This window comes from Taudactylus pleione, unplaced genomic scaffold, assembly GCF_031769625.1.
Source record: "Taudactylus pleione unplaced genomic scaffold, aTauple2 ptg001047l, whole genome shotgun sequence".
Taxonomy (NCBI): Eukaryota; Metazoa; Chordata; class Amphibia; order Anura; family Myobatrachidae; genus Taudactylus; species Taudactylus pleione.
This window is the reverse complement of record NW_028285448.1, coordinates 1-123,056: the sequence shown is the minus strand read 5'-3', so window position 1 is coordinate 123,056 and position 123,056 is coordinate 1. Positions and strand designations below refer to the sequence as shown.

At 46.1% G+C, this 123,056-nt stretch overlaps 2 protein-coding genes across 3 annotated transcripts; both read right to left on the bottom strand.

The window, feature by feature from the left end:
* Nucleotides 1–43,761: 43,761 nt before the first annotated feature.
* Nucleotides 43,762–112,594, bottom strand: LOC148453972 (protein Atg16l2-like). 2 transcript variants are annotated; one of them, XM_088461435.1, is made up of 13 exons: nt 112,503–112,594; nt 93,173–93,283; nt 82,953–83,009; nt 76,254–76,356; nt 75,922–76,027; nt 75,205–75,275; nt 73,703–73,771; nt 73,450–73,570; nt 72,970–73,075; nt 68,083–68,232; nt 67,284–67,331; nt 58,540–58,641; nt 43,762–48,687 (listed from the first exon to the last, which is right to left on the bottom strand). In XM_088461435.1, the coding sequence occupies exons 3-13, from the start codon at nt 82,997–82,999 to the stop codon at nt 48,594–48,596; spliced, it is 1,017 nt and encodes a 338-aa protein (XP_088317561.1). In that variant the 5' UTR covers nt 83,000–83,009; nt 93,173–93,283; nt 112,503–112,594; the 3' UTR covers nt 43,762–48,593. The 2 variants fall into 2 exon arrangements, with proteins under 2 accessions (XP_088317561.1, XP_088317562.1); XM_088461436.1 differs by lacking the exons at nt 82,953–83,009; nt 93,173–93,283; nt 112,503–112,594 and adding an exon at nt 79,176–79,203.
* LOC148453971 (uncharacterized) lies at nt 112,575–122,860 on the bottom strand. The gene is made up of 3 exons (XM_088461437.1): nt 122,624–122,860; nt 118,102–118,167; nt 112,575–112,633 (listed from the first exon to the last, which is right to left on the bottom strand). The coding sequence occupies exons 1-3, from the start codon at nt 122,854–122,856 to the stop codon at nt 112,615–112,617; spliced, it is 318 nt and encodes a 105-aa protein (XP_088317563.1). The 5' UTR covers nt 122,857–122,860; the 3' UTR covers nt 112,575–112,614.
* Nucleotides 122,861–123,056: the final 196 nt, after the last annotated feature.

Sequence of the window (123,056 nt, the reverse complement as noted above, 5' to 3'; positions counted from 1 at the left end):
ACTCATTTCCACTCTATTCTGAACACCTCACAATAGTGTTTTTATGTCCAAAAGGTTGCACCAAGGTAGATGGATGACTGTGCTAAGCGACACGAGTGGGCGGCACAAACACGTGGCCCATCTAGGAGTGACACTGCAGTGGCAGACAGGATGGCAGTTTGAAAAACTAGGCCCCAAACTATACATAATGCAAAGAAAAAAAAGAGGTGCAAGATGGAATTGTCCTTGGGCCCTCCCATCCACCCTTATGTTGTATAAACAGGACATGCACACTTTAACAAACCAATCATTTCAGCGCCAGGGTCTGCCACATGACTGTGGCTGAAATGATTGGTTCGTTTGGGCCCCCACAAAACAAACTGGCAATTAATCTGTCCCTGCACAAACTGGCTCTACGGAGGCAAGATGTCATCCTCATCCACCGATTCCTCACCCTCTTCAGTGCTGTGTACATCCTCATCCTCACAGAGTATTAACTCGTCCCCGCTGGAATCCACCACCACAGGTCCCTCTGTACGTTCTGGAGGCTGGTCTCCCTGGAAGAGTTGATAATTCATTTTTATGAACATCATCTTCTCCACATTTTGTGGAAGCAACCTCCTACGTCTTTCGCTGACAAGGTTCCCGGCTGCACTAAACACTCTTTCGGAGTACACACTGGAGGGGGGGCAACTCAGGTAAAATAGAGCCAGTTTGTACAGGGGCCTCCAAATTGCCTCTTTTTCCTGCCAGTACAGGTACGGACTGTCTGACATGCCTACTTGGATGCTGTCACCGATGTAATCCTCCACCATTCTGTCAAAGGTGACAGTATCATATGCAGTGACAGTAGACATGTCAGAAATTGTTGCCAGGTCCTTCAGTCCGGACCAGATGTCCAAACTTGGTCCTGCCTGCCCTGCATCACCGCCAGCGGGTTGCTTAGGATACCTAAGTTTTTTCCTGGCAGCCCCAGTTGCGGGAGAAAATGAAGAAGGAGCTGTTGACGTGTCACGTTCCGCTTCAGCTGACAGTGTTTTCACCAGCAGGTCTTTGCACCTCTGCAGGCTTTTGTCGGCCAGAAAGAGAGACACCACATAGGCTTTAAACCTAGGATCGAGCACGGTGGCCAAAATGTAGTGGTCTGATTTCAACAGATTGACCACCCTGGAATCCTGGCAAAGCGAATGAAGGGCTTCATCCACAAGTCCCACATGCCAAGCGGAATCGCTCCATCTTAGTTCCTCCGTCACTTTCTCCAGCTGCTTCTGCAAAAGCCTGATGAGGGGAATGACCTGACTCAAGCTGGCAGTGTCTGAACTGACTTCACGTGTGGCAATTTCGAAGGGCTGGAGAACCTTGCACAACATGGAAATCATTCTCCACTGCGCTTGAGTCAGGTGCATACCCCCTCCTTTGCCTATGTCATAGGTGGAGGTATAGGCTTGATTGGCCTTTTGCTGCTCCTCCATCCTCTGAAGCAAATAGAGGGTTGAGTTCCACTGCGTCACAAACTCTTGCTTCAGGTGATGGCGGTCCAGTCTTCGGCACGCAGTCGCTGACTGGCGAAAGAGGCCAGAAATTTTTCGGGCCACCCAAAGCGTCTCCTGCACGCCCCTGTCGCTTTTCAGAAAATTCTGCACCACCAAGTTTATTGTGTGAGCAAAACATGGGACGTGCTGGAATTTGTCCAGATGTAATGCCCGCACAATATTGGTGGCGTTGTCAGATATCACAAATCCCCAGGAGAGTCTAAGTGGGGTAAGCCACTGGGCGATGATTTCCCTCAGTTTCTCTAAGAGGTTGTCGGCGGTGTGCCTCTTACTAAAACTGGTGATACACAGCGTAGCCTGCCTTGGAACGAGCTGGTGTTTCTGAGATGCTGCTACTGGTGACGCTGCTGCTGTTGCTGCGTAAGGTGATACATCTACCCAGTGGGCTGTCACAGTCATATAGTCCTTAGTCTGCCCTGTTCCACTTGTCCACATGTCCGTGGTTAAGTGGACATTGGGTACAACCGCATTTTTCAGGACACTGAGGACACTTTTTCTGACGTTTCTGTACAGTCTCGGTATCGCCTGCCTAGTGAAGTGGAATCTAGATGGGATTTGGAACCGGGGACACACTACCTCCAACAATTGTCTAAATCCCACTGCACTAATGGCGGATACCGGACGCACGTCTAACACCAACATAGCAGTCAAGGCCTCAGTTATACGTTTTGCTTCAGGATGACTGCTGTCGTACTTCATCCTCCTCGCTAAGGACTGTTGGAGGGTCAATTGTTTAGTAAAAGTAGTGGTGTTCCTACTTCCTCTCTGGGATGATGAACGACTCCCAGCAGCAGCAACAGTGGCAGCAGTAGGCGTAGCAATGCAGGATCCTCCGGAGGAATCCCGGATAGGAGAGTCAGTCATGCCAGTGACATGGCCTGCAGGACTACTTCCGATCCTGACTAAGGAGGAAATTGACGAGGAGGGAGTTGATGGTGTGGTTTGCAGGTGCTTGGATACAACAGGACAACGGGATTTAGGTGTCCCTGGACTGCTTACGATCTTAGCCAAAGTTTTTGAACTTGACAGTAACTTTTTATGAACGCGCTGCAGGTGCCGTATAAGGGAGGATGTTCCTAGATGGTTAACGTCCCTACCCCTACTTATTTCACCTTTACATATGGCAAGACCGTTGTTGTCCGGATTTGGATAGAAATATTGCCAGACCAAAGAGGTGGAATGTTTGGTCTTCTGCTCAGGCATGACCATGATGGGCTTTTTCATCCCACGGACAACAACTGTCTCCCCCGGAGCCTGATTTAAACAAACCACATCACCATCAGAATCCTCCTCGCCAACTTCCTCCTCAGCGCCAGCTACACCAGTATCCTCATCCTGTTGTACTTCAACAGTGACATCTTCAATTTGCATATCAGCAAGTGGACTGTGGGTGCTCCTTTCAGCACTTGCAGGGGGCATGCAAATGGTGGAAAGAGCCACCTCTTCGCGTCCAGTGTTGGGAAGGTCAGGCATCGCAACCGCCACCACACTTGGACTCTCCTTGGGGATTTGTGATATCTTCTTAGAACGCACAGTTCTTCGCTGTGCTTTTGCCAGCTTAACTCTTTTGATTTTTTTAGCGGGAGGAGGGCTTCCATCGTCATGTGAAGCTGAACCACTAGTCATGAACATAGGGAAAGACCTTAGCCGTTCCTTGCCACTCCGTGTCGTAAATGGCATATTGGCAAGTTTACGTTTCTCTTCAGATGATTTAAATGTTTTTTTTAAGGTCATTTTCCTGAACTTTGTCATTTGGGATTGTATGTGCCCTCTACTATGACATTGGGCATCGGCCTTGGCAGACGACGTTGATGGCATGTTATCGTCTATGTCATGACTAGTGGCAGCAGCTTCAGCACTAGGAGGAAGTGGTTCTTGATCTTTCCCTATTTTATTTTTATCGGGGAAAGTTTGGTCCTCCATTTATGTTATATTGATATATACGTGCTGCTAAGGCGCACACAAACATAGAAAATAATTTTTTATTTTTGTTGGAGACTAGTGCACTTTGTGGGTTACACCACCCTTTAGGAAATGAGCCAGCCGGCCCTTTACTTATGACACAGGCGCACGCTTGGCACTACATTGTTGATGCACGTGCGGCTACTGCGCACACAATTCACAAACACAGAAAATATATAGTTTTTTTGTTTGGAGTGTACTTTGGTGGTTACAGCACCCTTTAATGGTCAAGCCAGCCGGCATATTACTTATGGGACACAGGCGCACGCTTGGCGCTGCTCTTTGTTGATGCACGTGCAGCCACAGTGCACACAATTCACAAACACAGAAAAAATATTTATTTTTTTTGCACTTGGGGGAGCACCCCTGATGGACAGAGCACCCCCTGGACAACACTACAGCACCCCTTTAGGACTGGGACACTACACAGGATTTTGGAGTGGACACAGCCCCTATGGACAACTGACTGCACAACACAGTCCAGCCGGCCCCTATGGACTTTGGTGGAGTGGACACAGCCCCTATGGACAACAGCAGCACAGCGCAGCACAGAACAGCACAACACTACACTGACCAGCCTGCCAGCCCTAACTCCAACCCTCCCTCTTCACTGTCCACAGCCGAGTGAGAAAATGGTGCAGACGCGGGTACCTTATATAGGATCCAAAACCCGCGAGACCTGGAAGGCGGGATGATGACGTTTTGCCTCGATTTCAGATCCGAGTCAGGCGGGAAAAGTCGAGCCTGACGGATCGGCCTCGGATCGGGGGGGCTCGGATTTCAGAAATCCGAACCCGCTCACCCTTGATACACACAGGGCAGGCCGGTCATACAGTGTCCCATAGCACTGTATACACACAGGGCAGGCCGGTCATACAGTGTCACATAGCACTGTATACACAAAGGGCAGGCCAGTCACACAGTGTTACATAGCACTGTATACACAGAGGGCAGGCCAGTCACACAGTGTCACATAGCACTGTATACACACAGGGCAGGCCAGTCACACAGTGTCACATAGCACTATATACATATAGGACAGGCCAGTCATACAGTGTCACATAGCACTGTATACACACAGGGCAGACCAGTCATACAGTGTCACATAGCACTGTATACACACAGGGCAGGCCGGTCATACAGTGTCACATAGCACTGTATACACACAGGGCAGGCCGGTCATACAGTGTCACATAGCACTGTATACACACAGGGCAGGCCGGTCACACAGTGTCACATAGCACTGTATACACACAGGGCAGGCCGGTCACACAGTGTCACATAGCACTGTATACACACAGGGCAGGCCAGTCACACAGTGTCACATAGCACTGTATACACACAGGGCAGGCCAGTCACACAGTGTCACATAGCACTGTATACATATAGGACAGGCCAGTCATACAGTGTCACATAGCACTATATACACACAGGGCAGACCAGTCATAAAGTATCACATAGCACTATATACACACAGGGCAGGCCAGTTACACAGTGCCACATAGCAATGTATACACACAGGGCAGGCCAGTCATACCGTGTCACATAGCACTGTATACACACAGGGCAGGCCAGTCATACAGTGTCACATAGCACTGTATACACACAGGGCAGGCCAGTCATACAGTGTCACATAGCACTGTATACACACAGGGCAGGCCAGTCATACAGTGTCACATAGCACTATATACACACAGGGCAGGCCAGTCACACAGTGTCACATAGCACTGTATACACACAGGGCAGGCCGGTCACACAGTGTCACATAGCACTGTATACACACAGGGCAGGCCGGTCACACAGTGTCACATAGCACTGTATACACACAGGGCAGGCCGGTCACACAGTGTCACATAGCACTATATACACACAGGGTAGGCCAGTCATACAGTGTCACATAGCACTGTATACACACAGGGCAGGCTGGTCACACAGTGTCACATAGCACTATATACACACAGGGCAGGCAAGTCACCCAGTATCACATAGCACTACAGTGTCACATAGCACTGTATACACACAGGGCAGGCCGGTCTTACAGTGTCACATAGCACTGTATACACACAGTGCAGGCCAGTCACACAGTGTCACATAGCACTATATACATATAGGACAGGCCAGTCATACAGTGTCACATAGCACTGTATACACACAGGGCAGACCAGTCATAAAGTATCACATAGCACTATATACACACAGGGCAGGCCAGTCACACAGTGTCACATAGCAATGTATACACACAGGGCAGGCCAGTCATACCGTGTCACATAGCACTGTATACACACAGGGCAGGCCAGTCATACAGTGTCACATAGCACTGTATACACACAGGGCAGGACAGTCACACAGTGTCACATAGCACTGTATACACACAGGGCAGGCCAGTCATACAGTGTCACATAGCACTGTATACACACAGGGCAGGCCGGTCACACAGTGTCACAAAGCACTGTATACACACTGGGCAGGCCGCACTATATACACACAGGGCAGGCCAGTCACACAGTGTCACATAGCACTGTATACACACAGGGCAGGCCAGTCACACAGTGTCACATAGCACTGTATACACACAGGGCAGGCCAGTCACACAGTGTCACATAGCACTGTATACACACAGGGCAGGCCAGTCACACAGTGTCACATAGCACTGTATACACACAGGGCAGGCCAGTCACACAGTGTCACATAGCACTGTATACACACAGGGCAGGCCAGTCACACAGTGTCACATAGCACTGTATACACACAGGGCAGGCCAGTCACACAGTGTCACATAGCACTGTATACACACAGGGCAGGCCAGTCACACAGTGTCACATAGCACTATATACACACAGGGCAGGCCAGTCATACAGTGTCACATAGCACTATATACACACAGGGCAGGCCAGTCACACAGTATCACATAGCACTACAGTGTCACATAGCACTGTATACACACAGGGCAGGCCAGTCACACAGTGTCACATAGCACTGTATACACACAGGGCAGGCCAGTCACACAGTGTCACATAGCACTGTATACACACAGGGCAGGCCAGTCACACAGTGTCACATAGCACTGTATACACACAGGGCAGGCCAGTCACACAGTGTCACATAGCACTATATACACACAGGGCAGGCCAGTCACACAGTGTCACATAGCACTGTATACACACAGGGCAGGCCAGTCACACAGTGTCACATAGCACTATATACACACAGGGCAGGCCAGTCACACAGTATCACATAGCACTACAGTGTCACATAGCACTGTATACACACAGGGCAGGCCAGTCACACAGTGTCACATAGCACTGTATACACACAGGGCAGGCCAGTCACACAGTGTCACATAGCACTGTATACACACAGGGCAGGCCAGTCACACAGTGTCACCTAGCACTATATACACACAGGGCAGGCCAGTCACACAGTGTCACATAGCACTGTATACACACAGGGCAGGCCAGTCACTCAGTGTCACATAGCACTGTATACACACAGGGCAGGCCAGTCACACAGTGTCACATAGCACTTTATACACACAGGGCAGGCCAGTCACACAGTGTCACATAGCACTATATACACACAGGGCAGGCCAGTCACACAGTGTCACATAGCACTGTATACACACAGGGCAGGCCAGTCACACAGTGTCACATAGCACTATATACACACAGGGCAGGCCAGTCATACAGTGTCACATAGCACTGTATACACACAGGGCAGGCCAGTCATACAGTGTCACATAGTACATACAGTGTCACATAGCACTGTATACACACAGGGCAGGCCGGTCACACAGTGTCACATAGCACTGTATACACACAGGGCAGGCCAGTCATACAGTGTCACATAGCACTATATACACACAGGGCAGGCCAGTCATACAGTATAACGAAGCTCTGTGTACAATTATACAAGGAGAACAGGCCATGTTTCTGCACCATAACTATGATCCCCTCCACCAGCTACAACATGCTCTGCCCCCGGGCGTAGGGCCTGATCCTGCCAAAGAGACAGACAGACGGACTTTTGTTACTGCCTGTAAAGATGGATCCTTAGATGTAGCAAATCAAAGTAAAGTAAAAGTAACTTGAAACGCCTGCGATTTGCTCCAGTGGCGCATGAATGTCCAGCCGGCCCCTCAATGCATTCGGACGAGCCCTTACTGTCTGCCGGGGCGTCATGTCCCCAAGGACATCTGTGACAATGGCGCATACGCATAAGAAAGCAGATCGCCAGAGTCTCTGCTATCACCGGGGGCAATTCAATTCAGCGAGATATGAATAGCGCCGGGAAGGAGTCCCCGGACCGAGCTGGCGGATTTCTGCTCACACCGTCCTGATGTGCGATCAGAACTCCGACTAAACTGTCGCCGTGATGCGGTTTTCTAGCTTAGTCCATGCGCTAATAGCATCGCAGCCAGCACGTAAGTCAGAGAATGCCGGTTACCGTGACTACACACCCAGCTTAAGGACGGGTAACGGGCATCACCTGACTAATAGCACTTTTGAAATCGCTGTGAGTTGAATCACCCCCAATATGTGGCACCCTGTCCCAGAATAGGGAGAAGCCCCCATTGCCCAGAACCTGTAACAGTTATTATTAGGCGCTGGGTGAGCAGTGTGGGCTCCGCTAGACCCAGGGACCCGGCTGTACTTCACACCATGCACCCATTATAGATACGCCGCTGATCAGCCTCACAGGTGGCTGAATAGAGGGGGGATACATTTTAGACATGGAGCTGTACTAAATGGATTTCATACAAGGATTGGAGTCTGGTCCATGGGAAAGGACAATAATGTCAGACTAATCACTGCGCACTCACAGCCTGGTAACCGCGCGCTCACCGCCTGGTAAATGCACGCTCACCGCCTGGTAACCGCACGCTCACCGCCTGGTAACTGCGCGTTCGCAGCCTGGTAACTGTGCGCTCGCAGCCTGGTAACAGCACAAAAACAGTCCATCTTGTTGGCGTGTTATAGGAATATCGCGGGCGTGTTGGTGAAAGTGTTTGTGTACACAGATGCTCAACTGCTGACATATGAGGCTGTGCTCAGGCAGAGATAAGGGCGGGTGCAAGTATCAAAGGTGCGACCGATGATGGCGTCTCAACTCGCACTAATCAGAATTACTGCGTGTACGGGCGCTGACCAGGGGAGCCTCAATTCTTGCATATTCGGACGCACGGATGTACCACGCATGTGCACCAGGGCAGGACGTTGTAGTCGGATTTGCATAAAGTCACAGATGAGTGACCACCAATAGATGCTGCTGGACCCTCCTCTGAGTCAGGCGCAGGAGCATCAGGCAGCTGCGCAGTGTATAGGATGCTCCGCCTCTCTCCAGCCCTGAGTCAGGCGCAGAGCCTTTAGCTTCATACAGCTGCACAGTGTATAGGATGCTCCGCCTCTCTCCAGCCCTGAGTCAGGCGCAGAGCCTTTAGCTTCATACAGCTGCACAGTGTATAGGATGCTCGCCTCTCTCCAGCGCTGAGTCAGGCGCAGAGCCTTTAGCTTCATACAGCTGCACAGTGTATAGGATGCTCCGCCTCTCTCCAGCGCTGAGTCAGGCGCAGAGCCTTTAGCTTCAGGCAGCTGCGCAGTGTATAGGATGCTCTGTCTCTCTTCAGCCCTGAGTCAGGCGCAGAGCCTTTAGCTTCAGGCAGCTGCACAGTGTATAGGATGCTCCGCCTCTCTTCAGCCCTGAGTCAGGCGCAGAGCCTTTAGCTTCAGGCAGCTGCACAGTGTATAGGATGCTCTGTCTCTCTTCAGCCCTGAGTCAGGCGCAGAGCCTTTAGCTTCAGGCAGCTGCACAGTGTATAGGATGCTCCGCCTTTCTCCAGCCCTGAGTCAGACGCAGAGCCTTTAGCTTCATACAGCTGCACAGTGTATAGGATGCTCCGCCTTTCTCCAGCCTCGAGTCAGGCGCAGAGCCTTTAGCATCAGGCAGCTGCGTAGTGTATAGGATGCTCCGCCTCTCTCCAGCCCTGAGTCAGGCGCAGAGCCTTTAGCTTCATACAGCTGCACAGTGTATAGGATGCTCCGCCTTTCTCCAGCCCTGAGTCAGGCGCAGAGCCTTCAGCATCAGGCAGCTGCGCAGTGTATAGGATGCTCCACCTCTCTCCAGCCCTGAGTCAGGCGCAGAGCCTTTAGCATCAGTCAGTTGCGCAGTGTATAGGATGCTCCGCCTCTCTCCAGCCCTGAGTCAGCTGCACAGTGTATAGGATGCTCCGCCTCTCTTCAGCCCTGAGTCAGGCGCAGAGCCTTTAGCTTCAGGCAGCTGCACAGTGTATAGGATGCTCCGCCTTTCTCCAGCCCTGAGTCAGGCGCAGGGCCTTTAGCTTCATACAGCTGCACAGTGTATAGGATGCTCCGCCTCTCTCCAGCCCTGAGTCAGGCGCAGAGCCTTTAGCTTCATACAGTTGCGCAGTGTATAGGATGCTCCGCCCTGAGTCAGAGATATACGCAATGCCGATATTTACACAGCTGGATGATTACCGATGATCTGCGCATGCATCTAACTCGCACTGCGCATGTGACAAGGTACAATACCGTATTTGCGGGCAGCAACTTTTTACTTGCAGTGGGATTGACAGTCAGGGAGCATTTGGGGGAGGTAGTGGGTAGTGGCGGCAAAGACCGCAGGTGTCTCGCATTTTCTGCAAGTGTCACATCCTGCGTCTGCCATCTTGTAAGCAATAAAAATGGCTCCGGCATCGCATTTCCCGCAGACCATAGGGTTACACAGAACTGTGATCATCAAATGATCTGCGACCAATGGTGCGTCTCTGTATACGCAGATACTGGAATTTGCAAAGTCGCCTGTGGGCGTCTCAGTACATCTCCCGGCGTTTGCAACATCGGGATCGCAGCTGTGATGGGATTAGTTTGCACCTATAATCAGGCGCTGTGACACATCACAGGAGCTCAGACACATCAGGGATTACACTGGGGATCATTTCCTGGCACTTAATCCAAGTGTTGTGTAGACAAGTCTTCTTCCCCCGCCAGGAGTCACAGCGCCAGTTGTCGCAGTGCCAGAAGTTACAGCGCCAGGTGTTACAGGGCCAGGTGTCACAGTGCAAGAAGTCGCCGCGCCAGGTGTCACAGGGCCAGTTGTTGCAGTGCCAGAAGTCGCCGCGCCAGTTGCCGCAGTGCCAGAAGTTACAGCGCCAGGAGTCGCAGCGCCAGTTGTCGCAGTGCCAGAAGTCGCCGCACCAGGTGTCACAGGGCCAGTTGTTGCAGGGCCAGAAGTTACAGCGCCAGGTGTCACAGGGCCAGGTGTCGCAGTGCCAGAAGTCGCCGCGCCAGGTGTCACAGGGCCAGTTGTTGCAGTGCCAGAAGTCGCCGCGCCAGGTGTCACAGGGCCAGTTGCCGCAGTGCCAGAAGTTACAGCACCAGGAGTCGCAGCGCCAGTTGTCGCAGTGCCAGAAGTCGCCGCGCCAGGTGTCACAGGGCCAGTTGTTGCAGGGCCAGTTGTTGCAGGGTCAGAAGTTGCAGGGCCCGGAGTCGCAGTGCCAGGTGTCGCAGTGCCAGAAGTTGCAGCGCCAGGAGTAGCAGTGCCAGGTGTCACAGTGCCAGGTGTCACAGTGCCAGGTGTCACAGCACCAGCTCTTCTGTTTTGGTGTAAAATAAGTGTAACTTGCTGATAAAGGTATAATTCCTGCATGATAATAAAATATTCTATACATTTTTCTTAGTAGTTGGTCATTATTATGTAAGGAGGTTTTTTATTTCAGTACTTTTTAAAAAGGTTTTTCTTATACTATATAATGTTTAGGTCAATATGACGCAATAAGAAAACATTGTCGATATTGTTATGTATAACCGTCCAAGCATGTGTTTTAGATTAGAATACTTGGGGGAACAATAGATCACAGTATCTACTTCTAGTTATTACTTTATGGCTTTTCTGTCCTCACATTCCTTATAGCAGCTGTGTCCTGTGTGCGCCCACAAACCTGCGAGTTGCAGCAAGTCTCCGTCTGCTAATTTACTGTACTTCAGCTATAAAATTAATCTCTGTAAGTTATTCAGCTTCAGTTGCCAGCATCACACTGCAAAGTATGGCGAATCGCACGGCTTTCACCCAATGTGCGTCACGTAGGATTGTGAAGAAGAAAGATCTCAATTTGAAAATCATATTAGTGTAGAAAGTGAAAATTCTGCAAAGAAATTGGTAACTGTGCGCTCGCAGCCTGGTAACTGCACAAAAACAGTCCGTCTTGTTGGCGTGTTATAGGAATATCGCGGGCGTGTTGGTGAAAGTGCTTGTGTACACAGATGCTCAACCGCTGACATATGAGGCTGTGCTCAAGCAGAGATAAGGGCGGGTGCAAGTATCAAAGGTGCGACCGATGATGGCGTCTCAACTCGCACTAATAAGAATTACTGCGTGTACGGGGGCTGACCGTGGGAGCCTCAATTCTTGCATATTCGGACGCACGGATGTACCACGCATGTGCACCAGGGAAGGACGTTGTAGTCGGATTTGCATAAAGTCACAGATGAGTGACCACCAATAGATGCTGCTGGGCCCTCCTCTGAGTCAGGCGCAGGAGCATCAGGCAGCTGCGTAGTGTATAGGATGCTCCGCCTCTCTCCAGCCCTGAGTCAGGCGCAGAGCCTTTAGCTTCATACAGCTGCACAGTGTATAGGATGCTCCACCTCTCTCCAGCCCTGAGTCAGGCGCAGAGCCTTTAGCTTCATACAGCTGCACAGTGTATAGGATGCTCCGCCTCTCTCCAGCGCTGAGTCAGGCACAGAGCCTTTAGCTTCAGGCAGCTGCGCAGTGTAAAGGATGCTCCGCCTCTCTCCAGCCCTGAGTCAGGCGCAGAGCCTTTAGCTTCATACAGCTGCACAGTGTAGAGGATGCTTTGCCTCTCTCCAGCCCTGAGTCAGGCGCAGAGCCTTTAGCTTCATACAGCTGCACAGTGTATAGGATGCTCCGCCTCTCTCCAGCCCTGAGTCAGGCACAGAGCCTTTAGCTTCAGGCAGCTGCGCAGTGTAAAGGATGCTCCACCTCTCTCCAGCCCTGAGTCAGGCGCAGAGCCTTTAGCATCAGGTAGCCGCGCAGTGTATAGGATGCTCCGCCTCTCTCCAGCCTGAGTCAGGCGCAGAGCCTCTAGCTTCATACAGCTGCACAGTGTAGAGGATGCTTTGCCTCTCTCCAGCCCTGAGTCAGGCGCAGAGCCTTTTGCTTCATACAGCTGCACAGTGTATAGGATGCTCCGCCTATCTCCAGCCCTGAGTCAGGCGCAGAGCCTTTAGCATCAGGCAGCTGCGCAGTGTATAGGATGCTCCGCCTCTCTCCAGCCCTGAGTCAGGCGCAGAGCCTTTAGCATCAGGCAGCTGCACTGTGTATAGGATGCTCCGCCTCTCTCCAGCCCTGAGTCAGGCGCAGAGCCTTTAGCTTCATACAGCTGCACAGTGTATAGGATGCTCCGCCTCTCTCCAGCCCTGAGTCAGGCGCAGAGCCTTTAGCTTCAGGCAGCTGCACAGTGTATAGGATGCTCCACCTCTCTCCAGCCCTGAGTCAGGCGCAGAGCCTTTAGCTTCATACAGCTGCACAGTGTATAGGATGCTCCGCCTCTCTCCAGCGCTGAGTCAGACACAGAGCCTTTAGCTTCAGGCAGCTGCGCAGTGTAAAGGACGCTCCGCCTCTCTCCAGCCCTGAGTCAGGCGCAGAGCCTTTAGCTTCAGGCAGCTGCACAGTGTATAGGATGCTCCGCCTCTCTCCAGCCCTGAGTCAGGCGCAGAGCCTTTAGCTTCATACAGCTGTACAGTGTATAGGATGCTCCGCCTCTCTCCAGCCCTGAGTCAGGCGCAGAGCATTTAGCTTCAGGCAGCTGCACAGTGTATAGGATGCTCCACCTCTCTCCAGCCCTGAGTCAGGCGCAGAGCCTTTAGCTTCGTACAGCTGCGCAGTGTATAGGATGCTCCGCCTCTCTCCAGCCCTGAGTCAGCTGCACAGTGTATAGGATGCTCCGCCTCTCTTCAGCCCTGAGTCAGGCACAGAGCCTTTAGCCTCAGGCAGCTGCACAGTGTATAGGATGCTCCGCCTTTCTCCAGCCCTGAGTCAGACGCAGAGCCTTTTGCATCAGGCAGCTGCGCAGTGTATAGGATGCTCCGCCTTTCTCCAGCCCTGAGTCAGGCTCAGAGCCTTTAGCTTCATACAGCTGCACAGTGTATAGGATGCTCCGCCTCTCTCCAGCCCTGAGTCAGGCGCAGAGCCTTTAGCTTCATACAGCTGCACAGTGTATAGGATGCTCCGCCTTTCTCCAGCCCTGAGTCAGGCACAGAGCATTTAGCTTCAGGCAGCTGCACAGTGTATAGGATGCTCCACCTCTCTCCAGCCCTGAGTCAGGCGCAGAGCCTTTAGCTTCGTACAGCTGCGCAGTGTATAGGATGCTCCGCCTCTCTCCAGCCCTGAGTCAGCTGCACAGTGTATAGGATGCTCCGCCTCTCTTCAGCCCTGAGTCAGGCACAGAGCCTTTAGCCTCAGGCAGCTGCACAGTGTATAGGATGCTCCGCCTTTCTCCAGCCCTGAGTCAGACGCAGAGCCTTTAGCATCAGGCAGCTGCGCAGTGTATAGGATGCTCCGCCTTTCTCCAGCCCTGAGTCAGGCGCAGAGCCTTTAGCATTAGGCAGCTGCGCAGTGTATAGGATGCTCCGCCTCTCTCCAGCCCTGAGTCAGGCGCAGAGCCTTTAGTTTCATACAGCTGCACAGTGTATAGGATGCTCCGCCTTTCTCCAGCCCTGAGTCAGGCGCAGAGCCTTTAGCATCAGGCAGCAGCGCAGTGTATAGGATGCTCCACCTCTCTCCAGCCCTGAGTCAGGCGCAGAGCCTTTAGCATCAGTCAGCTGCGCAGTGTATAGGATGCTCTGCCTCTCTCCAGCCCTGAGAGGCGCAGAGCCTTTAGCTTCATACAGCTGCACAGTGTATAGGATGCTCCACCTCTTTCCAGCGTTGAGTCAGGCGCAGAGCCTTTAGCTTCATACAGCTGCACAGTGTATAGGATGCTCCGCCTCTCTCCAGCGCTGAGTCAGGCACAGAGCCTTTAGCTTCAGGCAGCTGCGCAGTGTATAGGATGCTCCGCTTTTCTCCAGCCCTGAGTCAGGCGCAGAGCCTTTAGCATCAGGCAGCTGTGCAGTGTAAAGGATGCTCCGCCTCTCTCCAGCCCTGAGTCAGGCGCAGAGCCTTTAGCTTTATACAGCTGCACAGTGTATAGGATGCTCCGCCTCTCTCCAGCCCTGAGTCAGGCGCAGAGCCTTTAGTATCAGGTAGCTGCACAGTGTATAGGATGCTCCGCCTCTCTCCAGCCTGAGTCAGGCGCAGAGCCTTTAGCTTCATACAGCTGCACAGTGTATAGGATGCATTCCCTCTCTCCAGCCCTGAGTCAAGCGCAGAGCCTTTAGCTTCATACAGCTGCACAGTGTATAGGATGCTCCGCCTCTCTCCAGCCCTGAGTCAGGCGCAGAGCCTTTAGTTTCAGGCAGCTGCACAGTGTATAGAATGCTCCGCCTCTCTCCAGCCCTGAGTCAGGCGCAGAGCCTTAGCTTCAGGCAGCTGCACAGTGTACAGGATGCTTCGCCTCTCTCCAGCCCTGAGTCAGGCGCAGAGCCTTTAGCTTCATACAGCTGCGCAGTGTATAGGATGCTCCTCCTCTCTCCTGCCCTGAGTCAGGCGCAGAGCCTTTAGCGTCATACAGCTGCACAGTGTATAGGATGCTCCGCCTCTCTCCAGCCCTGAGTCAGGCGCAGAGCCTTTAGTTTCAGGCAGCTGCACACTGTATAGGATGCTCCGCCTCTCTCCAGCCCTGAGTCAGGCGCAGAACCTTAGCTTCAGGCAGCTGCACAGTGTATAGGATGCTCCGCCTCTCTCCAGCCCTGTCAGGCGCAGAGCCTTTAGCATCAGGCAGCTGCACAGTGTACAGGATGCTCTGCCTCTCTCCAGCCCTGAGTCAGGCGCAGAGCCTTCAGCTTCATACAGCTGCACAGTGTATAGGATGCTCCGCCTCTCTCCAGCCCTGAGTCAGGCGCAGAGCCTTTAGTTTCAGGCAGCTGCCCAGTGTATAGGATGCTCCGCCTCTCTCCAGCCCTGAGTCAGGCGCAGAGCCTTAGCTTCAGGCAGCTGCACAGTGTACAGGATGCTTCGCCTCTCTCCAGCCCTGAGTCAGGCGCAGAGCCTTTAGCTTCATACAGCCGCGCAGTGTATAGGATGCTCCGCCTCTCTCGAGCCCTGAGTCAGGCACAGAGCCTTTAGCTTCTTACAGCTGCACAGTGTATAGGATGCTCCGCCTCTCTCCAGCCCTGAGTCAGGCGCAGAGCCTTTAGTTTCAGGCAGCTGCACACTGTATAGGATGCTCCGCCTCTCTCCAGCCCTGAGTCAGGCGCAGAGCCTTTAGCTTCAGGCAGCTGCACAGTGTATAGGATGCTCCACCTCTCTCCAGCCCTGAGTCAGGCGCAGAGCCTTTAGCATCAGGCAGCTGCGCAGTGTAAAGGATGCTCCGCCTCTCTCCAGCCCTGAGTCAGGCGCAGAGCCTTTAGCTTCATACAGCTGCACAGTGTATAGGATGCTCCGCCCTGAGTCAGAGATATACGCAATGCCGATATTTACACAGCTGGGTGATTACCGATGATCTGCGCATGCATCTAACTCGCACTGCGCATGTGTCAAGGTTCAATACCGTATTTGCGTGCAGCAACTTTTTACTTGCAGTGGGATTGACAGTCAGGGAGCATTTGGGGGAGGTAGTGGGTAGTGGTGGCAAAGACCGCAGGTGTCTCGCATTTTCTGCGAGTGTCACATCCTGCGTCTGCCATCTTGTAAGCAATAAAAATGGCTCCGGCATCGCATTTCCGCAGACCATAGGGTTACACAGAACTGCGATCATCAAATGATCTGCGACCGATGGTGCGTCTCTGTATACGCAGATACTGTAATTTGCAAAGTCGCCTGTGGGCGTCTCAGTACATCTCCCGGCGTTTGCAACATCGGGATCGCAGCTGTGATGGGATTAGTTTGCACCTATAATCAGGCGCTGTGACACATCACAGGAGCTCAGACACATCAGGGATTACACTGGGGATCATTTCCAGGCACTTAATCCAAGTGTTGTGTAGAGAAGTGTTCTTCCCCCGCCAGGAGTCACAGCGCCAGTTGTCGCAGTGCCAGAAGTTACAGCGCCAGGTGTCACAGGGCCAGGTGTCACAGTGCCAGAAGTCGCCGCGCCAGGTGTCACAGGGCCAGTTGTTGCAGTGCCAGAAGTCGTCGCGCCAGGTGTCACAGGGCCAGGAGTCGCAGCACCAGGTGTCACAGGGCCTGGAGTCACAGGGCCAGTTGTCGCAGTGCCAGAAGTCGCCGCGCCAGGTGTCACAGGGCCAGTTGTTGCAGTGCCAGGTGTCACAGCACCAGCTCTTCTGTTCTGGTGTAAAATAAGTGTAACTTGCTGCTAAAGGTATAATTCCTGCATGATAATAAAATATTCTATAAATTTTTCTTAGTAGTTGGTCATTATTATGTAAGGAGGTTTTTTATTTCAGTACTTTTTAAAAAGGTTTTTCTTATACTAATATAATGTTTAGGTCAATATGACGCAATAAGAAAACATTGTGGATATTGTTTTGTATAACCGTCCAAGCATGTGTTTTAGATTAGAATACTTGGGGGAATAATAGATCACAGTACCTACTTCTAGTTATTACTTTATGGCTTTTCTGTCCTCACATTCCATAGCAGCTGCGTCCTGTGTGCGCCCACAAACCTGCGAGTTGCAGCAAGTCTCTGTCTGCTAATTTACTGTACTTCAGCTATAAAATGAATCTCTGTACGTTATTCAGCTTCAGTTGCCAGCATCACACTGCAAAGTATGGCGAATCGCACGGCTTTCACCCAATGTGCGTCACGTAGGATTGTGAAGAAGAAAGATCTCAATTTGAAAATCATATTAGTGTAGAAAGTGAAAATTCTGCAATGAAATTGATGTTATGCAGCCTGTTGTCTCTACTCATCGGACTCATTCAGATTTGCATGCAAAGTGCCCACATCTGCGCTGGGCTAAACAAGACATACCGGCGCGGGTCTGCGGGGCTATTCAGGGTAGCACGGAAGTCAGACGGATCTCCACTTGGGTGTTATTTGCTGTGGGCACGTTGTGGGCATTTACTCAGAAGTGAGCGTAAAGTGATTTCACACGGATCTTTTTTGGGCGCTGCTCCTGATGACAGCTGCTCTCACACGCTGATGTATACAGGAGCTGAAGCCATATTGGGCCTATTTCAGAGTTGTACGCTAAGGTCACCGCAACTGCGATCGCCTCAACTGCGAATGATTATACTGACAAATGTCAGTAGAAGCATTTCCCGCGTGTAGGAGCGCAAGATGGCCAGCACCATAAGACTCTTTATAGGATGCGGTTTGCAGTACCAGGACTTTCTGGGTGCCTGGCATGCTGCACATGTTCTGGTGGGCAGGAGCCGGCAGGTGCAGCAGAGACAGTTGATCTACCAGAGACTCCCTGACTGTAGTGCTGACTGAGGAGAGAGGAGAGTGGTGAGATGCAGCATCCTATCCTGAGGCAGAGAGGTGTTCCCGGTGACCAGAGATCAGCGGTGTGAGACCGAGGCTGTTAGAGCTACCGGTGATTGGCAGAGCGGCTCTCAGACAGCAGTGGTATTAGGCAGCTGCGGGTCCCTGAGGAAGCTGGTCCCAGTGACATCTGGGGAGTGAGACTGTCTGACAGGGCTAAGCTGCTCCCCCCGACCGGGGAGTGTCCAAGGAGAATAGAGGCTCCATTGCCACTGATTGGCAGCTGGAGCTGTCAGTCTGCAGAGCACTGTACTGCCGATGAGTCTACCAAGGGAACAGTGAGTGCACCGAATACAGTACTCTGCTTACACCCTGCACAAACTACTGGTAGCAGAGCATTTTACCCTATCAAGCTGCACTCACACAGAAACAAGAACCAGTTCATCATAGTGAGACCAGCCAGAACTCCCCCTATGGGGCATATTCAATTGGGTGCGAGATTAGCAAAAATCCCGCACCTGCAGGGTATTTCCTGCAGGTGCGAGATTTAGGTGCATTTTTTTTTTAATTTTGAGGTCCGGGAGGTTTTTTTTCACGTACCTCCAGAGCAAGCGTGATATTTCCTTAAATCATTAATTTAAGGAAAAATCAGTGGGACTTGCTCTGGGACCCCGGCGGCACCCGCCCTTAGGACTAATTAATTGGAAGTTTCCTATTAGCTTAATTAGTCCTTAATTATTTACCTGCCGGGTCTTCTGCATCCAGCGTCGGGAGCCGGGTCTTCTGCATCCAGCGTCGGGAGCCGGGTCTTCTGCATCCAGCGTCGGGAGCCGGGTCTTCTGCATCCAGCGTCGGGAGCCGGGTCTTCTGCATCCAGCGTCGGGAGCCGGGTCTTCTGCATCCAGCGTCGGGAGCCGGGTCTTCTGCATCCAGCGTCGGGAGCCGGGTCTTCTGCATCCAGCGTCGGGAGCCGGGTCTTCTGCATCCAGCGTCGGGAGCCGGGTCTTCTGCATCCAGCGTCGGGAGCCGGGTCTTCTGCATCCAGCGTCGGGAGCCGGGTCTTCTGCATCCAACGTCGGGAGCCGGGTCTTCTGCATCCAACGTCGGGAGCCGGGTCTTCTGCATCCAACGTCGGGAGCCGGGTCTTCTGCAGCAGCAGATAAAGAACCGGAATAGAGTAAGTCTCCCTGATCAGAAAGTCAACTGTGATATTATACAAAACTCCTTTCTGTTTATAGTCCTCAATACATTTTTAAAATTTCCCATAATTTTTCCTGAGGGATCTGTTTATAATCTCTTATATCTATAACCATCTACAAGTTGCCTCATGGCTTATTAAATATATGTATTTTTGTTTAAAATTATGATACCCCCCTTGTCAGCTGGCTTAATAATCATTTCAGGATTTTCTCTTACATGCTGAATTGCCATCCTTTCTTCTTTAGAAAGAATATATGTAACCAGTGGGTTAAATAATTAGTTTCAACATAGGCATATAACTTGTAACACATACAACCTGTGCTAGGCCCCATTGAGGTTTGAAAAGGACATTGTATTCTTGCAGTTGTAGTCTATGCATAGACTGGTCAGATTCACCTTTTAATATCAATGATGAACTACCAGTGTTATCTGTATACATAGACCAAAGTTGAGTATACTGTATACTTTTTAGGTTACTTGTTTGTTTGTTGTTTGTTAGTTATTTGTAAATAAAGTGTCTTCATTTATACTCAGTGAAATGGTCACATGTGTAACTATTCATTTCGATCAGTACAAAACCCACCGTTATGCACTTGATATCAGAAGTGGGATCAAAAGAGTTAAATAGTTTGTGACCAATTGACTGATTCTGTAAAATAAAAAAGGCAATATGATGTTTTGCTTTTTCTCTTGCTGTCCTGAACACTGTATTGTGTTTCCTCTGTCTCATTCCTATGAGAAAGTATTGTTATTTAGCTGAAATCACATTGTATGTTGTTTTGTCTTTTTCTTAAGAAAAAAGAAAATTGAGAAAAAATGCTATGCGAATTGTTAAAACATGTGAAAATTGCAAATGGTAGATTAGAATAAACTGAAGAAATTTCAGAAATGTGTTAAAAAAATCTCTGTTTACTCCGACGTGTTTGGGGATGCCCATATAAAGTTGTAGTGATTTGAGGTTTTTAAAAGAAAATTATTTTGAATCAGCAGACAAAATTTTGCCATTGTGTGTTTCTGAGAATTCTGACACTCTCCCTTTAAGAAATTCTGTAGGGAGGGGAACTGAGCTTTTAGAAGCAAGAGTTGAGATGTCAAGTGGAGATTTACACACAGCTAGCACAGAAATGAGTGAGCTTGAGATACACAGAGAAGTGTGTGAAGTTGTACAGATAGAATTTCAAACAGAAATTAATCAAAGTATTCACAATACAGAAAATGTGTTTGAGCAGAGAAGTGATTGTGTGATGAAAATGTCTGATGATTTGACAAAATGTAGAAACCTATGAATTCAGGGAATATTTCCAGAAATCAGAGTCAAAGTTGAAAGCAATGAGGTTTCTGACAAAATGCCAATGGTTTGTTGTACTCCTGAGGTGAATGATGGAATGCCTGAATTAAAAAGTCACTGTCCCGTTTGCCATACATTGTGTAATGAATGAAAACCAGGAAGTGTCTGAGTACCCATTAAAATAGGTGTCGCTAAGTGAAGGTATGGTGATGATGCCTTTTGCCTTGCCCAATGAGACATGGGAGTTACCCAAAGTCAGGAGGTGGATTTCAGTAAAAGTCCAGGCCCCTGAGACTGAAGACTACCCCCATGAGAATATGACTTTTACACGGCATAAACATCAGCGTGTCATTGTTGAGTTTAAAAATGCAAAAAGTGAACAAGATGTTTTCTGATGAAACACCCATTGCAAAAGATAACCGAGGTTCGGATAGATCAGAGTGCATATAAACCCCTCGGCAGGAATACATGGAGTTAATAAAGTTATGTAGGGAGTGTTATTTTAATGATTTTCAGGTGGACACTGAGTAAGGATTGGTGAGTGTTGAGCTAAGGGGTATGGTTAGTAGGAGTGTGGGTAGGTCTGTTAGGTTATACTGCCTCTTTTGAACTTGATCTGCTTCCTGCACAGTCACAGGTTGGAGAGCTCTGGTTTTATTTCTGCTTATTTACTTCCATTGTATTACTTCTTGTTTTCTTTTATTCTCTGCATCTCTATTCTACAACTTTCCTTTCCCTCTCTATTCTGTCTCTCTCTTTTCTGTCCAGCTCTCTGGCTCTTATGTCTCGCCCCCAGCATGCCCATTCTGTGGCTGGTGGCTGGACAAACGGAGGTGTTCCTAAAGGAACGCATGCCATTTGTGGGCAGCCCTACTTCCTGCTGTCACGTCTGTAGCAGAAGTATGGGAAACTGTGGGTCTCAGTTGTGGGAGAAAGCGGAGACGAGGGGCCTGGATATATGTTCTCCTCATCCACAGATGTTGGGTGTTGGCAAGACCCGGGCAAAGGTGCGGAGTCTAACCCACAGGGTGGTGTTCGCCAGTGATCCCTCCAAGCGGGATTTGGGCTTAGCTGCACCCTGTAAGCAGGTCGCGGTCCTTTGACCAGGTACCCAAGCCCTGTGGGAATGGAGACACAGATAACAGTAGCCCAGGGAGGAAATGCCTAGAACAAGGCACTTAAATAATACTTCCCAATAATAAAGTTAGGACACTAGTAGTATAGGAAGTACGCTGGTAGTTGTGTACTCAAGCACGGAGATCACTAGAAATTTTTGGCACACAGGCAGAAGTGTAAACTCACGGTTGCACGGAAGGTCGCTGGAGGTGTGGAGACACAGGCTGGATTGGTAAGCACTGCTGTGTGGTGAATCACCAGAGACGTTCGGCCACACAGGTGAAGATGCTAACACCCTGCTGCACCGAGAATCACCAGAGACGTTAGGCACACAGGTAGAGATGGTAAACACACTGCTGCACGGAGAATCACCAGACATTTAGGCACACAGGTAGAGATAGTAAACACACTGCTGCTGACACACTGGAGCGATGGAACCTGGACCGGGAACTCAACTAATGGGCACTAGGAGACAACCATTGTTCAGGCAGCTTCCTGCAGACTGTGAGCCAAATAAGTATCCATAGGAACCCTTTGATAGGTGCACAGCATCAGCTGACTACTCACCTATCCCGGACCGGAAGTACTGTCACATGGGCAGACTGTCATGGCGGCGCCCATGTCAGGAACTCCAATCCCTGGCACTGGACCACCCGCAGTCTCCTGCATGCGGGGAGAATGCTCAGCTCCTCCCTCGCCGCCGCACCAGCCGCCCGACTGCCCAGGATGTCAGAGGAAGCCGGCGGGATGGTAAGGAAGTGCCGATCCCCAGCTGAGCCCTGACAGTACCCCCGCCTTTCAGGGTGGGCACCGAACACCCATCAGGCTTTTCTGGAAATCTCCTATGGAGGTTCCGAATTAGTAATGGAGCGTGCACATCGGAAGCTTTGATCCAAGCCCTTTCTTCGGGCCCATAGCCCTTCCAATCAATGAGATATTGAAAAGTATTAAATCTGTAATGGGAGTCCAGAATCTTTTCCACCTCAAACTCAATACCTTGTAATGTCTTTACTTGAGCCAACTTGGGGGAAGAGACTTAAAAACGGTTAAGCACCAGAGGACGTAGAAGAGAAATGTGGAATGTATTGTAGATTCTCAGTTGACTAGGAAGTTCCAACTTATAAACTACTGGGTTGATCACCTTGAGGATATAAGGGCCAATGAAGCGTGGAGCGAGTTTCATAGATGGCACCCTCAGTCGAATGTTTCTAGAGGATAACCAAACTCTATCCCCAACTCTCAGCAGTGGAACAGCCAAACATCTCCTGTCAGCAAATCTTTTAGAATTTCTTGAAGATTGTTTTAAGGAATGATGAATTTTACCCCATAGGGCTGAAAAAGACTCAATTTCCTTGTTTACCGCTGGAACATCTATAGACGGGAGATCCTGGAAATCCGGGATTCGAGGGTGTCTTCCAAAGACCATAAAGAAAGGTGTGGACTTCAAAGAGGAGTGGTATTTATAGTTATGAGAGAATTCTGCCCAAGGTAGGAGATCCACCCAATCATCCTGGGAAGATGATACAAAGAGCCTAATAAAGGTCTCCAACTCCTGATTAACTCTTTCTGTTTGACCATTCATCTGTGGGTGGTAGGCCGAGGAAAATTTCAATTTGATTCCACATGTGTTGCACAGGGCTCTCCAAAATTTGGCCACAAATTGGACACCCCGATCAGAGACTATTTTTTTTGGAAGACCGTGTAATCTGAAAATGTCTCGAATTCAAATTTTTGGCCAGTTGAGGGGCAGAAGGGAGACCAATCAGCAGGACAAAGTGTGCCATTTTAGAAAAACGATCCACGACAACCCATGTAGTATTATGTCCCTTGCACCGAGGTAGCTCAGAAATGAAATCCATAGAAATATGGGTCCATGGAACAACTGGAACTGGTAAAGGGCATAGAGGACCAATCACTCTCCTATGAGGTGTCTTATGTTGAGCGCATTTTACGCAAGATAGAACAAATTCCCTGACGTCTTTCTTCATGGTCGTCCACCAGTAGGACCGAAGTAGAAATTGGTAGGTTTTGGTGATTCCAGTGTGGCCAGCAAATAAGGAAGCATGAGGGTTACAGTGATCTGCAGGAGCAGAATACAGAAGCAGGATCAGATGGAGACAGACATCCGGCAGCTTAGCCGCCTGTCTCAGCACTGTGAATAAGACACAGACAGTGAACACTGTACACCTGGATCTCCGGGAGTCACCTGTTGAGGATTATAGTGATCTGCAGGAGCAGAATACAGAAGCAGGATCAGATGGAGACAGACATCCGGCAGCTTAGCCGTCTGTCTCAGCACTGTGACTCACACATAGACAGTGCTCATTTACACTGTACACCTGGACCTCCAGGACTCACCTGTAGAAGGTTACAGTGATCTGCAGGAGCACCCTCCATGGGATGCTGGGAGCTCAGCCTGCAGGGGAAAGAACGTACTTCTATACCCCAGGGAGAAGCTAACAGATAATGATCACCACATCCTGGGTGTAAAAGACATCAATATTGCACCTGTTTGGGACCCACTCCCTGGAGAAATCCAAGATGGAAATTTAGGACAGAGATTTTGGTGATCATACGTGCGGTACACCGCTTCCATTTCTTATCACTCACCCCTAAGTTTACATCCCTCACTGATGGTCTCATAAAACACCACATCAGGGAAACGTATGGAACTGACAAGATAAAAGACCTTACGGAAAGACAATCCCTGAAAGAGCATCTCAACCCCCACAATGAGGTGATTGGGGTACATACAGCCATCCCTAATTAGGATTTAGAGATTTTAATAGCAATAATTATAACTACTTTATACGTCTTTGTAATTGATATGGTTTTTCCACATACGTCACATCCTCAGTTGAGTGCATATCCCCCCCATTCCAAGGGGGGTCCCCACCTTCCCCGGGAATCTCAACCTGGGCTGACTAGCGGTCAGGTGTGAATGCTTTGGGCTGGGGGATACAATTAAAGGATTCCCTGGTTGCAGCATTACACCCCCGCTAAAAAAAAAAAAAAAAAAAAAAAGTCCAGTGCTGGTTTTGGAAAATACAAGGGATCCCTATTCATTTTGTTCCTCATACCAGGACTCACTGAGCCCGGTGCTGGATGTTGAAAATATGGGTGAACCCTACATCTTTTACCTCCCTGTATTTTCAAACCAGGACCGGCTCAGAAAAGCCCGGTGCTGGTTGTGCATTTAGGGGGATACCCCATGTCGGTTTTAATTTTATTTTACACTTTTAATAAGTTTTTTTCACACAGAAACATACACGGATCGCACAGGTCTGTGCATGTTTCTGTGTAACTGGCACCTGCTCATGCTAAAATTGCCAGATCTATTATTTTGGGTGATTTTGAGTTTGATTCTGTGTTTAAGAAATCACTAGTCAAAATCGTACCACATATAATTCAATTTAGAAAAGGCTTACAGAGTCAAATTTCTGTAAATGTGAGTTATCTCAATTTGATTTGACTTCAGGAGAGCTAAATTGAACATAAAATCTAATGCAAAACAGAACTTTGAAGAATAGACCCATTAGATCACACTGACTCCAATTCACACGGTCTTACTTGGTTAATATGACCTAGACTCATTTCCAGTTCTGTCCAGTTAGTACATTAATCAGTAGGGATGTGTGCTGACCCGGTGCAATCTCCAGATTGCCTTTTTTTCCTGCCAGTACTCAACGGACTCTCTGACATGCCTCTTTGGCCTCTATCATTAAAATAGTCCTCAAGCATTCTTTGAATGGTGACCTTATCAGATGGAGTCATGATAGATGTCTCATTAATTGTAGGTAATTCTTTTAGACCCAGTAATGCAAAAACAAGCCTAAATGCCCCCATACATCAGCAATCTGAAAACCACAATTGAACAATTTGAATATTTATTGCCCTATTTTAGGATTTCCCAATCTAGCAATCTGCGCCCATACATAAAATATCTTTTTCAGTTATTTGCAGATCATTTTCAGCAAACACAGATCTGCCAATCTTCAAAGGCTCCATCATTTTCCTAATAACGGTCTGCAAATCTGCTGATCATCTCCATACACTAGCAATCTACAGCCCCAATCCATCTGTGACATCCAACATGTTGGACAATCTGATTTAACAATTCCAAATCACTTTTTCCCCCAGAGAACTTGGGGGAACTTCCCATCTGTTACACTCACCAAGTGTAAATGGGTATCGAGAGGTTATATTCCTTGTAGCATGGAAATTATTACTAGGAGTACCCCCATCCCCCAGACATGAGATTCGTCAGTTGCTCCGACTGAGGGAAATAATCCTTAGCCACCTTCTGACGTCTAAAGATCGGAGCCTTAAGGTGCGCACACACTTGGCGATATTACTGAGCGTTTGCACAGTTACAACATTGTAATCATGCATTCGCTCAGTAATCGTGCACTATAATGATGGAAACGGCCAGTGATGCGCGCTCCCGCTGGTTGTTTCCATCATCTTTCGACTGAACATGCAGGCCAATCTGCCGATAACGACAGATTGAGCAAGTTCAGGAATGATGGAGGGTACCTACGCTGAATGACTGATCGCTCAGTGTAGGCACTACAGGGGATCAGGAACAACTGTACGATTACGATGTCGTAATCGTACGGTCTTCCCCGATCGCCAAGTGTGTACGCACCTTTAGATGTCAGTGAAACCTCCTCTTCCTATATACTGGGGACAGGTCTAACCACTCTCACCAGAGAGGGGACATCCACAAGGGACTGATGGTCTTCTTCCACTAAGTAAGACCCAGTACTCTGAGTATCAGAGTCTGCTGAGTCAGACTCTTGAGGCAATGAATGACGAGAACCTCTTTTATGCCCCCTGCTTTACCGCTACAGGTCTATCTGCCTGCTGACAGGTTATAGACGGCGGCATAATCTGACTACAGTGAGCAGTAGAATTCACCCAACGGGAATTCATGGGGGACATACACATAGAAGGATGCTGTGAACACCCCATAGCATGAGGTAATACTGCAGCAGCAGGAGCCCGTGCTTCTGCAGCCTTGTCTACTAGGTATGACAAAACCTGAGGCAAAATGGCCACCCAGGGTGGCTCTAGTGCTGGTGCAGATGTACCGGATAGCCCAGGTAGCTGTATACAACAGTTACTACACAAGCCATCCTGTATAACATCCTGCTCAGACAGGCCTACAAAATAGGACTTCCATGTTCTCAGCACTGGCGGTTCATCCTTCTCACCTTTACGCATGATAAATGTGTAAATGGTATAAGGTGTACAGTATAAATGCAATGTGACCTCTATCAATGAAACGGTATGCAATCGGGAAGCCCACTGCCTAAATACCGGCAGCCGGCTTCCCGACAGTCATATCCCGGCAAGGGTGAAACGCCGAGCATCTACATGTAGACGCCCGGCATCCCGATCGTAGTGATGCCGGGCGCTGCGAGTGGACAGCTGCGGGGGGTAGGGTTAGGTTTAGGGCTCCCGGGGGGGACTTAGGGTTAGGTACCCCTCCCGGGAGGGTTAGGCTTAGGCTAGGGGGAGGGAGGGTTCGGCACCCCCGGGGGGGATATAGGGTTAGGCACCCACCCGGGGGACTTAGGTTTAAGCAGCGGGGAAGGGGGTGGTTACGGTTAGGCACTTAGAGGGGGATTAGGGTTAGGCACTTGGGGGGGGGAAGTTAGGGTTAGGCACCCCTAAGGAGGGTTAGGGTTAGGGAGGTTAGGTTAGTAGATACTCACCTATCCACGATCAGGATTTCCAGCGCTGTCGGGCTTCCGCTGCTTGGAACTCTGCTGCGGGCTGCCGCTGCCGGGAATCGAACCGCCGGCATTACATGCCATTTCCAAAGAAACACCCCACACACACCTCTAGAGAGGGATTTAGGAGAAACACAGTAATAGGTATAACTGACAGCATTACAGTCACAAACAGTGTATACATACAGCAGCTAGCATTACAGTCACATACAGTGTATACATACAGCAGCTAGCATTACAGTCACATACAGTGTATACATACAGCAGATAGCATTACAGTCACATACAGTGCATACATACAGCAGCTAGCATTACAGTCACATACAGTGTATACATACAGCAGATAGCATTACAGTCACATACAGTGCATACATACAGCAGCTAGCATTACAGTCACATACAGTGCATACATACAGCAGCTAGCATTACAGTCACATACAGTGTATATATACAGCAGCTAGCATTACAGTCACATACAGTGTATACATACAGCAGCTAGCATTACAGTCACATACAGTGTATATATACAGCAGCTAGCATTACAGTCACACAGTGTATATATACAGCAGCTAGCATTACAGTCACACAGTGTATATATACAGCAGCTAGCATTACAGTCACATATAGTGTATACATACAGCAGCTAGCATTACAGTCACATACAGTGTATATATACAGCAGCTAGCATTACAGTCATATACAGTGTATATATATACAGCAGCTAGCATTACAGTCATATACAGTGTATACATACAGCAGCTAGCATTACAGTCACATACAGTGTATACATACAGCAGCTAGCATTACAGTCACATACAGTATATATATACAGCAGCTAGCATTACAGTCACATACAGTATATATATACAGCAGCTAGCATTACAGTCACATACAGTGTATACATACAGCAGCTAGCATTACAGTCACATACAGTATATATATACAGCAGCTAGCATTACAGTCACATACAGTGTATATATACAGCAGCTAGCATCAGTCACATACAGTGTATACATACAGCAGCTAGCATTACAGTCACATACAGTGTATACATACAGCAGCTAGCATTACAGTCACATACAGTGTATATATACAGCAGCTAGCATTACAGTCACATACAGTATATATATACAGCAGCTAGCATTACAGTCACATACAGTGTATATATATATACAGCAGCTAGCATTACAGTCACATACAGTGTATATATACAGCAGCTAGCATTACAGTCACATACAGTGTATACATACAGCAGCTAGCATTAGTCACATACAGTGTATATATACAGCAGCTAGCATTACAGTCACATACAGTGTATATATACAGCAGCTAGCATTACAGTCACATACAGTGCATACATACAGCAGCTAGCATTACAGTCACATACAGTGTATATATATACAGCAGCTAGCGTTACAGTCACATACAGTGTATATACAGCAGCTAGCATTACAGTCACATATAGTGTATACATACAGCAGCTAGCATTACAGTCACATACAGTGTATATATACAGCAGCTAGCATTACAGTCACATACAGTGTATATATACAGCAGCTAGCATTACAGTCACATACAGTGTATACATACAGCAGCTAGCATTACAGTCACATACAGTGTATACATACAGCAGCTAGCATTACAGTCACATACAGTATATATATACAGCAGCTATCATACAGTCACATACAGTGTATACATACAGCAGCTAGCATTACAGTCACATACAGTATATATATACAGCAGCTAGCATTACAGTCACATACAGTGTATACATACAGCAGCTAGCATTACAGTCACATACAGTATATATATACAGCAGCTAGCATTACAGTCACATACAGTGTATATATACAGCAGCTAGCATCAGTCACATACAGTGTATACATACAGCAGCTAGCATTACAGTCACATACAGTGTATACATACAGCAGCTAGCATTACAGTCACATACAGTGTATATATACAGCAGCTAGCATTACAGTCACATACAGTATATATATACAGCAGCTAGCATTACAGTCACATACAGTGTATATATATATACAGCAGCTAGCATTACAGTCACATACAGTGTATATATACAGCAGCTAGCATTACAGTCACATACAGTGTATACATACAGCAGCTAGCATTAGTCACATACAGTGTATATATACAGCAGCTAGCATTACAGTCACATACAGTGTATATATACAGCAGCTAGCATTACAGTCACATACAGTGCATACATACAGCAGCTAGCATTACAGTCACATACAGTGTATATATATACAGCAGCTAGCGTTACAGTCACATACAGTGTACATACAGCAGCTAGCATTACAGTCACATACAGTGTATATACAGCAGCTAGCATTACAGTCACATACAGTGTATATATACAGCAGCTAGCATTACAGTCACATACACAGTGTATATATACAGCAGCTAGCATTACAGTCACATACAGTGTATATACAGCAGCTAGCATTACAGTCACATACAGTGCATATATACAGCAGCTAGCATTACAGTCACATACAGTGTATATACAGCAGCTAGCATTACAGTCACATACAGTGTATACATACAGTAGCTAGCATTACAGTCACATACAGTGTATACATACAGCAGCTAGCATTACAGTCACATACTGTGTATATATACAGCAGCTAGCATTACAGTCACATACAGTGTATATATACAGCAGCTAGCATTACAGTCACATACAGTGTATATATACAGCAGCTAGCATTATTGTCACATAGTGTATACATACAGCAGCTAGCATTACAGTCACATACAGTGTATATATACAGCAGCTAGCATTACAGTCACATACAGTGTATACATACAGCAGCTAGCATTACAGTCACATACAGTATATATACAGCAGCTAGCATTACAGTCACATATAGTGTATACATACAGCAGCTAGCATTACAGTCACATACAGTGTATACATACAGCAGCTAGCATTACAGTCACATACAGTATATATACAGCAGCTAGCATTACAGTCACATACAGTATATATACAGCAGCTAGCATTACAGTCACATACAGTGTATACATACAGCAGCTAGCGTTACAGTCACATACAGTATATATACAGCAGCTAGCATTACAGTCACATACAGTGTATATATACAGCAGCTAGCGTTACAGTCACATACAGTGTATACATACAGCAGCTAGCGTTACAGTCACATACAGTGTATACATACAGCAGCTAGCGTTACAGTCACATACAGTATATATATACAGCAGCTAGCATTACAGTCACATACAGTGTATACATACAGCAGCTAGCGTTACAGTCACATACAGTGTATACATACAGCAGCTAGCGTTACAGTCACATACAGTGTATACATACAGCAGCTAGCGTTACAGTCACATACAGTGTATACATACAGCAGCTAGCGTTACAGTCACATACAGTGTATACATACAGCAGCTAGCGTTACAGTCACATACAGTGTATACATACAGCAGCTAGCGTTACAGTCACATACAGTGTATACATACAGCAGCTATCGTTACAGTCACATACAGTGTATATATACAGCAGATAGCGTTACAGTCACATACAGTATATATACAGCAGCTAGCGTTACAGTCACATACAGTGTATACATACAGCAGCTAGCGTTACAGTCACATACAGTGTATACATACAGCAGCTAGCGTTACAGTCACATACAGTGTATACATACAGCAGCTAGCGTTACAGTCACATACAGTGTATACATACAGCAGCTAGCATTACAGTCACATACAGTGTATACATACAGCAGCTAGCATTACAGTCACATACAGTGTATACATACAGCAGCTAGCATTACAGTCACATACAGTGTATACATACAGCAGCTAGCATTACAGTCACATATAGTGTATATATACAGCAGCTAGCATTACAGTCACATACAGTGTATATATACAGCAGCTAGCATTACAGTCACATACAGTGTATATATACAGCAGCTAGCATTACAGTCACATACAGTGTATACATACAGCAGCTAGCGTTACAGTCACATACAGTGTATATATACAGCAGCTAGCGTTACAGTCACATACAGTGTATATATACAGCAGCTAGCGTTACAGTCACATACAGTGTATATATACAGCAGCTAGCGTTACAGTCACATACAGTGTATATATACAGCAGCTAGCGTTACAGTCACATACAGTGTATATATACAGCAGCTAGCATTACAGTCACATACAGTGCATACATACAGCAGCTAGCATTACAGTCACATACAGTGTATATATATACAGCAGCTAGCATTACAGTCACATACAGTGTATATATACAGCAGCTAGCATTACAGTCACATACACAGTGTATATATACAGCAGCTAGCATTACAGTCACATACAGTGTATATACAGCAGCTAGCATTACAGTCACATACAGTGCATATATACAGCAGCTAGCATTACAGTCACATACAGTGTATATACAGCAGCTAGCATTACAGTCACATACAGTGTATACATACAGTAGCTAGCATTACAGTCACATACAGTGTATACATACAGCAGCTAGCATTACAGTCACATACTGTGTATATAATATACAGCAGCTAGCATTACAGTCACATACAGTGTATATATACAGCAGCTAGCATTACAGTCACATACAGTGTATATAATACAGCAGCTAGCATTATTGTCACATAGTGTATACATACAGCAGCTAGCATTACAGTCACATACAGTGTATATATACAGCAGCTAGCATTACAGTCACATACAGTGTATACATACAGCAGCTAGCATTACAGTCACATACAGTATATATACAGCAGCTAGCATTACAGTCACATATAGTGTATACATACAGCAGCTAGCATTACAGTCACATACAGTGTATACATACAGCAGCTAGCATTACAGTCACATACAGTATATATACAGCAGCTAGCATTACAGTCACATACAGTATATATACAGCAGCTAGCATTACAGTCACATACAGTGTATACATACAGCAGCTAGCGTTACAGTCACATACAGTATATATACAGCAGCTAGCGTTACAGTCACATACAGTGTATATATACAGCAGCTAGCGTTACAGTCACATACAGTGTATACATACAGCAGCTAGCGTTACAGTCACATACAGTGTATACATACAGCAGCTAGCGTTACAGTCACATACAGTATATATATACAGCAGCTAGCATTACAGTCACATACAGTGTATACATACAGCAGCTAGCGTTACAGTCACATACAGTGTATACATACAGCAGCTAGCGTTACAGTCACATACAGTGTATACATACAGCAGCTAGCGTTACAGTCACATACAGTGTATACATACAGCAGCTAGCGTTACAGTCACATACAGTGTATACATACAGCAGCTAGCGTTACAGTCACATACAGTGTATACATACAGCAGCTAGCGTTACAGTCACATACAGTGTATACATACAGCAGCTATCGTTACAGTCACATACAGTGTATATATACAGCAGCTAGCGTTACAGTCACATACAGTATATATACAGCAGCTAGCGTTACAGTCACATACAGTGTATACATACAGCAGCTAGCGTTACAGTCACATACAGTGTATACATACAGCAGCTAGCGTTACAGTCACATACAGTGTATACATACAGCAGCTAGCATTACAGTCACATACAGTGTATACATACAGCAGCTAGCATTACAGTCACATACAGTGTATACATACAGCAGCTAGCATTACAGTCACATACAGTGTATACATACAGCAGCTATCATTACAGTCACATACAGTGTATATATACAGCAGCTAGCATTACAGTCACATACAGTGTATACATACAGCAGCTAGCATTACAGTCACATACAGTGTATACATACAGCAGCTAGCATTACAGTCACATACAGTGTATACATACAGCAGCTAGCATACAGTCACATACAGTGTATATATACAGCAGCTAGCATTACAGTCACATACAGTGTATACATACAGCAGCTAGCATTACAGTCACATACAGTATATATACAGCAGCTAGCATTACAGTCACATACAGTGTATATATACAGCAGCTAGCATTACAGTCACATACAGTGTATATATACAGCAGCTAGCATTACACACATACAGTGTATACATACAGCAGCTAGCGTTACAGTCACATACAGTGTATATATACAGCAGCTAGCGTTACAGTCACATACAGTGTATATATACAGCAGCTAGCGTTACAGTCACATACAGTGTATATATACAGCAGCTAGCGTTACAGTCACATACAGTGTATACATACAGCAGCTAGCGTTACAGTCACATACAGTGTATATATACAGCAGCTAGCATTACAGTCACATACAGTGTATATATACAGCAGCTAGCATTACAGTCACATACAGTGTATACATACAGCAGCTAGCGTTACAGTCACATACAGTGTATACATACAGCAGCTAGCGTTACAGTCACATACACAGTGTATACATACAGCAGCTAGCGTTACAGTCACATACAGTGTATACATACAGCAGCTAGCATTACAGTCACATACAGTGTATACATACAGCAGCTAGCATTACAGTCACATACAGTGTATACATACAGCAGCTAGCATTACAGTCACATACAGTGTATACATACAGCAGCTATCATTACAGTCACATACAGTGTATATATACAGCAGCTAGCATTACAGTCACATACAGTGTATACATACAGCAGCTAGCATTACAGTCACATACAGTGTATACATACAGCAGCTAGCATTACAGTCACATACAGTGTATACATACAGCAGCTAGCATTACAGTCACATACAGTGTATACATACAGCAGCTATCATACAGTCACATACAGTGTATACATACAGCAGCTAGCATTACAGTCACATACAGTGTATACATACAGCAGCTAGCATTACAGTCACATACAGTATATATACAGCAGCTAGCATTACAGTCACATACAGTGTATATATACAGCAGCTAGCATTACAGTCACATACAGTGTATACATACAGCAGCTAGCATTAGTCACATACAGTGTATACATACAGCAGCTAGCGTTACAGTCACATACAGTGTATATATACAGCAGCTAGCGTTACAGTCACATACAGTGTATATATACAGCAGCTAGCGTTACAGTCACATACAGTGTATATATACAGCAGCTAGCGTTACAGTCACATACAGTGTATACATACAGCAGCTAGCGTTACAGTCACATACAGTGTATATATACAGCAGCTAGCATTACAGTCACATACAGTGTATATATACAGCAGCTAGCATTACAGTCACATACAGTGTATACATACAGCAGCTAGCGTTACAGTCACATACAGTGTATACATACAGCAGCTAGCATTACAGTCACATACAGTGTATACATACAGCAGCTAGCATTACAGTCACATACACAGTGTATATATACAGCAGCTAGCATTACAGTCACATACAGTGTATACATACAGCAGCTAGCGTTACAGTCACATACAGTGTATACATACAGCAGCTAGCATTACAGTCACATACAGTGTATATATACAGCAGCTAGCATTACAGTCACATACAGTGTATATATACAGCAGCTAGCATTACAGTCACATACAGTGTATACATACAGCAGCTAGCGTTACAGCCACATACAGTGTATATATACAGCAGCTAGCATTACAGTCACATATACAGTGTATATATACAGCAGCTAGCATTACAGTCACATACAGTGCATACATACAGCAGCTAGCATTACAGTCACATACAGTGTATACATACAGCAGCTAGCATTACAGTCACATACAGTGTATACATACAGCAGCTAGCATTACAGTCACATACAGTGTATATATACAGCAGCTAGCATTACAGTCACATACAGTGTATACATACAGCAGCTAGCATTACAGTCACATACAGTGTATACATACAGCAGCTAGCATTACAGTCACATACAGTGTATATACAGCAGCTAGCATTACAGTCACATACAGTGTATATATACAGCAGCTAGCATTATAGTCACATACAGTGTATATATACAGCAGCTAGCATTACAGTCACATACAGTGTATACATACAGCAGCTATCATACAGTCACATACAGTGTATATATACAGCAGCTAGCATTACAGTCACATACAGTGTATACATACAGCAGCTATCATACAGTCACATACAGTGTATATATACAGCAGCTAGCATTACAGTCACATAAAGTGTATACATACAGCAGCTATCATACAGTCACATACAGTGTATATATACAGCAGCTATCATACAGTCACATACAGTGTATATATACAGCAGCTAGCATTACAGTCACATAAAGTGTATACATACAGCAGCTATCATACAGTCACATACAGTGTATACATACAGCAGCTAGCATTACAGTCACATACAGTGTATACATACAGCAGCTAGCATTACAGTCACATACAGAGTATATATACATACAGCAGCTAGCATTACAGTCACATACAGAGTATATATACATACAGCAGCTAGCATTACAGTCACATACAGTGTATACATACAGCAGCTATCATACAGTCACATACAGTGTATATATACAGCAGCTAACATTACAGTCACATACAGTGTATACATACAGCAGCTAGCATTACAGTCACATACAGTGTATACATACAGCAGCTAGCATTACAGTCACATACAGTGTATACATACAGCAGCTAGCATTACAGTCACATACAGTGTATACATACAGCAGCTATCATTACAGTCACATACAGTGTATATATACAGCAGCTAGCATTACAGTCACATACAGTGTATACATACAGCAGCTAGCATTACAGTCACATACAGTGTATACATACAGCAGCTAGCATTACAGTCACATACAGTGTATACATACAGCAGCTATCATACAGTCACATACAGTGTATATATACAGCAGCTAGCATTACAGTCACATACAGTGTATACATACAGCAGCTAGCATTACAGTCACATACAGTGTATACATACAGCAGCTAGCATTACAGTCACATACAGTGTATATATACAGCAGCTAGCATTACAGTCACATACAGTATATATACAGCAGCTAGCATTACAGTCACATACAGTGTATATATACAGCAGCTAGCATTACAGTCACATACAGTGTATATATACAGCAGCTAGCATTACAGTCACATACAGTGTATACATACAGCAGCTAGCATTAGTCACATACAGTGTATACATACAGCAGCTAGCGTTACAGTCACATACAGTGTATATATACAGCAGCTAGCGTTACAGTCACATACAGTGTATATATACAGCAGCTAGCGTTACAGTCACATACAGTGTATATATACAGCAGCTAGCGTTACAGTCACATACAGTGTATACATACAGCAGCTAGCGTTACAGTCACATACAGTGTATATATACAGCAGCTAGCATTACAGTCACATACAGTGTATACATACAGCAGCTAGCATTACAGTCACATACAGTGTATACATACAGCAGCTAGCATTACAGTCACATACAGTGTATACATACAGCGGCTAGCATTACAGTCACATACACAGTGTATATATACAGCAGCTAGCATTACAGTCACATACAGTGTATACATACAGCAGCTAGCGTTACAGTCACATACAGTGTATACATACAGCAGCTAGCGTTACAGTCACATACAGTGTATATATACAGCAGCTAGCATTACAGTCACATACAGTGTATATATACAGCAGCTAGCATTACAGTCACATACAGTGTATACATACAGCAGCTAGCGTTACAGTCACATACAGTGTATACATACAGCAGCTAGCGTTACAGTCACATACACAGTGTATACATACAGCAGCTAGCGTTACAGTCACATACAGTGTATACATACAGCAGCTAGCGTTACAGTCACATACAGTGTATACATACAGCAGCTAGCGTTACAGTCACATACAGTGTATACATACAGCAGCTAGCATTACAGTCACATACAGTGTATACATACAGCAGCTAGCATTACAGTCACATACAGTGTATACATACAGCAGCTAGCATTACAGTCACATACAGTGTATACATACAGCAGCTAGCATTACAGTCACATACAGTGTATACATACAGCAGCTAGCATTACAGTCACATACAGTGTATATATACAGCAGCTAGCATTACAGTCACATACAGTGTATACATACAGCAGCTAGCATTACAGTCACATACAGTGTATACATACAGCAGCTAGCATTACAATCACATACAGTGTATACATACAGCAGCTAGCATTACAGTCACATACAGTGTATACATACAGCAGCTATCATACAGTCACATACAGTGTATACATACAGCAGCTAGCATTACAGTCACATACAGTGTATACATACAGCAGCTAGCATTACAGTCACATACAGTATATATACAGCAGCTAGCATTACAGTCACATACAGTGTATATATACAGCAGCTAGCATTACAGTCACATACAGTGTATACATACAGCAGCTAGCATTAGTCACATACAGTGTATACATACAGCAGCTAGCGTTACAGTCACATACAGTGTATATATACAGCAGCTAGCGTTACAGTCACATACAGTGTATATATACAGCAGCTAGCGTTACAGTCACATACAGTGTATATATACAGCAGCTAGCGTTACAGTCACATACAGTGTATACATACAGCAGCTAGCGTTACAGTCACATACAGTGTATATATACAGCAGCTAGCATTACAGTCACATACAGTGTATATATACAGCAGCTAGCATTACAGTCACATACAGTGTATACATACAGCAGCTAGCGTTACAGTCACATACAGTGTATACATACAGCAGCTAGCGTTACAGTCACATACAGTGTATACATACAGCAGCTAGCATTACAGTCACATACACAGTGTATATATACAGCAGCTAGCATTACAGTCACATACAGTGTATACATACAGCAGCTAGCGTTACAGTCACATACAGTGTATACATACAGCAGCTAGCATTACAGTCACATACAGTGTATATATACAGCAGCTAGCATTACAGTCACATACAGTGTATATATACAGCAGCTAGCATTACAGTCACATACAGTGTATACATACAGCAGCTAGCGTTACAGCCACATACAGTGTATATATACAGCAGCTAGCATTACAGTCACATATACAGTGTATATATACAGCAGCTAGCATTACAGTCACATACAGTGCATACATACAGCAGCTAGCATTACAGTCACATACAGTGTATACATACAGCAGCTAGCATTACAGTCACATACAGTGTATACATACAGCAGCTAGCATTACAGTCACATACAGTGTATATATACAGCAGCTAGCATTACAGTCACATACAGTGTATACATACAGCAGCTAGCATTACAGTCACATACAGTGTATACATACAGCAGCTAGCATTACAGTCACATACAGTGTATATACAGCAGCTAGCATTACAGTCACATACAGTGTATATATACAGCAGCTAGCATTATAGTCACATACAGTGTATATATACAGCAGCTAGCATTACAGTCACATACAGTGTATACATACAGCAGCTATCATACAGTCACATACAGTGTATATATACAGCAGCTAGCATTACAGTCACATACAGTGTATACATACAGCAGCTATCATACAGTCACATACAGTGTATATATACAGCAGCTAGCATTACAGTCACATAAAGTGTATACATACAGCAGCTATCATACAGTCACATACAGTGTATATATACAGCAGCTATCATACAGTCACATACAGTGTATATATACAGCAGCTAGCATTACAGTCACATAAAGTGTATACATACAGCAGCTATCATACAGTCACATACAGTGTATATATACAGCAGCTAGCATTACAGTCACATACAGTGTATACATACAGCAGCTAGCATTACAGTCACATACAGAGTATATATACATACAGCAGCTAGCATTACAGTCACATACAGAGTATATATACATACAGCAGCTAGCATTACAGTCACATACAGTGTATACATACAGCAGCTATCATACAGTCACATACAGTGTATATATACAGCAGCTAACATTACAGTCACATACAGTGTATACATACAGCAGCTAGCATTACAGTCACATACAGTGTATACATACAGCAGCTAGCATTACAGTCACATACAGTGTATACATACAGCAGCTAGCATTACAGTCACATACAGTGTATACATACAGCAGCTATCATTACAGTCACATACAGTGTATATATACAGCAGCTAGCATTACAGTCACATACAGTGTATACATACAGCAGCTAGCATTACAGTCACATACAGTGTATACATACAGCAGCTAGCATTACAGTCACATACAGTGTATACATACAGCAGCTATCATACAGTCACATACAGTGTATATATACAGCAGCTAGCATTACAGTCACATACAGTGTATACATACAGCAGCTAGCATTACAGTCACATACAGTATATATACAGCAGCTAGCATTACAGTCACATACAGTGTATATATACAGCAGCTAGCATTACAGTCACATACAGTGTATATATACAGCAGCTAGCATTACAGTCACATACAGTGTATACATACAGCAGCTAGCATTAGTCACATACAGTGTATACATACAGCAGCTAGCGTTACAGTCACATACAGTGTATATATACAGCAGCTAGCGTTACAGTCACATACAGTGTATATATACAGCAGCTAGCGTTACAGTCACATACAGTGTATATATACAGCAGCTAGCGTTACAGTCACATACAGTGTATACATACAGCAGCTAGCATTACAGTCACATACAGTGTATATATACAGCAGCTAGCATTACAGTCACATACAGTGTATATATACAGCAGCTAGCATTACAGTCACATACAGTGTATACATACAGCAGCTAGCGTTACAGTCACATACAGTGTATACATACAGCAGCTAGCATTACAGTCACATACACAGTGTATATATACAGCAGCTAGCATTACAGTCACATACAGTGTATACATACAGCAGCTAGCGTTACAGTCACATACAGTGTATACATACAGCAGCTAGCATTACAGTCACATACAGTGTATATATACAGCAGCTAGCATTACAGTCACATACAGTGTATATATACAGCAGCTAGCATTATAGTCACATACAGTGTATACATACAGCAGCTAGCATTAGTCACATACAGTGTATACATACAGCAGCTAGCATTACAGTCACATACACAGTGTATATATACAGCAGCTAGCATTACAGTCACATACAGTGTATACATACAGCAGCTAGCGTTACAGTCACATACAGTGTATATATACAGCAGCTAGCATTACAGTCACATACAGTGTATACATACAGCAGCTAGCGTTACAGCCACATACAGTGTATATATACAGCAGCTAGCATTACAGTCACATATACAGTGTATATATACAGCAGCTAGCATTACAGTCACATACAGTGCATATATACAGCAGCTAGCATTACAGTCACATACAGTGTATACATACAGCAGCTAGCATTACAGTCACATACAGTGTATACATACAGCAGCTAGCATTACAGTCACATACAGTGTATACATACAGCAGCTAGCGTTACAGTCACATACAGTGTATACATACAGCAGCTAGCATTACAGTCACATACAGTGTATACATACAGCAGCTAGCATTACAGTCACATACAGTGTATACATACAGCAGCTAGCATTACAGTCACATACAGTGTATATACAGCAGCTAGCATTACAGTCACATACAGTGTATATATACAGCAGCTAGCATTATAGTCACATACAGTGTATATATACAGCAGCTAGCATTACAGTCACATACAGTGTATACATACAGCAGCTAGCATTACAGTCACATACAGTGTATACATACAGCAGCTATCATACAGTCACATACAGTGTATATATACAGCAGCTAGCATTACAGTCACATACAGTGTATACATACAGCAGCTATCATACAGTCACATACAGTGTATATATACAGCAGCTAGCATTACAGTCACATAAAGTGTATACATACAGCAGCTATCATACAGTCACATACAGTGTATATATACAGCAGCTATCATACAGTCACATACAGTGTATATATACAGCAGCTAGCATTACAGTCACATAAAGTGTATACATACAGCAGCTATCATACAGTCACATACAGTGTATATATACAGCAGCTAGCATTACAGTCACATACAGTGTATACATACAGCAGCTAGCATTACAGTCACATACAGAGTATATATACATACAGCAGCTAGCATTACAGTCACATACAGAGTATATATACATACAGCAGCTAGCATTACAGTCACATACAGTGTATACATACAGCAGCTATCATCCAGTCACATACAGTGTATATATACAGCAGCTAGCATTACAATCACATACAGTGTATACATACAGCAGCTATCATTAGTCACAGTGTATATATACAGCAGCTAGCATTACAGTCACATACAGTGTATATATACAGCAGCTAGCATTACAGTCACATACAGTGTATACATACAGCAGCTAGCATTACAGTCACACAGTGTATATATACAGCAGCTATCATACAGTCACATACAGTGTATATATACAGCAGCTAGCATTACAGTCACATACAGTGTATACATACAGCAGCTAGCATTACAGTCACATACAGTGTATACATACAGCAGCTAGCATTACAGTCACATACAGTGTATATATACAGCAGCTAGCATTACAGTCACATACAGTGTATACATACGCACAGTTGTTATTGCAAATGGACTCTGAATCAATTAGCCAGCCCCGGAGGGGTAATGGTAGACTGTAGAGTGCTATATACCAGACCCAAGGGAGAGGTATACAGAGACAGACCAAACCTCTGAGACCAACAGCTTCAGCAGTACACACACAAACGCTAACTGCGAGCGTCTCATACACGAGATGGTCAGATATAGTAACCAGATGCGGGAATCTGTACCCGTTGCGTCTGGGGGGAGGAGCGGCCGGGGAGCGCATATCTCCCCTAGGCTGCGATTTTGACGGCCGGATATGCTGACCTCACAGTAGTAAGACGTTGACTAGTGCGTCTTACCACCCGTCCCCAGCGACAGACATTATGGTCCCAGCCGCCCTAGTGAGGACACGTTACACGAGGCCTTCACACGTAGCCACCTCCGATGTGTCTCTACACCGGAGGCCAGGCCTGCCGCGCACGATACCTTGTGAGGAATCGCTTACCTGACATCTCCGTGATCCAACTGCAGCCCGGACATAAGCAAAAGCCACCGCTAAGCCACACTGAGGCCTGCCGAAAACCTCAGGGCATATAGCGGTACAGGTGTTTCGGCGTCGGCGGAGGTAGGAGTCACGGTACATGCGTCATTATCGGCGCCAGCTACCGCTAGACTCTGAAATTCAAAAACTAAGGTAAATCATAAAATAAAAAAAGCCTGGGAGTGCCTAGGCAGTGCCGCTGTGTAACAGGTGCCACGGGTCTTGCCGCGCACCTAACAAAAAAACGGAATGTCTGTGGCTGAGGGTGGGGTATATAGGGAGGACCAGTGCATGCTGGGAGCTCCACAGCTGTATGTTTGGTGCATTGGATCGCTCCAATTACATACCCCAAGGTACGTGCCTGTGGACCCTGAAGAAAAGGAGTTTAGCTGCTGCATTCAGGACAGAATGTAGAGGTGACGGTCAGATTAGGGGGAGACCAGTAAGGAGACTACGGCCATAACCAGTGCAGGAGACGCTGAGTGCACTAATTAGCTTGTGTGAGATGCCGGCATATTCTGAGTATGTCCCTTAGATGTATGTAACAGGAGTAGGATACAGACTGTATGTGATATAAAGGACAGTTCTGGGACAATAATGACACATATCAGAGAGCTCGGGGAATACAGATTATTGCTGCGTTGATAAAAGGAACAGAAAAGTTTAGTTTGTAGCATCTGCTGACTGGTGGAGAAGGCTCGTACCCCAATGGTTTCATTCCTTGTAATAGACACGTTAGATGGGCAGGAAGCGGTCTGCAGACAGGACATTGCGTTCCCTTCTTATATACCCCCCCACACAATACACATAAGAGGAGAGGGTCTCAGAACATCAGGATATCGTACACAAACGTGCGATGTCGCTGTGCTCAGCCAATGACTGTGGTTGGAGAAAGTCGTTATTGAATCTTCGAGCGTTGAAGTGTCCTGGTCACCATGTGGTAATCACATCACCTTCTCAGTGTAATAAATAGACTTTGGGCAAACTTGCACCGGCGTGCTACGGTTTGTGTAACCATTGGGACTCATCCCACACTGGACATCAGGAACCGATAGACTTTAGTAAGAGTCTCCTGTTCCAGCGTAAAATAATGACTGTATGTATCACCATATACCGCTATGAATTCTTTTCCTTATATACGCCAGGTCAGTTATAATCTTTATTTTGACAAACAAGTAACAAAATGCGATTTCTCCTTTATTGTAAAAAAAAAATAAAACATACTGACACGTAATAATACCATAATACAGTATGAAGACTCTTCTAACCTGTACCGGGCGTCTGTATAAAAGGGGAATGTCACAGTCAGTCAGCAAACTCAGGGGCAAAATAACATCTTACTTAGTTTATTTTTCTTTGAAATATTAAGATAAAATAATCCAAAACATTCAGATATATAATAAAGGACAATTACAGGTTATAGACGCATTACAATTAGCCAGCAATTGTATGAGACAGTTATACACACAGAGAACTAAGACATTCACTATGGGCCTCATTCAGCAAGGATCGCAACTGCGATTACGCACGCAATCGGCCAACCATCACAATCTGCGCATGCGTACGTATGGTATGTGTTCAGCATCGCAGTGGTCTGAATGGCGACGCTTACCTTACCGATGGCGGCCAGAATCCCGTCACCCCGACCGCCGGGATGTCGAAGGTAAGTAGCGGGGTGGGGGTGAGGGTTAGGTTCTGGGGGGAAGGGAGGATTAGGTTTAGGGTGCAGAGAGGGAGAGGTTAGATTCAGGCCCTAGGGGGGAGGTTAGGTTTAGGCACCAGGGTGGGGGGGTTAACATACCGACCACCAAGTGTCGGTATGTCAATTCTGACGGGATTCTGAGCGTCTAGATTCCGTCTGTCGGTATTACATACCAATTCCGTATTCATTGCAGTGACTACGCACACCCATCGCAGAGTGATTGACAGGAAGTACCATTTGGGGGTGGTTACAGGGGGTTGGTCGGCGAAACGCAGGCGTGCCAGTGCGTTTGAACACCATTTCAGGCACGTGCATACACTGCGATGCCATACACAACTTGTATACTCACTGCGTGCGACAAGATTAGTAATTCCTGAGTAAGGTCAGAGCTTTCTACAAATGTGCCTGAGGCTGCGTTGGTACTCACTGTTACCGATGGTTTCGCAGTCTTGCTAAGTATTATGGATGTAAGGTAAAGTAGGCGTCCTCATGTTGAGCTGCAACAACATAGCAATCTCAGTGGATTAGCATAGTATCGCAATGAGACTGCGTGCGTAATCGCTATAAAATTCGCAGTTGCGATCCTCGCTGAATCAGGCCCTATATCAACATATTTTTCTGCATAAAGTGACAGTAAACGTGAGAGGAAACGCTGTATTATGTGACACCGAAGCGTTTTACAAGGTGCTGGGGAAATGGAACATAGCCAACATGGCTAGTTATGAAAGGTTCCATCTCTTATTCTCTAGGGCAGAGGTTCCCAATCTCCGCCATTACAGTCCAGGTTCTAAGGATATCCCCCATCTGCAATTCTAGACACCAGGGAGAGGGTGGGACCCCCACCATAATGCTATACGCCAGAGTAAAGATGAGTTCCCCTCCATAATGCTAGACACGGAAGAGAAGATGGAACCCCTTTCGTAATTCTAGAGACCAGGGAGAAAGTGGGCCCATCTCCGTAATGCTATACACCAGGGAGAAGATGAGACCCCTCCATAATGACTCAGGGGAAGAGATTAGACCCCCTCCGTAATGACAAAGCACAAGGGAATGGACGCCCTTTGTAATGACACAGAGGAAGAGATTAGACCCCCTCAGTAATGACAGGGGAAGGGATTGGACCCCCTCAGTAATGACAGGGGAAGGGATTGGACCCCCTCAGTAATGAGACCTAGGAAGGGATTGGACCCCCTCAGTAATGAGACCTAGGAAGGGATTGGACCCCCTCAGTAATGAGACCTAGGAAGGGATTGGACCCCCTCAGTAATGAGACCTAGGAAGGGATTGGACCCCCTCAGTAATGAGACCTAGGAAGGGATTGGACCCCCTCAGTAATGAGACCTAGGAAGGGATTGGACCCCCTCAGTAATGACAGGGGAAGGGATTGGACCCCCTCAGTAATGACAGGGGAAGGGATTGGACCCCCTCAGTAATGACAGGGGAAGGGATTGGACCCCCTCAGTAATGACAGGGGAAGGGATTGGACCCTCATCCTAATGTTAGAGATTGGGAAAGAAAAAGTGAGAAATTATAACCAAAAAACAGATATTTCAGCATGAACAGCGTAAAATACTGTAGCAATGTATCATCCATCAGAGGCAGATCTGATACAGTGGCACAATAATAAATGCATGCGATAAACGACCTTCCTCTTATATAACCAGAATACATTACTATGATTAATCTGGCATTAGGAAGTCATTCCTGGGAGCAGCCTTAACTTAAACATTAATAAATACCTCCCAATCTGCTCCTAATCCACAAATAAATGGATACATCCGTAAAGCGCTCTATGGCACAAGGCACGTTATGTGTGGCACGTCGCAGTGGAATGTAACATGGCACTAAGTCAGCATGAAGCCATATTGGACTGTTCCTATAACATCATCTCACAAGCTGATACCGCTGGGCAATGTGGCACTTTTCTGGGTGAGACATCCGGTATTACGCCAATCTCCAGCATGAGTAAATGAACCATATAGGGAGCTGCACTGGGTGATAATCACAGGCCCGTTATGTACAATGTAAGATTCTGCGTACCGGTATAGATCAGGGGATTTTGGCGGTGTCACAGGATACCGTCACATTAAACAGAGAGTAGTTAGTATGAATCAGAGGCTGTGACACTTATGTGATGCCACAATGGGCCTGATTCAGAGCCGCTCGCTGCTAGCGAGCGCTCGCTCTGATTCAGGGCGTTTGTTTTTTTTGGCCGGCCGGCCGCTCGGAAAACTGTGGGAGACCTCCCATGGCTTGTGCAAGCGGCCAGGAGACCATCGTGATAATCGCGACCATCGGCCTTGCGAGGAGACCCTATGGTAGGGTCTCGGCTACTGCAAGGCCGAGTGGACTTCCTGCTCTAATAAAGCAGGAAGTCCACTACTGACATCAGTACTAATGTCAGCAGGGCCTCCTGCAAACGCCAGGCATTCCTAAGGGAACGCCTGCGTTTGTGCAGGCACCCCCCACCCCGCCTACAAAACGGGGCGAGCTGTCACTCACCATCCACAGCCGTCCCGTCTTGTAGCGAGCCCCGGAGCAACTGAACTTCAGTCGCTCACCGGGGCTTGCGCGTGCACAGAACAGAAACATCGAGCGGCCCTGAATCAGGCCTAATGTACATAGGGTGGTGTACAACAATAACACCGAGGTTGGTCACGGTGTGCTTGTGTATAGATCATTTAGAGGAAGAAGCAGCGTAGATACAATGTCAGTGCAGGGAATGAAGCAGCCCAGACCCTCAGCAGCTGGAGGGGGTTTCTGCAGTAACAGACTTGTCCTGACACACAATACAGTTAGCAATGTATGATGGTGTCATAGAAAGGTGGGGAGAAAAAAGGGGATACTGACACCTGTTCTGGGGGTAAAATGACAATTGGAAATGTATTGTCTTTTATCTACAAATAGCACCAGTGTAACATGGGACTTAATACTTGATTCCACCCATGTGTACAGATTAATAACCCGGCACCGGCAGAACAGTGGGTGCAAAAAAAATGTAAGAATGAAGAGCACATTCCGCACGTTAGTCATAGACACAGTATAGCGACTAGTGATGCGGCGAGCTGGGACATCACATATGTATCTTATATGTGTCTAGTAAGTGCTGCGCGTGTTACGAACTCCGGACCTGATTCAGAGCCGGACGCTCTGATAGAGCGCTCACTCAGAATCAGGGCGGTTTTTTTTTATTATTGGTGCGGCCTCCTGGCCGCTCGCATAGCTGTGGGTGACCACCCACAGCTATAGCGAGCAGCCATGATGATGGCCGCGATGGTCAAGACCATCGGGCTTGCGACGAGACCCTTGTGGTAGGGTCTCGTGGCCGCAAGCCCCAGAGAGCTTCTGGCTCAAATTGAGCCGGAAGTTCTCCACTGACATCACTGGTGATGTCAGTGGGGCCGCCCCCAAATGGTAGGCGTTCTCATGGGAACACCTCCGTTTGGGCAGCCACCCCCTCGGCCCGCCCACCAAAGGGGGCGAGCTGTCACTCAACATCGACCGCTCGCCCCCTTTGGTGCGAGACCCGCAGTGACGGAGTGCCCGTCGCTAGCCGGGTCTCGCGCATGCGCACAACGGAGCCGGCTCCGTCGTGCGCATGCGCTGTAGGCCACCATCGACCTGGTTGCGAGCGCTCAGCGCTTGCGACCGGGTCTGAATCAGGCCCTCTAATCCCAGTGCAAGCAGAAACAAGGGCCGCTCACAGAATTATCTCGACAGAGAATCCGGCTCCGGAATAAATTAGCTCGATGTGCAGCGGATGGTTCTGAAGACATAAAACTACTGAAGAACATCAAACGCAAACATTACATTGCTCCCTTTGGATGAGGCACATGAGGTTGAGTAGGTTGTGAAGAGTTAAATGCAGGAGTGCAGCTGATCTGTGCGCCCCAGATGGGGGAGTCTCCACGGTCACAGCCCTATGGAGCAGCAGTGGAGCCGCAGACACAGGTCTCACTGTGACCACCTTACTGAAGCTCCCTCTAGTGATCAGTCTGCTATCATAGGGAAAAGGAAGACTGTGATTGGTTAGCACCGATTATTTTAACAAACGCCACGGACTTGTCAGTAGAGGGAGCGTCAGTAAGCCAGAGGATGAGAGATATTATCTACTACATGGGGGCTCTTACAAACGCTGCCATGGGGCTTACAAATGCTGCCATGGGGCTTACAAATGTTCAGTTACGCCCCTTCTCAAAGGCACAATGGCGGATAAAGATGCTGCAGTTACGGGACGCCGCAATCTTCTTATATCTGTTTTCTGTAACACAGCGCCCAAGTCCCTCGTTGGTGTAGTGTGTAGAAATATAGAATAGAGATTCAGTATTGAGTCCAGAGTACGGCTTTCTTCGCACGATCCACGCTGACCACGTAATCCCCGGATAATGACCACGCCACGGCGTTCACCGATGCACTATGGAGCAAAGACACAAAGTATAAACACATCAATCAGTATGTACTATTAACTATGTGTGAGGCCAGGTATAAGGACATTACCAGCACTCAGATAACATGTACAGATGTGTCGATAAAAGGACAGGCCGCTGCCGATAAAGGACAGGCCGCTGCCGATAAAGGACAGGCCGCTGCCGATAAAGGACAGGCCGCTGCCGATAAAAGGACAGGCCGCTGCCGATAAAAGGACAGGCCGCTGCCGATAAAAGGACAGGCCGCTGCCGATAAAAGGACAAGCCGCTGACGATAAAGGACAAGCCGCTGCCAATTTTTTTATCTTTGTTTGGGTCTTGAATTTATGCTATGGCTCTCTATATATTAAATATAATTGTAGATCTATTCGTTTTTATTTGGGGACTTTTTGAGGTTAGTATTATAGTTTATGGAAATATATTTTTGGGGCCTACTATATTACTTATACTTATATGTGGATTATGCAATTGACCATCTTACTTTTATTTAGTTGAGAATTTTGTGGAACGTGGGTGGTATTATCTCACCTATTAAGCGGAAACAAATCTTCAGAAACTGTGTTGTGATATTTCATTACTACAGGAAACTCGTCTCATCCCCAAAGAGATTCATAAACTTAATGTGTCCCAATTCCGGGTCCTCTCTTTCACCTCTTATAATTCAAGGGCTCGGGGAGTAGTAATATTATTGCGTAAGACTATACACTATATACATCACCTCAGTGTATCTGATCCAGGCAGACGTTTTATGTTACTGGATGTGTCTATTGAAGGCTCCCGTTATATTTTATGTGACCTATATGCCCCCAATGTGTATAATAAGCAGTTTTTCAAGCTTTGCTTCCCCTATTGCTCCCACATACAGATTCTCGATTGATCATTCGTGCGGACTTTTCCTAGCCATTTTAAGCGAAGCTGTGATCTTAAACTCCTAGGTCTTTTCGTCCTTATCCCTATTGCTATTCCCTTTTGTCTAAACAATTATGTACGACCGATGTGTGCAGGGTGTTACGTCCCACAGACAGACAATATACGGGTCTTTCTGCTGCCTATAACATCCTATCCAGAATGGACTATCTATTGATATCAGATTATCTTCTCCCTGTCAGATCATGCTCTCATATGGGTCACCCTCTCATTTAATCTATTTCAGGACCCCTATAAGTTATGGCGCTTTCCAGTATATTTATCTACGTTTGTCCCATTTCGTAATATATGTTGGAATCTGCTTGGAGTGATTTTGCGCTCACTAATCAAGAACACATCATAGACCCTCTATTATTTTGCCAGTACTTTGAGGCGCAATTATTTCTTACCTGACTCAATACAATAAAAATAAATCTAATTAAATAAAACTTCTGAATCAGCTTTAACTACAGCATACCAAGCTTATAAATGTTCCCCCTCTAACCTTCATCTCAAATCTACTTCTCTCCAATAGAAGATCCAATTTGATGCCTTGCTTACACAAATCGCTGAATAACGTATATATCAAACAGCAAATATAATTTTCATCTAGGTAATAAGTCAGGGAGATTACTTTCAACTCTCCTTCGTGGGTAAAGGGGCTCCGCCTCAGGTAAAGCTCTTAAACTTAGATGGTTCTAGCGTCACCTCAGGACCCGAAACACAGGAAGCATTTAAGCTTATTTATGAGAATCTTTACTCTCAAGAACCTCTCAATAAAGGAAATGAGTTGGAATTTTGTAGAAATAATTTCCCTTCCCGAAATTTCTATAGATCAGACAGAAACACTCAGGGCCCCTATTCCACCATCTGATCTTTCTAAAGCGATTACATCTCTCTCAGTGGGTAAGGCCCCTTAGTAGCGAATGTTATCGTATTTTGCATTCCAAAATTGAGGGACCTTTACTCTCTGTCTTCAATTATATTATTTGGAATCATTGCCTGGCTACATTTTTTATTTCTGCTGTTTTGAAATTGTTACATAAATAAATCAAACTGGCTTATCCGGCATAGTCCTTCTGTCACAAATATTCAGAAAATTCATTCTATACTTCATAATGTAAGATCCCTGGAAACGCCTGACCTCGCCATTGTATTATCTTTAGATGCTGAAAAAGCTTTTGATCTTGTTACTTGGAACCATCTGTTTGAATCGCTAGCGAGGTTCAGTTTGTACTTTAAACACTCTTTATATATGAGCTACAACACAGATAGTAAGCGGAGGTTATATTTCCCCTGCATTTCCAATTTATAGAGGCACCAGACAGGGGTGCCTCCTTTCCCCTCTTTCGTTTGCACTGTCCCTGGAGCCTTTTGCCATAGTCTTACAAAGAGAGAAATTATTTTCTATTATTATAATTGATACTATTGAAACCATAATTGAACTCTCTGCAGATATAGAATGTTATTAATTTCTAAACCGGATATATCTCTTTCCGTCATCATAGATCATACTGTATTATCAAACTTGGCCTTATTTGCGGGTTATAAGGTTAATCGTGAAAAATTGGAAGTGATGCCTCTGTCTGGTCATTGTGTCTCCAACATTAATCCTCCTGTAACCCAATTTTTTTCAAGTCACTCCTCATACTCAGTATTTAGAGGTTCACATCCCATCTCGTCTAGATGACCTTTATGAAATGTATCTTCCCCCCCATTTTTAAACAAATTTCCCAGCTATTGAATATATGGTCCCATTACCTCTCTTTACTGGGTAGGGGGGCTTTATTAAAGAGTGTAAAATTTCCTAAAATGTCATACACTATCCAAGTGTTACCTATTGCTCTCTCCAACTCAGACTATAATAACTATGATCAATTATTTATAATATTTTTGTGAAAGGGAAAATTACTAAAATTGCTCTTATAAAGCTTCGCTTGTCTAGGGTGGTTTGGGGGTGTCTGACTTGAGAAACTAAGGCAGCGTTTCTTCGCTATATACTAGATCGGTTTTGGAACAGAATATATATATATATATATATATATATATACACACACATATATACACACATACATACATACAGTCAGGTACATAAATATTGGGACATTGACAGAATTTTCATATTTTGGCCTCTATTCACCACCACAATGGTTTTGAAATGAAACAAACAAGATGTGCTTTACCTGCAGACTTTCAGATTTAATTTGAGGGTAATTACATCCAAATCAGGTGAACGGTGTAGGAACTACAACGGTTTCTATATGTGCCTCCCACTTTGTAAGGGGCCAAAAGTAATGGGACTACCAACTCAAAAGCTATTTCATGGACAGGTGTGGGCTATTCCCTCGTTATTTCATTAGAAATTAAGCAGGTAAAAGGTCTGGAGTTTATTCTAGGTGTGAGATTTACATTTGGAATCAGTTGCTGTCGACTCTCAATATGAGATCCAAAGAGCTGTCACTATCAGTGGAGCAAGCCATCATTAGGCTGAAAAATCAAAACAAACCCATCAGAGAGATAGCAAAAACATTAGGTGTGGCCAAATCAACTGTTTGGAACATTCTTAAAAAGAAAGAACGCACCGGAGAGCTCAGCAACACCAAAAGACCCGGAAGACCACGGACAACAACTGTGGTGGATGACAGAAGAATTATTTCCCTGGTGAAGAAAAACCCATTCACAACAGTTGGCCAAATCAAGAACACTCTCCAGGAGGTAGGTGTATATGTGTCAAAGTCAACAATCAAGAGAAGACTTCACAAGAGTGAATATAGAGGGTTCACCACAAGATGCAAACCATTGGTGAGCCACAAAAACAGGAAGACTAGATTAGAGTTTGCCAAACAACATCTAAAAAAGCCATTACAGTTCTGGAACAACATCCTATGGACAGATGAGACAAAGATCAACTTGTACCAGAGTGATGGGAAGAGAAGAGTATGGAGAAGGAAAGGAACTGCTCATGATCCAAAACATGCCACCTCATCAGTGAAGCATGGTGGTGGTAGTGTCATGGCGTGGGCATTTATGGCTGCCAATGGAACTGGTTCCCTTGCATTTATTGATGATGTGACTGCTGACAAAAGCAGCAGAATGAATAACAAGAGATATGGTAAGAACTTACCTTTGTTATCTCTGTTTCTACGAAGTCCATAGGGTCCACAGGGTTGACCTTGGGGTATAGGTTGGGAACCAAATCCGGGCACCACGCAGTTAAAGCTTTTAGCTCCCAGGATGCACTGGGTCCACTCTCCCTATAACCCCACCCCCAAGCCAGAGGCACCTCAGTTTGTAAGTAGCCAAAGGCCGGAGGAGGAGAGAAAAAGAGAGAGAAAACTGGAACACTCAATAACCATACTCACCGAAATGGGAGACGGAAAACCGGTGACCAGCCACACAGCCCATATGAAGCCAGGTGCGTCAGGGCGGGCGCCCTGTGGACCCTATGGACTTCGTAGAAACAGAGATAACAAAGGTAAGTTCTTACCATATCTCTTGTTTTCTACTTCAGGGTCCAAAGGGGGTCCACAGGGTTGACCTTGGGGATGTCCCAAAGCAGTTCAACCAAGGGTGGGGACGCTCCTGTGCTGAGAGGAGAATCCGTCGCCAAAAAGGAAGCATCCTGAGAGGCAAAGGAAACCAATGCCTAGAACCTTAAAAAGGTGCGGACAGAAGACCACGTGGCCACCTAGTAAGGCAAAACAGCCGAGGCGCCACAGCGAGCCGCACACGAGGGTCACATGGCCCGAGAAAAAACAAGCATCAACAACAGGAAGGCCTACCCATGGGTAGGCCCCTGAGGAAGACCTACGAGGCCATCCAGCCAACATTTGGTTATAGGCCAGCCATCCTTTCCTGTGAAAACCAGAAATCTCAGACCACCAATAAGGAGTCCGATTTCCGTAAGGAACCTGAACGGATCACATAAATCCAAAGAGGCCAGACCACAGTCAAAGAGGCCACACCAGCCGAGAGGACTGGGGACCGAATGGCCGTACCATAAGTTCCAGAATAATATGGAACCTGAAAACCACTAAGAAGAAACACAGGGCGAGAGCAACTCCCACCCTGACATGATGCCCTCCAGAAGAGGGAGCCACATGAGAACGCTCCCAATTCAGACACTCTCCTGGTTGATATAAACACCCTGAGAGAAAGAGAGAGCCTAAGCAATAGACCATGTAATGGCTATCACAACCAGCGGTTCCATTGACTGTCCCCGGAGGTAACGAAGAACCACTACTTACTCCCAAGGAGTCCCTAGGGAGGACAAATGGAGGCATAATCAAGAAAACACTCCAAAGGATGAACTGGATACCAGAGTGGAGCAATTCCATATCTTAACCATACTGACAGTGTAGAGATCCGCACTGTCAGGAAGACCAGGCCAAGTGTGAAACCCAAGCCAGCCGGAAGGAATGCCAGAATATCTGGAAATCCTGGACACCGGAGGATTGTATCGACAGGTACAATACCATAAGATTTATGGCTGCCACAGTTTGTGGTAGGTCCCAGCAAAAGCTGATCCATGTGCTCTAATCATTCCAACGATGACAAAGCCAGGGAAGCCGTAAGACCACTGTAAGGACACAGTCAAAGACAAACGACCCAGGTCCAAGGCAAAACCAAGGACCCTGAGACAGGTCCGGGCAGTGAAGCATCAGGGATGGAGTATCGATGTAGAGACTCCGAAGATCCAAGTACCCCTGACATCTGGGGCCATCAGGAGCCACCAGCAGGAAAGCATCTCCGTCTCGATTGAAAACACTTCCAAAGACCTCGAGGAAGAAGGGAGACCGGAGAACACAGGTACACAAAGTGGAAGGACCACTTCACCGACAAAGAGTCGCTGAAGGTTGCTTCAGAATCCCCAGAGCTGGACTGTAACACCATAGTGTGATAAAGTCAGAAGGCCATGAGGGTCACCTCAGGGGGGTGTATGATACAGGTGCAGGTCAACATTCACTCTAACCAGAATGGACCTGCTACCAGCCCTAAAGCAGGGATAATAATACCTGAAATAGGCTTCCCCCCGTGTAAGAGGGAAAGAGCCCCAAACAGTACCCAGTTCACGGCAGAGACAACTGGGAAGTAACCACAGGGCGTCAACCACGCCAATTAGCGTTTCGTAGAAAACGACATCCACCCAGTGTGGCTGTTGTGGTAATCCCTGCAAGGGGAATGACAGACTATTGTGGCACCAGGGGGAATTCATATACTGCGAAAAACCCCTGCAGGGAGCGGTAGTCTGTGTCACAGGGGAAGAGTGCAAGAAGCTGCGAGATACCCTGAGATGAAAAGGGCAGTATGGTGAAGTAACCCCAAGTGAGGTACAACAATGGGGCCCGCCCGGCGATCCGCAATTGATAGGATCCCGAGAAAACAAACCACCCAAGGGGGTCGTGAAAGAGGCCAGCACCAGATGACGCCACATACAGAACCCTTTATGAGTCAAATCCTCCGCACTAACACCTGCAGCACATGACTTGCAGGATAGTAAAAATGGGTGCAGTATAACGCTCTATCTCCTGGTCAGACATATCTGACCAATCTTGGCGGAAATATTAAGCAGCACTATACTGGTCCTGACTGATGCCAAAAATTAGCTGCAGGGACCCATTTTCAGCGTATGCAACACACAGTTCCATCTAAAATATGGCAACGTGCAGCACGCAACAGTATGTGACAAACCACACAAATATTAACAAGTATATAAATGTGAGGTCTCAGAACCACCCTAAGTACAGCTGTATTAGGGCAGATAAAGAAAAGGGATAGATATACACTGACAGGTGAGAGAATAAAGTACAGACAGTCAGCACTAGCATAAGTCACATACAATGCAGATATATACATATATACATAAACATGTCATATAATATACTGCACTATTACACTGCATTCAACTGCCCAGATTCAGTGTCTGGGAAGGCTACAGCGCTGTGTACACTGACCTGATGGTGAGGTACGCAGGGGGACTGGACCAACTGACATCCTGAGAGATTTCTGCTGCACCACAGAGATAAAATGGCCGCTGGAGACCTCAGAGGAAGCGTGGCCCGCGGAGGAAGCAGCTCAGCGACGCCAGACTATGGATACTGAAAGGCGCGCTGAGCTGAGGGGAGGAGCCGCTGTAACAGGGAAGGCTGCCTCCCCTGGCCGGCTATTAACCCCCGGGACGCCGGCTCCCTGCACCGATCGCTAAGTCCCTGGTGGTCTAGTGGACACACGGGGTATGGGGGGCCCGCCGCCACTGCCGGCGCCTCCGGTCTGTCCCCTGAGACCGGAGGCACAGGACTGCATTTGAAATGCGCGGATCACCGCAAGCGGTGATCCGCGACCTTACCTGCTCCCCGTGGATCCGGCAGCAGTCCTGGGCGCCCACAGAGTCCGGCTAGTACAGACTCTGGGGTCCCGCTGAGATCCCCAGATCTGTACTGGCGTCTCAGCGCCAGCGGGGTGACGGAGCGGCAGCTTAGACGTCCTATGGACAGTCCGACGCTGCCGCTCTGAAGAGTCCAAAGTCCATGAAAAAAACTTTGTCCCTAAAAAAATAAAATAAGCTTAGGGGCTGCTAATCAGCTCCCCCTGCGCTAACGGTGACCCGACTCCGGCCGGGCACCAACTTAAACTGAGGTGCCTCTGGCTTGGGGGTGGGGTTATAGGGAGAGTGGACCCAGTGCATCCTGGGAGCTAAAAGCTTTAACTGCGTGGTGCCCGGATTTGGTTCCCAACCTATACCCCAAGGTCAACCCTGTGGACCCCCTATGGACCCTGAAGTAGAAACTGAAGTGTTTCGGGCAATATTATATGCTCATATTCAGTCAAATGCTTCAGAACTCATTGGACGGCGCTTCACAGTGCAGATGGACAATGACCCGAAGCATACTGCAAAAGCAACCAAAGAGTTTTTTAAGGCTAAAAAGTGGAATGTTATGCAATGGCCAAGTCAATCCCCTGACCTGAATCGGATTGAGCATGCATTTCACTTAATGAAGACAAAACTGAAGGGAAAATGCCCCAAACACAAGCAGGAACTGAAGACATTTGCAGTAGAGGCCTGGCAGAGCATCACCAGGGATGAAACCCAGCGTCTGGTGATGTCTATGCGTTCCAGACTTCAGGCTGTAATTGCCTGCAAAGGATTTGCAACAAAGTATTAAAAAGTGAAAGTTAGATTTAGGATTGTTTAGTTTGTCCCATTACTTTTGGCCCCTTAAAAAGTGGGAGGCACATATAGAAACCGTTGTAATTCCTACACCGTTCACCTGATTTGGATGTAATTACCCTCAAATTAAATCTGAAAGTCTGCAGGTAAAGCACATCTTGATGGTTTCATTTCAAAGCCATTGTGGTGGTGAATAGAGGCCAAAATATGACAATTCTGTCAATGTCCCAATATTTATGCACCTGACTGTATTTATAACATGGAGAAATAAAGGTATTTCAGCAATACGTAATATTTTTGGTCCGGGGCGGCACATTTCCCATCTGAGAAATATCCTCTCCTGCAATCACATTTATTTATGTATTTGCAAGATCAAAATCTAATCCAATCTATGACTGCCAGGGTCTCCTCTTCCCCTGGCCAGGATCCTTCAATGACTCTAATTCACTCTATGGGAACTATACCGTATAAAACTTGTTACTTAACTGTTGACTTAATGCAAAATACAGCGATTAAACTTTGGGATAAATTAAATTTCAAATGGCAAATTAGGCCCAGATCTGTCCTCTAAACATATAATTGTACATTTTGATAAAACTATGTCAATATTCCATTCAGCTCTACTTCAAGGAGATGCATTATAGACCCTTACATAGAGCCTACATATCACAGGGTCAGAGGAGATACATGATAATGGGAGACTATGGGGGATGTTTAAAATGTAACCACAATGTAACAAGTTTTTTTCATCAATTCTGGGAATGCAAAAGATACGGAAATATTGGGATAAAGTAGCATCGTTTATATCATCCATCATTCCGGTACACGTTCCACAAGATCCTCTTGCTATGCTCTTTTGTAACTTTAATAAACTGGGATTTAGATTCCTCTTATAGAGATATTATCCCTTTTGTTACCCTGGTGACTACAGTAGCTAAAAAAGTTATTTTGAAATCCTGGACGTTTCCTCTCCACTGTTCTTAGAAACGTTACATTATCCGATATAGACAGGGGGGGGGTCATCACTCGTTTCTATGGTAAATGGGGTCGTTATATAGAAACTTTGTATTCTGTGACCCGAGAACATATAAAATTATTCATTATTCGAAACTTCCTCGTGGTTCCTTACCAGACAATCTTTATAAGTTGTTTTCAATATTATTTGTAATTTTTATGTCTTAATTGGGGGAACATATTCATTTAGTAATGGTTGTTTGGAACATTGATCTCATAAACCAATATTCTTAAATACATTTTGTGACATTAAGTAGAGACCTTTTTCATTTTAATTTTTGTATTGTTTTTTATTCATTCATTTATTATTCTTTATTATATTTCTTTTTTTCCTGTATCCACATGATGTCATGTAATAACATGTTTGTTATTAACTTATGTTAATTGACCTAGGTCAAAATATCTTCGGACGCTATTACATTATTGAATTATCATCAGGTCCTTTATACTGTGATGTAATATGATTTTTTTGTCTGTATATCTTTATACCTATGTGGATTATTTATAATGTTTTTGTTTATATTTATTTGTAATATTTGTTTGTTCTTCTTTTCATTTTGATTAATAATAAAAGCAAAATTGTTAACCCTAAAATAAAATAAAAAAAAATGAGAGACGAGATGAGGAGGGGAGAGAAGTGCAGACTGGAATTACAGTGAGTAAAGGTCACATGTATAAGAACAGATCAGTGGATGTGGAACGTGTTAGTCTGTAATGAGGGATGTGGCTCTGTCCTGACATTGTTCCCCACCTGTGCTCCCCAGTTAGGCTCCGCTCCAGCAATCCAGTCCGTACGTTCCATACGAAGACGGTGCCATTGGCAGAGCCGGCAATACTGTAACTGCCATCCGGGCTGCGGGAACAAGATACACAAAGGATGACAGCAGCGGGATAAAGACAGGGACAAGGCAGCGTGCCTCATTACACACACATCTACACAGGGACAGGGAGAAGGCAGCGTGCCTCACTACACACCCATCTACACAGGGAGAAGGCAGCGTGCCTCACTACACACCCATCTACACAGAGACAGGGCAGCGTGCCTCACTACACACACATCTACACAAAGACAGGCACAAGGCAGCGTGCCTCACTACACACACATCTACACAGGGACAGGGCAGCGTGCCTCACTACACACACATCTACACAAAGACAGGCACAAGGCAGCGTGCCTCACTACACACACATCTACACAGGGACAGGGCAGCGTGCCTCACTGCACACACATCTACACAGGGACAGGCACAAGGCAGCGTGCCTCACTACACACACATCTACACAGGGACAGGGCAGCGTGCCTCACTACACACACATCTACACAGAGACAGGGCAGCGTGCCTCACTACACACACATCTACACAAAGACAGGCACAAGGCAGCGTGCCTCACTACACACACATCTACACAGGGACAGGGCAGCGTGCCTCACTACACACACATTTACACAAAGACAGGGCAGCGTGCCTCACTGCACACACATCTACACAAAGACAGGGCAGCGTGCCTCACTGCACACACATCTACACATAGACAGGCACTAGGCAGCGTGCCTCACTACACACACATCTACACAGGGACAGGGCAGCGTGCCTCACTACACACACATCTACACAAAGACAGGCACAAGGCAGCGTGCCTCACTACACACACATCTACACAGGGACAGGGCAGCGTGCCTCACTGCACACACATCTACACAGGGACAGGGCAGCGTGCCTCACTACACACACACACACACACACACATCTACACAAAGTCAGGCACAAGGCAGCGTGCCTCAACTACACACATCTACACTGACAGGGACAGCGCAGAGTGCCTCACTACACACACATCTACACAGGGACAGGGCAGCGTGCCTCACTACACACACATCTACACATAGACAGGAAAAGCGCAGAGTGCCTCACTACACACACATCTACACAGGTACAAGGCAGCGTGCCTCACTACACACACATCTACACAGGGACAGGGCAGCGTGCCTCACTACACACACATCTACACAAAGACAGGCACAAGGCAGCGTGCCTCAACTACACACACATCTACACAAAGATAGGGACAGTACAGCGTGCCTCACTACACTCACACACATCTACACAGACGGGGCAGGGCAGCGTGCCTCACTACACACATCTACACAAAGACAGGCACAAGGCAGCGTGCCTCACTACACAACCATCTACACAGACGGGGCAGGTCGGAGTGCCTCACTACACACACAAAGACAGGCAATAGGCAGTGTGCCTCAACTACAGACACATCTACACAAAGATAGGGACAGTACAGCGTGCCTCAACTACACACAGACACACACACACACCTACACAAAGATAGGGACAGTACAGCGTGCCTCACTACACACATTTGCACAAAAACAGGCACAAGGCAGCGTGCCTCAACTACACACACATCTACCCAAAGATGGGGCAGGGCAGCGTGCCTCACTACACACACACACACATCTACACAGACGGGGCAGGGCAGCGTGCCTCACTACACACACACATCTACACAAAGACAGGCACAAGGCAGCGTGCCTCACTACACACGGACAGGGCAGCGTGCCTTACTACAAACATCTAAACAAAGACGGGACAGGACAGCGTGCCTCAATACACATAGCTACACAAAAACAGGGACAAGGCAGCGGGTCTCATTACACACACATTTATACAAAGACAGGGACAGCACAGCAAGCCTCACTACACACATTCCTGCACAAAGACAGGGACAGGGCGGCGTGCCTCACTACACACATAGCTACATAGGGGTAGCGTGCCTCACTACACACACATCTACACAAAGATAGGGACAGTACACGATGCCTCACTACACACACATCTACAAAAAGATCTACACAAAGATAGGGACAGCAAAATGAGTGAATTGCAGCCATAGTTCCCCTGTCCCCTATGATTAATGTGCTGGTGTGTAAGATGCAGAAAGTTGCGTTAGATGTTGTTGTGTTTCTAAGCAATCCGACTCGTTGTGTATGTTATACTGAATGTAACTCGCTGTGTATGTTATACTGAATGTAACTCGCTGTGTATGTTATACTGAATGTAACTCGTTGTGTATGTTATATTGTATGTAACTCGTTGTGTATGTTATACTGAATGTAACTCGTTGTGTATGTTATATTGTATGTAACTCGTTGTGTATGTTATATTGTATGTAACTCGTTGTGTATGTTATACTGAATGTAACTCGCTGTGTATGTTATACTGAATGTAACTCCTTGTGTATGTTATATTGTATGTTACTCATTGTGTACAATATATGTTATATTGTATGTAACTCGCTGTGTATGTTATACTGAATGTAACTCGCTGTGTATACTATATTGTATGTAACTCGTTGTGTATGTTATATTGTATGTAACTCGCTGTGTATGTTATACTGAATGTAACTCGTTGTGTATGTTATATTGTATGTAACTCGCTGTGTATGTTATACTGAATGTAACTCGCTGTGTATGTTATACTGAATGTAACTCGCTGTGTATGTTATACTGAATGTAACTCGCTGTGTATGTTATACTGAATGTAACTCGTTGTGTATGTTATATTGTATGTAACTCGTTGTGTATGTTATATTGTATGTTACTCATTGTGTACAATATATGTTATATTGTATGTAACTCGCTGTGTATGTTATACTGAATGTAACTCGCTGTGTATACTATATTGTATGTAACTCGTTGTGTATGTTATATTGTATGTAACTCACTGTGTATGTTATACTATATGTAACTCGCTGTGTATACTATATTGTATGTAACTCGCTGTGTATACTATATTGTATGTAACTCGCTGTGTATGTTATACTGAATGTAACTCGCTGTGTATGTTATACTGAATGTAACTCCTTGTGTATGTTATATTGTATGTAACTCGTTGTGTATGTTATACTGAATGTAACTCGTTGTGTATGTTATATTGTATGTAACTCGTTGTGTATGTTATATTGTATGTAACTCGTTGTGTATGTTATACTGAATGTAACTCGCTGTGTATGTTATACTGAATGTAACTCGCTGTGTATATTATACTGAATGTAACTCCTTGTGTATGTTATATTGTATGTAACTCGCTGTGTATGTTATATTGTATGTAACTCCCTGTGTATGTTATATTGTATGTAACTCCCTGTGTATGTTATACTGAATGTAACTCGCTGTGTATGTTATACTGAATGTAACTCGCTGTGTATATTATACTGAATGTAACTCGCTGTGTATGTTATATTGTATGTAACTCGTTGTGTATGTTATATTGTATGTAACTCACTGTGTATGTTATATTGTATGTAACTCGCTGTGTATGTTATACTGAATGTAACTCCCTGTGTATGTTATATTGTATGTAACTCCCTGTGTATACTATATTGTATGTAACTCCCTGTGTATGTTATATTGTATGTAACTCATTGTGTATGTTATATTGTATGTTACTCATTGTGTACAATATATGTTATATTGTATGTAACTCGCTGTGTATGTTATACTGAATGTAACTCGCTGTGTATACTATATTGTATGTAACTCGTTGTGTATGTTATACTGTATGTAACTCGCTGTGTATACTATATTGTATGTAACTCGCTGTGTATACTATATTGTATGTAACTCCCTGTGTATGTTATACTGTATGTAACTCGTTGTGTATGTTATACTGTATGTAACTCGTTGTGTATGTTATACTGTATGTAACTCGTTGTGTATACTATATTGTATGTAACTCGCTGTGTATACTATATTGTATGTAACTCCCTGTGTATGTTATATTGTATGTAACTCGCTGTGTATGTTATACTGAATGTAACTCGCTGTGTATGTTATATTGTATGTAACTCGCTGTGTATGTTATACTGAATGTAACTCGCTGTGTATGTTATACTGAATGTAACTCCTTGTGTATGTTATATTGTATGTAACTCCCAGTGTATGTTATATTGTATGTAACTCCCTGTGTATGTTATACTGAATGTATCTCGTTGTGTATGTTATATTGTATGTAACTCGTTGTGTATGTTATACTGAATGTATCTCGTTGTGTATGTTATACTGAATGTATCTCGTTGTGTATGTTATACTGAATGTATCTCGTTGTGTATGTTATACTGAATGTATCTCGTTGTGTATGTTATACTGAATGTAACTCGCTGTGTATGTTATATTGTATGTAATTCGCTGTGTATGTTAAGGTGCCCACACACATACCGATCTGCCCACGATCAGCCCATGTGTACGATTTCCCTTGAAACTCTCCCCGGCAGCTCTGCACAAGATTTGGTGTCCAATCTTCATACGATCTCTCCTGCAGTCAGACTGTCACAGTGCATTGGGTCCTAGATTGTCAGATCTGCCCTACAGCACGGCAGATCTGAAGATGCGAAGTGCAACCAGCAGGGACGCGCATCGCATCGTGATCGTGAGAGGGAACTCACGATTTCCTCACGATTTGGCCATATTTTACACAGTGTGTCGTTCCAATGTGTCGGAATCGGCCACATCGTGTAAAATATCCCTATGTGTGTGGGCACCTTTATATTGTATGTAACTCGTTGTGTATATTATATTGTATGTAACTCGTTGTGTATATTATATTGTATGTAACTCGCTGTGTATGTTATATTGTATGTTACTCCCTGTGTATGTTATATTGTATGTAACTCCCTGTGTATGTTATATTGTATGTAACTCGTTGTGTATGTTATACTGAATGTAACTCGTTGTGTATGTTATACTGAATGTAACTCGTTGTGTATGTTATACTGAATGTAACTCGCTGTGTATGTTATACTGAATGTAACTCGCTGTGTATGTTATACTGTATGTAACTCGTTGTGTATGTTATACTGTATGTAACTCGTTGTGTATGTTATATTGTATGTAACTCGTTGTGTATGTTATATTGTATGTAACTCGCTGTGTATGTTATACTGAATGTAACTCGTTGTGTATGTTATACTGAATGTAACTCGCTGTGTATGTTATATTGTATGTAACTCGCTGTGTATGTTATACTGAATGTAACTCGTTGTGTATGTTATATTGTATGTAACTCGCTGTGTATGTTATATTGTATGTAACTCGTTGTGTATGTTATACTGAATGTAACTCGCTGTGTATGTTATACTGAATGTAACTCGCTGTGTATGTTATATTGTATGTAACTCGCTGTGTATGTTATACTGTATGTAACTCGTTGTGTATGTTATACTGAATGTAACTCGTTGTGTATGTTATATTTTATGTAACTCGCTGTGTATGTTATACTGTATGTAACTCGTTGTGTATGTTATATTGTATGTAACTCGCTGTATATGTTATATTTTATGTAACTCGCTGTGTATGTTATACTGAATGTAACTCGCTGTGTATGTTATACTGAATGTAACTCGTGTATGTTCTATTTTATGTAACTCGTTGTGTATGTTATACTGTATGTAACTCGCTGTATATGTTATACTGAATGTAACTCGCTGTATATGTTATACTGAATGTAACTCGTGTATGTTATATTTTATGTAACTCGTTGTGTATGTTATACTGTATGTAACTCCCTGTGTATGTTATATTGTATGTAACTCCCTGTGTATGTTATACTGAATGTAACTCGTGTATGTTATATTTTATGTAACTCGCTGTATATGTTATACTGTATGTAACTCGCTGTATATGTTATACTGAATGTAACTCGCTGTATATGTTATACTGAATGTAACTCGCTGTGTATGTTATATTGTATGTAACTCGCTGTGTATGTTATACTGAATGTAACTCGCTGTATATGTTATACTGAATGTAACTCGCTGTATATGTTATACTGAATGTAACTCGTGTATGTTATATTTTATGTAACTCGTTGTGTATGTTATACTGTATGTAACTCGCTGTGTATGTTATACTGAATGTAACTCGCTGTATATGTTATACTGAATGTAACTCGCTGTGTATGTTATACTGAATGTAACTCGTGTATGTTATATTTTATGTAACTCGTTGTGTATGTTATACTGAATGTAACTCGCTGTGTATGTTATACTGAATGTTACTCATTGTGTATGTTATACTGAATGTAACTCGCTGTGTATGTTATATTGTATGTAACTCGCTGTGTATGTTATACTGAATGTAACTCGCTGTGTATACTATATTGTATGTAACTCGTTGTGTATGTTATATTGTATGTAATTCGTTGTGTATATTATATTGTATGTAACTCGCTGTGTATGTTATATTGTATGTAACTCGTTGTGTCTATTATATTGTGGGTAATTCGTTGTGTATATTATATTGTATGTAATTCGTTGTGTATATTATATTGTATGCAACTCGCTGTGTATGTTATATTGTATGTAACTCGTTGTGTATATTATATTGTGGGTAATTCGTTGTGTATATTATCATGTATGTAACTCGCTGTGTATGTTATGTTGTATGTAACTCGTTGTGTATATTATATTGTATGTAACTCGCTGGGTATATTATTGTATGTAACTTGTTGTGTATGTTATGTTGTATGTAACTCATTGTGTATGTTATATTGTGGGTAATTCGTTGTGTATATTATCATGTATGTAACTCGCTGTGTATGTTATGTTGTATGTAACTCGCTGTGTATATTATCATGTATGTAACTCGCTGTGTATATTATCATGTATGTAACTCGTTCCTGATACAGGACAACATCTAAAATATAAGCTTATGGCATAAACTTAATTTTGTCAAAGTAAATATACTTACTACTAATACTTGATGGAGAGTTTATATGTTTCTATGTGACTATCGCTGCCCCAGTGTACACAACATGTTCTGTTTGTGTCTCTTTCTCCCTGAAACGCTCTAACACTCTATCTACCATCAGTGTGTGACAGAAGGACTCTCATCCAGAAGAGCGAAACGCGTGAGCGCTCATTCACCAGCTGCGTGTCGTGATGTCGCACATTCAACCCTTTATTACGTATGGAGAATAAACTACACTATACAATCGCTACAGCCCAACGTCCTGGGAATTCTGCAGCAGCACTGGCATCTCCCCCCACCTCTGGGCCGCACACAGCGCACACTGCTCCATCTACAGGAATAGGTACTGAGCGAGGCCGCCATTAGCCCCCTCCGTACTGAGCGAGGCCGCCATTAGCCCCCTCCATGCTCAGCGAGGCCGCCATTAGCCCCCTCCGTACTGAGCGAGCCATACTGAGCAAGGCTGATGTCATTATATAAACCGTACATAGCGCAGGGCGCACTGATGTCATTACATACACCGTACATAGCACAGGGCACACTGATGTCATTACATACACCGTACATAGCACAGGGCACACTGATGTCATTACATACACCGTACATAGCACAGGGCACACTGATGTCATTACATACACCGTACATAGCACAGGGCACACTGATGTCATTACATACACCGTACATAGCACAGGCCACACTGATGTCATTACATACACCGTACATAGCACAGGGCACCTTGATGTCATTACATACACCGTACATAGCACAGGGCACCCTGATGTCATTACATACACCGTACATAGCGCAGGGCACACGGATGTCATTACATACACCGTACATAGCACAGGGCACACTGATGTCATTACATACACCGTACATAGCACAGGGCACACAGATGTCATTACATACACCGTACATAACACAGGACACACTGATGTCATTACATACACCGTACATAACACAGGACACACTGATGTCATTACATACACCGTACATAGCACAGGGCACACTGATGTCATTACATACACCGTACATAGCACAGGACACACTGATGTCATTACATACACCGTACATAGCACAGGGCACCCTGTCATTACATACACCGTACATAGCACAGGGCACACTGATGTCATTACATACACCGTACATAGCACAGGGCACACGGATGTCATTACATACACCGTACATAGCACAGGGCACACTGATGTCATTACTTACACCGTACATAGCACAGGGCACACTGATGTCATTACATACACCGTACATAGCACAGGGCACACTGATGTCATTACATACACCGTACATAGCACAGGGCACACAGATGTCATTACATACACCGTACATAACACAGGACACACTGATGTCATTACATACACCGTACATAACACAGGACACACTGATGTCATTACATACACCGTACATAGCACAGGGCACACTGATGTCATTACATACACCGTACATAGCACAGGGCACCCTGATGTCATTACTTACACCGTACATAGCACAGGGCACACTGATGTCATTACTTACACCGTACATAGCACAGGACACACTGATGTCATTACTTACACCGTACATAGCACAGGGCACACTGATGTCATTACTTACACCGTACATAGCACAGGGCACACTGATGTCATTACTTACACCGTACATAGCACAGGACACACTGATGTCATTACTTACACCGTACATAGCACAGGGCACGTACTATTACGCTGCTATACTGTACTTACCTTAATATCGCTTTTGTCCAGTCACAGCCACATTTAAACCCATCATCTCTGCATGGAAAAAAGAGACTGTCAGTATACAGACTGCTGTACATTACCACATGATGGCCAGACATAAAATAAAAATAATAATAAAACAAGTACAATACGGAGGAGAGAATCAGAGGGGACGGGGGATACGGAGCTGCTTACATGAAATGTAAGTCATGCGTTCGGCACCCCGGCAATCTGGATGCTGACGCTCCTATTACCGGTCCCGAAATCCCGACGCCGGTCAGAACCCAGCGCCGTCATCCCGACCGCCGGGATACCAAAGGTAAGCATCGGGGTGTTACGGGGGGGGTTAGATTTAGGCACTAGGGGGGAGGTTAAGGTTAGGCACTGGGGGGGGGGGAGAGGGCTTAGGTTAGGCGCTGGGGGGGAGGGTTAGGCACCAAAGAGGGGGGGGGGGTTAGGTTTAGGGTAGAGAGAGGGGAACGGTTGGCATACCGACCAACAAGTGTCGGTATGTTAACCCTTTCGAGATGCCGGCGTCTGGATTCCAACAGCCGGGATCCCGAGCGCGGCATCAAATACAGATTCCTAAATAGAAATCTGCACCTTACTCTGTACAAGGATCTCTCTGTTCCTTAATATATTAAAAGGGACAACTAGACCTCAAAAATAATACATAGAGAGCGCGATATTCTGAACCTCCAACCAGTAACGGATACAAACAACTGTGCGGTAACGTTCAGGGTGCGGGCTGGGACAACGCCAAAATCTTCTGTACAGAAAATATAGGTATAAAGCACAACGGTACCTGAACACCTGGCAAACGTTCCCTGTGCGCAGGTCTATCAGGCTCAGCGCGTCATCCCGGGAACAGCTCAGCAGCTGCGTCTGGTCCTGGTCTATGCACAGGGAGGTGATTTTCTCCTCTAAGGTCACCTCCCGGACGCAGGTCTTAGACCTGACAAATGCAGAGAGCAACATAAAATGCCAGAAATGACACTAGTAACAGTCAGAGACAGCCTGCGGCAATAACAGTCATAAAGGAAACCGTAACTGCGCTTACATACGCTGTCCCTACGCTGGGGGCTACAACTTACAGGATACTCTAAATAGCACTTCTGCCTGAAATCATCTGTTAAAGAGAGAAATACTAACTTTCCATAGCAACATTATAACCATGGAAACAAGGTGGAGGGCAATCACTCATTCTATGCTTCCAGGTGTTAAGGTGCATACACACGTAACGATCTGTACCACCAACGACTTGAAAGATATCTTTGAAAGATATCGTTCATAGATCATTCAAAGATCGTTCATAGATATCTGTCAGTGAGTCATCCTGCCACATCTCTGAGCAGGGAAAATTGACGATATCGTCCAAGTTGTCCTGCATGTATGGATGATGAAAGATCTCTTTATCGTCCATGCGGGAACGTGCGTCGTTGGTCAAACGTTCACTGCCTAAAATAGAACGATATGAACGATATATCATTCACCGATATCATTATCATTCAGGGAAATCGTCCCGTGTGTATGCAGCATTAGACTGTGAAACAAGATAAATTTAAAAAAAATATATCTTATTTTCCATACCATGTCAAACGGTAGTAACAGTGTGTTTCTGAGTCTTAAGCTGCATACACACACAACGATTTTGTAAATGAACGATGTTAGTAAACGATTTTAGTTCATTTTTTCAACGGAAAAATTAACGAAAATTGTTTATTAAAATCGTTCATTTACTAAATGTAATGAACGATTTATTTGAACTACAAACGATTTTTGCATGTTCCCTTACTGAAAATCGTTGAGTTGGTCAGTCTGACTGCATTACAAACTATTATTATTTTAGTAACAATTTCTTATATAGCGCAGCATATTCCGTTGCGCTTTACAATTGGAAACATTTATAGAACAAAACAGGGTAATAACAGACAGACACAGAGGTCAGAGGGCCCTGCTCGCAAGCTTACAAACTACAAACGTGAACGCGCATGAATGATAATCATTCATCGTTTTAACTTAGAAAGTGAACGATTTTTTCAACGATTGAATGATAAACGATATCGTTAACGATAATCGTTCATAAAATCGTTGTGTGCCTATGCACCTTAAGGGGTAAATTTACGAAGAATCGAGTTTGGTCAAGTTTTTTAGTTTTTAAAAACAACTCGCAAATTTACTAAGAAGTGACTTTAGGTGAAAGTGAGTTTTTCGCTGGTGAAGCAGATCGAGTTTTTTCCTCCAAATTGCGAGTTTAGAGGAGAGTTTAAGGAGAGTTTAGATGAGATTACTCACCCGAGATTGCACATATCAGTGAGATATGTATAAGCTGCTTGTCTGTTAAGACCTCTAAAAAAAAAAAAAAAGGGTTAAATAATATAAAAAAAAATGACATAGGGTCCCCCCCTAAAGCTTAACCAGCCCCGGACTTGCCAGCCTGTCCCGATACTTACAATTACGGGGAACATAATTAGGATTCCACCGTAAATAAGGTACCAGCACCAGGCTGCAGGCTTTAATTATAGGGGGTAAAAATTTGTGTGGGGGTACCCCTATAATTATAACCAGCACTGGACCCTTTCTAGCGGGGGACTGATGCCACAGCCAGGGGAGCGCATTCACCGGGCCCCCCAGCCACAGCATCAGCCCTGACCGCTAGTCAGTCCAGGCCGGCGATCCCTGGGGAGTTGGGAACCCCTCCAATAAAGGGGCCCCCCTCTCCAGGGCACCCCTGGCCTAGGCTGATAGCCCGGGGCTATCCCCGCTGCCCTAGGGCGGTGGGTGCCGGGTTGATAGTGTTAAGTGTGTAGTGTAAAATCAGTGGTTAAATATTGTCTTTAGTTGTGGATCTACACATCCCAGCAAGCCTCCCTCGCATGCTGGTATTTGGAGTACCACGAATACCTGCATTCAGGGCATTACGGGCCCGCTGGCACTTGTAGTTCCACAACCAAAGCAATACGTAAATAAACACAACATACACCATGAAAGTATAATTTTATTATAACATACATGCACACTCACACTCACTATCACACATACTCACCTAGCATCCGAAGTAATCCATAGGGGTACCTGTAAAAAAATCCATACTCCCCTCTCCTATGCGCAGTTCATGTCCTCTTCTCCAAGTAGGCATCAAAGGGTTAAAAAAAAAAAAAAACACAAGTGTACCCAAATCCAAATGGATTGAGTAAAGGTGTGTGTGTGTACCTTTACTCCGCGCAAATGACCGGGGCACACGTGTGCCCTGTCATTGTAGGAGCCGCCAGCCAATCAGCAGGCATCTCCGTCGGAGCAGCTCGCTGATTGGCTGTATGCGGTCAGCGTGTCTCCCCATAGACTTCTATGTAGAGAAATCTCCATTGAAGTCTATGCTGGGACCCGCTACATTGTATCATTGATTATCACAGGATATCAAGAGAATCCTGCACCAGGCAATCAATAGCTCTTATACACAATAGGGGCAATATTTTAGCTATCACTATGGATTTTAGTGTGAAGTTAAACCATAGGTGCTTATTATATATAGGTGCTGCCCATTGATTCAAAATGAGGTATACTTGTATTAAAGAAGAAAAAAGCGCATCAATTTCAAAGAGGGTGCACTCAACCCCTTCTAATACATAAAATATATTACATTTTTATTAGATATGCTTTAAAACTAGTTTTTGTACTCGGGCTAGTAAATATATGATGAAAGAGGCTAGATATTGCCTCTTCACATTATCATTTTACTGTATGAGATGCTCAAAATTAATTAGAGACTATTGCTCAAAATGAATTCAATAATACCCCATTTTTATCAATATACCCTAAGATAGGGCCTTCTGAAGCGAAATATAGATAAAATATATATTTTACTAATTACAAAGAAGTACAGGGTGATAGACAAGAAAATAATTATTTAATAAATGTGAAAAAATAATTAAAATATATTAAAAACATGGTCACGTGCTGTCTTAATTCTATATGTATATTTGGTATTAGTATAGTCGGCAAGTTGTTATTCCAGTCTATACCTACAAGACTATCTATTTGAAATTAAGTTGAGACTATTAACTCATACAAATGAGTATTATCTACAAATTGTACATTCATAGGCACAAAGTTATAAATCCTTATTGCTAGAATAAGGCCGTTGTTGTAATTCTCATTAAATACTGGTTAAACCAGCAAATGTAAATATCGATAACTAGACCTTTTTGTTCGGATCAACTATCCACATTGTGTAGGAGCTATTTGCTCATGTAAAGGATCTTTTCCACAGTTAATACAAACATGAACAGTGTTACTTATTTCTGTAACAATTCAGATAAAGAAACATTTGTTGCAATTTTCACTAAACACACAAACCAGGTAAATTGTTCTAATCCCCGATATATAGGAATAAACTGTTTCTGCAGCAATTTATCTTTGCTTTTTAATTTCTATTCTCTCATTTGAGTGTGAGATTGTATCTTGTAGTTATTCTCCTGATCTTGTTCTTCCTGTGTTCTCACAATTTAATTGGGCAATAATACTGTCAGTGCTTTAATGACAGATCAACACGGCTGTATATATAGCTAATGTGCCAGCTTTAAACAATCTCAATGCTTTCTGCCTGTAATGCCGGAATGTAACAATGTTTGTTTAAAACAAAGCCTAGGGCGGTGGGTGCCGGGTTGATAGTGTTAGTGTGTAGTGTAAAATCAATGGTTAAATATTGTGCCGGGGATAGCCCCAGGCTATCAGCCTAGGCCAGGGGTGCCCTGGAGAGGGAGACCCCTTTATTGGAGGTGTCCGAAACTCCCCAGGGGCCTGGGCTGACTAGCGGTCAGGGCTGATGCTGCGGCTGTGGGACCCGGTGAAAGGGCACCCCTGGCTGTGGCATCAGTCCCCCGCTAGATAGGGTCTGGAGCTGGTTTTAAATATACGGGGGACCTCACGCCATTTTTTCTCTCCGTATATTTAAAACCAGGTCTGGCCCTGCAGCCTGGTGCTGGTTTTTAAATTACGGTGGATACCTATTCATTTTGTTCCCCATAATTTTAAGAACCAGGACTGGCTGGCAAGTCTGGGGCTGGTTATGCTTTTGGGGGGTCCCTATGTCATTTTTTTTCTTTAAATAAAAACACTTTATATTAGGTATACAGGCAGAAACATACACAAATCACACTGATCTGCGCGTGTTTCTGCCAAACTCGCAGCTCAGGAGATGGTCTATTTGAAGCTTCTATTTCACAGTGAGTTTGCTACAATCTCACACGAGATTGGAAACTCGATTCTTAGTAAATTTGCGAGTTGCTTCTTTTTCATCTAAAGTGCTTCCTATTGTGGCCGATGGTGAGTTTTATCAGTGAAAAAGAGAACTCGCTTCTAAACTCACTCCAGGTTGTCTTTAGTAAATTTGCGAGATGAAAAAAATGGCAAAACTCACGTGAGAATGCGATCTCACCAAAACTCACACAAACTCGACTCCTTAAATATATCATTTCAGTGCTATTACAATTATCAGGAGAAATTACAATACGCTGTACGACCCAACATAAGGAATTATGGGGGGGAATATGTTTGAGTGGAGTAATCCTTTAAATGTCTCGGCAAGACTCAAGCAAGTGGAGAAACTAGGAAACTGCGGTGAGAAGCTGAGTTTGGCAGTGACATTTGTAACTGAATAAATGGCGACAGGCTGTGCCCGCGGTTACGTTACCGGCTGTCCCAGAACCGAATCTTCTTGTCATGGTGAGCGCTGATCACACAGGAGTCTAAACACACGACGTCGCTGCAGTATGACGAGACCGGGATACACCTGATACCTGCACATACAAGAGCAAAGCAAACACGTACAAAATACATTTATAAAATCCTGTATATGTAAAACCCGCTATAAATATGGCGCAATTGTAACTTTTTTTTTTTTTACTGGTGCTGAATTTCTAGCAAGCGCCGTCTGCGTAAGTTACGTAACTATCAGTGATCAGTATGGACTGGAGACCACACAGAGAGGGGTCATCTACACAAGTCCTAAGGGCTCGGGACGCCATTGATGGACACGTTATTGCGGCATTTGTACATAGATGTTGACAGTGAGACGCCATTTTGCTGCACTCGCATCTTACTCTAAGTAAAGACCGCACGTGACAGCGGAGTCTATTCTGGAATGGCCGCGGCCGACGCCAATGGCACTTACAGGCTCCCCTCTGAAGGTCCCACTCCCTCACCGTCCTGTCCATGCTGCAGGTCACCACCTGATATGCCGTCATCTTAAACCTGGCTGCGGTGACCTTCCCTTTGTGCCCAGTCAGAGACTCCTGTAGAGAAAGAGGGGAAGAGCGCACGTGACTCGCTGATACCAAACGCTTTATCCTTTCTCTAACAGCAGCCGTCCTTCCTGCCGCACTGCACCCCCTGCTGGGAGGAGGCTGACATTACAAGAGACTTACCTTGGATTTACTGCCCAGTCTCCAGAGATGAGCGGATTCATCGTACGATGACGCCAGGACCTGCAGACCCTACAAATCAGCAGACAATACAAAGACTGTGACCTGCAGTGGTGGCATCTTCTCGCTCTCAGCTGTCTGTGGCTGTACATTAGGTCGCAGCACGGAGCAGACACAGAATAACTGCACCGACTGACCTACTTTTACTGTATATATCACTGTGTGTGCTCATCTCCTCCCTGATCTCCCTCATTGCCTCTTCTCTCACATGCTCAGCTGTCTCTCTGCCATCTCATCATGGGGGTCCCAAACTCACCACCACCAAAACAGAGGTCATTGTCTGCCATCCCTCTTCTCTCCTGCCTCAGGTACTGTGACCTCCTCCTGTCTGGCCCCCTCTCACCTGCTATTCCCCACTTCATTCCATCCTCAATGCCCCTGATATTCCTCTCTGGCTGCTCTGCACCTGCGCTACCTCCCTGCCCCCCACAGAATACAATTCAATCTCCTCATCCACAACCTACGAAGCCTTAATAAGCTACCACCCATCCTCTCCAAACTCCTCTCATTCTACGCTCTCTGCTCTGCCAATAACCGGTCCCTCACTGATAACCACGTCCTATTCCTGCCTCCTACACCTCTCCCTATGCCGCTCCACACATACGTCCTATAAGAGCCACCCCCGACCTCCAAGGCTTCAAATGCTCATTACAAACCTACCTGGTCACCAAAGCCTGCCAGCCCTCCTCCTAACCCCTCCTCCACTGGTCCACCCATGCTTCATCTACAGCCTCACTCATCTCTCAGCCCCGCCCCTCTAGATTGTACGATCTCACGAGCAGGGCCCTCCTTCCCTGGTCATTCATGGGTGCATCCCTGCCCATTACCCCTGTGTATTCTCTAGGTCACCCATTACATTTTATACTATATTGTGCTAGTCTGTTCTCCTGTTGTTCCCGCACACTGGCTCTCCCTTCTGTGTCACCCTGGCCTGTCTGCCCCTCCCCTAGAGATTGTCAGCTGTGACGAGCAGGGCCCTCTTCCCTCATGAGCTCTCATTTTCCTTACTACCATCATCTCCTCCCCCATATGCATACATATTTATTTATCACCTCGCATTTTCAGATTGGTTTGCGTCCTGCTTTATCTGTACTGTCATTTTAATGCAATTTCTATGGTGTTATCTTTGCACTGTGTCTGTATATGCACTTTGTAAGGCGCATCGTGGTGTCCTAAATAATAATAATCAAAATTTGATAACCTATAAATAATTATACATATGGTAAGTGGACAGCAAGAAGGGGCTATAGGAGAAATTACATTAAAAGCGAAAAAGTTTCTCACTAAATATCTATATAAAACATCCAAATAATCATAAATTCACAGAAAATGCAGATAAAAAGAATTACTAAAAAACAAGTTCCTCTGTCACCCCCTACAGGATATCTCTGGCATTACACCAATACAGGTCATGAGTTGGATTTGTGCATAATTATCACACATACCAAGGGGTCAAATTCAATACTAGTAATCCCACCGTTACTTCCTTCCAGCACCTGCTGTCTCTGGAGCCGCGCTGTACAGGGACAAAGGAATACGTCACATTATACAATCCCCGTATGACTGGTGAGGTCAGTGTTACCTACATACTCACTTATTTTTAATTAATAACATTTTCTGTCAGCTTTCCTGTTCAGCAAAGCTTACAATCTAGTTCTGTCACCTTGTTAAGTAGCGGCATTCACAGCTGGTAGTCAGGAAGTCTCGTGTGACCCTTATAACTTATGTAATAATAAAAAATTTTTTTATAATTAATCACAAAAGAGAAGCCGCATGCCCTTAGAAAAGGCACTAAATGCCAATAAAACCCCCTACTCACCCAAAATACCTCTTACACCTCCCTCCTTCCCAAAAACACACCCCACCCCCCAAATCAGCAAAGAGAAGGAGCTGGGGCTGCTGGCCACATGCCACCTCCAGGCCGCCTGCTACCCATCACTGGCTTACAGCAATCCCTATCAGTGCCCAGTTTATATCCAACTCACTGAGGTCTGAACGGCCGTATAATGCTTCCTGTGGCAGGGTCTGTAGGGTGTGAATGGATATCACACAATACCCCTAATAGGCGACTGATCTGTATCTAAGCAGATGAATATTATACTGACCCCCTGTCACTTAATAAGCTCCCTTAGAGACTGTCCAATAGGAATCGAGACTCTCACCTCCAACTATGTCCCAAATCTTCACCACCCTGTCTGCGCCCCCGGTAGCCACTATCCTGGAGTTCGGGCTGAACTTGACAGCGTGGATCTCGGATTCATGTATCTCCTGTAGCAACGGGAAACGGTTACTGTAACACGTCCTGATCATTAATCATCTTTATAACGCACTGATGACACATAGGCCTTGTATGAACTCCCGTAACAGCCTTAGTACATCTAATAACCATCACAGATCAGGACGGTCATACACAGCACCCCAGGGTGCCTGACTAACAGCCCCCAGCCAGTGTATGTGGATCACATTACAGAGACATAACCACGCAGCCGCCCACCTCACTGTACAGGGATCTGCTGGGCGGACAGCAGAACACACACACCGAGGACCGGTGAGTCCATTCCATCTCCACGCAGCTCTTGGTTGGTTCTCTCCTGAAACTTAAACAGAGCAAAGGTTTCACCAAATGTTATTTTGTTACAGAAATTTATTGCAAGGGAAAAGTGTGTAACAAGTTTTTCTTCAGAAAATTACTCCACAGTTAATAAGACGTGTGCAATGTCCCTTCAACTTAAGACTCTCTGAATTCCTTAACCCCTTACCTGGCCAAGCCGAGCTTTCCCTGACAGTGTCACATCTGATGCCACCGTGTCAGAAACGCCCACCGGCGGCCGCTGAAAGCGATCATCCAGCAGCCACCGGGCTCAGGACGCATTGCCGGCACCTCAGCATCCCCCCTAATGCCCCGCACCTCCCTCCTCAGTTCCCGAGCAAAACAAAGGGCAACCCAGCCACGGCTGCAGGAAGACAGTATACCTGCAGCCCAACTGCACTGGGCTCAGGACAGCCATGATCAGCGAATCCCGAAGATCGCACACAGCATGGGGATCTCGGCTCCCTGCAGCTGTGCCTCCCCCCCAGTCACTCCACCCCTCCCAGGCAGAGTGCCGCAGGAGTCATGGGCGATCCTCAGGGTCGCAACCCCTGCTGCTGGTTTCTCTTCTGCAAGTCCTGCAAGAAGCAGGTTTATAAAGTTAAAAAAAGCTAACAAACATATTTTTATATATTTATATTAATACAGTAAACAACTTTTTTTTTTTTTTAACTGTATAAAACATTTTTTCCAAGTATGTCCCTAAAACTTTTGTTAAATTATCAAATAATGTATATAGCTTTATCATTTTCATTTAGTTAAATGTTATGGCCAAATCAGAGTATATGTTAAAAAAAAATTATAATAAATTATCAGGTTTAAATAGCCATTTACATAATTTTATAATAATAATACAAATTTAAAAAAAATCTACAATTTTGGAGAAATTTTTGGAAAAAAATTAGCTGATTACATGGTTAAGTAATAGTCATGGAATTTCTATAAAAATAATGTTAATATCAATTACAAAAAGTGATTTATTTTCTTTTCTTAAAATGGAAAAATATATAGTAACTTTAAAATGAAAGGACAATCTGAACATTGTTTAAAACGTAAAAACTTTTCGTTTCCATATAATATAAAAAAAAAAAAATATATATATATATATATATATATATATATATATATATATATTTATATATTCAACTGTATCCGGCACTCCTGACGATATAGGCAAATGCTCCGGGTGCCCTCCTACGGCTGAAAACCCATCCACATGATACCACTGTAGGCGGCACTCTGGAGACTGTAGTTATGGTATATATAAAAGTCCTTTAATATGCCGACGTTTCGGGAGTCACCCCGTCATCAGGGACAAGATACAGACATATTACAAACAACATACATATATACATACACCAATCAATAACATGGACACATAATCACACTCACCTGGAGGACGCCAGTGCCGACCGCCCTCCGGAGCGCGCTGAGACCATGCTGCGCATCCGTATGACGTCAACACACCGCGCCTGCAGTGTGAGTGGACCACTGACGGCTGTACATGGTCTCAGCGCGCTCCATTAAAATGTTGGGCATTCAAGATTTCAAATAATACTAATAACACTGAACATCATTTTTGGTTTGGTTTCTAACAATTCTATTATATGACTTAATTTTTGTCTAAAAAGCAGCGTACAGATGTTACCACAAATACCTATAACCCCATTTGGAGCGCCAAGGACTTTGCAACTTAGTCGCACCAAGCTTCCCACCCCTATGGCGCAAAAACGTTAGAACACCACATCTGAATTTTCCAGAAAATGCTAAAAAAAAAACCATCATCTCGATTCACATTTGCAGCATCTTTAATAGAATAACTGGTTTCCCCCAAAAAGTGTGGACAATGGTTTCAAATACTTTCTATTAACTAATAGTTATTGTTGGAGATTCACAGATGGTGAATATTTAGGACTCGAATCAGACCGGGACGCTAAGCTGCGCTCTCACGCAGCCAAAAGGGGCCGGGTATGCAAATACCGCGATCGCACTTAATGGCTTAAGGACGCCCTCAACTGACTGCAGCGAGCGCACGCCGGAATATAAAAACACCCACCTTTCTTTCTCAGTACACGTCATCTCCAAGAAGTGTCTGATTAATCGGTTACATCGAGAGCCATCGGACCTGCACGCAGCGCTTGAGGTAGACCCTACCCCACCCCAAGCACTTCGATCATTGCTGGCTGAAAATCAACCAATCAACAATCATGCATCTTTGCTAATTATGAACACCCATAAAACTCTGTTTAGACGCCCAGACACGCCTGCGTTCGCACATCCACTCCCCCGTTCACAAACACCTTCCCATTACCACCCACAAATGGCACTGTCACTCAAATTAGCCTCCAGTCTGTGTAGTACGAGCGCACAAATTCCGAGCGCAGTGAGTGACTTGCGCATGCGCATATTGACGCATGCGCAAACGTGCGATTATCGGCCATAGCGTGCGTTCGTGGCTTATAGTCTGGGTCTGAATCAGGTCCTTTATCTCTCTGCTCCGTCTCAGGACAAACTAAATCCTTAGAGATCACAGTCAGTTAGTAGCATAGTCGGGTCCCTGCCCGCATGAGTTACCCGCTGATGGCCCCGCTGGTGCCACTGAGCGAGCCTGCATTTTACTTATAATTAACACAGTAATATTTGCAGCGCGTATCCTGCCCTCACACCACACGAGCACTCGTACAATATACAAACATTATGCACGAAAGCCAGAGATCCCCCAAGTGCTGGATGTGGGGGGTATTATATGATTGCACAAATGGCCGGTGAGACTGCCTGCAAACACTTCCCACATGCTGAATTAATTAGGATTTTTGGTCAGCTTACCGTTGAATCCTTTTCTCTTAACCAGGCAGGGGAACACAGGACCATGGGATTGTAGGTTGGGGCTGGAGCAGGAACTTAAAGAAATGTAGCTTTAAAACCCAAGCTCCTCCCCCCCTGCAATCCCACAATTCCAGTACATCTTTAAAAAAAGAGTCCGGAGAGGACTAGCAGGAACCCGGGGAAACGGTTTAGAACAGCCAAACAAACCAGAAGGGAAAAGACCGTTCAAGACCCAAACACCTCGCACGACTGTGCGTGAGGGAGGGATCGCAGTGTTCCCCAGCCTGCGTAAGAGAAAAGGATTCAACGGTGAGTTGACAAAAAAATCCTATTTTCTCTTGCAGCAAGGCTGGGGAATACTGGACCATGGGACGTTAAAAAGTCGCCCCCCCGGGGAGGGAACGCTCAGGCTGCCTGACCGGAGGACTGTACGCCCATAGTGGGTGTCGCCGGAGGCAAAAACGATGAAACTTAAATATGAGCAAACGTACAAACAGGAGACTAGAGAGCCACACGACGGACCTGTGCTGCTGTAGTCCTGCATCACGCTGCCCATAAGAGGGCCGCCTCCCTAGCTGACACCCGGTCTGGTGGCGGTCACCCATGACTGAGCGGATTCAATGCGCAAGGATCTGCTGGAGTAGCCGGCCGACTATGGTCTCATGCGTCAGAAAAAAACCCGCAGAGAACAGTGCAACGTGGCAAAGATGACGTGTCCAAGGAAATCTGCAGAGCTTCGCCCAATTGGCAGAGTCAGATCATCCCAGTCCTGGGAATTCGCTGAAGGAGAACAAACTGGGAGGACAAAATGCTGTGCAAGTCCAAGTCCAAAGCAAGTGTCGGCGGGAACATAAAACTTGTACGGAGAAACCACACAGTCGTCATGGAAGAACAAGAAAAGGTGGTTTGTCAAAGCCAAACACTGAACTATGCTGCCGAGGGAAGGCAATAGCCCTCGGGAAGACAATCTTCCAAGTAACTAACCGAAGAGCCATTTAATTCAACAATGCCAATGGAGCCTGGGTGAGAGCCGATAAGACTAGATTAAGATTCCATGGCTCCATCTGCCGATGAAACGGTGGCTAAATACGCTGCACACCTTGTAAAAACGGTTTGGAAAAGCAGAGCCAAACGCTGCTGGAAAGAAAATGAAAGGGCCAAAGCATGTGTTGTCCCAAATCTAAGCCGTCAACCGGCCTCCAAACCCTCCAGAAGGAAGGCCAGGAATGTGAGAGGCGCAACACGTAACGGGGACACCACCAGAGGTAGAGTTTCCAAACCCAGAGGTAAGGTCGAGCTGGACACGGAGTTAGGGCTCGCAGCCTAGTACAGACCACAAGAGAAAAACCTGTAGCTTTCTCAATCTCAGAAGTCCCTTCGCGAAAACTAACCAAGGAAAGTGTCCTTGTAGGAACGGGCCAAGTCGCAGCAGGTCTGGACGAAGTGGGAGATGCCACCCTGGACCTACCGACCTTGGAAGAAAGTCCCCGTACCATGACTAGTGTAGCCAGTCTGGAGCCACCAGGATTACCCTCACTCGGGAAGCCTCAATGCCCCTGGAGACCTGAGGGAACAGTGTGGATGGTGGAAACTGATGCTTTGGAGGAAACATTCCTCAGAACAGTCAAGGCAGCCACTTGTGGAAGCTAGCTGATACCCGGACCACATACCAACCTGTGGAGCCTCGCGAATGTGCAGAGAGGTCTTCCTACTGTTTGAAAAAGCCTCACGCCCGAACGGCAGGCAGACCACTGGAGGGAGAGCCCACTGGCCTGGGAGAAAACTGAGGAAGTCCACTGTCCCCTTCCTGGTAATGACCACTGCTGAGAGAGACGGGACAAAGGACCACCCAGAAAGACTCCAACATCGTCGCCGCATTCTCGTGCATGCCGGAGTATGTACATATGCTATCGCCGGGTCATTTGTCCAACCGACTGCGACCAGCCAGCCAGTGAGAACAGACAGGGCCCCCCAATAGAGCCAGCATGATGGCTTGCAGCTCGAGTCCATCGAACAGCCGAGCCGTCGTGGACGGTGAACCAAGGCCCCGATGCCGAAAAGCAAATTCACGGCACCTCAGCCCAGGAGAGTCACGGTCGAGGTCACAATGAACCAATACGGAAGGACCAAGAATAGGACCCGAAGGAGAAGAACAGTAACCCATCAGCCATGGAGAGTGACGGGTGCTGTCGAGTAGGTCGGGAACTGAGACGAGAGGGATGCCAAGCAACCCTTTCAAGCATGGATAAGTATCCACTGGGACTCACGTGAGAAGAACCTGGACCACTGAGTGGTCCCCAAATGGAGACCAGCAACCAAATGTTCCACAAGGTTGGCAGACGAGGCACTGACCGAGCCTTGGACCAAGGTCGGTAGGGTCCATTCCCTGTCCGCTGCAAGAAAAACACAGCTGGAGAGAGGTGTCACCCCCAGAACTGAATAGACCATGCCAAGTTGGAATACCGCACTGATCCGAACATATGTGAAACAAGCGACCCAAAAGGTCCGCAACTGTGAAGCTGAGATATCCATCACAAACAGACCCTGAATTGTGATCCGTTCTGTGCGCACCATGCGCGGCAGCACCAGCTGTATTTTGTTGCAAACACACAGAGCCTGGGCCCAGAATAGACAGGGGACTGAGACGATTATCCACTGAAGTATAACGACCTGCCCAAAACTGAACCTCTAGCGAGGATTTGTTGTCCTCCGAAGTGGATGCCTGATCTGAGGGAGTGTATGCCAACTGAACTACCCACCCCCTGGTGCTCAATGCACGAGTAGACCAGAGCGGTCGGAATGAGCCATCCGGCATTCGAACAAGGAAGGAGATAGAAGCCCCATTTCCATACCTGTGGTGGAACTGAAGCAGAAAGAGGAGTGGAATGATAGCACATATATATGTATACACACACACACACACACACATACACACACACACACACACAATAATATACTTAGCCTTCCCAGAGGAGGGGAGGGGAGGAAAGAACTGCACCAGCCGTGATCCCAGCCTGCCTGGTCTATAAGCCCTCAGGAGTACAGCGGCCATCCTCCTCGTAGCAGCAGACAGTCTGTAGTTACTGCTGCTGGCATGTGCAGGGGAGGCCGGCAGCTACAGGCTCCGCCCCTGATCCATGGCTGCGCTCCATCTCTGCCTCAAGTGCTACTCCCCTGCTTGGGGAAAGCACTTGGTATGCTCTGCCTGAGCTGCCTGTAAGGTGCGCACTTCCGTAATGGAGTTGCCCTCATCAAATCCAGCAAGCCCTGCCGTCCAGCACCCTCTAAGAGGGAACGAGCGCACACTGTCCCCCTCTGAGAGACCGGTCCAGGTGGTCTCTCAAAGACCGGAGTGCTCCGTGGGGGGTCCCGCCGATGCTCACCCCCCCCCTGCAGCTGCATATCGGCGAGCTGTTCCTCAGCTCCCGCAGCCCCCCGCACTCACGCAGCGCACAGCTCCTCAATTACAAATAAAAAATAAAAGTTTTACAATGTAAACAAAAACATGGCTACCTACAAGGGCTGCATAGCCCATCAGAAACGTGCCCTACTCCTCAGGCACTTAAAGACGACTGGAATTGTGGGATTGCAGGGGGGAGGAGCTTAGGGTTTTAAAGCTACATTTCATTAAGTGCCAGATCCAGCCCCAACCGACAATCCCATGGTCCAGTGTTCCCCAGCCTTGCTGCAAGAGATACAAAGATACGATTAGCAAAAGTACACAAAAAAAACAAAAAAACAAACATATACATATATATATATTTATTTTGTACTCACTCGAAGAAACTTTTTATTCTGTCCATTAGTTTGGAGGAAACGATCATGGACTGAGATCTGAAACACAAAGCACGACGGTGAGAGGAGACGACAACCGACAGACGCTCCTAAGCCGCACAATGTCTCCATCATACTAACAGCTGCCCGTTACCTGTACAACAAGGAAAAGCAATATATTAATACACTTTAGTATGGGACATTAATTAAAATAGTTCTCATCTATCCTGCTATACATCATTATCCCCCATACTGCTATACATCATTATCCCCCATACTGCTATACATCATTATCCCCCATACTGCTGTACATCATTATCCCCCATACTGCTATACATCATTATCCCCCATACTGCTATACATCATTATCCCCCATACTGCTGTACATCATTATCCCCCATACTGCTGTACATCATTATCCCCCATACTGCTGTACATCATTATCCCCCATACTGCTGTACATCATTATCCCCCATACTGCTGTACATCATTATCCCCCATACTGCTGTACATCATTATCACCCATACTGCTGTACATCATTATCCCCCATACTGCTGTACATCATTATCCCCCATACTGCTGTACATCATTATCCCCCATACTGCTGTACATCATTATCCCCCATACTGCTGTACATCATTATCACCCATACTGGTATACATCATTATCCCCCATACTGCTATACATCATTATCCCCCATACTTCTGTACATCATTATCCCCCATACTGCTGTACATCATTATCCCCCATACTGCTGTACATCATTATTCCCCCATACTGGTATACATCATTATCCCCCATACTGCTATACATCATTATCCCCCATACTTCTGTACATCATTATCCCCCATACTGGTATACATCATTATCCCCCATACTGGTATACATCATTATCCCCCATACTTCTGTACATCATTATCCCCCATACTGCTGTACATCATTATCCCCCATACTGCTGTACATCATTATCCCCCATACTGCTGTACATCATTATCCCCCATACTGCTGTACATCATTATCACCCATACTGCTGTACATCATTATCCCCCATACTGCTGTACATCATTATCCCCCATACTGCTGTACATCATTATCCCCCATACTGCTGTACATCATTATCCCCCATACTGCTGTACATCATTATTCCCCCATACTGGTATACATCATTATCCCCCATACTGCTATACATCATTATCCCCCATACTTCTGTACATCATTATCCCCCATACTGGTATACATCATTATCCCCCATACTGCTATACATCATTATCCCCCATACTTCTGTACATCATTATCCCCCATACTGCTGTACATCATTATCCCCCATACTGCTGTACATCATTATCCCCCATACTGCTGTACATCATTATCCCCCATACTGCTGTACATCATTATTCCCCCATACTGGTATACATCATTATCCCCCATACTGCTATACATCATTATCCCCCATACTGCTATACATCATTATCCCCCATACTGCTATACATCATTATCCCCCATACTGCTATACATCATTATCCCCCATACTGCTATACATCATTATCCCCCATACTGCTGTACATCATTATCCCCCATACTGCTGTACATCATTATCCCCCACACCGCTATACATCATTATCCCTCATACCGCTGTACATCATTATCCCCCATACTGCTGTACATCATTATCCCTCATACTGCTGTACATCATTATCCCTCATACCGCTGTACATCATTATCCCCCATACTGCTGTACATCATTATCCCTCATACTGCTCTACATCATTATCCCCCATACTGCTGTACATCATTATACCCCATACTACCCATACTCACCTTTACAATACCCTCTTTGGAGGGAAAACAAACTTGGCTGTAATGGGGTCACAGCTCCCAGCATTTAATATGCTGGCAGAGGGGGAGATGGAGGGATAGGATGCCACAGTGCACAGAGCAAACACAAAACACATTGGGGCTGATTAGAGTTGAATGCACGTGAGAGTTTTGAGGACGGATCTTTTCCACTAAGCGCACATAACTACAAGCAATGCTGAGTCCTATAAAACTGAGTATAGATTGAGCAGTGTTGTTGCATAGATGTGTACAACTCAACATACACCAGGAGAGAACAGTAGTATGTGTGCCTGGGTTACACCAGGAGAGAACAGTAGTATATGTGCCTGGGTTACACCAGGAGAGAACAGTAGTATATGTGCCTGGGTTACACCAGGAGAGAACAGTAGTATATGTGCCTGGGTTACACCAGGAGAGAACAGTAGTATATGTGCCTGGGTTACACCAGGAGAGAACAGTAGTAGTATATGTGCCTGGGTTACACCAGGAGAGAGCAGTAATATATGCGTCTGAGTTACACCAGGAGAGAACAGTAGTATATGCGCCTGGGTTACACCAGGAGAGAACAGTAGTATATGCGCCTGGGTTACACCAGGAGAGAACAGTAATATATGTGCCTGGGTTACACCAGGAGAGAGCAGTAGTATATGTGCCTGGGTTACACCAGGAGAGAACAGTAGTGTATGTACCTGGGTTACACCAGGAGAGAACAGTAGTGTATGTGCCTGGGTTACACCAGGAGAGAACAGTAGTATATGTGCCTGGGTTACACCAGGAGAGAACAGTAGTATATGTGCCTGGGTTACACCAGGAGAGAACAGTAGTATATGCGCCTGGGTTACACCAGGAGAGAAAACAAGAGATATGGTAAGAACTTACCTTTGTTATCTCTGTTTCTACGAAGTCCATAGGGTCCACAGGATTGACCTTGGGGTATAGGTTGGGAACCAAATCCAGGCACCACGCAGTTAAAGCTTTTAGCTCCCAGGATGCACTTGGGTCCACTCTCCCTATAACCCCACCCCCAGCCAGAGGCACCTCAGTTTGTAAGTAGCCAGAGGCCGGAGGAGGAGAGAAAAAGAGAGAGAAAACTGGAACACTCAACCATACTCACAGAAATGGGAGACGGAAAACCGGTGACCAGCCACACAGCCCATATGAAGCCAGGTGCGTCAGGGCAGGCGCCATGTGGACCCTATGGACTTCGTAGAAACAGAGATAACAAAGGTAAGTTCTTACCATATCTCTTGTTTTCTACTTCAGGGTCCATAGGGGGTCCACAGGGTTGACCTTGGGGATGTCCCAAAGCAGTTCAACTAAGGGTGGGGACGCTCCTGTGCTGAGAGGAGAATCCGTCGCCAAAAAGGAACCATCCTGAGAGGCAAAGGAAACCAATGCCTAGAACCTTAAAAAAAAAGGTGTGGACAGAAGACCACATGGCAACACAGCCAAGGTGCCACAGCGAGCCGCCCACGAGGGTTACATGGCCCGAGAAAAAACAAGCATCAACAACTGAAAGGCCTACCCAAGGGAGGCCCCTGAAGAAGACATACGAGGCCATCCAGTCAACATCTGGCTATAGGCCGGCCACCCTTTCCTGTTAAAACCAGAAATCCCAGACCACCAATAAGGAGTCCGATTTCCGTAAGGAACCTGAACGGATCACATAAATCCACAGAGGCCGGACCACAGTCAATGAGGCCACACCAGCCGAGAGGACTGGGGACTGAATGGCCGTACCGTAAGTTCCAGAATAATATGGAACCTAAAAATCACTAAGAAGAAACACAGGGTGAGAGCAACTCACACCCTGACATGATGCCCTCCAGAAGAGGGAGCCACATGAGAACGCTCCCAATTCCGACACTCACCTGGGTGATATAAACACCCTGAGAGAAAGAGAGAGCCTAAGCAATAGACCATGTAATGGCTATCACAACCAGCGGTTCCATAGACCGTCCCCGGAGGGAACGAAGTAGCACTACTAACTCCCAAGGAGTCCCTAGGGAGGACAAATGGAGGAATAATCCAGAAAACACTCCAAAGGATGAACTGGATACCAGAGCGGAGCAATTCCACATCTTAATCATACTGACAGTGTAGAGATCCGCACTGACAGGAAGGCCAGGCCGAGGGTGCAACCCAAGCCAGCCGGAAGAAAGCCAGAATATCAGGAAATCCTGGACACCGGAGGATTGTATCGACAGGTACAATACCATAAAAATTATGGCTGCCACAGTCTGTGGTAGGTCCCAGCAAAAGCTGATCCATGTGCTCTAATCATTCCAACGATTACAAAGCCAGGGAAGCCGTAAGACCACTGAAGGGGACGCAGTCAAAGACAAGCGACCCAGGTCCCAGGCAAAACCAAGGACCCGGAGACAACAGGTCCGGGCAGTGAAGCAGCAGGAATGGAGTATCGATGGAGAGACTCCGAAAATCCAAGTACCTCTGACATCTGGGGCAATCAGGAACCACCAGCAGGAAAGCATCTCCGTCTCGATTGAAACACTTCCCACGAGGAAGAAGGGAGACCGGAGAACACAGGTACTCAAATTGGAAGGTCCACTTCACCGACAAAGAGTCACTGAAGGTTGCTTCAGATTCCCCAGAGTTGGACTGTAACACCATAGTGTGATAAAGTCAGAAGGCCAGGAGGGTCACCTCAGGGGGGGCCCCCCTGCTCACCAGGAGATGAAACCTCTCTTGGGGAAGAGACTAGTCCCCGGGATGCACTTCGTGACGGCTGAGGACTTAATATGAACGCTGCCGAGATGGTCGGGAGGAGACCCTCGGACTATGTCCGAATGTGCGACATACCTGTCATTGCCACCCAACGAACAGTGTTGCTAAAAAGGAAGCCACTGCCCTGACCCTGCTGGACTGAACTTTTTCAGGTTCACCGGGAAACAAGAGTTATGCCAGAGTGAAGGCCCAAGACAGGTTAAAGTTCCAACAAGTTAATTGATAGGGTGGAATCGACAGACGTCCAACTGCACTGAAATGGATGCGAACCAGACACTGTCCGTAGATGACCATAGCCACCCGGAAAGGGACCGACTTGCATCCGGAGAGAGCATCATCGTTTGAACAGTGATCCGACAGAATAAACTCGCTCCATCTGGAGATAAGCCAATTATGGAAAGGCCTGGAATGGAACTGAGCCCATCCCACCCTTCTAAAGGCAGACACTGAATAGTGGACCATGCATCCCAGAGTGTAAAGACATATGTCGACTGCGTAGACATCCATGTACTCCTAATGGAAGAGTGGAGATGCCGTCTTACGCCATAAGAATTCTCAGATTCTGAGAATCCAGCAGGGCTCCTAGGTGAAGAATACCCAGAGAGGGATGCAGGGAGGACTTTTTCCCCGTTGACTAAACGTCTGCACCCTGAACAAGCCACGGTCATCCTGACCTGGCTGTAGAGAACCCCGGCGATCTTGCTAAGAGCAGGAGGCCGTCGAGGTACAGGAGCATTGGGATATACTGAACAGGAGAACTGTCAGAAAATCCAAAACGCTGGTAAACCCCTGTGGGGCTGAGGACAGTCCCAACAGGCAGAGTCCGAAAAATTGTAAGTGCTGTGATACAGCAAACCTCAGTCCATGCTGAGGCAAGGTCTCTGTAAGTACCCGTAGGCACGCGTCCTGGATATCTAGTGATACCATAAAGTCCCCAGGTTCCAAACATAGTATGATGGAGCCTAGGGATTGCCTCCTGAGCCGAGGTAGTTTTAGGAACTGGTTCAGGGAAGTGAGACAGAGAATAGGCCAAAGATGACCATTCAGCCACCGCACCAGAAAGAAAGCAGAACAACCAGTCCCTCGTTGCAAAGAGAGGGCGTACCCTCCTACCCACGTAGCCGCGGCAACTTGACGCTAGTACCGGGCGAACTGAGAAAATCGCCATCTTCCAGTGGTAGGCCTGTCTCGTCAGGCTGAAGAGATATCCGTAGGTTCAGAAGCAGGATCGGCTGGCAGTCCAGGCCTGCTCGGTATTGGATATGTCGGCCCTCGTAGAGGCCGACAGTCTATGAAGAAACAGACCTTTAGGCTGACCCAGAGGACAAAAAGACAACAGATTTAGTCTGTGGCCTTGTAGTGGGCATAGCTGAAGGCGGTAAACTTGTCGTTAGTAATACTGCCAATGTTACTACAATCCTGTCAAGGTCAGGACCAAACAAGATCTACCCTATAGACGGTATCTGCACCTCTGCATTCCCAGAGCGCAGCCATAGGGTATTACGGAGGATACAGTCGCAGCCGGAACTCTGAAAGTTAGGAGACTGATATCCAATATAGGCATTTCCACCTACGACAACTGCATATATTACGTGAGCGACCAAATACATTTGAACCCCAGACGTGTTGGAGGGGAAAAAACATTACAAATTCATCAGCTCAGTATGCAAGAGTATTAACCAACCATGCTATAACCATGGTAGGATGGGTAACAAGCCCTGAAAGCGAGTATACTGACTTCAGGCAGAGTTACCCCCTACGGATCCGAAGAATCCGACCACGCAGGAATGGGAGGCATCAACGTCTGAAATCAGACGAGTAACACGCCCATCCACCCCAGGAGGGACTCGTGATGACCCTCAGGGAATTTGGGACAGGAGGCCAAACACTGTTGCAATACCTCGTATCTGGCAACAGCCAGAGTCCCGCCATGCGATCCACCCGCTAGTCAGCAACAGGGAACCCGAAGGCACGCAACACTGAGGGTGTATGATACAAGTGCAGGTCAACATTCACTCTAACCAGAATGGACCTGCTACCAGCCCCAAAACAGGTAATACCTGAAATAGGCTTCCCCCCGTGTAAGAGGGAAAGAGCCCAAAACAGTATCCAGTTCACGGCAGAGCCAACTGGGAAGTAACCACAGGGCGTCAACCACGCCACTTTGCGTTTCGTAGAAAACTACATCCACCCAGGGTGGCAGTGGTAATCCCTGCAAGGGGAATGACAGACTGTTGTGGCACCAGGGGGAATTCATATTCTGCGAAAAACCCCTGCAGGAAGCGATAGTCTGTGTCACAGGGGAAGAGTGCAAGAAACTGCGAGATACCCTGAGATGAAAAGGGCAGTATGGTGAAGTAACGCCAAGTGAGGTACAACAATGGGGCCCGCCCGGCGATCCACAATTGAGAGGATCCCGAGAAAACAAACCGCCCAAGGGGGTCGTGAAAGGGGCCGGCACCAGATGACGCCACACACAGAACCCTTTATGAAGCAAATCCTCCGCACTAACACCTGCAGCACATGACTTGCAGGATAGTAAAAATGGGTGCAGTATAACGCTCTATCTCCTGGTCAAACATATCTGACCAATCTTGGCGGAAATATCAAGCAGCGCTATACTGGGCCTGACTGATGCCAAAATTAGCCGCAGGGACCCATTTTCAGCGTATGCAACACACAGTTCCAACTAAAATGTGGCAACGTGCAGCACGCAACAGTATGTGACAAACCTCACAAATATTAACGAGTATATAAATGTGAGGTCTCAGAACCACCCTAAGTACAGCTGTAGTAGGGCAGATAAAGAAAAGGGATAGATATATACTGACAGGTGAGAGAATAAAGTACAGACAGTCAGCACTAGCATAAGTCACATATAATGCAGATATACACATATATACATAAACATGTCATATAATATACTGCACTATTACACTGCATGCAACTTACCTAGATTCAGTGTCTGGGAAGGCTACAGCGCTGTGTACACTGACCTGATGGGGAGGTACGCAGGGGGACTGGACTCACTGCCATCTCCGGAGCTCTGCTGCTGCACCACAAGAAAATGGCCGCTGGAGACCTCAGAAGAAGCGTGGCCCGCGGAGGAAGCAGCTCAGCGACGCCAGACTATAGATACTGAAAGGTGCGCTGAGCTGAGGAGAGGAGCCGCTGTAACAGGGAAGGCTGCCTCCCCTGGCCGGCTATTAACCCCCGGGGCGCCGGCTCCCTGCACCGATCAGTAAGTCCCTGGTGGTCTAGTGGACACATGGGGTATGGGAGGGCCCGCCGCCACCACCTGCGCCTCCGGACTGTCCCCAGAGACCGGAGGCACAGGACTGCATATTAAATGCGCGGATCACTGCAAGCGGTGATCCGCGACCTTACCTGCTTTCCGTGGATCCGGCAGCAGTCCTGGGCGCCCGCAGAGTCCGGCTAGTACAGACTCTGGGGTCCCGCTGAGATCCCCAGATCTGTACTGGCGTCTCAGCACCGGCGGGGTGACGGAGCGGCAGCTTAGACGTCCTATGGACAGTCCGACGCTGCCGCTCTAAAAGTCCAAAGTAAAAAATAAAAAACTCTGTTCTTTGAAAAAATATATAGCTTAGGGGCTGCTAATCAGCTCCCCACTGCACTAAACGGTGACCCGACTCCGGCCAGGCACCAACTTAAACTGAGGTGTCTCTGGCTGGGGGTGGGGTTATAGGGAGAGTGGACCCAAGTGCATCCTGGGAGCTAAAAGCTTTAACTGCGTGGTGCCCGGATTTGGTTCCCAACCTATACCCCAAGGTCAACCCTGTGAACCCCCTATGGACCCTGAAGTAGAACAGTAGTATATGTGCCTGGGTTACACCAGGAGAGAACAGTAGTGTATGTGCCTGGGTTACACCAGGAGAGAATAGTAGTATATGTGCCTGGGTTACACCAGGAGAGAACAGTAGTATATGCGCCTAGGTTACACCAGGAGAGAACAGTAGTATATGCGCCTGGGTTACACCAGGAGAGAACAGTAATATATGAGCCTGGGTTACACCATGAGAGAACAGTAGTGTATGTGCCTGGGTTACACCAGGAGAGAACAGTAGTGTATGTGCCTGGGTTACACCAGGAGAGAACAGTAGTATATGTGCCTGGGTTACACCAGGAGAGAACAGTAATATATGAGCCTGGGTTACACCAGGAGAGAACAGTAGTGTATGCGCCTGGGTTACACCAGGAGAGAACAGTAGTACATGTGCCTGGGTTACACCAGGAGAGAACAGTAATATAAGTGCCTGGGTTACACCAGGAGAGAACAGTAGTATATGTGCCTGGGTTACACCAGGAGAGAACAGTAGTGTATGTGCCTGGGTTACACCAGGAGAGAACAGTAATATAACTGCCTGGGTTACACCAGGAGAGAACAGTAGTATATGTGCCTGGGTTACACCAGGAGAGAACAGTAGTGTATGTGTCTGGGATACACCAGGAGAGAACAGTAGTATATGTGCCTGGGTTACACCAGGAGAGAACAGTAGTGTATGTGCCTGGGTTACACCAGGAGAGAACAGTAGTATATGTGCCTGGGTTACACCAGGAGAGAACAGTAGTATATGTGCCTGGGTTACACCAGGAGAGAACAGTAGTGTATGTGTCTGGGATACACCAGGAGAGAACAGTAGTATATGTGCCTGGGTTACACCAGGAGAGAACAGTAGTGTATGTGTCTGGGATACACCAGGAGAGAACAGTAGTATATGCGCCTGGGTTACACCAGGAGAGAACAGTAGTGTATGTGCCTGGGTTACCCTAGGAGAGAACAGTAGTATATGTGTCTGGGTTACACCAGGAGAGAACAGTAGTATATGTGTCTGGGTTACACTAGGAGAGAACAGTAGTATATGTGTCTGGGTTACACCAGGAGAGAACAGTAGTATATGTGTCTGGGTTACACCAGGAGAGAACAGTAGTATATGTGTCTGGGTTACACTAGGAGAGAACAGTAGTATATGTACCTGGGTTACACTAGGAGAGAACAGTAGTATATGTGCCTGGGTTACACCAGGAGAGAACAGTAGTGTATGTGCCTGGGTTACACCAGGAGAGAACAGTAGTACATGTGCCTGGGTTACACCAGGAGAGAACATACTTAAAAAGGTAATAGAAGGGTTAAATTATAAAATTCAAATAGATTTGTTCACTTTGGAGAAAAAGCACCTGAAAGGTGACCTAATATCTATAAACGTATGTAAAAGTTATACGGTTTTCCCTCAGCATAGGAAAGGATTCCTCACTGTAAGGGCAGTTATAGGTCGATGGCAAATTCATAAACAGGATGTAAAACTGGATTGGAGAATTTCCTATCTGTAGCTATGATTAGCAGAGGACAATTTGGGGCAGAATGAGCCTCAGAATTTATCCTTTTTCCCATTTTTAGATTAAGGAAACTTAAAGTGGGGTTTTTATTCTGTCATCCTTTGGAGCGTATGGAGGGTTGAACTGTACTAACAATGTAGCTATAGAACACGCTGAAAATAAATGTCTCACTCCCAATGTGACATTTAGTCTGTCACCACAACTGCAGATTATAAATCGTGTCTCTGCCATACAAATAGAGCATGATTGTGACTAGGCCACTGGGACAGACAAGTCCTGCTCTCACCTGTTCTTCCTGGTCCTCCTCTGGGACTGCTGCTCCTCACACTCCGAGCCGCTGGCCGAATGCTCACTGCTACCATCGTAAGTGTCAGCGCGGAGCTTGTAACGCAAATCTCTAGGACAGGAAACATTATAGATTATATTCGTCTGTCATGTAAAACCCACTTTGTGCTACAGACTGACACTAGTTCACACCGACCCCATGGTAACTTGTTACAGTAAGTGTCCAAATATCACACATCCCCAGTGACTAAACAAGACCCCACGCATTTCACCCGCCACATCACGTGTCCAATCAGTTCATGAAGATACTGGAGAAATGAGGTGACACAAAGGGCATAGAAGAATGGGGATGTCCAAAGTGATGGGATGGGTGCAGCTGCCCTGACAGCTGGCGCTTAATTACGCTCCATAGAGTGTGCTCATAATTCTGCGTTCAAATCCAAACATGGAGCCGCTGCAGCGTGAGCCAGGTGGTTTTAATGCCGGCGCCATTTATAGTTCATCCCTAAACACAATTACCCCTTCATGCTGCCGTGGCTGGGCTCAGCTGTTGTGCAGGCCAGTGATAACTCAGTGACATAGCAATGAAGTGTGGGAGGGGATACTTTGGAATTATCAGTCCTGTAACCATAGGGGACATCGAAGGTGTCACACAAAAATCTCATAGTACGTCGGATTTAGCTGGCGCGGCAAGCGGCAAGCACAATGGTAACAATATCTGCGGTGTGCCCCCAAGTAGTAGTGTCCCTTATACAATGCCCCCAGTAGTAGTGTCCCTTATGCAATGCCCCCAGTAGTAGTGGCCCTTATACAATGCCCCCAGTAGTAGTGCCCCTTATGCAGTGCCCCCAGTAGTAGTGTCCCTTATGCAGTGCCCCCAATAGTAGTGTCCCTTATGCAATGCCCCCAGTAGTAGTGCCCCTTATGCAATGCCCCCAGTAGTAGTGCCCCTTATGCAATGCCCCCAGTAGTAGTGCCCCTTATGCAATGCCCACAGTAGTAGTGCCCCTTATGCAATGCCCCCAGTAGTAGTGCCCCTTATGCAATGCCCCCAGTAGTAGTGCCCCTTATGCAATGCCCCCAGTAGTAGTGCCCCTTATACAATGCCCCAAGTAGTAGTGCCCCTTATACAATGCCCCCAGTAGTAGTCCCTTATACAATGCCCCCAGTAGTAGTGCCCCTTATGCAATGCCCACAGTAGTAGTGCCCCTTATGCAATGCCCACAGTAGTAGTGCCCCTTATGCAATGCCCCCAGTAGTAGTGCCCCTTATGCAATGCCCCCAGTAGTAGTGCCCCTTATACAATGCCCCAAGTAGTAGTGCCCCTTATACAATGCCCCCAGTAGTAGTCCCTTATACAATGCCCCCAGTAGTAGTGTCCCTTATACAATGCCCCCAGTAGTAGTGCCCCTTATACAATGCCCATAGTAATAGTGTACCTTATACAATGCCCCCAGTAGTAGTGCCCCTTATACAATGCCCCCAGTAGTAGTGTCCCTTATACAATGCCCCCAGTAGTAGTGTCCCTTATGCAATGCCCCCAGTAGTCGTGCCCCTTATGCAATGCCCCCAGTAGTAGTGTCCCTTATGCAATGCCCCCAGTAGTAGTGCCCCTTATACAATGCCCATAGTAGTAGTGCCCCTTATGCAATGACCCCAGTAGTAGTGTACCTTATGCAATGCCCCCAGTAGTAGTGCCCCTTATACAATGCCCCCAGTAGTAGTGTACCTTATACAATGACCCCAGTAGTAGTCTCCCTTATACAATGCCCCCAGTAGTAGTGCCCCTTATGCAATGCCCCCAGTAGTAGTGTCCCTTATGCAATGCCCCCAAAAGTAGTGACCTTTATGCAATGCCCCCAGTAGTAGTGTCCCGTAAACAATGCCCCCAGTAGTAGTGTCCCTTATACAATGCCCCCAGTAGTAGTGTCCCTTATGCAATGCCCCCTGTAGCTGTGCCCATTATGCAGTTCCCCCTTTATTACTATTATCAACCGTTTCTTATATAGCGCAGCATATTCCATTGCGCTTTACAATTGGAAACTTTAATAGAACAAAACTGGGTAATAACAGACAGATATATAGGTAGGAAGGCCCTGCTCGCAAGCTTACAATCTATAGGGAAATAGGCAGTAATACACAAGGATAGGTGCTATATATTGCATTTTGGTCCAGTCAGAATGTAGAGTTTCTTGGTGGGCTGCATGATCCAGTCACACCGGAATGTCGGCCAAATGTCAGGAGGATGTGAAAGAAAGACAACGTGTGAAGTTATGTGTGGACTGTAATAGGGGATGTAATTAGTTATGGAAGCTATGAAGGTTATGTGGGTGGTTCTGGAATCTGATAAGCTTGCATATAGAGGTGAGTTTTCAGGGAACGCTTGAAGGATTGGAGACTAGAGGAAAGTCTTATTGTGCGTGGTAAGGCATTCCATAGAGTGGGTGCAGCACAAAGAAAGTCCTGTAACCGTGAATGGGAGCAAGTAATGCGTGGGGATGAGAGATGCAGATCTTGTGCTGAGCGGAGAGGTTGGGTAGGGAGATATTTTGAGATGAGTGAAGAGATGTATGTTGGTGTCTTTTGGTTAATAGCCTTAAGTGTAAGTAAAAGTATTTTATATTGAATACGATAGAAAACAGGCAACCAATGGAGGGACTGACAGAGCGGGACAGCAGACGATGAACATTTGGCAAGGAAGATAAGCCTAGCAGCTGCATTCATAATGGATTGTAATGGCGATAGCCTGTTTTTGGGAAGACCAGTAAGGAGACTATTGCAATAGTCAATGCGGGAAATAATCAGTGCATGGATTAGAGTTTTTACAGTGTCTTGTGTGAGATATGGTCTAATTTTGGATATGTTTTTTAGATGTATGTAACATGATTTTGAGACAGATTGAATATGGGGAACAAAGGACAGTTCAGAGTCAAGGATGACACCAAGGCAGCGAGCTTGTGGGGTGGGGTGGATTGTCGAGTTATCAACAGAGATTGAGAGATCAGGTTGGTAACTGTAATTGGCCGGTGGAAATATAATTAATTCTGTTTTAGAAATATTAAGTTTCAGGTGGCGAGATGACATCCAAGATGAAATGGCAGAAATACATTCAGTGACACGGACCAATACAGATGGTGATAAATCTGGGGAGGATAAGTAGATTTGAGTGTCATCCGCATACAGATGGTACTGAAATCCAAAAGAACGGATTTGCTTGCTAAGAGGTGGTATAGATTGAGAACAACAAAGGACCTAAGACAGAGCCTTGCGGTACTCCAACTGATAGAGGTAGCGAAGAGGAGGCAAAATCAGAAAAACGAACAGAAAAAGAGCGATCAGATAGGTAGGAAGAGAACCAAGAAAGAGCTGTGTCCTTAAGACCTAGGGATTGTAATGTTTGTACGAGAAGAGAGTGGTCAACAGTGTCAAAAGCAGCAGAGAGATCTAGAAGAATTAGTAGTGAGTAATGGCCTTTAGCCTTGGCAGTGACCAGATCATTTACTACCTTAGTCAGTGCTGTCTCTGTGGAGTGTTGTGAACGAAAGCCGGACTGAAGTGGGTCATATAAATTGTGTGAGTTAAGAAGGTGTGTGATGCGAGTCTCTCAAGTAGCTTGGAGGGGCAAGGGAGCTGGGAGATGGGACGGTAATTTGAGAGAGTGTTAGGGTCAGAATTTAGTTTTTTCAGAATGGGAGTAATCACTGCATGCTTGAACAGTGATGGGAAGATGCCAGTAGAGAGAGATTACAGATTTTAGTTAGGGTTAGGATGAGTACAGGAGACAGAGCTTTACTGATTTTTGAGGGTATAGGATCTAGAGGAGAGGTAATAGAGTAGGAGGATGAGAAGAGTGTAGATACTTCATCTTTGTTTGTGGGGTCAAATGAAGGGATTGTGCCAGAGGGTTCAGGTAGGAATTGAGCAGGTCACTAGCTGAGGAAGAACATACCATTTCATTTTGGATCTTATCAATCTTGTCCTTGAAATAGGAAGCAATATCTTGCGCACAGATAGTAGCAGGTGGGTTGGGTGAGGGAGGGGTAAGAAGCAGTTTAAATGTATTAAAAAGTTGCTTGGGGTTAGAGGCTTGAGCAGAGATAAGAGATGTTTGTTTGGCAGCGTCCAGACCAGTAGATAGTCTTATATGTGAGGAAGTCACTTAGAGTACGTGACTTTCGTACACTGACGTTCTACTTTACGTTAAGTTAGAATGTCACAGTTGATGTCTAACTCTATGTGGTGTGTGATGGGTAGCTGGAGCTACTTCATCAAGGGCTTTTTTCTAGGTTCTGGTTCAGGTGTGATGTGAGTAGTCTCAGGAGAAGTGAGTGCAGATAATGGTAAGAATAGTTGTTGTAGAGAGGTAGATAGTTGTTGAAAGTTAATAGCATTAATATCTCTGCGGGTTTTAGAAGGTTTGGTTGATTTCACTGAGGTTGATGTAATGGAGGAGAGTGTGCAGGTGATAAGGTTATGATCTGAGAGAGGGAAAGGAGCATTAGTGACATCAGAAACTGAGCATAGTCTGGTGACTACAAGATCAAGGCAGTGGCCCTCCTGATGAGTGGAGGAGTCAGTCCATTGGGAGAGGCCAAGAGAGGAGGTTAGAGAGAGTAGTCTGAAGGCATGAGGAGATTGTGGACTGTCAATGGGGATATTGAAATCACCCATAATGATGGTGGAGATGTCTGAGGATAGGAAGTGAGGGAGCCAGGCTGTAAAATGTTCCAGAAATTGTTGAGGTGGCCCAGGCGGGCGATAGATAGCAGCAACTCGCAGAGAGAAAGGGGTGAAAGTCCTTATAGAATGTACTTCTAATGATGTAAATGTGAGTGAAGGTACCTGTGGGAGAACTGTGTATGTAACAAATTGGGAGAGTAATATTCCTACCCCACCTCCTTTACAATTACCAGGCCTGGAGGTGTGTGAGAAGTGTAGGTCACCATGTGATAGTGCAGCAGGAGAGACAGGGGGCCTGATTCAGAGCTGCTCGTAAGCGGCAGTACGCTCGTTCCGAACGATGTTCGCCCATCTGCGCATGCGTACGGTTTGTAATACGCATGCGCGAACCAGTCAGTGTGGCTGGAAATTGTTTGTTCGCTATATAGCGAATGCCTGCTATTTTGAGTGACATGAGGAGGCGTATGTGGGTGGTAACAGGGGAAGGTGCTTGAAAACGGGGAGTGGAGATCAGAACGCAGGCGTGCTTAAAGGTCAAAACGGGCGTTTTATGGGTGTGCATAATTAATACAGCAGCGTCATTGACCACGTCACTGGGTTGTTTTATAGTCAGAACTGCTCGCAATATAGTGGTAGCCAAAACCAGCCACAAGAATAGCGAGCAGTTCATACGCTGTTCAATGTACTTGATTAATCTAATAAATAGCGGACATGACGTATGATGCGAGCGGCCAGGGGGCGTATTTTTCAAATAAACGTCCGCATGTTTTGTTCGCTCGTTCAGACATGGAGGCGTCAACAGACCGCAAAGAGCGAATGGTTCATTTGAATAGCCACCCCCTTTTTCTGAACGAGCGAGCGCAAATAGCGTCCGGCTCTGAATCAGGCCCAGTGTCTGATTGTGTGAGCCATGTTTCTGTTATTGCCAGAAGGTTGAGGTTAGTTGAAATAAAGAGGTCGTGGATGGATGTTAGTTTGTTGCAGACAGAGCGTGCATTCCATAAGGCACATTTTAGTGACTTGGTGGGTGAAGGGAGGCACGCAATGTTTATGAGGTTAGCCTTAATTTATAGCTTGTTGCGGGTTTGGAATCTGGGTCGGGCCTGGATTTGGAGATATGTCACCAGCTAATAGGAGCAACAGGAGAGAGAGATAAAAAACAGGATTTTGGTACTTACCGTTAAATCCATTTCTCCGATTCCACAGGGGACACTGGAGCTTCATGACAGTGGGGTATAGACGGTGGGTTGAGTTGAGCCTGGCACTTTAAAAATCTACATGTGTGACTGGCTCCTCCCCCTCTATGCCCCATCAACCCCAGTTTTAAAGAACTGAGCCCGAGAGGAGACGGAGAACAGACTGAAGAACAGAGAAGGAGAACAGGAAAAGAAACATCCAACATACTGACACACTGCAAGAACACAGCAGGCTGCAGTGATAAACAGTCACACAATAAAAACAGACAAAACTGCAACAGAACTGAAGCAGAACAAGCAACTGAGAACAGGCAAGAAGCACTGGGTGGGCGTCCAGTGTCCCCTGTGGAATCGGAGAAATGGATTTAACGGTAAGTACCAAAATCCTGTTTTCTCCTTCATCCACTAGGGGACACTGGAGCTTCATGACAGTGGGGACGTCCCAAAGCTACCCTCCTGGGGGGGGAGAGTGCTGAACGCCCTGCAAGACACTACGACCAAAATTTGAAGCAGAAGCCGCAAAAGTGTAAAATCTGTAGAAACGTACAAAAGTATGAACCGAAGACCACGTCGCTGCCCTACAAAGCTGTGAAGCCGAGACACCTCTACGTGCCGCCCAAGAAGTACCCACAGAGCGCGTAGAATGCGCAGAAATGGATACCGGCGGTGGTCGAGCAGAAGCAACATATGCCTGACGAATAGTCAGACGAATCCACCTGGCCAAAGTTTGTTTAGACGCAGGCCAACCACGCCGATTGGCATCATAAAGGACGAATAGAGCCTCTGATTTACGTAGCCCCTCAGTACGGGACACATAAATGCGAAGTGCCCGAACCACATCCAAGGAGTGAGAATCCCCAGAAGAGTCCGACAACGCTGGCACTACAATCGGCTGATTCAGATGAAAACCCGAGACCACCTTGGGCAAAAAGGAAGGCCGGGTACGAAGTTCCGCCCGATCTTCGTGAAAAATCAAGTAAGGGGAATGGCAGGACAAGGCTCCAAGTTCAGACACACGTCTGGCCGAAGCCAGGGCCAATAAAAGGATCATCTTCCAAGTCAAATACTTCAATTCCACCTCCTGCAAAGGCTCAAAGGTGGATGACTGAAGAAAAGATAAAACAAGATTCAGGTCCCAAGGAGCCGTGGGTGGCACAAAGGGGGGCTGAATTCTAAGTACCCCTTGAAAAAAGGTCTGAACCTCCGGAATCAGAGCTAGGCGACGCTGGAAAAAAATTGAAAGAGCAGAAATCTGCACTTTAAGCGATCCCAATCGTAACCCCGCATCGAGGCCTTTTTGAAGAAAAAGAAGAAGACGTGGTAAATGAAAAGAGGAAGTGGAGGATCCACGACCTTCACACCAGGAGATATAAGCCCTCCAAATGCGATGATAATGCGCTGATGTTACCGGTTTTCTAGCCCTAAGCATGGTAGGAATGACCGACCTAGGAACTCCATGGCTTCTTAGGATGGCGGACTCAATAGCCACGCCGTTAAACGAAGCCGCCGTAAATCCGGGTACACACATGGACCCTGTTGTAGAAGGTCCGATCGTAGCGGAAGAGGCCAAGGTTCGTCTGCCAGAAGGAATAAAAGATCGGAGTACCAAACCCGACGAGGCCAATCCGGAGCCACTAGGATGACGGTGGACGACTCTCGTTTGATCCGCTTGAGAATCCGAGGGAGGAGCGGAAACGGTGGGAACAGGTACACAAGGCTGTACGGCCAAGGGATCAGTAAAGTATCCGCTCCCACCGCTGCCGGATCCATGGTCCTGGAGCAGTAAAGGGGTAGTTGATGATTTATCCGAGATGCCATCAGGTCTATCTGTGGCTTCCCCCATCTGCAAACCAGTTGATGAAAGACCTCGGGATGAAGGGACCACTCCCCGGGATGAAGATCCTGACGACTGAGGTAGTCCGCTTCCCAGTTGTCGACCCCCGGAATAAACACTGCGGAAATTACCTCTACGTGTCTTTCTGCCCACAGAAGGATGCGACTGGCTTCTCTCATTGCCATCCGACTGCGGGTTCCCCCTTGGCGATTTATGTATGCCACTGCCGTGGCGTTGTCGGATTGTATCCGAACCGGAAGTCCTCGTAACAGAGGAGCAGCCTGTATCAAAGCTCTGTAGACTGCCCGCAGTTCGAGAACATTGATTGGTAAGAGGGACTCCTGCTGCGACCAAAGCCCCTGGAAGTGATTGTCCAGAACCACCGCTCCCCATCCGCGGAGGCTGGCGTCCGTGGTGACCAAGGTCCAATTCCCGAAGCGCCGACCCGCTAACAGATGCTCCGTCCGAAGCCACCAGAGCAAGGATATGCGGGACCGGGGAGACAGACGCACCAGCCGATGCATCTGTAGGTGGGACCCGGACCACTGAGACAGAAGATCCAGTTGAAATATTCTGGAGTGAAATCTGCCGAATTGGATGGCCTCGAAGGAAGCCACCATTTTCCCCAGGAGACGGATGCAAAGATGCACAGATACTTTCCTGGGTCTGAGCACTAGACGAACCAGCTCCTGTATGGCTATGGCCTTGTCCCTTGGCAAGAATATACGAAGCAGAACAGTGTCTAGAATCATTCCTAGGAACTGAAGTCTCTGGGACGGCATCAACTGAGACTTCTGGAAGTTCACAATCCATGAGAATCTGATGTGTAAGGGACACTTGGTGTAAAAGGACTTCTGCCGTCGGAGCCTTGATGAGTAAATCGTCTAGGTACGGAACTATCGTCACCCCCAGAGAGCGCAAGTGAGACACCATGACGGCCATCACTTTGGTGAATACCCTGGGAGCTGACGAGAGACCGAATGGCAGGGCCTGAAACTGGAAATGAGCTTCCATGATGGCAAATCTGAGGAAAGCCTGGTGAGGAACCCAAATTGGGACATGCAGATAGGCGTCCTTGATATCTATCGACACCAGAAACTCTTCTGCCTCTAGTCCCGCAATGACAGAATGGAGAGATTCCATCTTGAACCTGTGAAATGAAAGATACTGGTTCAAGTATTTCAGATTCAGAATGGGTCTGACTGACCCATCTGGTTTCGGAACCACAAAAAGGTTTGAGTAAAACCCTTGTTGTCTTTGTGCAGTGGGAACCGCCACAAGGACCTCGGCCAGCAAAAGTTTCTCGATCGCTTGACGCAAAATTAGTTGCTTCAAGGGATCGACGGGCAAACCTGTTGTAAAATAACGCCCAGGAGGAGTGAAAGCGAACTCGATCTTGTAACCTTGAGATACCAGATTTCGAACCCAAGTGTCTGGAGAAGTCCGTCTCCAAACCTCCGAGAAACGCTGGAGGCGAGCCCCCACCTTCGGATTTCCGAGATGGGATGGGAGCCAGTCATGCCACAGGCTTGTCTGCTGGCTTGGGATCTGGACGGCGGGCAATATTTGCTTGACATCCTCTAGCACGGCCTCCTCGCCCCGCTGAAGACGAACCTCGCGATCGTCCCTGAAATCTTGCCGATGCTCGAAAGGAACGAAAGGAAGGTCCCCTAAACGAGCGACGCGGAGGAGGTGCTGATGAAGGTAGAAAAGTACTCTTACCTCCAGTGGCCAGCGAGATCCATTTGTCCAGCTCTGGACCAAATAAAATATCGCCTGTGAAAGGAAGAGCTTCCACTGCTCTTTTTGACTCCGCATCCGCTTGCCAGGCACAAAGCCAAAGTGCCCGGCGAGCAGAGACCGCCGAAGCAGAAATCCAACGCCTACCTGGCCGATATCTCTGGAGGCGTCTCCTAAGTATACAGCAGACTCCTGAATATGTTCTGCCAAGGTAATCAGATCTGCCCGCGGAGTGCTGGATCTAAGACCCTCAGTCAATTGTTCCGCCCACTTTTCCACAGCCTTGTTGACCCAAGATCCTACCAAGGCCGGCCGGAGAAGTGCACCTGCGGCCGTATAAATGGATTTCAAAGTGGTTTCTAATCTCCGCTCTGAGGTTTCCTTCAATGTAGTAGCTCCTGGAACAGGTAACGTGGTCTTCTTTGACAACCGAGAAACCGAAGAATCCACAGGTGGCGGGGTCTCCCACCTCTTCCTATTTTCCGCAGGAAATGGGTAAAGAGAGAAAAAACGCTTAGGAATCTGGAATTTACGGTCCGGATTCTGCCAGGCTGCCGTCATCTGTTCGTCCAACTGGAGAGAAACAGGGAATGTGACGGCCATCTTCTGTGACCTGGCAAATAAGGAGTCTTCTAACGATTCTGGAGCTTCCCGGCCAGAAATCTTAAGAACTTCACTTACCGCTAGAATGAGTGCGTCAATACCTTGCAATGCCTCAGGTTCTTGTGAGTAAGTCTCTACGTCTGATTCGTCCAGCATCTCCCCTTCCTCCTGAGACGAGTGATCCGCTGCCGAATCCTCATCAGACTGGAGAACCGCCGGAAGAGCCCTCTTTTTAGATGAGCGACTTACCGTAGCTTCAGGAGCTTTAGACGCAGAACCCATCGCTTGAGCAAGGCTATTCACCGAGCGGACTAAATTCTGAGCCCACGCTGGTTCTGCTAGAAAAGAAGGGTGAGATGTGCCAGGTAGATCTCTGGCAGACTCCCGTTCCCTACGGGAAGCGGCTAATTCAGAAGAAAGGTCCGCCATGACCCCGGCCAAACTATTTATGAAGGAGGGAGTGACAGACTGCTTGTTAGCACTGTCTGCTTCACACGTCTCGCACAGGGAAGACCCTTCGGAGCGAGCATGGGTAAATTTCTTCCTGCACTTAGTGCAGGCAAACAGCTTTTGTGATGCAGTTTTTTCTGTCCTGGATGTCATCATGTACTCACAGACAAGCACCACATACAATTCAGGAATGCAGAAGAAGTATAGGGAGAAGCAGAATTACAATAATAATGCTACTCAAGTATGGGAGCAGACAGAGCAATAAGGGAGGAGCAGAATTTCAATAATAATGCTACTCAAATTGCAGGCAGAGCAGTATAGGAGGAGCAGAATTTCAAGAATAATGCAACTCAGTAACAGGGGCAGACAGGCATATAAGGGAGGAGCAGTCAATAGGACCAGAAAGTAGTTAAAACCACCTTCTGTATTTACAGACCCCCTGTAGAAGCTGAAAAGAGAGGGGGGGTTAACCCCCTATTGTTCCTCAGCACACTGAATTATACTAGCAACAATATATGAACACTATATGGTAATAGAATTTCAGAGATATTAGTTGCATGCATTTGCAAATACATGGGATGCTGCTAGGCCTCGTCAAGGCTTCTCTGTCACTAGCAGTCCCTACACTAAACGGTTCACGTACAGGCGCAGAGCACCCCAAAACTACGTACAGCCCAGGACCCCCCCAGGGCATCACACGAAAAATGGAAAAAGAGTGACAGTGCAGTGTAAAGTATAGTAGTGTGCAAGTAATTACTAAGTGTTAAGGGGTTAAAATATATGTGAAAAATTACATGAATAATAAACAAACATAAAAAGGTGATGTGAAAAGTAACTATGTGTATTAAGTGGTGATGCCCTCAGGAGGCCCAGCCAGAGCAGCCTCGGCGGCCCTACGCCCAAACGCTCACCCCAAATGTAATGTATGCCAATTAAAGCCTCATAGTAAAGGCACATATATATTTTTGGCAAATGTAAGGCCTCATGATAAAGGCACATACATAAATGCATCCGAATTGAGAGCCAGCTTACCTGGGAGTCACCCCTGGGAACTCCAACTAGCACTACTAGAACCAGCATGCCCTGCTAATGCTGGCTCATTCATGCATCTCATAACCACAAACAAAAAATGGCAGCTGCTCAATCAATCAGGTAGTACTTTTTTCAGGTGCATGAAAGGGAGGGGTCATACCAAGTAGAAAAGAGAGGGGGGGTTAACCCCCTATTGTTCCTCAGCACACTGAATTATACTAGCAACAATATATGAACACTATATGGTAATAGAATTTCAGAGATATTAGTTGCATGCATTTGCAAATACATGGGATGCTGCTAGGCCTCGTCAAGGCTTCTTTGTCACTAGCAGTCCCTACACTAAACGGTTCACGTACAGGCGCAGAGCACCCCAAAACTACGTACAGCCCAGGACCCCCCCAGGGCATCACACGAAAAATGGAAAAAGAGTGACAGTGCAGTGTAAAGTATAGTAGTGTGCAAGTAATTACTAAGTGTTAAGGGGTTAAAATATATGTGAACAATTACATGAATAATAAACATGAGGCCTTACATTTGCCAAAAATATATATGTGCCTTTACTATGAGGCTTTAATTGGCATACATTACATTTGGGGTGAGCGTTTGGGCGTAGGGCCGCCGAGGCTGCTCTGGCTGGGCCTTCTGAGGGCATCACCACTTAATACACATAGTTACTTTTCATATCACCTTTTTATGTTTGTTTATTATTCATGTAAGTTTTCACATATATTTTAACCCCTTAACACTTAGTAATTACTTGCACACTACTATACTTTACACTGCACTGTCACTCTTTTTCCATTTTTCGTGTGATGCCCTGGGGGGGTCCTGGGCTGTACGTAGTTTTGGGGTGCTCTGCGCCTGTACGTGAACCGTTTAGTGTAGGGACTGCTAGTGACAGAGAAGCCTTGACGAGGCCTAGCAGCATCCCATGTATTTGCAAATGCATGCAACTAATATCTCTGAAATTCTATTACCATATAGTGTTCATATATTGTTGCTAGTATAATTCAGTGTGCTGAGGAACAATAGGGGGTTAACCCCCCCTCTCTTTTCTACTTGGTATGACCCCTCCCTTTCATGCACCTGAAAAAAGTACTACCTGATTGATTGAGCAGCTGCCATTTTTTGTTTGTGGTTATGAGATGCATGAATGAGCCAGCATTAGCAGGGCATGCTGGTTCTAGTAGTGCTAGTTGGAGTTCCCAGGGGTGACTCCCAGGTAAGCTGGCTCTCAATTCGGATGCATTTATGTATGTGCCTTTATCATGAGGCCTTACATTTGCCAAAAATATATATGTGCCTTTACTATGAGGCTTTAATTGGCATACATTACATTTGGGGTGAGCGTTTGGGCGTAGGGCCGCCGAGGCTGCCGAGGCTGCTCTGGCTGGGCCTCCTGAGGGCATCACCACTTAATACACATAGTTACTTTTCATATCACCTTTTTATGTTTGTTTATTATTCATGTAAGTTTTCACATATATTTTAACCCCTTAACACTTAGTAATTACTTGCACACTACTATACTTTACACTGCACTGTCACTCTTTTTCCATTTTTCGTGTGATGCCCTGGGGGGGTCCTGGGCTGTACGTAGTTTTGGGGTGCTCTGCGCCTGTACGTGAACCGTTTAGTGTAGGGACTGCTAGTGACAGAGAAGCCTTGACGAGGCCTAGCAGCATCCCATGTATTTGCAAATGCATGCAACTAATATCTCTGAAATTCTATTACCATATAGTGTTCATATATTGTTGCTAGTATAATTCAGTGTGCTGAGGAACAATAGGGGGTTAACCCCCCCTCTCTTTTCTACTTGGTATGACCCCTCCCTTTCATGCACCTGAAAAAAGTACTACCTGATTGATTGAGCAGCTGCCATTTTTTGTTTGTGGTTATGAGATGCATGAATGAGCCAGCATTAGCAGGGCATGCTGGTTCTAGTAGTGCTAGTTGGAGTTCCCAGGGGTGACTCCCAGGTAAGCTGGCTCTCAATTCGGATGCATTTATGTATGTGCCTTTATCATGAGGCCTTACATTTGCCAAAAATATATATGTGCCTTTACTATGAGGCTTTAATTGGCATACATTACATTTGGGGTGAGCGTTTGGGCGTAGGGCCGCCGAGGCTGCTCTGGCTGGGCCTCCTGAGGGCATCACCACTTAATACACATAGTTACTTTTCACATCACCTTTTTATGTTTGTTTATTATTCATGTAATTTTTCACATATATTTTAACCCCTTAACACTTAGTAATTACTTGCACACTACTATACTTTACACTGCACTGTCACTCTTTTTCCATTTTTCGTGTGATGCCCTGGGGGGGTCCTGGGCTGTACGTAGTTTTGGGGTGCTCTGCGCCTGTACGTGAACCGTTTAGTGTAGGGACTGCTAGTGACAGAGAAGCCTTGACGAGGCCTAGCAGCATCCCATGTATTTGCAAATGCATGCAACTAATATCTCTGAAATTCTATTACCATATAGTGTTCATATATTGTTGCTAGTATAATTCAGTGTGCTGAGGAACAATAGGGGGTTAACCCCCCCTCTCTTTTCTACTTGGTATGACCCCTCCCTTTCATGCACCTGAAAAAAGTACTACCTGATTGATTGAGCAGCTGCCATTTTTTGTTTGTGGTTATGAGATGCATGAATGAGCCAGCATTAGCAGGGCATGCTGGTTCTAGTAGTGCTAGTTGGAGTTCCCAGGGGTGACTCCCAGGTAAGCTGGCTCTCAATTCGGATGCATTTATGTATGTGCCTTTATCATGAGGCCTTACATTTGCCAAAAATATATATGTGCCTTTACTATGAGGCTTTAATTGGCATACATTACATTTGGGGTGAGCGTTTGGGCGTAGGGCCGCCGAGGCTGCTCTGGCTGGGCCTCCTGAGGGCATCACCACTTAATACACATAGTTACTTTTCACATCACCTTTTTATGTTTGTTTATTATTCATGTAATTTTTCACATATATTTTAACCCCTTAACACTTAGTAATTACTTGCACACTACTATACTTTACACTGCACTGTCACTCTTTTTCCATTTTTCGTGTGATGCCCTGGGGGGGTCCTGGGCTGTACGTAGTTTTGGGGTGCTCTGCGCCTGTACGTGAACCGTTTAGTGTAGGGACTGCTAGTGACAGAGAAGCCTTGACGAGGCCTAGCAGCATCCCATGTATTTGCAAATGCATGCAACTAATATCTCTGAAATTCTATTACCATATAGTGTTCATATATTGTTGCTAGTATAATTCAGTGTGCTGAGGAACAATAGGGGGTTAACCCCCCCTCTCTTTTCTACTTGGTATGACCCCTCCCTTTCATGCACCTGAAAAAAGTACTACCTGATTGATTGAGCAGCTGCCATTTTTTGCCCCTGTAGAAGCTGTCAGTTTTCTCCTCTCCCCCTCCGCTCAGTGCCTTCAGTCTCTCTGAGGCGCCACTCCCGTTCAGAGCGTGCCAAACTAGCCCAGGCAGTGAAGGAGGAAGAGGAGGGACCTATAAGCTCCTCCTCCTAATGGCCGCCGCTTTGTATGCTCGCGGCATACACTTATTCAGTGGGGACGTTCTCACTCTCCCCCTCTGTGTCCCCGCACAGACAGCGGGGGCCAGCGGCACGACCGCCGCCAGTGATAACCGTGCCGGTGCCTTTTACACAAGCACCGGCACGCAGAGGCAGGACTGCTGTGAGCGCGCCTACCTAACAGCCAGCGCCGGTGTTCTATCACAACACCAGCGTGGCACTGACAGCCGCGCGCTGACTTCAGACCCAGCAGATTATTTTCACCTCTCCTGCTAGTCAGGAGAGGTGTGTTACTCACCGGGCTGCTGCGGCCAGAGCGCTGGGCAGTGAGGGGAGAGCGGGGACCCGGACACAAGCCAGTGGTAGCTGTGGCGGGCCCCGCTGAGTCTGATGACTCCTAACTGCCTAAAGCAGCCTCCCCTCCATAGGGTGACCGGACACAGGCTGCAGTAGCCGTGTGGTCCCCTCTCTGGCGGCTCCCACGATGCAGGCAGCTAACAGTCTGCCTGTCCTCTTGCTGATGACTCCTTTGATTCTTTTACAAATCTATATAAAAATATAAGGGCTGGAGACAGCCCCTGTGCACCGGCTCTACTCGGGCACATTCTAAAAACTGGGGTTGATGGGGCATAGAGGGGGAGGAGCCAGTCACACTTGTAGATTTTTAAAGTGCCAGGCTCAACTCAACCCACCGTCTATACCCCACTGTCATGAAGCTCCAGTGTCCCCTAGTGGATGAAGGAGAAATATAATTGTGGGATTTGTCTGAAAGATTTGTATGGTGACAGGTTGTGGATGTTATTGTCAGTGTGTATATAGATAAGTTAAAAGCTCATGTGTTTTTGTAAGAGGAGAGTAAATTAATGAGGCAGCAATATGTACAGAAGGATGAGCTGCAGGGAGAGTAAAGGATGTAGTAGCCTTAGAGATGAATCCATGGAGTGAGATCATTAAAAGAAGTTTTTGATACATTGTGGTTTTTTTTTCATATTTTTGAATGTTTTGGGAAAAAACAAACTACTTCTATGAAATTATATTGTAATTACCTGGTTTTAGATGTTGTTCAATGTTTGTTCAACTGTTTTTTTAACTGTTCAGAAATCACACTTAGTTTAACCACACTTTGGACTTCATTCAGACCTGGTCGCAAGCGCTGAGCGCTCGCAACCAGGTCGATGTTTAGGCCCTGCGCGTGCGCAAGCCCCGAAGCGAGAGAGAAAATCTCTCGCTCCGGAGCTCACTACAAAAGGGGCGGCTGTCGATGTTGATCGACAGCTCGCCCCGTTTTGTAGGCGGGGCGAGGGGGTGGCTACACAAACGGAGGCGTTCCGTCGCTTTGTGGGCGGCCGCACTGACGTCACCAGTGATGTCAGTGGGGAGCTTACTGCTCGATCAGAGCAGGAAGCTCCCTGGGGCTTGCGGTTGCCGAGACCCAACCTTAGGGTCTCGTCGCAAGCCCCGATGGCCGCGATGGTCTTGACCATCGCGACCATCACCCTGGTCGGTCGCACCCACAGCTTAGCTAGCGACCAGGAGGCCGCACTTCAGAAGTGAAGCGGCCGCCCTCATTCAGAGCGAGCGGTCGCTTCTTGCGACCGCCTCTGAATGAGGGCCTTTGTGCATAACCTCATCAAGCTGTCCTTAAGACTGTTAAGAAATAGGATGGCTAGAGGGCATATTATGGGATATGTTTCCCATAAACGCCGTAAACTTAACACACGTTTCACGGAATTGAGTAACGCCCTATCACAATCGTATGCCATTATGCTGCAAAATAACAACACAGAGACACGGCGGAATTATTTGAATAACAAAAATTTATATGACACATTGTGCACTGAAAGAGCCCAATATTATCTAGATTTCCAGAAACATCGCTATTTCCGTTGGGGAAATAAAGCGGGCAAACTGCTAGCTAATATAGTGAGAAGTCAGAAAACATCCTCTCCCATTCTTTCTCTTAAAGGTCCCCTAGGATCATTACATACCAACGAGGACATTGCGGCCTCTTTCTTACAATATTACACAGACTTATACTCCGCACAGGATGATAACCCTGTTCTGGGGATGAACTTTTTGAAAGAGGCTAATCTACCTTCCCTCTCTGAAGAGGCCCGCGACTCCCTAACAACTCCTGTTTCGGAGTTGGAGGTTGCTCTAACTATCAAGTCCCTGGCCAACGGAAAGACACCCGGCCCAGATGGCCTTAGTGCCGAGTACTACAAAATATTAAATCCACTTGTAACCCCTCATTTAGTTTCCTTATTTAATTCAATATTGAAGGGAACCTCAACACCACCAGACTTTAACCAGGCCCGAATTATCCTTCTCTTGAAACCTGAGAAAGACCCTACGCTGACCCAATCATATAGGCCAATATCTCTGCTCAACCAGGATTTCAAAATCCTCACTGGTATTATCGCTCAACGTTTACAATTAGTATTGCCACATCTCATACACACCGCACAAACTGGGTTTATGAAAGGACGACACTCAGTGATCAACGTCCGACATTTGATTGCAGGATTAACTAAATCTCACCAAATGAGAAATAACCAAACGCTCCTTGTCAGCTGCGACGCTGACAAGGCCTTTGATAGGGTGTCGTGGAACCACCTACTGCGCATCTTCCAGCTACAAAATTTTGGTCCCGAATTTATTACATTATTCAAAACAATATACCACACCCCTATAGCATTCCTAACAGTTAACGGCCTGAATACTCCATCCCTTAGACTACATAGGGGAACCCGACAGGGTTGTCCCCTATCTCCTTTATTATTTAACTTGGCTATAGATCCTCTTATCCGCACCTTTTTGCTATGTCAACAATGGCAGGGAATAAATATCGGAAATAATACTTTGAAAGTCTCCGCGTATGCGGATGACTTATTACTGTATTTTGAGAACCCACATTCTGCCATACCTAAACTTCTTCATATCCTGAAAGACTTCCATATTATCTCTGGTTTTTTGATAAATTATAACAAAACAGAGGCCTTGGCCCTACACTCGGACGTCACAAAAAACTGGAAAAATTCTTTCCCATTTAAATGGGCCAAAACAACTCTAAAATACCTAGGCCTTAATATCCCGGCACATCCCTCCGCCCTATACTCAGTCAATTTCCCTGCTTTAATACAACGTACACTTTTAGATTTTAAAAAATGGAAACATCTCCCACTCTCATATCTCGGTAGATGTCAATTAATTAAAATGATATCTTTTCCTAGGATTTTATATCTTTTTCAGATGCTCCCCTTGCTTCCTTTAGAATCTGATTTAAAATTGATTAACAAAGCGATCAGCAAGTTCATTTGGGCGAACAAAAAACCCAGGATTTCATTATTCAAACTCAGACAACCACCTGCTTTAGGCGGAATTAATCTCCCTTGCTTAAAATCTTATGCTATTGCGTCAAATTACCGATACGCAATTGACTGGATTAGAGGAACAAATGGATTTGCTGACACGCTAATAGAGCAATCTTTTAGTGTTGAAATGCCATTAGCTAGTTTGCTACACACACGACCCTTGTCCTTTCCACCTCACGTAGCACAAAATCTACTACTACATACTACATGCTTGGCTTGGCGCCGAGCCAGAACTCAAATGAGAGTCCCTCCCAATGTCTCCTTGTTCCTTCCTATCGGCCATAACCCAGGGTTTGATCCTGGTTTTCTAACACAGACTTTCAAAACCTGGAACACACAGGGATTGAGTTACATATATCAATTATTGGATCTCTCCACAATGACTATTTACTCTCATAACCAAATACAGGAAAAATTTCCCTGTATCCAAATCCCTTTATTTATATATTTCCAAATACGTAGTTATGTCAATACTTTACTCCCTAAAATTCCCATTATACCTGGGAAAAATGGTTTGGATGATGTGCTGTCTCGCTGCCTCTCTATGTCATTTTCCACTTCTATGCTATACACCTATATACGCCGGGAAATAAATTTGGAAGTGGAGACGGTGGGATTTGCCAAGTGGCATTCCACATTCCCTAACATACCCCTATCCACCATTTTGAAATCTTTTGTTAGACTCAATAAGCAATTAATTTCGGCTTCATACGCGGAAATGCAGTATAAATTATTGCATCGTGCCTATTTCACCCCCAAATTAAGACTCATCACAGGTACTTCCACAGACTCAAATTGTTTTAAATGTGGTCAACCTGATGCGGATCTAATGCATTGTATGTGGCACTGTGCGGAGGTACAGAGGTTCTGGTCCTTGGTACACACCTATATTTCCACCAAGTTGGGAATTGCCTTTGAACTAACACCCGAGTGGGCTATGTGGGATATTGTACCATCATCTGGATCATCCTGTGCCCCTGGAGGTGCCCGTCTATTACTAGCAAAGATTGCAGCAGCTGCGAAAAAAACAATATTATCTCAATGGATATCCACTGACACTTTAACACTCAGTCTTTTACAACCTAGAATTACGCACCTATTTAATATGGATTGGTTAGAACTATCCCTTAATAAAGACAAGGAAGCAGAGAAGTTCTTTAATATTTGGCTCCCATATGTTCACACATTAACACCTCAGGTTAAAGACACGCTTCGAGCTGCAGTTCAACTTACAGCCTGGTATAATGAAGAAACCTTGTCTTCAGGTGAACCACCATTTTAATTCCTGTATTGTTACGTTCCTCATGGATACATTGTATTGCACATCACTGTTGTGGTCCTGTTGATGTCTTGTCATTTTCTGATCAATATGTTATATTGTTTATTGCGGTTTTACAATAAAAATATGTTTTAAAAAAAAAAAAAAGAAATAGGATGGCTGATTAAGACTCTGATATTTATTATTTTATTAATTTTAGTGTATTAATATTTATCATTATATCATAATGATATCTGGTCATTCATTTATATCATTTCATTTTATTGTTTACGATGTATTTTTATTATCAGTTGATCTCATTCATGATGGGATTCTTTCTCGTGTGATCACATGATCACACGGGTAGAACACATCTTACTTTTATATTCATTTTTATTTATATTATCTTCATTTTTATACTTATGTCCTAGGTATAGTGTTTAATCAGATCCATGGTATGTGTCAGCCAGACAGTTAGGAACCTCAATAGTTTGTTTCCATAATACTGCTCTCTCTGTAAGTGGATTCCCTTTGGACACGTTGGGGACTTTCCTCACGTGATTGATTTTCCCTGCTTTTCATATCAGCGGATTCCCTCTGATGCGCTGAGGATTTCCCTCACGTGACTATACACGGCACGTGAACGGAACGCACAGAGTTCCAGCTTGCGTTCCAGTGACGTGTTGTGATTACTATTTTTCTATTGGACTATACCGAATCACGTGACTTGGGATGATCACGTGATCGGGAGTCCGGTATTACGGAAGCTCCTCAACTGATAATCAGAGAAGGTAATCTCTTATGTATTAGGATTTATCTATATTTGTTACTCTGGGATTATGAGTATGACGGTCCCCTATGCCTATGATTGTATAGATGTTTTTATTGATGGATGGGTTTTTTTGCAGTGTTTTATTGTATTAATTGATTCCATGTGTTTAGAATGTCTAATTACCCACTGGGTATATAAGAGCTTATTTCTGACATACACTTCATACTCCTGATGAAGCTGAGCGGTCATTGATCAGCGAAACGCGTTGAGAGACCTTCCACCACACAATATCTGGACCTTTGTGCTTTATTTGGAACATTTGATATACACTCTCCACCCGGACATTGTACTTTGGATTTACCCCTGCAGCCCTGGACGTTTCCTCATCATTGTGCTTCAGCCTACAAATTTCATCTCTGCTGGATCCCAAACAGCCATTACTATCAAGAACTGGTAAAGTGGTGTAGCCACACATCTATACCACTGTGGCTAAGCTTGCAAATCTCCCTGATGGGACCACTCTGAACTGTTTATCTAATAAGTTCATTGCCTTTTGGGGTAATTACCATTGATACTGTGGGACATTTAGAGAGAGACATATCTGTACCCATTCATCCATATATGTCATGTCTTAAATGTTTGTATGTCTTAGACACTTATTGTATGTGTCCATTTGAGAATATATACGTTATATACATATTTTTTAAGTGCTAATTAGCTTAATAAATTACAACCCATTTTTAAATCTATAACCATCCATCAAGTAGTATTTATTTATTCACATATAACGCTGGTTATTTTCTTTGTTTTATACCTACCTTTAGGGAGTGACAATCCCTACACCAGCAGCTCTCCTGATAGCGCCTCATTTTTCTCTGTGATTTTCAGTGATTAAGACACTGGCCTACATCTGAGCCAATTGGTCAGCTGATTGAAATGCAGATTGATCAATGGACATTGATCAATCTGCATCCCTTTAGTAGTGCCCAATATGCAATGCCCCCTGTATTACAGTCCTTTATGCAATGCCTCCACTATTAGAGCCCCTTACGCAGTGCCCCCAGTAGTGCCCCTTACGCAGTGCCCCTTACGCAGTGCCCCTTACGCAATGCCCCCAGTAGTGCCCCTTAGGCAGTGCCCCCAGTAGGGCCCTTAGGCAGTGCCCCCAGGCAGTGCCCAAAGTAGTGCTCTTAGGCAGTGCCCCCAGTAGTGATCTTAGGCAGTGCCCCCAGTAGTGCTCTTAGGCAGTGCCCCCAGTAGTGCTCTTAGGCAGTGCCCCCAGTAGTGCTCTTAGGCAGTGCCCCCAGTAGTGCTCTTAGGCAGTGCCCCCAGTAGTGCCCTTAGGCAGTGCCCCCAGTAGTGCCCTTAGGCAGTGCCCCCAGTAGTGCTCTTAGGCAGTGCCCCCAGTAGTGCTCTTAGGCAGTGCCCCCAGTAGTGCCCTTAGGCAGTGCCCCCAGTAGTGATCTTAGGCAGTGCCCCCAGTAGTGCTCTTAGGCAGTGCCCCCAGTAGTGCTCTTAGGCAGTGCCCCCAGTAGTGCCCTTAGGCAGTGCCCCCAGTAGTGCCCTTAGGCAGTGCCCCCAGTAGTGCCCTTAGGCAGTGCCCCCAGTAGTGCCCTTAGGCAGTGCCCCCAGTAGTGCCCTTAGGCAGTGCCCCCAGTAGTGCCCTTAGGCAGTGCCCCCAGTAGTGCCCTTAGGCAGTGCCCCCAGTAGTGCCCCCAGTAGTGCTCTTAGGCAGTGCCCCCAGTAGTGCTCTTAGGCAGTGCCCCCAGTAGTGCTCTTAGGCAGTGCCCCCAGTAGTGCTCTTAGGCAGTGCCCCCAGTAGTGCTCTTAGGCAGTGCCCCCAGTAGTGCTCTTAGGCAGTGCCCCCAGTAGTGCTCTTAGGCAGTGCCCCCAGTAGTGCTCTTAGGCAGTGCCCCCAGTAGTGATCTTAGGCAGTGCCCCCAGTAGTGATCTTAGGCAGTGCCCCCAGTAGTGATCTTAGGTAGTGCCCCCAGTAGTGCTCTTAGGCAGTGCCCCCAGTAGTGCTCTTAGGCAGTGCCCCCAGTAGTGGCCCTTACACAATACCCCCAGGAGTTCCCCTTATGCAGTGCCCCCAGACAGTAGTGCCCTTATACTGTGCCCCCTATACAGTAGCCCCAGTAGTGGTCCTATGCAGTGGCCCCAGAACGCCCCCAGTAATGCCCCTTATGCTGTGCCCCCTCCCCTGTGAGGTACTATTTACCTCTATTCACGATGTCCAGGCTGGCTTGCACTTAGGGTGGCCGGGCGCACACCTCCTTCTCTTCCCTCCCTCCCAGAACCCCAAGCGGAGCCGGTGTGCCACGTGCGTGATGACATCACCACGGCCGGCGGCCAGAGCCACACACAGGCAGAGAGAGATGCTCTGTGCCTGTGTGTGGCTCTGGACGCCGGCCGCGGTGAGAGAATGAACTGTCCCCCGGCGGTGGCGTGCAGGGCCAGCCTGTTTGGAGTTAGCGGGGGTGCGGTGGTGCCGGGGAAGGGGGGGGGTGTGGGCAGCGGATGTATCTGTGGATGGGGTGAGGCCCGCAGGTGTGTGTGCTGCTCTTTTTGGTATCACCCCCTTGAAGGGTGACACCCGCTAGTGACGCCGCTGGCGAAGATATGCTGATGCCTTCCAAAGCTTCCCCGAGCATAGGGACGCCCGCTGCTGCCTGCTCACATCCGTCCAATGCCGTACAACAGCGCAAACATCGGTGACATGGACGCACACTGGCCAGCCATGCAGCATGTAAGGCAGGTCTGACCAGCCGCAAACACTGCAGCTCTCCTGACGCGCTCTAATGCTGCGCAGGAGAACGCAATGGCTAATTTATATATGCCCATGTAACAGCGTTTAAACAGCCCAACGCACCTGCCTTTATCTAACCCCCCCCCCATTACCACCAAGGAACGCTGTGTAAACATAGTCTCTGCGAAAATCTCTGAAGCAGACCCTGAGCCAGTTATGTCTGATTGTAGGGGATAATGGTTTATATATACAGGAACCTGGCTCCCGCGGCACACATGGATGGACGCCATCTTAGCCAGGTGCCCGGCACGGTGTATGGGTCAGTATGGCCCAATGTCTGGTAAGAACATACTGTGCTCAGCTTTTCTTCAACTAAGATTCCGTAGCTCACCTTGCACTGGCCCTATAGGATCAGCTATATGAACTTTAGGATAAGGTTTGATTTATCTCTTTAGCAGATATTATTTTCAGTATCTCTATATGTTTAGCCAATTACTCTGCTACATACTTTGGAATATTCCTCATTATCCTCGTTTCCCTGTTCTATTCCTGTATCACTTGGGTTCCGGGCTATAGACAGACGGTAAAAAGGTCGACAATGTCTAGATAGACACCAGATGTTAGACAATCAATAGGTCGACAAAGACAAATGGTCGGCACAAAAATGGTTGAAAATAAATGGTCGCCACAAAAAAATGGTCGGCACATGTTTTTTGGGGTTGGGATTAGGGTTAGGCACTGGAAGGGACGGTTAGGGTCAGGCACCAGGAGGGAGGGTTAAGCACTATAAAGGGACAATTAGAGATGAAACCCGAAGAGGAAAATAAACGCCATTGGCCACTGGAGCACTAACCACTGAGGTTATAGCATCACAGCCGGTTACATGCATCTCAGATGTGAGGGAATCACATGTACAACACCAGGTACAGACAGATGGATTTATTCACCTAAAAATGAAATGTTAATGTATTGTCTATACGCCCCGTCACCTAAACGTATCATCTGATTCATTGGAAACAATATAATCTGCCCCTGGTGGGAGGTATTTGTCTTTTACAGTGATAGAAAACACTGCTAGCACCGGGGGAACCAGTAGGCCTAAGGCCCATCACCGGTCTCCGCACCATCTTCATACTAGATTGTCTATATATGATATCTCTTCTGTAGAACCAAAGCGCTTTCCTTTCCTATCCTTCCTTAGTGTACAACAATCCCGCAATATATTACTTTACTGTAAGAGTAGTACAGCAGTTACCCGGAACACCCTCCCAGCAGATGTAGCGGGAATCACAACAATGACGGAACATGTAACATAACTGGACAATAATCCATTAATAAAAGAAAGAGGCAGAGCAGCTGGGACAATGTTCTATGTATATCTATGGTCATGGTTGGGTTACATAAAGCAGTTATTTTCCTGTATAGGATCGCTTTAACCCTTCATATACCATTCAGAATAACGTGCCAGATTGCTACTAATGCAATTACTACCATGTCCCATGGGATACTGTCGGGGCTATTACATCCATAGAATCGCTATGTGCGTCCACAAGAGCCTTTCACAGCAGTCAGCTCTCACATCAATAGAGCGGAGACCGATTCCAACCGGTCATGTCGGGACTCCGCTGAGCGTAAAATCAGTTTAACAATTTCTATCTGATATCAATCTTGGTGATGATCTTTTTGCGCATAACCCATAACTCACCCTTCAGCGCCAACGGATTTTCTTAATGCTTTTCTGATCACTTTGGTCCATCTCTCCTCCGTCCTCCTACAAAAACACAACAACGATCATCTTACAAATAGCCGTAAAGACACTGAAAGCCTAAAGGGGCTACGTACGTCACTGGGCGCCAAGAAGCCAGATCGCGTTGCAGCTTGCTAATTATTTTTAATATGTGGAGGGGAGATGGGTTGACCATATGGGATAAGTATGCAATTCAATTATTTTAGGATTAGGCCAATCAGTGGAGAGAGGTATATAAATGTGACACCGCAGTCTGATACACCAGTATGGGTGATGATGCAGGATTTGGTGCCGCACCCAGCGGTGGCTATAGTGTCAGCATCCTACCTACATTGTGGCTCCCATTTTCCCCTCGGAATCCCCCCCCCTGTTTATCACACCGTCATTGGTGCCACCTGTCAGCGTTTGTAGAAAATCTGCAAAATCTTAAATGAAATGGATAAAATTTATACTGGGGACAGATGAGGCGAAACTATCGTAGATGAAAGTGACCAGGCGTCAGATGGGCGGTGTAGTGTGACTCAGTACATCACCTCCCATTGCTTCAGCCACGCCAAAAACAGCCCCCAACGGCGTGCAAGGCCCCAGGAGACTCGGCCAAGCGTCGTTCTCGCTCAATATGTGCATTTTACTAACACAAATAAAACTGCTCTGCAGGATTACCCGATCAATGTGATGTGCGACATTTGTGTGCGAATGAGTCTGAATCTGTACATGAAGCGCTACCATACAGCGGCTGCGGCTCATTATCACGCCAAGTTCCGTTGCGCTTCTCCTGCGACCTTGTACGTGTTTAAAAAGAGACTTTCTGTACTAATCGTAAAATCAATTCCTCAGAGTCCATCTGGGGGACACAGTGACGCTGGGTTTACTGGGGAGGCTGAGGAATAGGCAATAAATAGGTAACTATTGGAGCGGAACCTCCCCCTCCCCTAAATCCCTCCCACCTCCTCCAGCCAGTCATTGATTTATCTGACAAAGAAAGAAGAACACAAAGTGCCAGAGGCACAAGCAAGGGAGGGAACGCAATATACCCCAGATTGTCTCAACGGAATTAAATTTATGGCGAGTACAGAAAAATTTTCTTTTTTCACCTCTTGAGGATACTGTGAATTTGGGACTTCCCAAAGCAAGCATCAAGAAAAGGGGGCGCACACAGGCTGAGCCATGCACAAAACCTAACAAATAAACCTCGCAACTTTGGCAACAAACGTGCGCACACAGGACCAAATCGCCGCTCTGCACACAAGCTCAGCCGAGGCATCCTGTCATGCCGCCCAAGACTCACTCAGAGGCACAAGAGACAAGCCAACTTCCCAACCACCGCCGTTCAGTCAACATAAATCCGCAACGCCCCGACAACATCCAGGAAGCGGAGAGGGCTAGCAGGATCAGAAGGACGATAGCTGGTAAAACAATGATTCAGATGGAAGTGAGAAACCACTTTAGGCTGATAGATGGCCTAGTACAAAGCATCGCAGTCAGAGTGAAAAATCAGAAGAGGAGAACTGCCTGATAATGCCCCTAATTCCGGGACCCGCCAAGCAGAGGCAATGACCAGAAGAAAAGGCACTAACGCAATTCCACTGACTCCAGGAGCTCGCCTCCAAGACTCAATTTAGGTCCCAAGGGGGGAACGAGTGGAATATACAGCGGCTGCCCAAGCAGTACCTCTTGTCTGTGAACATACGGAAATAAAGCCAGACGTGTCTGATAAAGGACTGTTAAGGCAGAAACCTGACCCCACAATGAGGAGAGGTGAAGACCCTAAGATAAATCCTCATGTATAAAAGCAAAGGAGGTGCGGTAAGAGAAACCGAGAAGCAGAAACGCCTCGGTGCTCACACAAACCAATGTAAGCTCTCCACGCCCAGTGGTAAGTGGCAGCTCTGGTTGGCTTAAAGGTCTTCGTAACAGTCACAGAAATGCCATTAGACCTTAAGATGTTAGTTTCAAGTGCCACGCCGACAAAGCTAGCCGAGGCAAATCTGGGTGCAGGCACGGTCCAAAGGGTGTGAACAGGTAGCCTAGATGAAAAGACCATTCTTCAGTGAGAGCGTCTACAAAGACCGCCTGAGGATCTCTGGACCAAGCTCCGTAATGAGGCAACTTCTTGCTCAATCTGGACACCTAGAGGATGATGTCTGGGAGATCCCAGCATTCTACAATCAGGTGGAACGTGTCCTGGTGCACTCTGTGCCGGCAGAAGAAATCAGCCTCCTAATTTTCCACCCCTGGAATAAAGATGGTAGAAATGGCCGGAACAAACCTCTCCACCCACTGCAGGATTCAAGTAATCTCAGCTATTGCCAGTTCACTCCTTGTTCCGTCCTAGGGGTTGATATACGCCACAGCCGTGGCATTGTCCAACTGGACTCTGGGCCTGATTCAGAGCCGGACGCTCTGACTAGAGCGCTCGCTCTGAATCAGTGCCCTCCTACCTAAAAATGGAGCGACCTCTTGGACGCTCGCATAGCTGTGGTATACCACCCACAGCTATAGCGAGCGTCCATGATGATGGTCGCGCTGGTCAAGACCATCGGGCTTGCGACGAGAACCTGCGGTAGGGTCTCGCTGCCGCAAGCCCAGGAGTGATTTTGGCTCAGAGCCAAAATCACTCCCACTGACATCACTACTGATGTCAGTGGGGCCGGACCCAGACGGTAGGCGTTCCCATGGGAACGCTTCCGTCTGGCAGCCATGCCCCCGGCACGCCCACCAAAGGTGGCGTGCTGTCAGTCACCATCGACAGCATGCCCCCTTTGGTGCGAGACCCGGAGCAACAGCTTGGCTGTCGCTCGCCGGGCCTCACGCATGCACACAACGGAGCTCCCTCCGTCGTGCAAATGCGCATTAGGGCACCATCGACTCTGAATTAGGCCCTCTGATCCGTTGTGACCAGGGTCCAGTCCCATATTGAGAACTGACAACATCTGGGCAGATTGGGGGAGCGAATCCACCAAATCAAGGACTGACGGGCCTGAGGGAACAATTGCCACTCCAAGCGACGGCCCGATTTACTCCAAAGCAGCTGTTGCTGCGAGAGCAGATGCTGTAGAGCTCAGTAGTGGAAGCAAGGCAAATGATACTGCTTCAGTACCATAAAATCAGGAGTCTAGAGATTAAAATAAAAAACTGCAGCTCCTATCTGCGAGCTTTCTCCTGCAGGCACTAAATAAAAAATAAAAAAACTGACTAGCTGGAGGAGGTGGGAGGGTTTAAGACAAGGGTGGCCAATTAGTGGTTCTCAAGCTGTTTTGAACTACACATCCCAGCATCCCGTGCAACAGTTTTAGAATGGTCAAATAGCAAAAACGATGGCAGGGTATGCTGGGATGGGTAGTTCTACAACAGTGCGGGGTCGCTTGTTGCCCACCCCTAGTTTAAAGGTAGGGGGAGTTTCAGCTCAACTATCTAGTGCCTATTCCTCAGCCTCTCCACTAAACCCAGAGTCACAGTGTCCCCTTAATTTCCTTATTTTTCCTATTAAAAGGGAGCACTCATAGCCGATGATTCACCCACAGCCGATGATTTGCAGTTAGAGATCATAGAAAAATAATCCCATATTACCAATGGTCCTAGACAAGAGCTGGATACGGCAGGCAATAAAATACTAGTCCCTTTTTATGTTGGATCAATAATATCGTGTAGACTGTACCGCAGATAAACCTTCAGGCTGTAGAAAAGGGAATGGGATTGAAATGTAAACGGGGACAGGGTAAGTATCCTAACCCTCCTGTCCCCGCCTAACCCTCCCTTAGTGGTGCCTAACCCTAACCCCCTCTTACCGCTGCCTAAATCTAACCCTCCCGGGGGGGTGCCTAACCCTAAACCTCCCCCCCTAGGGGTGACTAACCGTAATCCCCCCCCCCCCCTCCCCCCACGGCTAACGCTAAGGGCGCCCCGGATTTACCTTAGTTCGGGCTGGCGTCGGGATTAATCCCTTGGCAGGATTCTCATAACTACATCCCGTAGAAAAGCTGAAATTCTTCCTTTATAAATCCTGTTGTGTACACGGAGGCCGGGTCACAGTGGCAGAGGGTTTTTTTGTTGCATTTACAAGCTGAAATATTAGTAGGTCTACGGGTACTGAGCCCACTGCCAGCTGCCGCAATGTGTATACCTACTGTAAAAGCAAGAAAAACAACGCAAATCTGGCAAACGCCAATGTGTATAACACCGGTTCCGATGACGCTAGTAAACCACATGGCACAAATGCCAGTGGGTGTGCGGCATCAGCATTTGGCTCCTGGCAGTGACTCCTAATACATTTCCCTCCATAAAAACAAACGTATCTCTAATAATGGACCCATGCGAAGCTCCTGTAATTGCTATACTTATAATTAGGTATTGCCATGTAACGCTGCGACCTATAGCGCTTGTTGGCCTCTCCATACAGTTTCTCATGCCGCTGTACGTTTACGCAGCCACAAACAGCGCGGACCGCATCATGTGACAGGGCCGTGGGTCAGGTGACTACCTCTGGTTCAGGGTGTTCTGCTCCTCGGCCTGCAAGGCTTTCTTCTTTGTCATGGTCTCAATGTGTTCCCTATGTTCCAGCTCCGCTTCATGAAGCCTTCCCTCCACTAGGAGGCGCTGAGACAGCAATCGGTCATATTCCTCCTTCACATCAGTGTTGGTGCAGATCATCTGTAGCACATCGTTCTCCAGGAGCTGGTGCTCCACTTTATGCTCTTCCAGCCGTTCCGACATGAGGATGATACTACAAGGAGGGAGAGAGAGAGAGAGGGTGAGGGAGGGGGGGGGGGGAAGAGAGAGGGGGGGGAGAGGAGAGAGAGGGGGCGGAGAGGAGAGAGAGGGGGGGGAGAGAGAGAGGGGGCGGAGAGGAGAGAGAGGGGGCGGAGAGGAGAGAGAGAGGGGGGGGAGAGAGAGAGGGGGGGAGAGCGAGAGAG

Coding starts and splice junctions, on each gene's coding strand:
- LOC148453972 (XM_088461435.1), bottom strand. CDS start 82,999: ATGATCGTTTCCTCCAAACTAATGGACAGAATAAAAAGTTTCTTCGA. Junction 76,028..76,253: donor GCAGATCCCTGTACAGTGAG/GTGGGCGGCTGC, acceptor CCGTTGCTACAG/GAGATACATGAATCCGAGAT. Junction 68,233..72,969: donor ATTCGGTTCTGGGACAGCCG/GTAACGTAACCG, acceptor TGCATTTGTCAG/GTCTAAGACCTGCGTCCGGG.
- LOC148453971 (XM_088461437.1), bottom strand. CDS start 122,856: ATGTCGGAACGGCTGGAAGAGCATAAAGTGGAGCACCAGCTCCTGGAG. Junction 118,168..122,623: donor CAGAACACCCTGAACCAGAG/GTAGTCACCTGA, acceptor GTGTTTTTGTAG/GAGGACGGAGGAGAGATGGA.